At 31.0% G+C, this 126437-nt stretch overlaps 2 protein-coding genes across 11 annotated transcripts; one reads left to right on the top strand and one right to left on the bottom strand.

Annotated features, from left to right (window-relative positions):
* Positions 1-11244: 11244 nt before the first annotated feature.
* On the bottom strand, positions 11245-22616 carry LOC143047779 (rab-like protein 2A). 2 transcript variants are annotated; one of them, XR_012969658.1, is made up of 9 exons: positions 22478-22616; positions 20773-20802; positions 20264-20343; positions 19346-19425; positions 18495-18606; positions 17516-17613; positions 15428-15511; positions 13928-14422; positions 11245-13875 (listed from the first exon to the last, which is right to left on the bottom strand). XR_012969658.1 is itself a non-coding variant. In XM_076221036.1 (8 exons), exons 1-8 carry the CDS (start codon positions 22573-22575, stop codon positions 14324-14326), a joined length of 681 nt encoding a protein of 226 aa, XP_076077151.1. In that variant the 5' UTR covers positions 22576-22616; the 3' UTR covers positions 11245-14323. The 2 variants fall into 2 exon arrangements, 1 of the variants encoding a protein (XP_076077151.1); XM_076221036.1 differs by having other exon boundaries at positions 11245-14422.
* Positions 22617-22895: 279 nt separating this feature from the next.
* On the top strand, positions 22896-124609 carry LOC143047778 (uncharacterized). Of its 9 annotated transcripts, none has more exons than XM_076221027.1 (23): positions 22896-23043; positions 26740-26812; positions 35412-35508; positions 37113-37209; positions 59052-59299; positions 61409-61480; positions 63780-63905; positions 66312-66383; positions 67330-67438; positions 68030-68187; positions 68959-69126; positions 69701-69817; positions 70754-70898; positions 71401-71649; positions 72328-73095; positions 77762-77860; positions 79036-79111; positions 101598-101671; positions 113961-114094; positions 116421-116613; positions 117239-117322; positions 117748-117798; positions 119471-124609. In XM_076221027.1, exons 5-23 carry the CDS (start codon positions 59108-59110, stop codon positions 122530-122532), a joined length of 5949 nt encoding a protein of 1982 aa, XP_076077142.1. In that variant the 5' UTR covers positions 22896-23043; positions 26740-26812; positions 35412-35508; positions 37113-37209; positions 59052-59107; the 3' UTR covers positions 122533-124609. The 9 variants fall into 9 exon arrangements, with proteins under 9 accessions (XP_076077142.1, XP_076077144.1, XP_076077146.1 ...); XM_076221029.1 differs by having other exon boundaries at positions 22896-23076; positions 37113-37205; XM_076221031.1 differs by having other exon boundaries at positions 22896-23076; positions 72331-73095.
* Positions 124610-126437: the final 1828 nt, after the last annotated feature.

Raw genomic sequence — 126437 nt, 5'->3', positions numbered from 1 at the left:
TTACACCAGATTATGTTATTAATAGACCTGATTAATTATTTATAAAACACTGATAAACTGCATTTTAAAGCTTTTCAGTATTATGATTCTTTTGATAATACCTGAATAACTATAATATGTAATATGATTGCAAGTTAGACAACTCTCCACCAGAGACCAAATGACATAGAAGTTGATAACTATATACTCCGACTTTTTTTATGTAAAAATATTTTAAACATAATGTTGAATGTAGATTTTCTAAAAGTAAAATGAAAAACATGTATAAAATTCACAATTTCTTGATTTTATACAACCACAAAAATAACAATACAACTTTATAATGGTATGGGGATGTTGTCATCTTTCAAAGACATTTGGTTTCCAGACAATAACTTGAGTATAAAAAGTGTATGGATCCTAATGAAATTGGATCAAAGTTTCATACCACAAAAGGAAAGTTATTTTTTTTTATATTAGGGGTTATGGCCCTAAGCATTAAAAATAATGTGTTCTTTGATGTGCTGAATCTAACTGTGCATATGGATTTGGGATTTTGGCCGGGTTTTTAATTGGTCTTTATTCAGGTGCAATGGGTCCAAAATTAAACTTTTGTTTGATTTCTTCATAAATTGATTTATTGTGTTTCTTTGGTATACCAAATCTAACCATGAATTTAGATTTTTAAATTGGGCCCAGTTATCAAATTGGTCCAAATTAAGGTCCAAAGGGTTTTAAACTATACTTTGTTCGATTCAACAAAAATTGAATACTTTTGGTACTTTTATGAGCTGAACTGTGTATTTAGATTTTTTGACCTGGGTTTGAATTGGTCTACATTTAGGTCCAAAGTATCCAGAGTAAAATTTATTTTGATTTTGACAAAAATTGAATTTTTGTGGTTCTGTGATAAGCTTAATTTAAATGTGTATTTAGATTTTTGATTTTGAGCCCAGTTGTCCAGTTGCCACAAATTGGGGTCCAAAATTAATTTTGTTTGATTTCAATGTTAATTGGATAAATGGGGTTATTTGATATGCTGTATCTATCTGTATATTAGATTTTGGATTTGAGCCCTGTTTTCAAGTGGTTCACATTGAGGACCAAAGGGTTCAAAATTAAAACATTTGTTTGATTTCATCAAAAAACTTTATTCTTGGGGTTGGTATACTGAATCTACCATAAAATTGAGAATGGAAATGGGGAATGTGCCAAAGAGACAACAACCCGACCATAGAAAAAAACAACACCAGAAGGTCACCAACAGGTCTTCAATGTAGCGAGAAATTCTCGCACCCGGAGGCGTCCTTCAGCTGGCCCCTAAACAAATATATACTAGTTCAGTGATAATGAACGCCATACTAATTTCCAAATTGTACACAAGAAACTAAAATTAAAATAATACAAGACTAACATAGGCCAGAGGCTCCTGACTTGGGACAGGCGCAAAAATGTGGCGGGGTTAAACATGTTTGTGAGATCTCAACCCTCCCCCAATACCTCTAGCCAATGTAGAAAAGTAAACGCATAACAATACGCACATTAAAATTCAGTTCAAGAGAAGTCCTATATAACATGTATTTAGATTTTGTAAGTTGGACCATCATAGGTGAATGTCTAATTTCATTTTTTTTTAAAGTTTCTAGACCACATTCATACTGTATCAGAAACCGATGTTGTGTCTAATATTTAATGGGGGTCTTTAATCACAATCTAAATTCAGAGCTATATCAAGCTTGAGTATTGTGTTCATACTTGCCCCAATTTTTCAGGGTCAACCATCTAGGATGTATCAGCCTGCACCATGCAGAGCATTTCACTACCACTTCAAAAAACTTAGTCATCTGTTAAAGTTTAGTGCCAGTGTCAGGTACAGAAAAAAATTAGTTTGTTTCGCTAATTTTAGAGACAATTCATTCATTTTTTTTGTCCTGCCTTGACAAAATCAACCAGATGCTCCGCAGGGCGTAGCTTTATACGACCGCAGAGGTTGAACCCTGAACGGTTGGGGCAAGTATGGACACAACATTCAAGCTGGATTCAGCTCTAAATTTGGATTGTGATTAAATAGTTGACACAGCATAGGTTTCTGACACAGAATGAATGTGTTCTAATGAACTTAAAATTTTTGTTTTCTCTTAGAGCAATTCACTATGCTGTTGAATATTAATCCTCTCAAAAAAATGTTTGAAGAAATTTTCTTTTTTATTAATGAAATTTCAAATGAGAACCAGGTGCTCCGCAGGGCGCAGCTTTATACGACCGCAGAGGTCGAACCCTGAACAGTTGGGGAAAGTATGGACAAAACATTCAAGCGTGATACAGCTCTGAATTTGGATTGTGATCAAATTTTTGACATTACATGGTTTTTTTTTACACAAAACAAATGTCAAGATTTTACAAATCAATTAAAGATTTCTTCTTCAAACTTTTTAAATCTAAAATTAAATAGTTGACACAGCATAGGTTTCTGACACAGAATGAATGTGGTCTAATGAACTTTTTTTTTTTTGCCTTTGAGCAATTCACTATGCTGTTGAATATTAATCCTCTCAAAAAAATGTTTGAAAAAATTTTCTTTTTATTTATGAAATCTGAAATGAGAAAAATTTAAACCCCCCCCTTTTTTTTCACATCCCTGTTTCCCTTTTTCCAAAACTGATATCAATTCAAATTTCTAATGGAGTTTGCAACAATAACTACTCTTTTAAAAACATCATAAAATATTAAAATGTAAAATAAAGTGCTTGTTATCACTGAATGGTAAAGATTGGTTGGTAGTAAAAGTGAATATACATTGTTTATTGTATAAAACAATAAAAAAAACTTCATCAGCAACATTTTATATTGGCAAATTTCCAATGTAGTTATTTACATAAAGTTATTGGCAAATAAAAATAGAAAATGACATCATAGTCATGTCTGGCAAATTTCCAACATATATTATCAACTACTATTCTATACAAAGAAAGATAACTCCAATTGAAAATTAATTGCTATTGCACAATATTGTGCAATTAGATATTTCTTGCTATTGTGCAATACTGTGCAATTGAAAATTTCTTGCTATTGCACAATACTTGATATGGAATCCTGATTTGGACCAACTTGAAAACTGAGCCCATAATCAAAAATCAAAGTACATATTTAGATAAAGCATATCAAATAAGCCCAAGAATTTAATTTTTGTTAAAATCAAACTTAGTTTAATTTTGGACCCTTTGGACCTTATAATGTAGACCAATTTGAAAACTGGACAAAAAATTAAGAATCTACATACACAGTTAGATTTGGCATATCAAAGAACCCATTTATTCAATTTTTGATGAAATCAAACAAAGTTTAATTTTGGACCCCCATTTGGACCAACTTGAAAACTAGGCCAATAATTAAAAATCTAAGTACATTTTTAAATTCAGCATATCAAAGAACCCCAAGGATTCAATTTTTGTTAAAATCAAACTAAGTTTAATTTTGGACCCTGTGGACCTTAATGTAGACCAATTTGAAAACGGGACCAAAAATTAAGAATCTACATACATAGTTAGATTCGGCATATCAAAGAACCCCAATTATTCAATTTTGATGAAATCAAACAAAGTTTAATTTTGGACCCTTTGGGCCCCTTATTCTGTTGGGACCAAAACTCCCAAAATCAATACCAACCTTCCTTTTATGGTCATAAACCTTGTGTTTAAATTTCATAGATTTCTATTTACTTATACTAACGTTATGGTGCGAAAACCAAGAAAAATGCTTATTTGGGTCCCTTTTTGGCCCCTAATTCCTAAACTGTTGGGACCTAAACTCCCAAAATCAATACCAACCTTCCTTTTGTAGTCATTAACATTGTGTTTAAATTTCATTGATTTCTATTTACTTAAACTAAAGTTATTGTGCGAAAACCAAGAATAATGCTTATTTGGGCCCTTTTTTGGCCCCTAATTCCTAAACTGTTGAAACCAAAACTCCCAAAATCAATCCCAACCGTTCTTTTGTGGTCATAAACCTTGTGTCAAAATTTCATAGATTTCTATTAACTTAAACTAAAGTTATAGTGCGAAAACCAAGAAAATGCTTATTTGGGCCCTTTTTGGCCCCTAATTCCTAAAATGTTGGGACCAAAACTCCCAAAATCAATACCAACCTTCCTTTTGTGGTCATAAACCTTGTGTTAAAATTTCATAGATTTCCATTCACTTTTACTAAAGTTAGAGTGCGAAAACTAAAAGTATTCGGACGACGATGACGACGACGACGACGCCGACGACGACGACGACGCCAACGTGATAGCAATATACGACGAAAAATTTTTCAAATTTTGCGGTCGTATAAAAATTGAACCCAATTTTTTTAATCACATCCCCCTTTCCCTTATTCCAAAACTAATCTCAATTAAAATTTCTAATGGAGTTTGCAACAATAACTACTCATTTAAATACATCATAAAATATTAAGATGTAAAATAACTGCTTGTTATCACTGAATGGTAAAGATTATTTTAATTTATCAGTTGGTAGTAAAAAGTGAATATACATTGTATATTGTATATAACAAAGATTTAAGTTGATTCTGGACAAAGAAAGATAACTCCAATTAAAAAAAAATCTTGCTATTGCACAATATTTTGCAATTAGATATTTCTTGCTTACTATTCTGGACAAAGAAAGATAACTCTAATTAAAAAAAAAATTGCTATTTCACAATATTGTGCAATTAAGATATTTCTTGCCATTGCGCAATACTGTGCAATTGAAAAGACTTGCTATTGCACAATACTTAATATAATAATTTTAGATCCTGATTTGGACCAACTTGAAAACTGGGCCCATAATAAAAAATCTAAGTACATTTTTGGATTCAGCATATCAAAGAACCCCAAGATTTCAATTTTTGTTAAAATCAGACTAAGTTTAATTTTGGACCCTTTGGACTTTAGTGTAGACCAATTTGAAAACAGGACCAAAAATGAAGAATCTACATACACAGTTAGATTTGGTATATCAAAGAACCCCATTTATTCAATTTTTGATGAAATCAAACAAAGTTTAATTTTGGACCCCGATTTGGACCAACTTGAAAACTGGGCCAATAATCAAGAATCTAAGTACATTTTTAGATTCAGCATATCAAAGAACCTAACTGATTCATTTTTTGTCAAAATCAAACTAAGTTTAATTTTGGACCCTTTGGACCTTAATGTAGACCAATTTGAAAACGGGACCAAAAGTTAAGAATCTACATACACAGTCATGACAGTTAGATTCGGCATATCAAAGAACCCCAATTATTCAATTTGGATGAAATCAAACAAAGTTTAATTTTGGACCCTTTGGGCCCCTTATTCTGTTGGGACCAAAACTCCCAAAATCAATACCAACCTTCCTTTTATGGTCATAAACCTTGTGTTTAAATTTCATAGATTTCTATTTACTTATACTAGCGTTATGGTGCGAAAACCAAGAAAAATGCTTATTTGGGTCCCTTTTTGGCCCCTAATTCCTAAACTGTTGGGACCTAAACTCCCAAAACCAATACCAACCTTCCTTTTGTAGTCATTAACATTGTGTTTAAATTTCATTGATTTCTATTTACTTAAACTAAAGTTATTGTGCGAAAACCAAGAATAATGCTTATTTGGGCCCTTTTTTGGCCCCTAATTCCTAAACTGTTGAAACCAAAACTCCCAAAATCAATCCCAACCGTTCTTTTGTGGTCATAAACCTTGTGTCAAAATTTCATAGATTTCTATTAACTTAAACTAAAGTTATAGTGCGAAAACCAAGAAAATGCTTATTTGGGCCCTTTTTGGCCCCTAATTCCTAAAATGTTGGGACCAAAACTCCCAAAATCAATACCAACCTTCCTTTTGTGGTCATAAACCTTGTGTTAAAATTTCATAGATTTCCATTCACTTTTACTAAAGTTAGAGTGCGAAAACTAAAAGTATTCGGACGACGACGACGACGCAGACGACGACGACGACAACGACGACGACGCAGACGACGACGCCAACGTGATAGCAATATACGACGAAAAATTTTTCAAATTTTGCGGTCGTATAAAAACAGAAGACTTGAGAGTTCTTTTTTTCGTGGCATCAACAATTTGTTAAAGTTGGTGATTAAGTCAGTTTAAAGGGAACCACTAATGATAAGTTAGTGATATTTTGTATGCACTTTTATAAGCAGACTGATCTCTTATCAATTGACATTATTTGGCCCTGTCTCCCTGTCAGGCCACACACATATAAGCTCCCAAAAGATGAAAATAAGTGTTCCCTGTGTGTCACTACAGCTGGATTTTGTTAGATCACACAACTAAAGACTACCACAAGATGACAGAGGTAATCTCTATCTGTCACTGCAGCTTGATGCTGTCAGACCACAACTTAAGACTCAAAAAGATGACAGAAGAAATCCTGATGTGTCACTGAAGCCGGATGCTGTCAGGTAACTAAACTAGAGACTCCCACAAGATGACAGAAGTAATCACTGAGTCACTGCAGCTGGATGCTGTCAGGCCACACCAACTAGACTCTCACAAGACAGGTGTGATCCCTATGTGTCACTGGTGCTGGATGCTGTGACCCTGTCAGACCACACCAAAAAGACTCTCATGAGATGACAGAAGTGATACCTATGTGTCACTGCAGCTGGATGCTGTCAGACCACACCAAATAGAGACTCTCAACAAGATGACATCAGAGATACCTCTGACATCATCCATTGACTGTAAATTACTGTAACATAACCTTGTAAAATAACAATAATAAGCCAATCATAATTCAATTTTTATCTTATTTCTTTTAACTTTTCAATAAATGGCAATTACATTTTATAAACAATCTACTTCTCTACATATCTATATAACAGTGTTTTGACACAAATCATTTGACATAAACCTAACCTAAATATATAAATCAGACAAAAATAGTCACAAATTATACAACTAGAAACAAACATAAAACATTAATCTCCATTCATTTGATCTATATATACCACCTTAAAAGATACCATTGACATTACTGTGGATTCATTATTATTTGTAGGATACCAATTTAAAAAAAAAACAGAAGACATCTGCTATTTTGAATTGTTAAGCTTATAATGTGTTTGTTTTTAATCCTGAATGCCTAAATGGTTTGAGAAATATATCATGAACTCTTTACACATATGATTCATAAATACATACACAAACCATATATTAAAGGGAGATAATGTTATAAATCATATGTTAAGTTTCAAATTATCTCCCTTGTTGCAGTTTATACTTGAATTAATGGTATCTAATTATGATAAATTAATTTTTGTTCTTCATTTCAATGAAACAGTACTACTATTATCCTTCTTCTGGTCAAAAAGTTTGTTTAAGCTCATTGTAGGACATTTGTTTGCACAATAACAGAATCAAGTTGTCAATCAAAGCCTTAAAGGCTGTAAAAGCAATTGCTGCCATGTTAATGTTTGGGGACTTTTATTTTTCATCCACATATATACAAGAATTAAACCTGACATGAGTGTTGTCTAGTTAAAAGTAAGAAGGTTTTAACTTTATATAAATAAAAGACTTTAGCAGAAAGTCATTTTTAATATGTTTTATATTTCACAAGGAGACAACACGTTTACCAGGCTAAAGTTGGGGTCAAATATACATGTGCTGAAACATATAACTCAAAAAGAAATCATCATGGATTATCCCCTGGTAGTGTTTGTAACTTCCTTGGCAATAATTTCCTTTATTGATTTAATTTTAACAATTTTCATTATTAATTTATATTTAACCATTAACACAAATGATTAAGTTAAAACATTTCAACTTTCCAGACGCAAATGTTAAAAAACGGGAAAGAAATAAAATATCTTACAAGACATAAACATGTAAAGAATAAATGAGGCCCCTCATGGGGGGTCCTAGTAATCACATAATCACCATTTTTTTGCCAATATAATCACATAATCATTAAATATTTGCTTATCTTTAGTAATCAAATAATCATAACCTAAAAAAACAGTCCTAGGTAATCAAATAATCATGAAATATTTGGCTTAATAATCAAATAATCATTAAAAAAACGGCCAAGTAATCACATAATCAAAAACCCCATGAGGGCCCTCATAAATGTATGTTTCAGCTTAATAAAAATATTTTCATAATGTTACTTTGTCATCATTTTTAAAACTAAGTTCCAAAAATTATTGCTCAGTTGATATGTGTCCTTCTGATGCGGTACGAGCACATGCACTTGTTTCTATCCATAGGAAGGTCGATTATCCATATAAATAGTTTTATATGGATAGTCGACCTGTTTCTATCCATAGGAAGGTCAATTATCCATATAAATAGTTTTGTATGGATAGTCGACCTTCCTATGGATAGAAACAAGTGCATGTGGGTACGAGATAACTACAATTCTCATGCAATCCCGAAAAGGGGGGTCATCACAGACAAACATGACATTAAATCGTTATCACTGAACTAGTATATATATTGTATAGGGGCCAGCTGAAGGACGCCTCCGGGTGCGGAAATTTTTCGCTGCATTGAAGACCTGTTGGTGACCTTAATTCTTCTTCTACTTCTTCTACCATATAGTGACCGCCTTCAACAAATTGAAGATTATGTCACAGGAGGAAACTTACAACAAGACATAGATTGGAAAAATGTACAAGTTTTAAAAAAAATATGAAAAATTAAAAATATAAAATGTTTTGTATAATAAAGTAAGATGTTGTAATTAATATTGATGCTTTGAGATTGAAGATTTGAAAGAGTCTACTGAAGTGCAATTTACAATGTTATCTGGTAGTTTGTTCCAGTCGGTAATAGTTCTTGGAAAATATGATTCTTTTCTGTACTGTGTTTTGCAGGATGGAATTTGGAAGCTGTTCGAATTAGAATGTCTTGTTTGTCTTTTTTGAGGAATTAATTTATTATTTTTAGGAATTGCAACCTTTTCGTGTTCAATTTTGTAAAGCATTACCAATCTGGAGTCTTTTCTTCTGTCAGAGAGACTGCGCCATTCAAGATGTTGTAACATGTTACCAACGCTTGAGGTGTTTCTGTATTTGTTGGTAACAAAACTTGCAGCCCTCCTTTGAACTTTTTCAATGCTATCTATGTCTTGTTGTAAGTATGGATCCCAAACAGAGCAAGCATACTCTAGTGATGGTCTTACTAGGGACTTATATGCTTGCTCTTTAATGGATGTTGAACTTATGTTCAGGTTCCTCCTTAGAAAGCCTAGTGTGCTATTAGCTTTCTTGCATATGTTGTTAATATGCACATCCCATTTAAGGTTGGAACTGATGGTGACCCCCAGATATTTTGCTATTGTTACATGTTCTAATGAATGATTGTGTAATGTGTAGTTAAATGTGATTGGTTTTTTTATTTCTGGTGACTGAAATTACATTACACTTATCTGGGTGGAATGCCATTTTCCAAGTAGTTTCCCATGATGCCAGTTTGTCTAGATCTTTTTGTAATGTTAATGCATCGGAGTTTGATTTTATTGCCAAATAAACTATTGTGTCGTCTGCAAATAAACGTACTGTAGATGTTAGACCAGTTGGAATGTCATTTATATAGTACAAGAAGAGACTTGGTCCAAGAACTGATCCCTGTGGAACCCCTGACTCAACTGCAACATACTCAGATTTTTCCCCCTCTAGAACTACTGCCTGTTTGCGATTGCTAAGAAAATTTTGTATCCAGTAATTTAATTCCCCTTGTATCCCGTAATGATGAAGCTTATTAGTTAAAAAAGAATGTGAAACGTTATCGAATGCTTTAGAAAAATCCATGACCAAAATATCTGTTTGTTTACCGTTTTCCATGTTTAGTGAGACATCGTCTATAAATTCTAGTAGTTGTGTTTCGCAGGATCGACCTCTGCGAAATCCATGCTGAAGGGGATATAAAATGTTGTGATTATCTGCTGTTGTATGTTTTTCTATGGTCGGGTTGTTGTCTCTTTGACAAATTCCCCATTTCCATTCTCAATTTTATAATACGAACAAGAAAAAACAGCTCTACGTTGCTTTGATATTTATCAATTTTCAGGAAACAATGCGAAAAATGATCTTCAATATTTCGAAAACATGTGAAATAAAATTGCTAACACGGTGGACCGTCGAGTGTCAACAAACGTAGTAGACTTGTTCACTGAAAAGACGAGGATAATGGTTTCATCTAACATTTGTTATGCAAACCCAGTTTTGATCATGATATTTAAGAGGCCCCTCATGGGGGGGTCCTAGTAATCACATAATCACCATTTTTTTGCCAATATAATCACATAATCATTAAATATTTGCTTATCTTTAGTAATCAAATAATCATAAACTAAAAATACAGTCCTAGGTAATCAAATAATCATGAAATATTTGGCTTAATAATCAAATAATCATTAAAAAAACGGCCAAGTAATCACATAATCAAAAACCCCATGAGGGCCCTCATTTAAAAAGACGTACTTTTTTTCAATCTATGTATTAATAAACTAGAAAATTCCAAATTGTAAATATCTCTTCATCTGGACCGACTTGGCATCTACTACGTTTGGACGGGTCCATTTCATTAGTAAGGTGATCGATAAATATTACGGAGTTTTGACAGAAAAGGAAAACCAACTTATTGTTATGTGTTTTCAACAAGGGTTTCGTTCCGCTAAATTATTTGCGCATATAAAGTTTGTCTATTTTTAGATTACAGGTAATAGTTTGACACTACGCATTAACCTGTGTAGTGATTTTGATTTTACGATAAATGTATGAATGAACGATAATTTTATGAATGAACAAGAGCACCTGACCTCTTAAAGAAACACAAATTAAACATAAAAAACCGTATTTATTAGGAGATAATTCAGTTAAATTTTCAATACTAAATCAACAACTGAAATGAATCCATATTTTGTTGAAACATCGTACGAACGGCGGAAAACGGAATCTCATTTATAAAAATGTACTTTTTTTCAATCGGACTTCTATGTTATTTGATAGTCAAACGGTTGACCCTTTAAATACAAAAACACATCTACAAGAACATATTCTGAAACTTCTTAAATCCACTACCTTTTTTTAAAGTTTCAAGCTATGTATTGCATTGGAAAACATACATAGGTGTTAAAGAATGACTGACCAGGAGCCTGTTTAACAAAATACTATGGCTTGATCTGGGCGGAGTCTCTGATCTGGGTCACAAAGATGGCCATACGCGACGGCATAAAAGCAATTGCTTTAAAAATGATACAATGAAAAATATAAATATCATAATTTCTTATTGACAGCATAATTGTAAGAAGCTACTTCTATATGCAGGACTTCAGTTTATATCAAATATTCTAAAATAAAACTTATATTATATTTCTTTGAATGCGATCCCCAAAACATTGGATGTTGGAATGAAAATAATGTATAATATAACCTAACAAAATCTAAATAATCTAGCATCTAACATATATGTGAATGATATGGGGAAAACTTGGCACAAGATCTATTCATTATACAAATGCAATCAAAAGTTCATTCATTCACAAAAACCGACTAGCTTCATACAAGCATCACAACACTGAAACAATATATAAAAAAAACTTCAATAGTTATAAAAACATATAAATAATAAACATTCTTTTCATTGTACATGACAAGTTTCTTTTAATATCCAACATTAGGTAAACATAAATTAAGGTAAACTTTGTCTGAGGGAAATTCATACTTAGTTTCAATACAATTATATTTCCACTTCAAGTTAGACAGAATGTCTCTATAAATTGATGCCAATACTGAAGTACTAGAAAGTAACTTAAGATATACTAATGATGATGAGCAGTTTCTATCAACTTTATGCATTAACGTGGTAAATATAAAAGTTGTTTTGAATGTTTTAGGCTTAATATATGCAGTGGTATTCAGAGAACAGCAAATGGATGGTTTATAAAAAATGAACATGGAAATTGTTGTATTATGTTGATTTTACTTATCTATAAATGTTAAGCTTTTATTTTATAACAAGGCTTTCATAAAATTTAATTTCGAAAATACAACATGTACACAATTAAAGCTCTCTTCCTATAAATATTTTTTAAAGATTTGATCTAATAGATCTACTGACTAAGAAATGTAGCTTTCAGTTTAGAACCTTTCAAAGGTGATAGTTAAAGGGGTCAAGTTGAAAATGTGTTTTAAATTATTAAGCTACTTAATGTCAGATAAAGAAGATTGATATGAATTAAGTTAGAATGGTGTGAGAATTTTAAAATTACAGAAACAGTGAACATATTTATATTATTTATTGATCAATGGCAGTGACAGTTTAGAAACCAATCATTTAAGTACTAGGTTTCTTTATAACCTCTCCATGATAACAAAAAATGGATAAAATTACCAAAAATAAAACATCACAGCACTGCTGCACATGCATCCTTTTTTTTCCAAAAATGAAAAATGGTGGTACAATGAAAAATTAGAGGGGAGATAATTCAAATTCCTTAACTCTCACAAATTTTAAAGAGTCAAAGAAAAATCTATTTTATAATTCTACAGAAGCAGCGTAATGCAACTGTTTGGGGGTCATGGTTTTTGTTTTGAAATTGTATATAATATGTGTCTGTATTTATAGATTCAGATAATTTTTTGTCTTCCTTCCCATAACCAAATATGTGTCATAAAGGGGGGATAATTAACAAATTTCATCTACTCTTACGGTTTAAAATCTAAATTCAAAGACAAATCCATTTTATTTTTCTACAGAAGCAGCCTAATGCAACTGTTTAGGGTCATCGTTTTGGTTTTGAAATTATATAAAATATATGTTTGTATTTGTAGAGTTATGTCAATTTATTATTTCACTTCCCATAACAACCAAATCTGTTCATATTACCCTGAGATTTTAACTCTGAGGTTTCAATGTTGACTGGGTTTATTTTAGTTTTATGAAAAGTGATAAATTACATGTCATACATATATAATATATACCCAAAAACAAAGATAGTTTTACTTAATATATATATGAAAAGTACAAGTATGAAGAACATTGCAGAATAGTTTTTTTTGAACTGGTTTCTCAATTGAAAAAGATTATAACATCAAAAAGATAATTTTACAAAATTTCTTTCACACTTGACCAATGTGCTCCTTTAACTATTTTCTAATTTCCTTAAATTATCCAATCATCTTCTCAGGAATTGATACAGATGACTAACAATGACAAGTAATAATACAATAACAACAGATCACAAGAAAGACGGCAAGGTGAGCACATATTTCAAAAAATGTTTTGTGCATACAGAAAACAGAGAAAACCCGTTACAAGAGAGTGCTATCACAATAAAAGATTGTGAAAATGTAGGATCTTACTTATACCTCATGTTCTTTTTGTCAATAACAAATCTTAACCCATAACTTTACTTACTAATAAACGATAAGTCTTGTTATTGCACTATGTCACAGGATCTTATTTGAATAAGATTGATATGTGTAAGCAAAACATTATAAACAGTTTGAAGGACCTTCTCACTAATCTTTTAGTTGACAGCACTTGTTTAAATGAAAAGGTCATCTAACCCATCCATTTTCAAGAGATCCTAATAGTTGCATTTAATGTTTTATGTGATATTTTATTTCTATATGGTAAAACATTAAATGGTAGAAATACTTCTTTTAGTTTTAATTACCACTTGTACATTTTACTATGATTCTCAAAAACAGAATACGAAAATTTCTTAAGTGATGAGAGGTATAAATAAGTCCTTAAAAAATTAACTTCAACCTGGCAAAGTTATATCATGAGACCAAAATTATTTCATGTGACAACTTGGCAAAGTTATATCATGTAACAACCTGGCATAATTTTATCATGTTACAACCTGGCAAAATTATACCATGTGACAACCTGACAAAGTAATTCCATGTGACAACCTGGTAAACGTGTATAATATTACAACCTGGCAAACGTGTATAATATTACAACCTGGCAAATTTATATCATGTTACAACCTGACAAATTTATACCATGAGAAAACCTGGCAAAGTTATATCATGTGACAACCTGGCAAAGTTATTTCATGTGACAACCTGGCAAAGTTATATCATGTGACAACATGGCAAAATTATTTCATGTGACAACCTGGCAAAGTTATTTCATGTGACAACCTGGCAAAGTTATACCATGTGACAACCTGGCAAAGTTATATCATGTAACAACCTGGCAAAATTGTACCATGTGATAACATAGCAAAGTTGAATTATGTGACAAAATCAATTTGACACTTGATAACATTGCCCACCATTCCCCGGAATAAATAAATAAATATTTAACAACAATAAGTATGATCCTATTCTCAGCTTGCTGTTGTTTGTTTATGTTCATCTGAATTGCCTGTGGAATCTAAACCACTATCTACTTCATTGTCCTTTTTATCTGTTTCTAATTCAAAGTTCTGAAAGATAACATTGAAATTTTTTTATTTCCAATTCACAGTCAATGTTGGGCATACAGATACAAACATGTAGTATGATAGAAAGATCTGTATAAAAATAGCAATAAGATCAACTATTTTCTGAAACATGACACCATATGAACAATTATATTAAAAGGTTTAAGTACAGATTAAATCCTTTGTGCTTCCCTTCAGTAACTTTCAGGATTCTTTTAAATAAAATTGTTAATCATTGTTTTGTAATAGACATATTTTCATTTGTGTCTTTGGGTTGCTTTCTCACTGATAAATGTGCCATGTTGTCATTAATCAATGAAATTAATAAAAATAAGTGGTTATTATATAAATATTCACAAGAGACGGTCTGACCAACATGACATATTTATTTTAATGCAGTATCTTGGATATTGATGCACATTTTCATTAATGATTTGGAGACTTCAAAAGAGCACAAGTTTCTCCCTTTTTTGTGTCTCCAGTAAGTTGGGTAAAATAGATTGGTTTTTAAAAGAAAAATCTTTTTAGAAACCTGTCAGACACACAATAGAAACAATTTTACATTACTTCCAATACAAGTAAACATTTTGACAAGAATTGCTGCATTACTGTAATAGAGTGAAGAAGAGAAGCTTTTCTTTTTTCCAATTAAACTATATGCTGTATGCATAAATGATTGATTGAATGATTGAGTTGTGTTAAATGCCACTTTCAGCACTTGCTATTTCCAGGCTTTCAGTTTTTTGGTAGAGTCAGCCAGAGTACAAGGAGTGAACCCTATTTAACTGATATAAAGTTGTGGTCATGTGTACTTGTTCATGACACAGAAAACAGATCATAAATTTTAAAAGTGGTAAATTCTGAGGGATTCCATTTGGAAAAGTAGGTATGGAAGGGTGATCTTAAAGTTGAATTTTTGCACATTTCCATATGATATTAAATATTTCAATTGAAAGACAAGTTTAAGCCCTTCTATATGCTTTGAAGACTTATGAATTCCTACATTACCTCTAATTCTCTCATGATTTCATCCATAAAATCTGTTGAGTTATTCTTATATGCAACTGCTGCTCGTATAGCATCTTTAAATAACTGAAAAATAAATCAAATAATACTGATCATGTTCTCTTTATCAGTGCTGTAGTTATCATCATGCAAGAAATAAAAATAAGGATTTTAATATAAAATTTTATTACCATTGTCCCAGGGTTGAGTGTTCATCAACATGTTTAACCCCGCCACATTCTTTATGTGCCTGTCCCAAGTTATGAGCCTGTAGTTCAGCAGTTTTTCTTGGTTCATGTCTGTCATATTTTTTTTCTGTAAATTGTTTTGTTTTTATTCATTAGACTGTAAGTTTTCTCTATTGAGTTGTTCCATATTTCATACATCAGGGCATTTTATAGCAAACTATACTGTATAGGTTTTACTCATCGATGAAGGCTGTATGGCTGCTTATAACTGCCTACATCCACATCATTTTGACTTTGGTATTTATTTGTTTCTTTGACATTATTATGACATCTCCGTATTTCTATATCAAAATGAGACCTGTTACCAATAATTGAATAAAACGATATAGTTGAAATATTTCTCTGGTGAAAGAAATCTATATCTTGGAACTGTAATTTTACCAATTTTAGAAATTTTGTTTTCATCTGCCTGGTTTAAATTCTTTTCTCCAAGAACAACGTTTTCTATTTATAAACTTCCTTAAAACATCATAGGTGAAACATGAAAATAATATATGTAATATTTACACCTCTATTATAGGAACTCAATTTTTCTGAATATGTAATAATACCATAAATGTAATCTATTTTGAATTAAGGCCAACTAAAATTAATTAGTAGGTTTTCATCCAATTTTTTTTTTTAAAAATGGGACAGTGGGAGGATTTTATTTTTTTAAATTTATTTCATATGAAACCCTCTTGTGACATGCTCTTCATATATGCATGTGCCATGATAAGCTTATAATATCATGAAAATACAATACAATACATGTATAAGGATCTATAAGGAATCTTTAATTTTAATCAAACTCTTAAATAAATATCTGATTGGCAACCACTGTTCGACATGTTATTGACGCTTTAGAAACCTATTTATAGTTAACAGCAAAAATGTGGAGAAATGCTCTTTTCAGTTGGACTATCTACACCAAATTTATTTTGCTTTTTCAATAATCGATATGATGGTTTGTAGACCCCATAAAATGAAGCAACTGCATTGGTATGCAACATTAGTATTATAAGTACAGAATAAAATGAAAACTCAGTTTATCAACCATTATGTTTGGTGCTTATGCAAGATGAATAATGTAAAACATGAAGCCATGAACTTAACAAGTTGTTTAACGACTCTACTGTGGGTATTGGGACATAGGGTGTTTGTTTTTTGTCATAAAAAACGACAGCCATGGGTAAATCAGCGGGATAAATCTAAGGGCCTGCTATAATAAAATGCATGTTTGTCGACTTTTTCAACTCAATATACGATCAGTAATCTAACAAATCCGTCCTTGTGTCAATTTCTTTAATCCTGTCATGTTTTTTTGTACTAATATGTTCCACGATTCTTGCGCTTTGAATATCATTACAGTCCAAATTTCCTTACACAAAGTCATAGCATAAACAAAAAAATCCACTGTTTTCTAATCACAGAAATGTGTGACATACTACAATTTGCGTTCTTGGACACAACGTATTACTCTTAACCGAATATCTCATGCCCTTCTCATAATTAATCAGTATACTCGGTAGATGATGTTGTCATTATAGAACAACAGAATATGAGTGTCAACTTTATCATTTTAGCTTGATTACTCGGAAAAATACGAAAACCGAAATTTGAAACAGGAAGTAATAAATGACACATAATTTTCAACGGTTACTGGTTACGGAAATGAACAAAATCCGAAAATCGTAATATTTTTAAAATAAAAAAAAATCAGGGCAGGACGATTTCAGAGGGGAAGAAAATCTATCAATTAATTTTAATTGGCCTAACAGCTACTAAACACTGTCTGAATTAGAATTGTCATCTTTTTTAATCATTGTTATATATATGTTACTTTATTCTTTTACATTCTTACCCTCACAACATTGGTTCCATCTGATGCAGAACAAAAATAAAATGGCATGTTGTGTTTCTTGGCAAAATTGAATGATTTTGTTGTCACTGACACATCAACTGAAAACATAAGTGGAAATTGTACAGGTTCTTATAACAACACATAAGAGCTTGCTGCTGTGATTTTTAAGAGATCAAAATGTTAAATAAAAAGTGAAAGTAGGTATATAAGTAAAATTTAAGCTTACTATGTAGTATGACTTTAGCTCATTGTTGAAGACCATAGAGTGAACTACAGTTGATTACATCATTTGGTCTCTAATAGAGAGTTGTCTCATTTGCAATCATACCCCATCTTCTAATTTCTATTTTTAATTTGAACAAGAATGTAAAATAAAATGTGCTTGTCATAAAATTAAAAGTTTGTTGAAATTGTTCTGCCAAATTTTGTAAATTGCTAAAATAATATAATTAGGAAGAAGGAAATTGTCTATTTGTTACTTAGAATAAAGGAACTTCTGTAAACAAATAATCAGCCATTGTGTGTCAGATTTCGTAAATTTAGAAATTGATGTGATCATGAAAATAAACTTATTTTATAAATAACAATGGATCTTAATGATATAGGGTTATTGCATGAATATTGGGGAATATTGTCCCGAGTAGAATTATATATTGCACGAGCTTGCGAGTGCAATATATGTTCTACGAGGGACAATATTCCCCAATATTCATGCAATAACCCTTTTATTGTATAGCAATATAATATTTGAAAGTAAAAATTGGTTTAAACTAAGATTTTATCATTGATGACGTCATGAATTTTGAAGATTTATTGCACTAGTGCAATATTAGAATTTATTGCACGCTAACTTTTGGTTACTTTCTGTTGGAAATATTATACTGCTATACAATAAATACATATATAACATTGCAGTGATATTAAATATACAAGTCTATCAATAAAATAAAATTACATGTAATATATTAACACAATTTACCATCTATTTTATTGGCAGCACATAAACAGGGTATTTCAGGTCTATATTCTCGTAACTCTTTTAACCAGTTCGGCAGATTCTTATATGTTATTTTTCTTGTTGTATCAAATACCTGCAAGTAAAAAATTGTTTTGATTTTTTTTAATGTATAAAGATTTCATTAATACATTTACTCTTATTCCTGGTCAATACCTTCCATTGCCCAATAAAAATTACAAATTTCCTCGAGTTTTCAGAAAATGTGAGCATTGTCAATAATTCAAGGTCTAGATAAAAAAATGTGGTATATTCTTTATATCTTGCTATTTTCTGCTACCTATTTTTGCCAAAGAAATGAAACCTTTCCCCAAAATCTGTTGGTGTTTACCTTGCCAATTATATTTTTGCAAGTTGATTTGATTTTCTGCGTTTTATACCACTTTTAAGCACTGCTTTTGGGCTTTTTCATGGCGGCTAGTTTTTATTGATGGAGGAAGCCGGAGAGCCTGGCAAAAACCACAACCTTCAATAGGAAAACTGACAATCCTAGTCAATTAAGACTGGAGTCGAATGCACCAGCATGAGGAGGATTTAAACTTATAACCTAAGTGTTGATTACAGTAGTAACTATTAGACCACTTGGCAACCGATGTCCCTTTTGCAAGTTTAACTCTCCCAATGATAATTAAATACCATAGCTATTGTTATCTGTGGAGTTTATTTAATTTGAAACTATAAAGACATAATACAGGTATTTCAAATACACATAAACAGATCCTGAATTTACAAAAAAATAAAATCCACCATAGACTTGAGACAGATTGGAATTAATAAACCGTTAGAAAAGTTAAGTGGAGTAATAGTTTACTTACAATTATACAGGCATGTGCTTGATGATAATATGAAGGATGCATGTTGTTAAATCTCTCCTGACCTGCTGTGTCCCAAAAATCTACAAATAAATCAGTATTTTAAAATCCCAATTCAAATAGAATTTAAATGGACTGCCTTTGTTCCTCATATACATGTGGCGGCCAGTTTTTATTGGTGGAGGAACCATGAGTGTCCAGTTTTTATTCAGTGGTGGTCGTTTGTTTATGTGGTTCATAAGTGTTTCTCGTTTCTTGTTTTTCATATAGATAAACTGTTGGTTTTCCCGTTTTGCAGTAGTACTTTTTGGGGCCTTTATAGCTTTCTGTTCGTTGTGAGCCAAGGCTCCGTGTTGAAGATCATACCTAGACCTATAATGATTTACTTTTATAAATTGTGACTTGGATGGAGAGTTGTCTCATTGGCACTCATACCACATCTCCCTATATCTATATCTGATTGAACTCATTTCAATGTCTAGAGTTAATTTATAAGAACAGAAGCAAAACTCTTATACTGAACTCTAGAAGCTTAAAATGTAAAATGCATCAATAAATAGTTCAAAAACACAAGGCGGTTATATACATAGCAAGATAACTACTGATCTGTAAAATACATTTATGGTCACTGTTTTGTCAAAAATATTTAGAAACAGACATTTTGGCAGACCTTGCTTGATGTTAATGTTTTCACATAATTTAAAGTCCCATTTACTTTCACTTAACATAATTTGGTTGCTATTACATTTGTACTGCTAAATCATAATTGAATAACAATGAAAGACATTATTTTTAAATTCACATCTCAAGGTAAATTTGTATGTTGCAAAATAGACTAAGATAGCCTGTCTGAATATTTAAAATTTGAAAAAAATAGTCTAAAAAGCAATAACATATTTCTCATTGCATCAAAAAACTTACCAACTGAAACTTTTTCTTTGTTGACTTCTGTCTGGTAATTGAACAACGTTAATGCAAAGGTAGATAACTGTTGAGGTTTACTAAAATTGTGGTTAAGGACATGAATAATAACTATGTAACTAATATTTAGAAAAGAAAAAAAAATCAGCAATGATTTAAAGCCATACAAACCCTCATACATGTATGCTTTCTTCTATATTAGTGAAGATATGCTGACCTAGATATAATTTCTGCTTTTATGTCCTCTTGTATTGTTGTCTCATAGACATAGGCATATATCTAATCTCTTTTATTTAAATCAATTATAGCAAACTTGTTTTGGCTGCAATAGATTATTTACTTGCAGCTGTATAAAGCTTTAAATTTTATTTTTGTAATACACCATTTTCTCCTCTTGAAGTAATTGATATTTTAAAGTGGTAAATTCATGACAACAAATATTTCTTTCTTTTCCTTCTCTTGCCTGCAATGTTTACCCCTTCTTTGCATATAATGAATATAAAGGATACTATCCATCCATTAAAAATCTTTCAACTAACCTATAAAAGAAATTATTGATTTATTTAAACCGTAACTATAGTTACAACAAAAAGTATAAAATATACACTTAATATGACATTTACAGACATAGACATATTTGATAGAATTTTGATTTTATCATCTACAAAATTAAATTCATTCCTATGGTTTGAAAAGAAATTGTTGCAAAAAACATCAGATTATTGTATGAATAAATATTAAACAAAGTTTGTTTCCACCACTCCAAATTTTATTATTTGAAATTGATATTATTTTTAGATTTCTTTTTGGCCAGCCTGCCAAAAATGGTAAAACTAATAAAGTCCAGAAATACACTAGATATTACTTGGTACTCATTTACAAAATCTATAACATCTATTGTTGCCAAATATCTATTGTCTTTGATTGTACATGTCAATTATTACATGAGGGGGATGCCTCAAACATTTTTTTAAAACTTATAGTAAATATATTCTGGCATTTCTGAGTTGGCAAAAAAATTTCTCAATATCCAGGAAATTTTGTAATTTTCTGAAACATAAAATGCATTTAAAAATTTATATTTGGTTCCTGAAATACAACTCAGTGTATCATTAAATTTTCCATAGATTGGTCTGTACTCTACATGTAGTTAAGTTTGTGGTATGAACACAGCCCTATTAAGGTACCAATAATACTCAAAATAACCCCAAAATAGTCTTAACCCTCAATTATCAAATTGATAATAAATGTCCTGAAACAACCAAAATATGTTGTGTGGAACACAAATAAAAAACATCATAAATACTTTGATTTAGGGACATATTATTTTACGCGACTAAATAGCAATTTATCTATATTTCATGGTTTTGGTCTCCTTTCTGGGATTTGAGATCATTCATTTGGTATTTTTCCCTGAAATTTGACATCCCAAAACAAATAACTTTATGTCACAATGTACTTTGATGTGTCCCCCAAATAACCCTGCATGTAGATCAACTGAGGTAGGTCATTCATAAATCTAAATTGCAATATTATCCTATTTACAACACATTGTGTCATTAAATGTCCATTGGAAATACTCTCATGCTCATTAGAAAGGGTTGTAATGACAAATCGTGGTAAAAATTGTTGTGAAGACGTTTACAGTAATTTTTGGTGCATGACTTTAAAATATACACTTTCTTTAGGATGATAAAAAAAATAACTAGTTTTGACGAATCATGTTAAATTTTTTCCAATAATAATGGTGACGGTAATTACATGTACTTGAAACCTATGACGAAAACATGATGCTAATAATTTGACGAATCACTGTAAAATTTAAACTAATTTGACACTTTACAAAGCCACAAATGACTGTTTGACACCTAAAGGTAAAGGTCATTCATACCCTCATAGTACAAAGACATATATGACAATATGTCATATGGTTAGACCATATCTTGTGCATGTGTACAGCAAATGTATAGCATTTCTTTTTCAGTTTACTTTCTGGTAACCAGATAACTATCAAAGTGGAAGTCAAATATTCTAAATAGCAGTTTCTGGCCACATTTCATCAGAGAGGTACCCAAAAGTTGTGAACAAACAAAAAAGGGGGTGCTATTTGTGTCTGTAAGTGGTAGTTGGGTGGCATTCATTGACTCATAAAATCGGTGTTCATTATCATATGCGACTTTTATCTTTTGTAAATGGAAGTTTAATCAAATATACTTTGATTTGCCGACAGCACTGTCTCCTAAGCAAATCACTTTGACCTTAGTACAGCCATCATCACCGGCTTTGTCGTAGTCAGGTGCAACATTCGCCATTATCGTTATTGCTGGAATGTTGCGCGAAGCATTATGGGATATGACTTCCTTACTGGAAATCCCCTTTCAATGAGCGGCTGTTAAAAGACAATAATTTCTTCCATTAAAGATTAGAAAATAACCAAAGATAAAAACATGTTTAAATATTATAGACGTGTTCTAAAATTTTCCAGTGCAAACATTGTTCTCAACGCTACAATGGGGGAGAGTCCAAAATTTTCTATAAATATTATTCTATTTTTAGAAAACGTCGACTGCTGACAAGTGCTGTCCGTCAACAGGTTTTTAGTTACAATGTTTTGTAAACTTCCGGCGCGGAAAATTCAAGTTTGCAGTTTTGAAAGTTGTTGCAGCAGGATGCAGTGCTCACAAGTTATGCACCTGCTGAGGTGTAAAAGAAGACTGATTTTCTTGTGATAGAACTTTTGCCTTCAAATCCAGCAAAATTAAGCGCACATCATTGTAAATGTAAATGAAACAAAGAAATAAACTATAGTCTAGGTATATATAAACTTAAGTTAAGTCCAAATTAAAAAAAAGCCTTGCCAGACTTCATAATTATTTGGACTAATATAGACTTGTACTTTGTATAGTTATGTTAGTCATTATAGAAGAGAAATAATATGAGGCAGGCATAACCTGTGAATGGGGATGAAGTCTCTATGAATTATTTTTTTTAATTCAAACATGTTGATAAAAGAAACGGAAATACCGTAATGTTCCCAATTTTGGTTCTGTTGTTAGGGATTTAGCTGTGACGTTCTTTAAGTTATGACGTCATATTCAATGTAAACAAAAGAAGCGCTTTCATCAGGTAACGTTTTTTTCATATCAAACAATTATTAAAAATGAATTTGTATTGAGTTCCAATCTTATATTTTACTAGACTGATAAATATATATTTTATTCAAAGTCTCATGCAAACAAGACCGGAAAAGGAAGTAGATTTCTGCGCGAATGCGGTGAAAACCGGACAGGAAGTAGATCTGAAAAGAAAAGTTAACGATTTTGATTTCATTAGTAGAATGAAAAATTCTGGAAATTTTCCCGATTTTTTTTTTTTTTTTCTCATCTTATTTTTCTACCATAATTGGGGACCTCGTCCCCATATAAATCATATATAAATTCTGTTTCTTATCTAGATCTATATAAATGACTTACTAGATTACCTATAACACAGCAAGCTTAGACTCTTTGCTGATGACAGCATAATTTACAGGAAAATAAAAACACAAGATGACTGTCATAAGCTACAAGCGACCTTGACTCAGCAGCTCGATGGGAGTCAGATTGGCTTATGGCATTTCACCTTGATAAATGTACAAACCATCCATCTCTCAAAAGAAAATAACTACTGTCATAATAACATCCTCCACAATCACATTCTCGAATCAGTTACACCAGCAAAATATCTAGGCATTACCTTACAATCAAATCTGAAGTGGAACAAACATATAGACAACATAGTATCAAATGGGAACAAATCACTTGGTTTTCTAAAAAGAAATTTAAAAAATTACAAACACAGAAACAAAATCAAGAGCATACCAGACACTACTAGTAAGACCCAAACTGGAATATAGTTGTAGTGTCTGGGACCCCCATATGAAAGAACAACATATACAATTAGAAAAGGTACAGAGAAGTGCTGCTCGTTATGTACACAACAACTACGATTACACAAGCAGTGTCACAAACATGCTAAATCAGTTGAAATGGCCACCACTAGCTGTGAGACGCTTAAAAACCAGACTTATTTTATTTTATAAAGTAATACATTGTCTTGTATCCATTCCATCGCATATTCTTGAACAAACAGACAGCAGAACAAGACAAAATCATACTCAGACATACAGACGCATCCAAACCTCCAAGGACACATACAAATGGTCATACTTCCCGCGAACAATTATTCAATGGAATTTACTACCACAAACTTTTAATTGAAACCCCCACTGTTGACAGCTTTATAGATTGGCTAACACCAGCTGTTCTCTCTAGCTTCAAATAAACAAATTCAAACCAAACATGCATGTACATATATTTTTTGATCACAATCTATATATACATGTATACAAACACTCAATTGTTATAAAATATTTTATAAATTTTGTATAAATTTTTGTCAATCACGCATGCGCAACAACATGTATTCTTCAGTATTGTAGCCTTGTTGACCTTAAAGAAGAAGAAAGCAAAATTCTATCTTATCTGGTGGAAAAAATGTTACAAATAAAATTGTTAGAAATTTTCTACAGGAAAATATTTCATTGTGAGATCTTTTCCATTGGCATTTGCCATGAAATTTTATCCTTGGAAGTTGAAATATTAAAATGTAAAAAAAAAATCTTTGCAAATAAAAAAATGGACTAATAATAGTGTTTTTGTATATATAAGCAAAATAAGTGAATAAAAAAATAAATTTGTAAATGAAAATTTGCCATAATTACCTCCCTTTGAATGATAAATTATGCCAGTATGTTCTACCATTGTGTCACATTTATCATTATGGTCAGGTATATATAGGTTGCAAGAACCATAGTAGGCAATGGGATTGTATTTCACAAGCTTCTGTAAAAAAATTAATGTACAAGATTTACTGTTATATACTATCCGTATAAGATGGATAGAAGTTCACTCCTCTGGAATAAATCTACCCTTGATATATCAAGAGTGGAAAAAATTTGCTGTGACAAATTCACCACCGATAAAAGATATTACAGAGGAGGAACTAAACCATTACAATAGAAAAATATAAAATAGTCTTTTCAAGCTATTGTAATTATTTGTAATACATTTGTAAGTTTAGTAATTATGGGGACCAGGTAAGCAAACCTTTTGAATACTTACTGATATCTTGTAACAGGACTTGTATATCTATTATCATAGAAATCTGAACTGAAATTTATCAACTGAACTTGAAAAAGTGATAAGAATATGAAAGAACAAGCTAATGAGCTTCCTCAAAAATTGAGCAAGCAAACAGGATTTCAAGGCTCATTTGTGATCGTTCAAATTTTACCAATTCTTCATGTTGAAATGATAATTCTTTTTAGATTGTTGACATGAATCTCCTGTACAAGATAATGTAAAGTATCCAAAAATTTTTATTGTTGGTTGCATAATGTCCAGTGGAAAATATTTCATACCTATTACATGTTCAGGACAAGATTCCTGCGTTTTTTGATTAATTATAAATAAACAAATATTGTAACAAAATTTGGTAACAAAATTCCCAGCATAATATCTAATATTTTTCCTTAAGTGTTAGGAATTTTATATATGATGTAATTTTCATTGTAAACAAATAAAGCTATCACCAGGTTATGTGTAGTTTGTTGTCTTGTATAAAATCAGTTAAATAATTAAATGCAAGAGATTTATATTTAAAAAACAATGAAGAGAAAAAGTCAGCTGATTACTGGTCTGTGCACAGATACAAAAATCTGCCTCATTGGACTTAGGTGTGTTTCTTCAGAGAACACATTTGTGTGCTCTAAATTTGTTTAAGTGAAAAAATTCTGGACTCATTATTCATTTTGGCAATCAGTTAATAGTATACAAATTTACAGAAAATTGTATTAAATACTATATCTCAGTATCTGTCTACAGAAAAGGAACAGGGAAATTGGCACCCTAACTGTTAAAAATGTTCAACAAAAATTTAAAGATTTTAAGAACATTAGCATATTGATTTTTATATTGATTTTCTTACTGCTATTGGAGACTTCGTCTACTTTATGGTTTCCCTTTTCTTGTAGTTTCAACAATTTTATTCAAAGAAAGCAAATTTGCTTTAGAGTTATTCCCCTTTACTCAGTCAATTTGTAAGAAATAATATTTTCTATTTATGATGAATCATTTGAAAGTAATATTCTATAAATTCTGCAACATGCAAATTTATTAATTTCAAAATATGAATTCTTAAATATCATAATTGAATTGGTATTCAATATAAATTCTTATATTGAGAGAATTTCCAATTCAACAGGTAGATGTAATTTCAGTTTGAAATGACTGAAATGACGGGAGATAGAATCACATTATATAGGTAACAGCTGATTGTATATTGATTATTTACAGGTATGAAGAAAGGAATTCTAGAATAACTTATACTGTCAATACTTATTACATGAGTATTTATATTATAATTTCATTTTCTAGTTTGTAGATGTGGTTTGAAAAAAACAAATTGGAATAGTTTGTGAATTTGACTAAAGAGCTTGAAATATATAAGGTCAGTATAGTATTTTTTCTTAAAAGAAATTCAGATATTTTCAGCTCTCTTCTTTTAAGGGTGTGACACTTTAGTAAAACTGATTGCATCTAATGAGTCAGTGTTAAATCAATTCCTGACATAATTTGTATTATATGACAATTAGCTATATATAGATAGATGATAAATAATAGTCAAATTTCATCCAGTAATTATGCATCTTATAAATTCTTATTCGAAACAATGTGAGTACCCTTTTTTTTTTGTTTTTAAATGTATTGGTTTTGATAAGAATATTACCACAATGTACTTGCAGTAAGCTTGATATTATAAAACTTGTGTTGATTATAGATAGTCTTTCACCACCAAATACCATGTTTTTGACATTGACAGCATGTTTTTGTAGAATTATATTTTGGGCCAGGTGAGATATTGCCATCACTTTACATCTGTCAGTTGTAACTGTTTACTTTCTTTAAAAATCTGTTCCTAGTCTGAAACTACTGAACAGATAGGAACTGAAGTAACTCTGCTTCATCTTTAGAATTGGTACTGTGAAGTTTAGGATTTTCAGCCTGGTTGATCAACCAACCTGGCTATTGTGGTTAAAATTAGAACATATAGGTCATGCAAACAGCATGGTTTTGCTAATATTTATAAATTAAAAGAAAATATGTCATTTACAGGAAAAAACTACTTTAAAAAAGAAAAAGGTCTGTAGCTCTAAATCTTTTCTAAATTTTTAGAAAAATCTTTTATCCTTTTAAGGAGTTCTTTGAAACTACATGTTCATGTATTTTTATGTTAAAGTGTATATTGGAAATAAAGATTGACACAGCAAGATATACAATATATATCTATTTGGAAATTTGGAGAACATGGAGAAAATGACAACAAACTGTTCTGGAGTATTTGCCCCTGAAATATCTATTTTGGCTGGTTTTTTTTGTTGTATTTTTAGGCCTTTCCTTGAATACTCTCAGAAGTAAAAATTGAAAACAAATCATTAAGTCCTCATTAGAACGGCATTTTTTACCAGGTGTACGCAATATAGAATCAGACAAGCCTCTTGTTTTTGTAACAAAGGAATACAGTTTCAAATTATCTATTTCAGTATTTGACTTTTTCTCAGTAAAGTTACACCTGATTGATTAACAGTATTTTAGTATTGAAGTTTAAAAGAAAAACATTGCATTGTCTCACAATATTAATTTTATTATTTCTACATGGAACATGATAGCAAAGCTCTGTAAGCTTTACACTTCTAAGCCATACACAAATGAATTTTATATGCAAAGACAATAATGGTTTATACTAATTTTCTGTTGTGCCCACACAGGTGCCATCAGTTAAAATAATTTTCTTTATTTGAAATAAGTGACTGACTTTTTGAGATAGAATCAGTATTGCATTGTTGTGGAATAAATATTATAAGATATGATCAACCTTTAAGCAGAAGAGCATTATGTGTTACATTCCATCATTTTAATTTTCATATAAAAGTACATGATATGCACTATTTGGTTAAGATTGGCATATTGTTCATTCCTCGATTTTCCTGCTTGTCCATGTAATTTTTGCTAGTGAATGTTTTGCAAACAACATCTAATCAAGCAAGAAACTGGTATTATGCTATATAGGAGGGAACATTAAGTTATACCCTTGTCTGTATTTAAGTATATCAGTCCAGGGACATCGTCTGTGTCCCATAGACACAATCCCTTTTTAATTGAATTGGCTAGAAACAAGATAGAGTTTTTTGTGGTAACAATCTCATATAAGCACAATAGCTCTGAGGAGAGATTTTGCCGTTAAACTTCCTCTTGTTTATATATAATCTGTTTATTGCTATTTTCCAAGGCAACAACAATCATGTTGACTTATGACATCATTGTCTTCTTACTCTACTAGACAGAGAATTTTTTTTTTAGTCCCTTGAAATAGAGAATTATCACACACAAAGATCAAAGTAAAATTTAAGAAAATAGCGATAAAAGTATATATAAATGATAAACCTCTTACATATAATACAACAGATGTCTGTTACATTGTATATGTATATAAAATATATATATTGGTTAACTTTACCATACCATATAAATGTACTGATGATTTTGACAAGTTCTACTAACTGGTGAAATGGTGGTATTAGCAGTTATATCAAACTGGTACCATGCATCCTCTCACCATATACTTCAAGAAATTACTTGTACACTTGAGTCACTGCGACCTACATTTTAGAATCAATGAAGGGTAACATTTTGCATTTAAATCCATTTATAGTTTTCATTATTATATTATAGTACATTAAGTGAAGGGTACCTATGATAAGTATCATAAGGAACATTTTTTGCTTAATAAACTTGAAAATTTGCTTTTAAATGAGCTTCTCTGATACCTCTGTGGTATTTATCTCTATATCTATCTCTCTTAATAATATATAGATTAGAACCAAAAAATCTGGCTATTGTCTAATTATTATACATGTATTGGTTTATATGTTTCAAAATTTTAAAACTTTAAATTAAATTTTATGATTTAATTTTTATTATAATTGATTTAAAAATTAAGCATCTTAGTTTATTGGATGCTTTCCTTATTTGTCATGGTTTTCTGAGGGGTCAAAACAAGATAAGTTTCAGATTATGTGCAGTGTAAATCAACACATCATGTACAATGTTTTATGGACCGTTAAAATCATGTCACATATTTTAATATTGAAGCATGATCAGACCATTGATCATACATACTTTGCTTGAAGACATGGGCATCTGGTTTTACAAACGAGAAGTTTGTCTGTAACACATGGCCTATTAAAAGTCTAAAGGAATTTATAAACAGTTTGCTAGATTTTTTAAAGTATAATTTTATCAAAAGTTTATGTTTTTAAGCAATTTTTTTATAATGTTAGTATGTTCGTGGGGGATTTCAATCTTGCTTGTTGTATATAAATATCTGCTCTTATAATGCATTATTTTCATACAAGGAAAACAGTATACTTTTGTTCTTTGATGGAATGCGTCGTCCTACTTGTTTTGAAGAGACTCGTGCACATTGTATTTAACTGTCAAATGTAAAATAATTACAAAGTTACACCTAATGTTTTGTATGTTTGATTTTGACACTTACATCAATTCATATGTTGTGTAATATGTTTTGTTTTTATGCTAATTTACAAATACATTGAAGACAATTATTTTAAAGATGTCATTTTCTGTTTTAAAATTTCTATTATTTGAATTCATACATCAGTAAAAGGCATTGACAGGTAAATATTGCGTTGTATGGGATATCACTGACTTATTGCTCGTTGGTGGTCTCATGGTACATATGTATCCTGCTTTTTTCAATTGCATACTGTTCACGTACTAATTTTCAAGAGCGATTTATTTTTGTGACTTTCGTCAGTTGAAAATTAACTAGAACTTAAATCGTAGCCAATATGTATAACTTGGATCTTTCCTTGTTTAACTACATCAATTAAATTAGAAAATCATAAATTGGAATCGCCCTGAAATGGACTAGAAACGCCTAAACGCAAAATAAAGTATCCACGAAAAATAACTTGGTTTACATTGTCCTGGGTTAGAACCCTACCTGGGTCAAATTAAAGACAGGAAAAATAACTTGGTTTACATTGTCCTGGGTTAGAACCCTACCTGGGTCAAATTAAAGACAGGAAAAATAACTTGGTTTACATTGTCCTGGGTTAGAACCCTACCTGGGTCAAATTAAAGACAGGAAAAATAACTTGGTTTACATTGTCCTGGGTTAGAACCCTACCTGGGTCAAATTAAAGACAGGAAAAATAACTTGGTTTACATTGTCCTGGGTTAGAACCCTACCTGGGTCAAATTAAAGACAGGAAAAATAACTTGGTTTACATTGTCCTGGGTTAGAACCCTACCTGGGTCAAATTAAAGACCGGAAAAATAACTTGGTTTACATTGTCCTGGGTTAGAACCTTACCTGGGTCAAATTAAAGACAGGAAAAATAACTTGGTTTACATTGTCCTGGGTTAGAACCTTACCTGGGTCAAATTAAAGACAGGAAAAATAACTTGGTTTACATTGTCCTTGGTTAGAACCCTACCTGGGTCAAATTAAAGACCGGAAAAATAACTTGGTTTACATTGTCCTGGGTTAGAACCTTACCTGGGTCAAATTAAAGACAGGAAAAATAACTTGGTTTACATTGTCCTGGGTTAGAACCCTACCTGGGTCAAATTAAAGACCGGAAAAATAACTTGGTTTACATTGTCCTGGGTTAGAACCTTACCTGGGTCAAATTAAAGACAGGAAAAATAACTTGGTTTACATTGTCCTGGGTTAGAACCCTACCTGGGTCAAATTAAAGACAGGAAAAATAACTTGGTTTACATTGTCCTGGGTTAGAACCCTACCTGGGTCAAATTAAAGACAGGAAAAATAACTTGGTTTACATTGTCCTGGGTTAGAACCCTACCTGGGTCAAATTAAAGACAGGAAAAATAACTTGGTTTACATTGTCCTGGGTTAGAACCCTACCTGGGTCAAATTAAAGACAGGAAAAATAACTTGGTTTACATTGTCCTGGGTTAGAACCCTACCTGGGTCAAATTAAAGACCGGAAAAATAACTTGGTTTACATTGTCCTGGGTTAGAACCTTACCTGGGTCAAATTAAAGACAGGAAAAATAACTTGGTTTACATTGTCCTGGGTTAGAACCTTACCTGGGTCAAATTAAAGACAGGAAAAATAACTTGGTTTACATTGTCCTGGGTTAGAACCCTACCTGGGTCAAATTAAAGACCGGAAAAATAACTTGGTTTACATTGTCCTGGGTTAGAACCTTACCTGGGTCAAATTAAAGACAGGAAAAATAACTTGGTTTACATTGTCCTGGGTTAGAACCCTACCTGGGTCAAATTAAAGACCGGAAAAATAACTTGGTTTACATTGTCCTGGGTTAGAACCTTACCTGGGTCAAATTAAAGACAGGAAAAATAACTTGGTTTACATTGTCCTGGGTTAGAACCCTACCTGGGTCAAATTAAAGACAGGAAAAATAACTTGGTTTACATTGTCCTGGGTTAGAACCTTACCTGGGTCAAATTAAAGACAGGAAAAATAACTTGGTTTACATTGTCCTGGGTTAGAACCCTACCTGAGTCAAATCAAAGACAGGAAAAATAACTTGGTTTAAATTGTCCTGGGTTAGAACCCTACCTGGGTCAAATTAAAGACAGGAAAAATAACTTGGTTTACATTGTCCTGGGTTAGAACCCTACCTGGGTCAAATTAAAGACAGGAAAAATAACTTGGTTTACATTGTCCTGGGTTAGAACCCTACCTGGGTCAAATTAAAGACAGGAAAAATAACTTGGTTTACATTGTCCTGGGTTAGAACCCTACCTGGGTCAAATTAAAGACAGGAAAAATAACTTGGTTTACATTGTCCTGGGTTAGAACCTTACCTGGGTCAAATTAAAGACAGGAAAAATAACTTGGTTTACATTGTCCTGGGTTAAAACCCTACCTGAGTCAAATCAAAGACAGGAAAAATAACTTGGTTTAAATTGTCCTGGGTTAGAACCCTACCTGGGTCAAATTAAAGACAGGAAAAATAACTTGGTTTAAATTGTCCTGGGTTAGAACCCTACCTGAGTCAAATTAAAGACAGGAAAAATAACTTGGTTTACATTGTCCTGGGTTAGAACCCTACCTGGGTCAAATTAAAGACAGGAAAAATAACTTGGTTTACATTGTCCTGGGTTAGAACCTTACCTGGGTCAAATTAAAGACAGGAAAAATAACTTGGTTTACATTGTCCTGGGTTAGAACCTTACCTGGGTCAAATTAAAGACAGGAAAAATAACTTGGTTTACATTGTCCTGGGTTAGAACCCTACCTGGGTCAAATTAAAGACAGGAAAAATAACTTGGTTTACATTGTCCTGGGTTAGAACCCTACCTGGGTCAAATTAAAGACAGGAAAAATAACTTGGTTTAAATTGTCCTGGGTTAGAACCCTACCTGGGTCAAATTAAAGACAGGAAAAATAACTTGGTTTAAATTGTCCTGGGTTAGAACCCTACCTGGGTCAAATTAAAGACAGGAAAAATAAGAATTTGCTGCCTCTCCACTTAGCTTTAGCTGTATGAGTAAGAGTAAAGACTGGCCAGCTAGGAGTCAGAATAATGTGCCTGGGTAACATGTCTTACTATGAACGTTTACCTTGTGAGCTTGCATGTTCATAATCTGACTCAATGTGGAATGAGTCTAGTACAAAACAGGGTAAATATCACAATATCATATTCTTGTTCTGAATATGCATATAATTTGCCACTGGACAATAAACATATTTGACCATCATCACCTGTCATGAAGGCCAATGTAAGCTATACATTTAAAGCCACCAGTAGGTACATATATCTATTATCTTTTGTTGAATATCTTTTTTAAACCCATCTTGTGTGACATCACTTTAATTTGTCACATTTGATGTTACTATTTTAGGACTTTTATACTAACATTTATATTTTTTACTGATTTTTCTCATGAATTTTCACGAAATCTTTCATTTATTTTGCAGCCATTGCAAACTAATCAACAGAGCATTATTTTTAGTTTTAATGTCCAAAGGAAAGGACATGGGTACTCGTCAGTGCCCATATCTGTCTGTTTTTTTTCCCACATCTTAGATATTGATTAATATATATGCATACAGCCTTGTAATTGCATTATGTATGTTAACATTGGAATGACTCACCCTTTAGCATAATCTATAGGTAACATGACCAATATTTTATGGTTTATTGTCTTGAAAATTTAATTCAAAAATCGTTTCTAGGTTACCTTCCCCCCTAAAAATCTTGTGCTTTATACAGTATAAAACATTAAAAAAAAAATTGGAAATTTTTATACTTGGCCAAAGTGTAGATTATACATGTATCTTTTTTCCTATTTTATCTATTTCCAACAAAAAATATAATAAAAATTCTGTGCCACACTGAGCTTGTTTTCAAGTTACATGTTGTGAAAAATGATTCATTTTGTGAATAAGGGTGGGGGGGGGGGAGCATATTAATACTTGCATAAATAGAAAGAAAACTTAATGACAGAATTTTGTAAAAAAAATATGAGAAGATTATTGACTAAGCTGTAATAAAATGAAATGCTTTTAGAAAATAAAAGGAAGAAGGAGGAATGTTAATAATAATTTTATCAGGACATGGAAAGTTATTTTCTGTGATTCGTGATGTTTTTCAATGAAGTGTTCATGCAAACATACTTGTTTTAAGCCCCATGTGAATTTCACAAGTTTTAAATTACTGTGAGACAAACAATTAAATCAAAGCTATCTTCTTTCCTGGTATATTAATACATGTCAACGTTACCTGCTTGATTATTGTTACCTTTTGTTATTTAGAGGAAATCAATGGTTTTATATTAGGTTACCATGGAGATATATTCTAATGAGAATTTCTTTAGTAGAAATTAGTTATAAATAATGATTTTATGGTATTCATTACAAATATTGAAAACCATTTTAAGAGGCAATACATTATGTAAATTTTGCTCCAATTACGTACTTGAAGTCTTTGGAGATTTCCTTTTTCAAAATGTGGTGGTCCCAAGGTTTTTTGCCACCAAAATCTTGCAATGGATCTTCCAAAATACAAAACATGTAATAGTGATCTTAGGACCAGCAGATTTTCCTCAAAGTTCATCAGGGGGGAAAAAGTTGTGAACTGCTCTTTTTTTACCCTTCTTTTCCAGACCAGACTTTTTTTTAATTCCTATATAGCCAAAATTGCTTTTTTTCTTATAAAAAGAGGTCAACTTACAGCATGACATCAGTAATTAATATTTTACCATAACAACATCTACCGGTAAATCATTTCATAAAAAAAACCACATTGCAGCATGGTCTTAATGTGACCTATAGGTAGGGTGGAGTCCTTCTACAGGTAACTTAAGGTAAAAGAGCGTGGATGATGATTTATAAATGTTGGAATATACTTCACATTAAGCATGATTGATTGAAAAATTGATCATTACCTTGTCTGACCAGAGGTCATTTTATAAGATTTTTATTAGATTTGTATTTGTTGTTGACCTGATTATAACTGACTTTATTGGGATATTGCTTTAGTAAAGATGGAATTATGTTTATTTTAGAGTCCTTGTTTTTATAATATTTTAAATGCAGAATTAATTTGTGTGAGTCATATGGAGGGTTAACCATATTGAGGCATAATAAAAAAAGAAATACAGATTTTACAAATCATTCTTTTTTTTCTTTTTATTAAAATGGTCTAATTTCATGCAGCAACAGACAACACATTCCAAAAATGTGACATTTTGTGCAACAGATGTTGTGTAACTTTAACTTTTTTAGGGGAGTTCAGACATGTTACCTCAGTGTTTACAGGCTAGTATTTGGTGCTAAAATGAGACATAGAGATCCTACATTCCGTTGTTGTTGATCAACCAATCATAATTATCTCACTGAAAACATAGACAACAGCAAAAGTTGACAAGACACTGGGTTCCGTGGAACCCTTACAAATTTTATTTTTATTAGTTGAAATTAACTTTTTTATTTAATATTGTGTTTTTTCTTTATATTTTCCAGATAAACCATTAAGACAGTAGTGGCACATCAACTTCTTATAGAATAACCATTATTCTGAATTTGGATAGCTGAATGCCTAACTTTTTAGAGAAGAAAGGTACTTGTAAATGTTAAATTATTTGTTTCAGATACAACTGATTTTACATATAAAAGGACGTATTAAAAAGACAATATGATCAAATGTAAAGAGATAACTAAGTATAACATAAGAGACAGATCTACAAAGACCAACTGTGATTCTGTTTTATCAGTAAAATATAAACAAAATAAAATATGAGGTAGATATAATGAGATAGATACCCATTGCATAACCATAAAAAATATATTTCCGATTGTGTGGATTAGATCATGACATATAGACTCTGAAAATCAGTACAAATTAAAAAAGAGTCAGAAGAACCAAAGGTATATTCAAACTTGTAAGTTGAAAACAATCCTGCTCCACATGTGGCACTCTTTGTGTTGCACATGTTTATATAAACCTGGTGATGAGTCTAATTCAATAGGTAAAATAAACTGTTGTATTGGTTTTAAAAAAAAACAAGTATCTTAAAAAAGAGCAGTGAATATTTCCTAATTTTTTTTAAAAGTATGTTATGTTTGATGATTTAAAAGAAAAAAACATTAAGTAGTGCTTTCATCACTATACAGGTTTTTTGTCACTACATGGTCAGATTTATTGAATTAAAGAAAAAGCCAATGCAAATAAGTTCTTAGAAAATTGACAGCTGTTAAGATAAAAATAGCTTATCAAACAAAATCCATGCATGGAATATTTGCCACTGGACATTAATCAAATCAATATGTATTAAAGTTGGTGTAAGGTATGCATCAAAGAGACAGTAACCTAATCATTTGTAACAAATGGCATCTTGAGATAAAAAAAAATAAACGGAGTCTTCATCAAGTAGGTTTACTTTCCTTAGTATCATTGGTATCTTATGGTAAGCAGCTATCAGGTTTTTATACCACTTAATTATGAGAATCAAAATTAATTGACCAGATGTGAAAATTCATGTTATAAAACTTTTGCTGTTTAATGCAGAAGTTAAAACGGTTGATTGGTTTGTAGAAAATCACAAAAGATGAATTATAAAATGAGAAAAACTGTTTCTCATGATTCAAAAGAACTAATTGGATTAAAAGAAATTTTGCAATGAAGAGTTTTTTCAATCTTAAACACTTCAATTTGCTCTGGAAGATGCACATTATTATCTGTGTTTTGTGTCTTATGTATCACATTTTCAATTAAAAAATTCCCATGGTTAAAAAATAAAAATGAAAGGAAGAAACTTTTAAAGAGAGAAGTTATACAGCAATACGAAAGTGAAATTAAAAATAAACAAGATAACATTCAAGAAGAAGACATCAAATATAGCGCAAGACATCACATATAGCACAACAATGTCAAACGTTTGTTAACTTTTATCATAAGGTCAATAAAATTAGATTGATGACATGAAATAGTGTTTATATCACCCTTTCATTTTCCTTAAGGATCTAATCATATCTGTAGATAATTCCCCCTACTCATACCTGGACATATGCTTGTTATATAGGTCTCAGTTTACCTGTACGACTGGAAGGTAAAAATCATTGTTATTGTTTCCTGAATAATTCACTAAATACGTTGTGTTTCAGGGAAATATACGTGTTATAGTCGTGTTTGATTAGGATTTTATTTCTGATTTTTTGTAACAGGATAAATCACAAAGGAATATTTTATTAATTTGCATTGTTTAAAGTATGGTGAATTGACGAATGATGATGATGATGGAATAAGAAGATCATAAAGTAGGTATGTATAATGTAAATTATTGTTTGTAAATTATTTATTTTCCATGAAATTGTAGATCTTATTATTATTGTTAAAACCATTAAAAGGCTAAAAATGCAATCATTATATATAAATTACAATCAGTGCAGAAAATGAATGATCTTTTGGGGGGGGGTTATTTATGCGAGAGAAATTCATAATCTTTTAAAATTGCAAATTGCAAAACTATGACTGTAAAAAAGAACATACAACTGTGAATGGATGGGTAATGATATTTTTATTGTAAGTGATTGTCTTGGTTTCTGACTATATTTTGATATACTCATTTTAGGTATATAACAATCTATTTAATATCTGATAATTTTTTGTGTAAATTGAAGTTATTACATTTTTAGTGATTACTATAAGGAAGAAATTCTAACGTCTCTTTGCATTAAATTGCATTTGGGAGTCATTTATTACGATTCGTTTGTTTATTATTGCACGTAGTTTGTTATCAATAAAATTTTCTGTCACAAAATAATATCAACAATAAAATGTTCCTTATACATGACAAGAATAGTGTTGAACAAAAAATTGGTCTGATTAATCATAGGAAAAGTTTTTAGTACAAATGACACTATTGGTTGCCGAAGAGTGTAAAAAAAATATGTTAGTTAAAGTGGCATTTTTATATGGCTCTTTTCAAAAAAGATAAAAATATTAAGAAGAAATACATTTCTGTACTTTTCTACCAAAAATGCTATGTATTAGATAAGATATTATCAAATTGTGTTTTTTTTCTGGAATCTCAAAAAAGTTTCATATTATCCTGGAAGAAATTGGATCTGAAAAAATATTTGTAACTGGAAAACCTTTGAGTTATTAGCAGCTTAGTAATATTTATTTCTATTGAGATCAATTTTTCATCCATGTGTTTTTTTGCAATATTCATTTATTAATGATATTTGATTCTTATTCACCTAAGGGTGAAAGGTTGATTCATATTTGCGAATAAATGTCATCTTGTCTTAAAAAAACATTTTGACAAAGAAAAAGCGTTGATTGACAGTTTTACACCTTATTTTGTAATAAATTTTCTTTATTGACACATAATATAGTTGTTTGATGTCCATGTAGATAATAGCCTTGGAATAGTTGTAAGGTGAACTGGTATTTTATTTACAGTCTTCTTGAAGAATGGAATTATTTACTTGATCCTTATTAATTGTGTTAAAGAGATTGAAAATTTCTGATTTCTGATATTTCCAAGCAATCTGATCAAAACCATCCATCTAAATGTGACAAAACATGCTGTTGATGTTTTGTAATTAATTAACCAGTGATTAATCAGGAAAACATTTTCAATAACTATTACATCGGTATATTTAACATATTACTTGACATTGATGAAGTAGGAATAAATTGTATTAGAAAACATATTTTTTATAGCTGACTATGCGGTATGGGCTTTGCTGATTGTTGAAGGCTGCATGGTTACCTATAGCTGTTAACTTTTGTTTCATTTGGTCCCTTGTGGAGAATTGTATCATTGGAAATCATACCCCATCTTCTATATTTTTTGTTTAATTGACTGAAGTGCAATTCATTGATGTTGAGTTTAAGATAGAATTTCATAATTTTTCATTGCTATGCCAGGCCCCTCCCTTTTGTTGGGAAAATTTGGTTGATTATATAGGGAATCACTGAAACATGAGTGTAGAGGGCCCCATCTTATGGCAGTCAGTGGCCCTCCCTCCCCCTTATAAAAAGTTCTGGATCTGCCACTGTATATTGACAAAATAAATGTAGAGAAGCATATATAGACACTGTTCATAATTTCATAATGAAAATGAATATAAAAGCAGATGTAAGTGTTCACCAATCAGACAGCAACCCAATGACACAGACAACCGAAAGACACCAAAAAGTCAAAATACAGTGTAACTGTTCCACAATTAAAAGAGGTCTATGAAATATGTAGCCAAGCTCCAGATTTATGTCTCATGTTATAAACCTGACACGGGTGTGAATTGCCATAGTCAAGGGATATATCTTAAATATACTCAAATAAAGCATATATTTTGGGGTGTCCTGCTAATTATATTCAGAGAATGCAGAGAAATTAAAGAAAAATCTCTGTAAAAGAATGGATGTCCAAAGCGCTTATCTGGATTTAACCCATTACAATGTAGTAATGTCAAATCAAAACTTGATTCAATGCCAATAATGAATGAATATTTTAGGAGCTATATGACCAAAAGAGACATTTAAAGAATAACCAAAAATCATCAAATGCTTGAGATCAAATGTCAACATTGCCTGAGGGAGACAGAATATTAGTTAACCTTGAAAATAAATGAATGTGAAATATTTCAATAAGAGGATTGAGTTATTTGACAAAAGAAGCTTATCATATGATGTTCTATAGATGAATGTGAAGAAGGGTCTTTAATGATAAAAGTTCTGATTATTCCAGTTTGTTTATGATAACTTTATAGTTGTGAAGGATAAAATTTCAGGCAGTAACTGATAACATGATATTGTTAAGTAGCTGAAAAGTATAAAGTTATGTAAGGGGAGATTACCCAGCTCTATTTAGAGTTATCTCAGATAAAGAAACATGGTAACAAATGAAGATAGTTGGTGGTTTGGACAGTTATACAGGAATAAAGATCATTCTGAATCAAATTGTTTTTACAATGATAAATGTCTGTAGACTTTTGAATTTTCAAAAAATATTCCGCTATAGTGTCTATTACTACGATGCTACTAAAAATGTGAGTGCTGCAATTGCTGAACTATCATAATTAGTTATCCAAGGGAATAATGCAGACTATTTTAACCCTATGAGAAAACAAGTTGCTTTCTTTAAAAAAAGAAAAGCAATACATGAACCTAAGACCGCTGACTGCCGGGTCACCAAAAGATTGTTGCTGAATTTGTGTTTGCTTTTGAATTGAAATAATTGACTGTGAAAAGAAGAAGCCAGTTGAAAGTATATATTTAAAGCTTCTATTTGAATAGCTATTTTAAAGCTCGACTATTATATTTATCACTTGGGAATGCACATATTTTTTTTCTTGATTATAACCCTTTGGCAATCCTACTAACCAGATGACTTATACAAATTGCACAAACCTATCGCAATATTTTATGCACTCAGTTTGCTTTATAATCTGGAATTCAGGATGCATTTATTTTATCTATCATATCGGACTCGTATTTGAAGCTGTCTTTACTCATGTTAGATGTTGTATGCGGTGAAACCTGTGGCATGCAATTGATTGGGACCTCTTATGAAGAGACTTATTTTGGTCTCATAAAACATCTCAAACTTTAAGGATTTCCTGATTTTACTTAAATCAATTCAAACATTCTACAGGGAAACTTAGTTTTGCCGAAGAATTTCTTAATTCAGAAGTTTATAAACCTTTGCACACTTTTAAAAAAAATATATAAAAAGGTATGTAGATATAAAAAGATACCAGAATTAAAATGATGTACGCCAGACACGAGTTAAGTCTACAAAAAAAGCATCAGTGACGCTCGAATGAAAAAAGTTAAGGAGTCTATTCCTTGGGTAGACAATCCTTAGCTTTTCGAAAAGGTCAAAGTTTATAATAGGACAGTGACTCAAAAAAGAAACAAAAGAGAAACAACTCGAGGTTAGAATACCGTTAGTAATGATCGTGCTTGAAAGTCATATGTAAAGCTCTTTCTGCTGTGTCCTGAATTTAGATAACAAAAACGAAAATAAGCTTTCACGAGTGAATTTAATAGTATTGCATGCAAGTAGTATTTTAGCGCACGAAATAGTAAATAGAAAGCTCAGGAAAAGAATACACATTTGTGTCATACATATCTTAATCTAATAGTTGAATTCGAATGTCAAACGGCCTACACTAAATGTTTTGACTCAGGATTCATTGACATTTTATCCGGAATTTGTGAGAACGCAAACCGATAGTGTGCTTTTTAAATGTGATCTATAATGTGAATGAATCAAGACGTGTAGGATAGTTGGTCAACACAATGAATACAATTTTCAAAACCGTACCATAGTACAAATATGTAGATGCTATAAGGTTAAACTATTAAAACAAACAAACAAAAATTGAATTAAAATTTTATAATAAACTAACGTTCCGGTCAGTAATTTTTTTTTCAAATTCTTTTGAATATATATAATATCAATAAACACGAACGTCAAGTATTTACGGATGGACATTTTATTTATCGAAAGGAATCTACTTTTAAATTCTATCATTCCACTATGTGAATATATTACTATACAAAATATAAGCAAAGACTTCAAAATCCATACTAAAACAGTATAAAATAATCAACATTATGGTTGTAATTAAATTTTATTGTGATTATTGTAAATTATTTTTGCGGTTGTTGAGAGCTGCAAGGATTTAAAATCATACTTTATGAATTGAAAACACACAAGTATTTTTGTTCACGATCGTTTAAAATTTAAATATTTAATAAATATATTTTACTTTCCGTTTTATGGATATATTATAATACAAAAAAATAAATAATAATTACTCATAAAACCCGGCTAAATACTAAAATGGTATGAAATAATTAACGTAGAAATATAATGATTATTGTTTATAAACATTTTTTGTAGGATGCAAGAATTTATTTGGATTTAATTTTTATGTTTCCTTTACAAATGCATATTTAAAAATACCAAAGCAGAGTATCTTGTCATATAAAATACTTATTTCTTAATTGAAACTCTGAAAATATTCTGATTTCAATCATTGTTAGTTTCTTCAGAAACATAAATAAAGTATTATATATTTTTTATATATTTCTTTGATTCCGATTGAATTAAATTCTTTTGATAAGAATATTATCTTTCTGTTTTCCGATCTAAAATTAACATTTTAAACAGAATGTTCTATCCCGTACGTCTATGATGAAATACACAGTATCCCATGGTTAAATCTTCAAACATAATTTGTTTACATGTTATTGAGTCAACAGACATCATGCAATAACAACCTGTTAAGACCTGTATAAATGACCGAAAACTTTCGAAACGTTCTGAGAATTTTATTCTGACTTCCGGACGAGAGATATCGAGTGGCCCATAGACACATCCAAAACTCGCCAATAAATAAGGGGGTTCATGCAAAAAATAACCCGAAGTATTGTACTTAATATACTAAAATACACTGGTGTTAAAGTAAAGTATTTCCAGAGTGTTATACACTTTAAAAAAAGTTTTATGGCATGTTATTCCATTGGATAGTAAATAGTTCAGCAATTGCAACTCACATTTTTAGGGGCAATAAAGTGAACATTTTTCTCATGTAATTTCTAATAAAAGGCAGGTGACCATAAAATTTTGTTTTGCCGAGTTTCAATAACAAAAAGTTCATTCCTCATAAGTGTTCTAAACCCTTTATAGGTACCATATATTTGCTCAAAATTGATATTTTGATGTGTCTGTATGAAATCAATGGCGATAAATAGATGAATGCTAGGTGATTTGATAGGTCAAAGAACTGATTGCTTCCCCTAAAGTTTTTATGTCAAAGATTGTAACTGTAAGTGACTATTTTGTACTGATCATGACTTTTTGTCTGTTTTAAGAATAAAATGCACACCATAGATTAAGAATGTCTAAGGATTAGTCAATTGTACCTATATATGACCTTACATGCTGACTTTATCAGACCTTATGGAAAATTCTTGTTAAATTCTTATTTATTTGTACCACTGCACTGAGCAACAACCAGTGCAATAGTCGAACTGAATGAACAGTATAATACCTATGGTTTTAATCTAAAGCTATGGAATTCTTAAACTTACTCCGCTTACTGTTAGATTGGCGATTTCTTTTGTATGAAATTCCTTGTTGTCAAATACTAAACAATTTTTACATTTTCACATAAAAATAAATGACCATGTTTACTGTAAATAAATGAAATGTTGTGATATATTGTACTACTTCTAAGGTGATTTACAAAAACACATTAGATGTTTATGTCTTATATGGATCAAAGGGTATAAAAAGAGCTCAGGAGGCTAATAGTGGGGCTTATCTGGGAGAAATATAGTTCTGAATTAAATGCTAGATTTTACATCACAATAAAATTGAATGCAGCTGCTTAAATAGAACTATAGTGTATGAGAAAATTGTTTGTTTTTACATAAATTTCCAGTGACCGATATTTCATACAATGGACCAATAATGAATTCTAAAATTATCTTTAAAATAGTGGTATAGAAACAGACTGGCTCAAAAGTAAGGATGTTTTGTAAAGAGTCAGAAATTTTGCCTAACAACATGTCAACAATGGACCACAATGAACTCATATGAATAGTATATGCTGATCTTTTATATGCAAATACAATGGCGTTCTTCCAACATGTGCCTTGGATTTATAGATCCAAATTAGTCTGAACAGTATGTGACCAAATCTTTTTCAATTAACATTTATGCAGAACTGTAGTGCAAGTATGTCTTTATAGATTATCTACTTCAGGAAATTATTTTTCTTTTGATATGAATTTAAGATATTTTGGGTTCTAACTTGAATTTACTTCCTCCTTCCTTAACTTTTATGATAGATTGTTGTGAGAGATTGTGTGCATGTAAAACCTTCTTTAGTAATTTATTTTTCTCCCAAAATCAGTTTGCAGTTTAAATTTTAGATGTCTTGGGTTCTATAATGTGAATTTTAATCATCCTTGAAGCCTTCTCTTGGAAAAAAGTTGAATAATTTTTGCGGTTGTGGCATTTTTGGTCTTTACAGTATGAATAATATTTCTGCACTGTTGAATTAAAATATTTACTGTGATATGATTCATATAGGCATTTATGGGACTATTATCTATGTAAATTTCACTCAGTTTTTAAAAAAAAACAACACTTATTAACATTTTTATAAACTTTTTTTGCTTAAGGTTACATTCTTATCCTGTTGTATAATATTTTCTTGTTTTTTAAATTTTAATAGGGAACATACTTTTTATTGATACAAGAGTATAATATTTTGAAAAAAGTTACCACGAATATGAAAGCAAAATTAAATTTTTGCTACCATCCAACCAGTAAATTTAGAGAACTTAATTATAGTATTTGAAATAGCCTTCATTTTGAGGAAAGTCTCAGTTGAAAATATTTTTTATAAAATGAGCCTTGATAATCAATAGACTTGAATATAAAAAGAAATAACTTTATAAAAAAATATAATTTTTGCTGAATATTTCACTTTGCCATTGCCAACAATTGAAATTGGACAGTCATAATGTTAAAATAGGGTAAGAATATTTACACCTTTCTATCAGGTACAGTATATGTCAGGTATTTTCACAGAGGTTATCAGCCTCTTAAAGTTCATTTTAAATGTTTTTCAAGTGGACCCCCATATCTTGTATTTTACGGTATTAATCCGTCAGTACTTTTATATTCATACTCTAGTTAAAACCTTGTATCATAGTGATCACTGATAGATTATAGGTACTTTGATCTCCTATGGGTTTTGATATGTATACTAAGTTGTTTTATCTGGCAGTATTTCAAATACTTTTTATGCATTGAAATATGAAGATAGTATGACTTGTGCACCTCCAGTTGTAAAGATTTAGATTTTATGGTACTTCAAATTTCAGTATATTACATCAAAATAATTCAGTTTGATGTATCCATACAGATTTTTGAAAAGTAAATCAATTTTAAAAAAATCTTTATTTTAAAAAAGAATACTCTACCAGATTATATATAGAGACAGGACCATTTAATTTTCATGCTTTTAAGAGTCCTTTACAAATCTTGGTCAATAAAATTTGGGTAGTCTAGAACTTACTTCAGGGCTCTCATTGTGTACCTGAGGAGCAATGAGACATTTCTACTAACTGCATGTCAAGAAACTGATCCAAGATAAAAAAAAAATAACTATTTGATTGAGAAAAAAAGTAAAGTAGTAGCTGGCTGTTTAAACAAACCAAATTGACAAAACTGCTGTACTTCTTTCAATTTATCCAAAAAAAGTTGTAGCTGAAAATTGTAAATTGACTGTATTGTAAGTTTGGCCTGAAAAGTGTAACATTATAAAATATTCAAGACATTAGATATGTATACATTGTGTATTCGTAGATATTCATAAATGTTCTTTGTTCTTTTGATAGTATTATCCCCATTGGCTGTGATCTTATAGATTAAATGCTGGATTAACCATCACTAAGTGTTCCGATGACTTTGTGATAATGAAATAATTTACATAAAAAATTCATTTAATTTAACATGATTTTTATATCCATGTATAATATATATATGGAATCTAGAGATGTATTGTGGATGAATAATAATATTTATTATCAATGAGTTGAATTCCTGTAATGACCTTCTTATGATTTAATTTTGGATGTAACATGTCTTCTGATTGGCTGACAGTATTTTGTCTATCAGCTTAGAGACACAATGTTTTCATGTGACTGTGATGTCAACGCTTTTCATGATTTACATGAAATATGGAATTTAGAATTTAATTATAAGGAATGACTGTAGTATTTTTTCTGTCTATTTGAAATAACATAAAAAATGTGGTGCACACTTTAAAATAAACCACTACCTGGGTTATTCAGTGTGTACCACATATTTGATGTAATTTGTTATAGACAGAAAACATTACAGTCATATCTAAATAACAATAAACTCTTATGTACATCTTTTGCTTTTGGCCTGTCTAATACATACTAAACCTAAGAAATTCTTTTTTAGTTAACTTTATAGTGGAAATAACATTGTTGTAATGTTTGCATTGTCTTACAATTTTCAAAGTATGAGAAGATTTGAGCTTAACTTTGCTATAATTTAAAAAGGTTTTTGTACATGTTTAGTTTTCATTTTTAGGTATGTTTCTCAGATACTATAAGCAATAGGTTAACTGTGTTGGGTGTATGGAATGATGTACTTGTCAGTCTGGCAGGGTTCATCTGACCATAACCTCATGTAACTGGATCATTGACTGTGAAATGTTTATGTGATATTTATAGAACTTTAAACCTTCATTTTAAAGGCTTTCAACATAAATTGAATCATGATCAGTAAAGCTGGCAAGAAGTTTGAGCATGTGCACTCTTGCTACCTTTTACAATAGAGAACTCTAGTATTGACTAAATGAATATCAACATGAAAGCATAATTATTTTAATGTACAAAATTGTTTTTGATTTGAAATAGAACTATATAAGATAAGGCATGATTGCCAATTAGACAACCAGATCTGCTAGAGACCAAATGGTGTAAATGTTATGCATGTTTCTGAGAAATATGCTCTCTATGATATTTGACTAGATAAATAAATAATTCATGTCTTTATCATAATCTTCTATGATAAAGTATGTCAGGAGGAAAAAAACCTTTAACAACTGAATATGACACTTTTCTTGAAATAGAATATAAATTTTCTGAATGGTATTATTAGGGGTATATACATAATTTTAAATGAACACTTTAAATATGAGAACTATTCTTTGAGGTTAATCTCATTATTATTGTTTGTGTTGAATAAGATAAGAAAAAAGTAAACTAAGTATGATCTATGTTGTGCTGTTATACCACCATTCCAGACAAGGGGGAGAGTTGGGCATTTTGTAAAATGACAGTGACAAAAAGTGCATTACAAAATAAAGAGGCATATTTTTTCTTCAATTTATTTATCTAGAAGTTCGTCAATCCCTAAAACCATCTGAAAGAATGACTAGATCTGTTTCAAAGGGATTAGTACCCACTTTCATCCTGATATGAAATGATAATATAAGTATTTACGTATGAAATTTTATTAGCATAAGGTGACTTTCATTATTATGATGCTTAGCTTCCAGGGTATTGTTTACAAGTTATTAATTTATCAAATTGCTGTATCATCCATTGGTTGTCCTGAGGGTTTTCTCTCATGAGGATGAATTCCGAAAAGCTTTGTTTCTTTGAAATGATTTTTGTATTTGTTGATGATAAAGTGTCTTTTGAGAGAGGTGAAAATTCAAATTGTCTAATTCTTATAGCTAGTGTGCAGAACTTGTTGGGTGACTGTCAGTAACATTTATATATGTGTGCATCAACCTATCATATATGTTTATTTTGTTAACATCTGAATGACTTAATGGGGGTTCTGTATTTAAAAATGTAGACATTGTTTTCCTAATAAAAGGGTTTGTTTTTCAGATGCACTAAGGTATCTCAAAACAAGACCACTCAACAGTTGACCAATCTTATATTTCCTATTAAATTTTGATATATCATTCATTTTCTGATAAAAGATTCTTTTTGTGAAGATAATGTTCTTTTTCAGTTATAGCATCCTTCAGAGACAACCAATAATATTTGTTTTTCTGACTTTAGGCTAGGAAAAAAACAGTCTTAATTTATGTTATTTCACTACTCAAGGTTGAGCATTAGAAGAGAAACCGTAAATTATTGAAGAAACAGTTTGAATAAATCTTGAGTACATGTAAAGTAATGCATTACATCAGAGACATAATTGATGTCTCTGATTATACATGAACTGCAAAATGAACTGATGCATCATGGGTAATGAATGTTCAACACCTGTTGACTGCATGTCCCTATGTAACTTTTATCTTTTACTCATGACTTAACGGTTACATTATCAATTAGATATTTTAAAGATATTTTAAAGTCAATGAAATAATTGACCTTTTATGGATTATAATAAAAGCTTACTCAACATTCAATAGAGGTATTTGACTTAAAATGGTCTGCCATTCCATCTAAAGCTTCATTTAGTGTGGCAATATTAAGTGAACTAAACATAGGTCCAGTTTATAACTAACTATGACATTGTGGAACATTAATTGCAACCCTTTAACAGTGAGTTTTTATTCTAATATTGTAACAGTTTTTGGGTTTGGGATTGTAAACTAGTTTTTATGTTGTACATTCTTTCAAAAAAGTTTGAGTACTGACTACTGTAGACGTCTTTTTGCCGTAGCCAAGCTTTTGGTGATATCTGCTATTTGTGGTGCAAAATACGACTCATTTTTCTTAAGAAGTGCTTTAGGCATCACAATATTGTCAGTTACACTTTTTACAGTGGTGAAGAGAGAAGAGCTAATAAACAGGGAATATGATATGTTCAAGTTATTTCAGATTATTGTAGAGACTTTAAATTAGAGTGATAGCTTTCTGAATGGTCAATCTTTCTGCTAAATATATAGTTCATTCTTAAAGTTTAGGTAAATAAATATAGTTATTGTTGTTTTTTTTCTATCCAAAAGAGTAAAGAAATATACAGTTATTTTACAAAAATAGATTTGTTATGACTTCAAAAGGTGGAGTTTTCAATTGTTCACTAAAAATATATGCATCAGAAATAGACCTTGTCTGTCATCAGAAGAAATATATGGCAAAAATTAATTAAATCTGTTCACCTTTGTAAGTCATAAATTTCGGGGAAAAAAATAATACATGGAAAATATGTTAATAATGTAAAAAATTGTATTGATTATTAATGTTACACCTGATTTCGTGATGTAGGTAAATTACTTATCACCAATTAGATATATCAATTAGGTCCCTTTATTTATGGTATATGTTACCTAATATCACTTTCATTTGAATTAGTCAGCTAGCAAAGCCACAGGTCATCTGTAATATACACCTGGGATCTTTATCTCTATATCCTCTCACATTTTTATTGCCAATTTTGAGGTGAGGTCAACTTTATAAAATTTGTGGGTGTGTTATACTGTATTGGAAATGATGTTGAGATAGGTGTATTGTGATAAAATAGAGAGGGATTGTTTTTGTGGTGCAGGTTTAACATGCTTTGAATCACTAGGACACATGTTGGATATGTACTTTTAGCATGGTACATGATAAGTGTGGGCTTTGATATTTTACATGACAGACAGATATGTTGTTAAATTGAATGGAATAGGACATAGAATTACTAGTAAGTTGTATTTATTTTGTTTTCTTTCTTTCTTTCTTTGATTTTTACATCCTTGTGTAGAAGTGTATTTAAATTAATATTTGTTAACTTTGATATTATAATGGTCATGATGGTTTTGACCTTTTCTTCCTAAACCCAGAGACATATAAATACATGTCTCTGCTAAACCTGAACATGCAATACCTGTATACCATTATTGATCATTATTAAAAAAGTTTTTTCTTTAAAATAATGAAATGGAAAAAAATCATTTGCTATTTATATACTGTGGATTCATTTATTTTCGTGGGTACCAATTTTCGTGGATTGGGGAAATCTTACATGTTCGTGGATATTTGATTTCGTGGTTTTGCCGAAGTGTGCATACAAGCCTTAAGAAAATTTGTCATTCGTTGAACATTTAATTTCGTGGTTCAACTGTTCCCACGAAATCCACGAAAATTGGTATCCAACGAATAATAATGAATCCACAGTAAGATACATGTATATGCGACTTCATAAACCAGTGTTTTGACTAAAGGCCTTTATAATTATGCATTAATCTGTGGTTAACCATACATGCCTGCAAAAGCTCTAAATACCTACTATTTGCACCACCTCAAAAATAAAAAAATAAAGTAGATTTTCTTTTCTTGTATCGATAGTATTTGATACCAAACTATACATTCTGTTATCTGCTTCTGTACACCATTCCACAGGACTATCAACATTGTATCCTGTGTTTAATACTTTAATCATTTTACTGTATTATGCCCTTTAAAGGACTTGTTTCCTAAAAGATGTGTTGTAAGTGTGAAGTTTGTACACAGTATAACAAAACTGTCAGATGAAAAAGAATTAACATTTTGAAGTATTAATGAATTTCTCTCCCTCCTCAAGGGCTTCCAATGAGATGAATTGATATATAAAACACATTTCATTTTTTAATAAAATGACATTATAATTATCAATTTTTTTCCAGAATTAAATGACAATTTGAAATATATTAAGCGCCCAGCTGTTACAGAGTCACATGCAGTATACATTGCTGTTTAGTATAGGGATTACATAATTTGTCACAAGTTACAAACTTTTTGATTGTTTATCTGTCAAGAAAATAAACAGATGAATTAGGCATACCATTTACACAGAAACACTGGCTCCATGCTTGTTAAAACCATTAGTCATATACCATGTTAGGTTAAGCAGTACTTTGTCTGTACTTTCTATTGATAATAATATTGATGCAAAAAAGGTAAAATTTGCTTGTACCTCTACCAAAGGTATTGCCTGAACAAGCATAAAGTATTTGCCACTGGATGTTTAGCAAATAACAATCAATCAATTTACCTAAGGGCCAAGCTGCAAATAACTTAATGAGACCTTGCCATATTAGGTTATTCTATGAAATAATTTACTCAGGACCAAAGCCATTTAGGTTTACCCTAAATTGTTAAAATAATATATTCATTGGCCTAGCTCAGTTAAATAGCATACCCTTAAACCAAACTATTATTTGTAGGCAAACCTGATTTGAGTTGTTTATGTAAGTCAAACTATATGGATCACCCATAGCATAACAACTTGAAAGCTAGGAAAATGAAAACAGACTTTTTGAATGAGTTGTCTTTCACTCATAACAGTATGAAACCTATGTCGGGAATTTTGTTCTTAAATGATTTTCAAATATCTTTAAATTTATAAACAAATGGATTTCAGCAAATTTTATGCCACCTTTTGTGCTTGGCTGGATATTTTGAGTTTTATTTAAGTATTTTGGTAGCTTATTATATGTAACCATAGAAGTAAGTGTATATGGTTATAAGCATATCCATTTTGATTTATTTTTTGATGCATGTCTCTAATCTTAATTCATTTCATTGAACATGTTGAATAAAAGGGGATGTGGGATAAACATCCATGAGACCACATCCCAACAATACAAATAACCAACAAACAGTATGATATGACAAACACATGTTCCTATGACTTAATAGCACACATACAATCATATTCAAAGACTGTATCTCAGTTATTACCTAAAAAAGAAGTGCATAAACATTTTTGCCATTGGACATAATGCAAAAGCAATCAGTCACAGTTCATTCTTTGATCTTTTGAGATCTTTTCAAATGACGCCCAGCAATGTTAGATCTGCAAATTTTCTGTGACATATTTTTATCCTTTCTCCTGCAGGAATTAAATATACCCATGTTTCTGTGACATAGTGGCAGCTTAATATGCCCTGTGACCAGTGCCATTGAAAAAAGGCTAACTAGGCGATATAAATATGAAATTGACCTATAAACAAGAATGTGCTATACACTTAGCAAATAATTTGACCTATCTTTAATGCCTTCTTTCATGATATAAACTCTCCATAAAGACATTTGCCCAGTAAGTATCAGATTTATAATGCATATAATAGGCTTTTTACATTTTATATTGAGAAAATCAATGCTTCTTTTACTTTCTACTTACAATACAAGGTGACTCTGATGAAAGGCAAAGTTTCTGATTTATTGATAAATTTAAGTTTTATATCCGATTGAGATGTTGCTAATTAGGAAGTCTTGTCGCTCAGGAGAAATGTATTGACTAACATGGAATTCTTGTATTACCGAAAGAATGGATAAATGAATGTCAATGAAACTGAAATAGACCAAATAAGGGTAATGAAAACAAATTTGATGTCCTATTAATTATGAAAAGAAACTATACAATTCTGACCATGAAAGAACGTTTATTTTCATAAGGTTCTATTTTTGTATAATTTCATCCCTTCGCTTCAATGGTAGGGGGCATAATGATTTCTGAACTTTCAAATTGAGTTTTGAACCACCAAACATTATAAGTTTTAGCGTGAGTTTGGGATGCAGGTGTCCAGATAATCACATATATGTATGAAATTCAGTGATAAAGATATCTGTAGTTATATGTCAAAGTGTTAATTTTCAGTGCTCCTGAGTAAAAGAATTTCACATCTCATTCCAATATATATTATTAGAAAAATGATTCCTTATTACTCAGTTCCAATAATCATGTATTACAATTGGGTGGGGATTTATGACTCAGAAGTAAAGGAACTGCTTTTTTATGCTTATGTAGTATTTTGAGGTTATCACGGAAGAATTTGTGTCAACTTATCAAGCCTATTACACCCAATTTTATTATCTGAAACCATTTTGTCCAAAATAATATGTTTATCAGACGCTTAAATTGAAATTGACAACCTAATCTTGAAAATTGAATAAAATCAATTTGTTTTATCAAAATTTATGACTTGATAATTCAGTTCCTTGGCATAAGTATACTTGGTAATCCTTCAACTTTCACATTCACAAATATTGCTTTAAAGTTTACAACTTTTAGGTCCTTATTGAAAAAGTTTCATAAATCTTTCTGGAAAATTGTATTGGTAAACTGAATTTAAATTTATTTACTCTTAAATTTTTCTATGGTACAGAATTTCATTTTTGACGAAGTGTATGCTTTTTTTTTTCTATTATCAATGGAATTATAAATCTTTTTTTTGTGGTACTTAAGTACACTACAGTAGAATGTCCAAAACTATAAAAAGAAATAAAAAGCATTTGATGAAATAACTTGTGAATTCATTAATGTTCCATTTTACCAATTTTTTGTGGATAAAATAATTTGTTCATGTGGTTTTGTCAAATTCTGCATTCAATAATTCAAGCCTATGAGAAATATTTGTTTCCTTGAAACGTTTTAAATTCTTATTCATGGATTCCTACGAAATCCACGAAAAATTGCATCCCACGAATTATAATAAATAAGAGTAATTTTTGCTCTTATTTATTGGAAATATAACCAGCAATTGTGACTTTCAACATCAAAAACACACAGTAGATTTAATCATTGTTTAATTGAAATTAAATCAAAAATAGAATCTAAAACAATCTGTTGCAATAAAGATGTGCAACCAGCATTGAAAACCTGTGATGTTTGTAATTACCATGATTATTCAGGAGTTGTAAGTTAATTATGTTGCCCACATGTCTAAACACGTAGGGTGAGATACGTATGTCTGTTTTGGACATGTTGATGCATATATGTCCTTGTGATACATATTGCAGTGCATATTTATAGATATATATGTTCATTATTGTATGAAGGGCATGTCACACTTTCAGGAAGAATACAATTAGATTCTGAACTAATTACAACCTAAACCATAGTTGTATTAACCAACTTTTACCTTACATTTGCATTGGTATTATTATGGTCTCCAACCGAAAGAAGGGAAATCAAGAATCTGCCTAAATATTGTTAAATGACCTTTTATGAGCTGTTAAGTCCTATATGAAAAGATAAACGGGTGTTATGGGGCAAATATTTTACCCTGTATCGTATGGAAAAACATCCGAACATCTGACAAATCCTAAAACCTCACCGAAGTACATTCTTAAAGGCATCCAAATTTAAGTTCACTGAGTTAAAAATGAGCAATTTTGTTGTCAAGACATACTCCATGTTAAAGGCCATACTTTGACCTATAATGATTTACTTTGACCTATAATGGTTTACTTTTACAAATTGTTACTTGGTTGGATCCTTTCTGTAACTCAATGAAAACAGAAGAATATTCGAAAAACTAAATTTCTGGTTAATTATATCATATAGGAAATTATATATTTACCTAATGGATTCATTCAAAAATAACAAAAAAGAAAACGCCAGTTAAAACAGTAAAAAAAAACGGTATATTTTAACAACAATGAATTTGAGTGAACTATTATATTACAGTAAATATGACAATGTTTCAAAAACAAAGCTTTAGTTATCAAACAGGACAGGACATATATGTGTTAGGGTCATATTGTACACAATAATCACATTTATGGCAGATTTTCTTCCTTGAGGCTTTGTTGATTATTGTCACCATTTTATTGTTTAGTTTGGCAGAGAAAACACTTACAATAGGTAAGATTGTTTGTGTTAGAAATTATCACAAAATTGATGTTATGACACGTAAATGGCTAGACCTGCAATTTATGAGGAATAATTGCTGATAGAATAGTAATGATCCTTGAATAATCTGGCCATCTGCTCTGATTCTCTGATGATGCTCACTTGCTGAGCCAAACTTCTGGAAAACAATTGATCAGGTTTAGATTAAAGGAAATACTAAACCTGCATGTCTAACATGTATATGAAATTGTCTTTGGTGACCAGTTTTAAATGAAAAGATCAGATAAAGGATGATTTGGTGGTAATAAGGAGATGACCTAGAGGAATTTAAGCATGTCTTATTGCTAACAATATGTTCTCATCTTCATATGTCTTATTTTCTGAAAACATTTAAACTTACATATGATAATTTTTCTCTATTCATGGTCATACCTTGCAATATCAATCATTAAGTATTTGCTTCTAAATGTTTTATTTGAATAAATATACCTCAGTTATATCAATGAATGATTTGGAAGATTTTGGTCTTGTTTAAAAAAAAAAAAACGGTTTTAGTGTTAAGCATGCAGAAGTAAATATTACATGCATTTCAGAAACATATTACTAGTACTGTGGATTCATTATTTTTCGTTGGATGCCAATTTTCGTGGTTTTCGGCGGTAAAGGCGAACCACGAATACATATGTTCAACGAATAACATATTTTCAAAAGGCTTTATATGGCAAAACCACGAAATCAAATATCCACGAATATGCAGGTTTTCAGCAATCCACGAAAATTAATACCCACGAAAATAAATGAATCCACAGTAATGTGATGTGAATATAAACCTTGCTTTGTAAAAGACTGACATGCTAAGTTATTTTTTAACATGATCGTTCATTCGGTAACAGTGGGGGTCCAATTTCTCTAGGAGTTTGCATAAGAGCTTATTGGAACTTCTGTTGTACTTAGTGTTTGTAAGTTTTTCCAAGGAGGTGCGTGAAGTTTTTAGATATGTCAATTTATCCATGGTATCTTTTAAGAATGCACATATGAAATTGATAAAATTCATTCTGATTGTTATTTAATGTGAATAATCCTGGATACTTAGATATGAAATTAGTCAAGTTTTTAGAGATAATCTTAAGAGGTCTATAGCCTTCTGTCATGGTAATGTCACCTGGATTATAAGGAAATTTAAGGAATGTTAATTTGCTATGTGCAGTAGGATCTTATAAAAGTAAATATCTATTTGAAATATTAGAAATTAAGTCTGCATGGAGTTGACTTTGATATCTATTTATAAACATTTCCTGGTATTTTGGAAAGTTACTCATACCTTTGTCAAAATCTGTTTTAGTACAGGTATTGGTATCAATTGATCTGTCAATTGTTTTTAAACCTAAAACTTTTTGAAAATGTCTTTTTAATTTGTCAGTGCTTTTTAACCTAAGTATTTTGGAGAGATCTTTGAGGTTTAAGTCTCAAACTCATATTTAGTGACCATGACAAACAACCAACCAGATTTTCTACTGTTAGATTAAATTAGCTTATGAAAATTATAAACACCAAAGCTTATATATACTTATATTTGTAAATGTAGGTGAAAATTATTACTCAGACAGTTGTTTTTAGTTTATCAAGTTAAAAGATTTAAAATAAACAAAATCTGTCTGTTTATTGCGAAGTAATAAAGGTTTCTATCCTGGATTTTTTTATATTAACATGCCTGAAGCCATCAATAAATATCATCTGCTTACCCATTATTTTAGATTGGTGATTGGATATTTTATAAGTAGAACACACTTTTCTATGGAAATTTCAATTTTACTTCAGAACTGATTTACTAATGAGTTTAGTTTTATGACAAAGCAAATTTTTTTTGAAATTTCAATGAAACTAATGTATACAGCATACTATAAGTACAAGGAAGTAACAATGCAAAAATATAAAGGATCAAGACTTTTATTGCTGTTCAGTTCTTGTCTTTCAGATGTACTCATTAAAAGCCATTATCTTTTACATATATGATTTATATTTATCCACTACAAATTGAGTCTAAAAAGGGGGGGGAGTTCTCAAACAATATAGCTCCATTATAATCTTTAGTACTGTGGATTCATTTATTTTTGTGGGTAGCGATTTTCGTGGATTGTTGAAAAATCATTTTTTCATGGATATTTGATTTCATGGTTTTGCCAATGTCAACATATAAGCTGATAGAAATCTTCTGCTTCATTGAGTATTGAAATTTGTGGTTCACCTAAACCCATGAAAACAACGAAAATGTGTACCCCATGAATATTAATGAATCCACAGTATGTGTGCAATCTTTCTGTGAAGATTGAGGGATTTAAAGACTGTAGGAGTCTTACCGGGACACAAAATGATATACTTTGCACCAATCTCCTCCATGATTACTAATCAAACATCCTAACAGCCCTAAACTATAGGATTGTTTAACACTTTGTGCAACTAGATAATGAGAACAAAATATCATAGAATGCTTGTTACATACATATACATACAGAGATAGGTGGTGTTACCTTTGACAACATTTTATAAATATTGACGAATTTGTATTAGGTCAGTGTCTCGTCAAGTATTTGTCCTTGGGGTCAACTCTATTGGGATATTAACAGTAACTTGACAAATTGCAATTAGATAAGTATATTACTCATGGCAATTTAGCATTTTCAGTGATAAAAGTTTTTAAAAAAAAAGTAGATTCGTCAAGTCCTTGGAGTATTTTACTGTTAAATACAGACAAGTTTTATTTCATTTTGATGCCCCCACTGCAGCAGAGGGGGGCATTCAGATCTGTTGTTTGAAGTTCTAGTTTCAACTTAATTAAGGCAAAGTACAAAATTATCTTTACCATAAATGGAACAAAGCCAAAATGAATATTTGAAAGTGTAAATAAAATGCATTTGTTCTTAAGTCTTAACTTCAGTGGACTTTCTATTGCTTCATTAGACTCAGTATTTGATAGTTCCATTATAAACTTCCAAACTAAATGATAATTTCACAGAATTTGATATTGACTTATATGTACTCTGATATGGCACTGTAGTTGTCCTGTCACTAATTGATTATAGAAGTAATTCTTACACTTTTGTTGCTGGTCATTAATTAAGGAAATGTGTCATATTTATTATCTGTAGATGTATACCGATAATTATAGTTGTATTCAGTAAGTGTCCCATAAATCATGTTGATAGTATTTTAGTTGATAATATCAGACTTTTCTAGGATAAAGTACATGCATAAAATTACCCTAAAATTCCATTCTGTAAAACCTTAATAACATGTTTTCCCTTCTGATTGTTCTCTCAGAGTAGTCCAGCTTTCTCCACTAATAACAACTGATCAACATGATAGATTAGATAAGACTGAATAATTGAACACCCTTCGATTTAGCTGTGCTTTGAAGGCCTGTTTTGAGGTTATGAGACATTTCAACCATTTCCATGGTGGAATTTCCCCTAAAAGTTAGAATATTGGGGGTTCTGTAGGATAACCTGTTGGTGTTCTGGTCTTTTAGGGATTGCTGTTTCATTGATGTTTAGCTTTTTTCAATTCATATGGTTATTGTTTCCTGGTACCTCTTGTTTGTTAAGTAGGATTCCTGAATTTATATATGAATTCATTTATAAGAATTTTTGGATGCAATGAAGTTTTTTTTCTTACATCCACCTGAAATAGTTTTGGGAAACAGCCCAAATATATGAAATATTTTACACATGTATAAACTAATGGAACCACCCTTTTTTGATGATCAATGCATTTGAATGGGGACATTTAATTTGAATACCCTCCCTTTATCCAGGGTTGGGACACCCCTCCCCCTTTTTAAATATGACTGGATCCGCCCCTTGTAAATTCAGAAATTAGAGGTTTTTATAAGCATGAATAATGGAACTGGTTGATGATCACATTCTGATATTGGATATATATATCGGTATACAGATTTTCCTTTAATAGCAATAAGCATTCTCATATTTTTTTCCATTCTTAAAAAATCCTAATATTTCAGAATTTACTGTAACAATGAACTTTCTTGTTTTTATCTGCATTTAAAAAAAAGTTTTATATCAAATTAAAATGTCTCAGGTACTTGTTCCATATGTGTCTACTCAATCTTAATGTACTAATGGAGTATATAAATATTATACATATTTTAATATTTAATGATAGGCATTAAGTAGTGTTTATTAGGACTTTACTGCCTTGTTTATGGCTGAAATTAATGATATATTATGTACAATATTACCGTTATTATGTACAATATTACTGTATATTACATGATATATAGGAGTAATAAAGCTCTTGTTTCGTCTGTATTAGGAATCAGTTATTGTTTTTCATGAAAATGTGCTTACACTGATAAATATCAAACATTATGGATACAATATTAATTTTAAGAAATAAGGTATATATTTTCAGAATCACGATCTGAGTCCATCAAAAATAATAAGTTCAATAAAAACAGATCAAGCTGCCTAAAAAGAGATATATAAAATTGATGAAAAAAAGAAAGCAATAATACAACAAATCACACACATAAGACTACACATTCATATTTATGTACCCTACAAACAACGACTTGTCTTGATTTTACTGCTATGTTTGATACTTTTCATATAAAATCTTTCAGTACCTGTTAAGATGAACAATTGCAAAATAACTGATGTTTTGTCAAATGTACATCAAACCCATATACTTCATATTCCACTTAAATCAATAATAAGACGAAAATGTTTTTTGCATTACATCAGATATTTAAATATATCTTTATCAGAAACACTTTTCGTGAATTGAATCTATTACAACCCTAATTGTTAGAGACATATTTTAAGTACAATCTATTTTGTTTTCAACAAGTTATGTCACAAGATGTTTCCTGTCTCAAACCAGACAAACAGAAAAAATGTCATCTTGTACCAAAATTCTTTTTGAATTCTTTTAACTACTATACAATTTAAATGTTTTGTTTATAACGAAATTTTTTAATTAATTTGTATTTCCAAATTTATATTTTCAGTCACGCCATAATGAAGTGTTGTTTGAAATCGTAAATTGTGACAGAAATAGAATGGGATGACAGTAACAATGAGTAAATTTCACACATCACCCACGAGACATTACAACGGACCCCAGGACTATCAAAATGGGGGACTAGATGAGGGAGATGTTAGTTTTATATCTGGTAGTCCAGCACATGGATACAATGATGAGAACCAGACAGGGACTGTTTTTATCAGGATATCTATTCCAGAACTTAAAATTCAGGTAGTAGTACTTTTTAAGTAGCGTGGTGGTGGCAAAATGTATTCGATTTATTATAACTGTGTTGTGTATTTCTGGGTTCCTGTCAAACAAAAAATAAAGAACCCAAAAAGAGAATCATATTTTTTATTGATTCTCAATACGTTTATCTTACAATCACAATTTTAAAACCCAACAAACCAACAATATTTTTACAATACCCACTAAGAAAAATAATTCTACAGTCTTGAGATTCTGGATTGATACAAGAAACATTTTTTTAAGATTAACCCTTGTCCGTCTGTACATCTGTATGTCTAGAAATTAGTTCTCTAACTTAAGTTTGCATTAACAAAATTTCGTGAAACTAATACATAATGCAAGTTACCGCAAACCACAGATCAATTTCGATTTGTTTGTTGTCACTTTTACATTTCTCTAGTTATGTCCCTTTATAACGTTATGTACACGCGGGGGCACTATTTGTGTCCCATGAACTCATTCTCGATTTTTATTTGGAAAGAAACTGGGTGGGGACTTAAGTATGGTCTTGATAGTGGACCAAGTAACCTTAAAGTTTATGTCTTTTTATTGTATGCCATATTTTATATAAGATAACTTATCTTTATGTAATATTATCAAAGTTTGACCGAAAACACCCATTGTACAATTAAAATTAAATCTTAAGAAGTTGGCTGGACACTAAATCCTTAACTATCAGAAGTATCATGGTAATGCTAAGACATTAAAACCTGGTTTAAAACACACAATCATAAAATCACCTTTTTATATTGGAACATGCTACATTCACAAAGGGTCATTATCAGTCCTAAAAAATCTTTAGAAAAAGTACAGTATATAGCTGCCATAATCAATTGGTAAAATATTATCTGTCAAATACATAATTGACATCATAATTGTGCACTATAATGATATAAATCCTAGTTTTGACAAATTTTAACTAAATTCAGATAGTTTTTGCATCGAGGACATAGGCCAAATGCATGAACCAACATATTATTTTTTTTGCTAATATATTTTTTTCACCTATTTACATATTTTCATCATAAATTTATTTGTCATTTTCCCGATGTTTTTCAGCAGGAAATAGACCTAAAAGGAAATAGGGAAAAGTTCCAAAAAGTCATGAAGCTATTTAAAAGATGATTAATTTTGTCTTAATCAAACCGAATCATAAAAATAGTCTTGAAGACCTATTGGTGACCTTCTGCTGTAGTTCTATGGTCGGGTTGTTGTCTCTTTGACACATTCCCCATTTCCATTCTCAATTGTATTCTATTAACCCTTTCCTCCATTGACATTTTTTTTTGCATACTTGATTCGCATAGGATTTTTCAATAAAAGGCTAAAAATATGCTTTAAAGTAAAAACAACTATTTCATCAAATAAATTCAAGTCAGATATTCTTATAAATATCCTTTTCATTTTGGATACAAATTTTATTAAGTTTGAAGCTGACACTTTGTAGTCAAAGCTTTCCGACTGAGGCACTACACAGGCGTCAAAAGGCGTCATTATGGAGTAAAGGGGGTGGCGTCAAAAGGTGTCACTATGAAGGAAAGGGTTAAAATCTTAATTTGCATATTATTAATTTTTAATATATGGTTATTTTATACAATATAACTTTGTCCAATTTAGGCCTTCCTTGTCCTTTTCTGTTGCATTTCAACTTTTCTCTGAATTTATCTTGATCAAGTCACAGATGTGAAGAAATATAATCAATAGTGTCCTTAAAAGGAGTGAAAATCATCTAAAAATAAATTACTGGTTTCTATTGTGTCATACAGATTAATGAAAAATCAACAATCAAAGTACACTTTCAAACATTGTAAAAATAAATGTGTAACTTTCAAAATGTCACCGAAAAAAGTTTGTCTGACTGCATGACCATATTACCACAGCTGTCATTCATTCTATATATTGACATTTTGTATCTGGTATTAACTGTCTGGTGCATGGTGGTATTGTTATTGGGCAGTTTAAAAGTAAGATTGGAGGAGACTGTTCTGAAGCCGACCTTGCAAGGGCTGTATAGCCAGTCAAGGTCGTTAAAAACTTCCATCATCATCTGTTTTGAAATAAAATAAAAATATTTTATTTATATTTTTTCAGAAATGTTTACAGTTTGAGCTGGATGAAACAGTATGGCATGCTAAACAAAGGTTGCTGACCAACTTTCCAGAGGTACAGGAAGTAAAATGCACTTGCATGAATCATACATGCACTTGTTTATGTGTTTATATTGATTGTATTGTAGTCACCATGTTAAACATGATGTATTGTAATGTTATCTTACGCCCAATAATTCAATCACTCAAGAATAGAATTGTATTTCAAAATTCTAATAACCATTTGCCGTTCACTGCAGAAATATACATGACTTAAAACTTAATTTCTCTCAAGTAATTAATCCCTGTAATATCCAGTGTTTGAGATACAGTGATGGTGTTAGTCCTGGTCTTGAAGACATAAAACATTTGAGTCAGTTTTTTGTACTCATACTCCAAAACCAACCAATCAAAATGTTGGATTTCTTGTTTTGAGCATGCTTTTTGTGCTCCGAGCACTGATCAAAGTTTTATGACTTCAACTCCTAGAATGCAGGCCTTTTTTGTAACTTTGCTTTCATTTGGACTTTCCATATGAAAAAAACAGCTAGACAAAGCTTGAATTCTGGACTTTGCTTTGTGCAGTCAAAGCATAATCAGCTCATCTGTAATGAATCTTATGAACTCAGACAATTGAAATGCGTTGACATGTACAATGAATACCGTAACTTGCAAGCAAATTTTCTGCATATTATAAATAAATTTAATGATTAAGAAGTAAAAGGCCAACTGACAAAGTCATTGCAAAAAAACTACAGCCTGCACAATAGAAACCCCACAAAAAACTAAGGGTGATCTCAAATTTAAGTTTATTTGATTATTTTTACAGCTAATTTCATAATTCTTGTAGAGTAAAACTTTGGTTGGCTTGCTTGCTTTGTTTGTATAAATGTTTATTCAAGCTTTGTTATTAAGATTGACATCTTCAAACAATATATATATAGGCATGGTTAAACCTGTATACATTATATTTAAATTTTATTGGACGTTATCCCAATATAATTGTACAATATACAAACAAAGCAAGCAAGCTAACCAAAGTTTTGCTCTACATGCATTAGGAAATTAGCTGTAATTGCTTTGCTCAATTTGCTTATATGAGCAAATGTGCTTATATCTTCTTTTTTTGTATAAATATTTAGTAATTTCAGAATCATTAAACTGTTATATAACTTTCCAATGTAAAAGAAAATGTAAATTATTAACATTTCATGCAGGTCATCCTATCTTTATAAATTTAATGCTAAATATAGAAAAATAAATAATGTGTTATGACAAATTCAGTGATGCAATATGTTGTCTACCAAGTTTTAATGCATTAGTTATTATTTAAACATTATTTTTTTTTGGTAAAAAGTGGCTGAAATTAAGATTGCCTGTAAACACGTTATAAAGTAATATTTCTAATTCACAGTTATAATATTTACTTTTGTTATTTACAATTTGTCATGTTTGATGTTGTTTTTTCATCATCTTTGAAGTATTCTAGTACTGGATATCAATTGAAATAGAATTAATTTCTGGGTAATTTTTTGTATAACAAATATACATATGACATGCAATTATTTCAATTACAGTTCTGTTTTAGGTATAGGATTCAATATGCACTTTAGATTTTGGTTACTCTATTCGGAAATTATTGCAATGTTTTTATTATTGTGAAAATTGCAACCAATGAGTTTCACCAAAAAAAACAGAAAAACTCAGCATTTTAAAGTTTTATTGCATTATTAGCATGCAACATTTTAGGGAAAACATAGTTACTAATTTTGCCTGTTTTGTCATTATTCAACAATTACATTGATAAATGCATGCAAAAATATATATATATAATTACATTAGATGTATGTTTCATCATATACGTTATTCTGATTGGCTAACTGCACATCTCACCTTATTCCTCAAGCAATTGCATTACACAATAAAATTTATCATTCATGATGACACGAGGTCTCACTATAAAGTGCACAGGTGAATCAAATAAAAAAATGATAAAATTCGTGTTTTCATGATCCTAGCTAAAAAATTTAATTATAAGTATTCAATGCTTCTTTTTATAACTTCATAGGGTTGTAAAGCGTTGACCGTGCGCACATTTTTAGAATAAAGCGCTTCCCGGCTTCATACAAAATGTACTTCAGTCAACGCTTTTACACCCCAATGAAGTTACAAAAAGAAGCTGTATGATTGATAATCAGACAACTGTGTATCTGGTTACTCTACTCTTTTTGAACCAGTGTCCTGATTACGGTAGTATATTACAGAAGTGTACTGTATAACAAACATAGGTAAGGAAGACAAGGATTTGTTATTTTTTTTTTGGCACCCTAGAGATGTACATGATCCTTAATAATACTTTTATGTTTATTTTTCAGGATTTGAGAGACTCCATTAACTATGGTCTGTATATGCCTCCTATGAATGGAAGAGCTGGCAAGTTTCTGGATGAAGAAAGATTCCTTAGTGAATACCCTCTGCAGGGACCAATAGGATTTCTGGAGGTATAATTCTGCCTAAGAGAATTCTTTTATGCAAAACCATGTCTGTCCATATGTCCGTCTGTCAATTTTTTTGTGTTGTATAGTGCTATGATGTCATTCGAAGACAAATTTGATTTCCTGACAATAACTTTAGTTTAAGGAATGGATCTCTATGAAATTTTACCAGAAGGTTCAATACCACAAAAGTAATGTTGGGATTAATTTCCCCACATTTATTTTGTGTCAGAAACATTTATTTATGTCAAAAATTTGATCACAATGGTAATTTAGACAGTATCAAGCTTGAATATTGTGTCTCAACTTACACCAAGTGTTTAGGTTTGGACCTCTGTGGTCGTATCAGGCTGAGCTTTGCGAAGCATTTTATTATATGATTTATAAGAACATTGACAGTTACTAAAGTGCATTCCACTCTCCAACAGCTGATCTCCTTCTGTTCACTAGAATATATTTCAGGAAAAACAATAGTATCTGACATATTAATTCAGTTTAATGTAATTCCTATAAGAATTTATAGGCTTGTTTTGTTTGCATGTCACATCAAAGTAAAAGATATCTTTCCTGTAAAATGATTGAATTAATCCTTCTGTGGAGACGGGAAAGAAGATCAGTTTTACAATGGAAAGACAACTTATTTTTTTCTTTTAAAAAACACACTAGATATTCAGATAAAAGAGAGAAGTATAATCCTGACCTAAAATTAAAAAAACTCTGATCATATCTCATTGGAAATTTGATTGATAGTATAGTATTCCATAAATCATTCGGTACAACTACTAGATTATTGGGTGACGTCTTTTTTGTCAGTATTATAGTAATAGTAGCCAACATCTTTAGGCACCTTTAGTATAGGTACACGATTACGTTCAGTGTAATCTATTTTAGTTCAGAAAGGACTTGGACTGAGAGATCAAAGAAAAGTCTGAGCTTTCTTTATAGATCTCTCAAATCTTGGTCGGTTAAAGTACATACAGACAGTTCATTATATTCTTGGAATCTGCATATATCATAAACTTAAATTTTTATCACTTTTTTGCCCTTAAAACTACAGTTCTCTTTCTCTTGTGAGTGGGTTGCCATATTTCTGCACTTGAAATAGTAGAATGCCAGATTTTTATCTTTAGTGCTTAAAAATCTTAAGTTTACCTGAAAAGAAGGAATAAAATTTTCAATAAAACAGAAGTAGACTTTCTCCCACATGTTTTCCTTTTCTCAAGTATATAAAGCAATGACCGGATTGGACAAAAATGACTATCTTACCAGCAAGCTACCAAAAACATGGTTCCAATCTCAACCACTAAAAAAAATGTTTCATAGCATGATATTTAAATGCATATGTGGTTCAACCATGAAGTTGAGCACTGTGTCAAAGTGCCTTCCAATGGGATAAAAATATGTTTATTTCTGCATAATTTAAAATACTTATTATAGAAAAGGACAGATATTGGTTTTGATTTTGATTTAAAAATACTGCTATTTTTGCTTAATTTCCTAATACAAATGTTAAAACAATGAATTCAGAAAAAAATCCTTGAATAACAGTTTTGGGTCCATGACCTTGCTAAGTAGTTAATTTATGGTTGTTTATAACCAAAGTATGGGACAACATATGAATCTAAAATGCCATCTGCTGCATCAAAATTAACATAAACAATTGCATTATCGGATAGAGGGCACTGAACTTCATTGTCATATGGTTATTTATATTGATATGGTAAATCATCTAAAAAAACATACTATCAACTTGTAACAATAAAGCTTAACTCATAAATATGCTTGTACATAACTGAATAGAATAGGAGGGTTTCCTAATGGCAGATTGTTTTGTTCCATATTCCAATAACAGAACATTTTCATGAATAAGAAAGTACCGTTTAACCCATGTATTGTTTAAATTATTTTTATCACCTGAATAACAATTTTAATAAATGCACCGACAACTGACATTCTTGTTGGAGAAAATTTATTCACCCAACCATTTCTAAAATTTTGATGACATAGACACTTTCTTTAGACCCTTGACAATGTTGGTTATAATATGACTATTATTAGATGCTTAGGCAGCAATCATTTGATTTTCTGGGGGGTCTATGGATTTTTTTTCTGGACAAACTTTTTTTTTTCTCTTGCGTCAAAAAACAATCTATTTTTTTCGCGACAAGTCGAAAACAATTTTTTTCTTTCAATTCTAGCATTACATATAGTGGCAGCTGAGGGGGAAACAAACAATTTTTTCTTCTCAGAATCAAAAACAAATTATTTTTTTCTCTCAAAACTGGAAACAAACTTTTTTTTCCAAAAAAATCCATAGACCCCTCCCAGAAAATCAAATGGTTGCTGCCTTATACAAAACTGCAGATGAAATATTTTCAATATATATACATGTACTATTTGTTTTTGTTTCAGTTCAAGCACAAGAAAAGAGTGTACAAGCTAATGCATGTAAATCCAAGGAAGTTAAAACAGCTACATACCAAAGTACGTTTTTGTTGGTCAGATACTTGTGTTCAGTTCTCATATGATTCACAATTTTAACACAAGGCAGAAATTCTACAGTTTTTTTTATGCCACCACTGTAAAGGATGGGGCATTAGGTTTTACCCTTGCCTGATCAAAGGAAATTTCAGAAAAATTCAGGGTACAATTAATGCTCTGTTATACAAAATCCTTGTTTTCTTAATTGAATAGCAAAATATATATTTTTTTTGAAATGCAAAAGAGGCATTTCCAGGAAAAGAATGACAACAATTACAGAAACATTAAATGACAGGTGTTAATAAATTGTTGGAACAGAAAACCAATTAATTTTTCATGAGTGATTTAATTTGACAACATTCATGATCGCAAAAAAATAACGCGAATATAAATCGTTGCAAACATGTAAAACTTGGAATTTTCCTTATTTCTGTACAACCAGTAATTTGAGAATCTTGAAATTAAATGCATTGAAAAAGGCTAGAAAGGTCGTTAATGTGAAGGCATGTATAGGCTAAAATAAGTGGGTTTACAGTATATATAGCAAGACAGCTCCATCACATTTTTTCACTTAGATTTTTGATTTCGAGTGGGGCATCCATGTACTTGGGACACATTCTTGTTTCACTTAGATTTTTGATTTCGAGTGGGGCATCCGTGTACTTGGGACACATTCTTGTTTCACTTAGATTTTTGATTTCGAGTGGGGCATCTGTGTACTTGGGACACATTCTTGTTTCACTTAGATTTTTGATTTCGAGTGGGGCATCCGTGTACTTGGGACACATTCTTGTTTCACTTAGATTTTTTATTTCCAAGATATCACTATTATGTATAAGTTGACCTATGCTTTAAAGCCATTATTCTAAAAAAAAAAAAAACAACAACATATGAATGTGGTATAAATATTTTGATGTGAACTATTCTATTGTATTAATTATATTTACAGAGTTATCTGAAAAGTTTTCTGGAGTGTGTAAAAAGTGGAAATGTAGAAAAAGTAACAAAAATGACCAACAAGGGGCTGGACCCCAACTTCCATGATCATAGTACAGGGGGTAAGTCTTTTGATAACATTATTTATTACAAGCATAACATTTAATATGATATTAGATTTACTCATAAATCAGTCCAAATAAATGAAAAGGACTCGTAGTACAATGATTTCTTAAAATGTATTAGATGGGAAAAAGTTAATCCAGTTCACATTTTTATTAAAGACCAGCTGAGGACCAGCTCTCGTGTAGGACTTTTTCACTGCGTTGAAGACCCATTAATGGGCTTTGACTGCAATCTGCTCTTTGGTCAGGTTGTTGTCTTTGACATATTCCTTATTTCCATCCTCAATTTTGATCCAACAAGAATTTCTGTTAACTTACTTAGTTTTATTAATTGAAATGATTTCCAACTATAAAAAATTGTATTATAGTCAAGTATAACTCTGCAACTTCAAATTTCATTTGGCCATTTTAACTTTCTTGATTCAAGGTTTATTGATGAGTCTTTTATAGCTAAAACGTGTGTCTTGCATGCAACATTTTAACCCTGGTATATATGATGAGTTTATCAAAAAAATGTTCTTAAAACCAAAAAAAATGCATATTTCTTTACAAACTGCATATTTATCTGGTATATATATCTATTTTTAGAAACACCACTAACAATAGCGTGTTCAATAAAAGGAGGTAAATGTAGAGAGATAGTCCTGACACTGGTTGGAGGTGGCGGCCATCTTGACTTTAGGAACAAGAAAGGAATGACTGCCTTACATAAAGCTGTGTTGGTCAAAAATCCCACAGCTGTTAAGGTATTGAACTTTTAACCTTTGTAAATAGTATTTTGTAAACAACATTTTTCATTCACTATTTACATACCTAAAAGTAAATTCTAAAGAAATGACTTTATGGCATTAATGTATTTATTTACGTAGTGTTAGTAAAATGAAGACTTCTTTAATGCTTAAAATATGTATTCAACCGTTACTAATGCATTATAGATTGGTCAGTTACTTTAAGAAAGTTACATCAAGTACTTAAATAGGAATTCATCAAAATAACATTTTATCATGTAAAGGGAAATAACTCTGTAGGACACTCTAGTGTATGAACAAGGAAATAATTTTATTTTAAGGCATCTGTTATGTACCATGATATATACAGTACATGTAATAACATAGACAAAAGTTAACTGTAGATCTATTCATGCAGTTCCAGTAAATGTGTGATGGTGTTTGAAGGCACTTTTATATATTGTAAATTTGTATTTTGACATCCTAAAACCTCAGCATATTTTAGCATAAGGTATATGTACAAATTTCAAAGGGTTCTAAAAAAAAGAGTTTCCTACAAAATACTGTCAACATATGAACTCATTAAGACCACATTTATGATTCTTACATCTATGACAGCAAGAAAGAAAAAAAAGACAGATACCTTAAAATAACGGTCAATTAATATTCAAAGAAGTCATAAAAAAATAATGTTTTACAATACAAATTGTAAGCTTTTCTTTTATCATGTTTGTTGGAGCTTAATGATTGATCAATGAAGCCAAGTTTCATAAAAAAAAATATTTTCAGGTGTTGTTAGATCTTGGTTTGTCACCTAACATGAAGGATGCTAGATGTTTGACACCCCTTTACTATGGTATAGCTCATAACTCAGACCCTGCCATTACAGAAATGTTACTGCAAGAAAGGGCAGTGATTGGTTCTCAGGATGAACAGGGGTGGTATGAAATTCATCATGTAAGTACTGGCACATATTAAAGAGTTTTTTAAGTCAATTTTAATTTTTCAATTATTAATATGGCAAATGTTTACAGAATTGTACTTATGAATTTTAACAGGAATTACCCCCAAAATAGAATTCAGGAATTACCCCCAAAATAAAATTCAGGAATTACCCCCAAAATAAAATTCAGGAATTACCCCCAAAATGTAAGACAATACGTCAGGCCTTGAAGACATAAAACTTTGCTCAGTGCTCGGAGCACAAAAATCATGCTCGAAACATGAAATCCAGCAATTTGATTGGTTGATTTTCGAGTCCGAGTACAAAAATCATGCTCAAAAGTTTTATGACCGTGAGACCAGACCACACTAATCACCAAAACCAAATTCCTCAGAGAAAATAAATGTACAAACAGAACAAAGACAATCAACAAAGAACAACACACAATTTAGATAGCCTAACTTGCCATATGATTAAACCAGTTTTGCATAAACATCCCTCTTCCTATATGTAGACCATATACAGAATTACAAAAGTAATGGAGTTACATACATAAGACAGAAAAATAAATATTTTATAATATTTCAGGCATGTAAAGAGGGACTATTGCAACATTTGGAACATCTCTTGTTTTATGGTGCTGACATGGATGTTCAGAATGCAGGTGGAAATACTGCCATCCACATATGTGCTATAAATAATCAGGTAAAAATTTTGAAAAAGCATGTGACTTATTAAATTTATCCAAGACAACCAGTGTTAACTATTTTCTTCATTTCATCATTATTGCTTTTGTAATTAACAGGATTTACCACAAAAATTGGGCAGTGGCGCAATCTAAACCAACTACCAACACCACGTGAATATCCCATATATACGAATACAATGATAGTTTCATAAACTTGACCCTGTAAACATGTCCACATCCACTTGTATTTTTGTCTATCTGATAAGTTAAGCCTTTTTCAACTGATTTTTATAGTTCATTCTTATGTTGTACTGTTATACCACTGTCCCAGGTTAGGGGGAGGGTTGGGATCCCGCTAACATGTTTAACCCAGCCACATTTATGTATGTGCCTGTCCCAAGTCAGGAGCCTGTAATTCAGTGGTTGTCGTTTGTTTATGTGTTACATGTTTGTTTTCGTTCATTTTTTTACATAAATGAGGCCGTTAGTTTTCTCGTTTGAATTGTTGTACATTGTCTTATCGGGGCCTTTTATAGCTCACTATGTGGTATGGGCTTTGCTCATTGTTGAAGGCCGTACGGTCACCTGTAGTTGTTAATGTCTGTGTCATTTTGGTCTTTTGTGGATAGTTGTCTCATTGGCAATCATACCACATCTTCTTTTTTATCTTATCTAAAAAAAAAAAAAAAAAAAAAAAAAAAAAAGACATGCCCTAATAGGTTGATGACTGTCTGGACTACTCTAACATAATGCAATTTTGGATTCTATCAGCTCATGTACACAATTTGTCATCTAACTGTGAGGTCATTTACTTAATTTCTTGATTTACATCTTAAAAATGGAATTTTTAATTAAAGTATAAGGAATGGGTTATATTTTTTCTGTCTATTTTATATTTTAATGTAAAATCTCCATATAATGAATAGATGTGTAATATAATTTATATATTTCAGGAATCTTGCCTTCGTGTTCTTTTATTTCGTGGTGCTAATAAAGATATACAAAACTACCAGAACCAGTCAGCTTTCCAGGTGGCAGTTATATCTGGGAACCAGGGCATTGCAGATATACTCCATAAACATAAGTCAGATGATATAGGTAAGTTTTAAAAACCAGTTGTATAAGAATTCTATTTGACACAGATGTCTCATCTACTGTAAATTTAGAGATTTTTGCAATATTTTGAAGAATGAACAAAAATGTTAGACTTGTAATTGCTATTTCAGGAAATTCTGCCTACAGATATATGCATCAGATATCAAAATGTGATGCTCACCTAGTTACATTAATTATTGTAAAAAGTCAATAATTTCTGAATTTTTCAATTGTTATAATAAACATGAAATTTACTGATTAATTCATTTTAACAACAATTATGAAGAAAATTTAAACTGTCATCTGACACTTTCCAAAACACATGTATTTAAAGGCTTCTAAAATTTTTGCTTTGCATTCATGTTCCAATACTAAATAAAAAGAACTTACAGTCTTTGTTATTGCTAAAATAGTATAGTTGATCAACAATTCAGAACAATTTTGTTTGTACCAATGATGATTGAATATTTGTTCGATTATAATTTTCAACATTATTCTATTTCAGTGCAATATCGTGAAGTTCCAAAATATTCTGTGAGACGACGGGATTCTGTTGCTTCGGCAGCCATGTTTGCTTTGTCGAGAAGTCGTAGTGATCCCAGAATTAACCTCATCATGGCAGAAGGCCGTTATATCAGTCCATCAAACTCAACTCAAAGTTTTTCACATTTAGACAATATTTCATCACCCTCAAGAGACTACAGCACAGACTCACCAAGGTCTATGAGTATTTCCAGTACCAGTTCAGGACCAGGTATGATTTGTAAATATTCTTGACAGTTGTAGAGGGTTGAGGATTAGAAAAGTATAAATTTCATTTAGCTTGCATTTTCACAGGTCTGATATGGCTTTAAAAGCTTGATGCAATATTATTTTTGAAGGTAAAATATTTCCTTATTTGCCGCAGTTTCCAGGATCTTTCATTTTTATATACTGATTTAACATTTTACCATTGAAAATGATGAGGAGAATGTAATGTAGATGTGAAAAAGGTAACAATTTCTTTTAACTTGTAACAGCTGATTCAACACTTAGGGTATTTTAATGAAGGAGGTTGTTTTCTAAATCGAATTAAGTTATCTCCCCTTAAGTTTTTCTTTTATTTTAATATATTTTTTATGTGTACTTACATGTTATTTTAAAAGAAATATTGGAAAGTATATTGAAAAAGACTTAACTAGTAATTGAAAATTTTACAATCTTGAAAATGCAGTTCTTTCATTTTCAGTTTCGAAGTAACAAAATTTTTCATACATTAATATGCAAATTCCACAAAGTTGTTCTTGTGTGTGTTTATGTATTTTTCCATTGGTATTCAATAAAATTTAATGTATTTATGTTTCATTCAAGAAATTGAATTGATGTATGATTAATTTTGCTTTGAAGTGAATGATTATATTTTGTTTGTTTCTTACTCTTTCCCCATCCAAAGCAGGTTATGATTCACATTTGTCATTTTCGGAGAATGATGGAATATATCAACGACCACAAAGCGTTTGTCTTCCGGGATTCAATGGAAGTGTTCGTAGCCTCACACATATAAACAGTATATTTAACAGACAAAAAATGTTCCAAAGCCATAGCACCTCATTCATTCCAGAGCGGCCACAAACAATGAGTGCCGCATTTTCTACTAGACTTGGAATTAATAACGCTAGGAGACGATTGTCCGAAGTTTTTGACCATGATCATGGGACTAGAAATTATGCAAATAATTGGTACAATATTAGTGCAGAACATATTCCATATTCTACCACTTATTATAAACCTAACATTGAAAAATCATCTATGTGTAGTTCGTCTTCAGACAATTTAAAGGAGTTAGATGTAGAATGGAATTATACCAACGGGATTAAATATTTTGACGATAAAATTAAGGAAGTGGATGTTATTTTGAATGAAAAAACATCACCCGATAAAGAGAGTGATATCTCTAGCGTTGTTTCAACCAGATGGAGGCCATATGACCAATATTCAGTGAAACTTGATAATATGTCAAGTGAAAATCATGAACCAAACCAAATTAAACAAAATTCTCAGTTGGTGACGCGACCAAGAATTCCGAGACGCTTGTCCCTTATTAATGAGGAGCAGTACCTGAGTCTTGTCAATAAAGATGATAGTATTTTTATCTGTGTTGTGGCGTATGAAGCCAAATATCCAGATGAGTTATCCATGAAGAAAGGAGAAATAATTGAAGGTTTCCAGCTTGTTTGTTTGACATTTATTGCATGAGCATGGAGTTTATTTTATGACTTGTTATGTAGCATATTCTATTGTCTTGCTTTTAAAACCCTCCATTTTTTTAGTTAGAAGAAAGGGGGTATAGATTTGCTAGGCACTCATTTCATATTTATTTCCTGCAATCTAAAAACTGCAGTGTTTTGATTGCCTTCTGTTCAAATTAATTTGCAACGTTGAATAATTCATATCAACAATACAAACTCATGGGTATGAGTTTTATCATAACTGATTATTTTGGGGATTGTCCAATATCATCTGGCAACTATGACTTCCTGTCAATTGTCTGTTTGTTGCCATGCACCTTTTGAAAAGTATTGATAGTGAAATAGGAAGACCAAAACTGTTATTTAGCATTTTTTTAAAGTACAAATAATTTAGACACTTTTAAGGCATATGGTTTAACAGATCTTTACTGTCTGACAGGTATCAACATTTTGACAAAATGAAATATTGATAATATTATTTTAGAATAGAAATAAATTTTGAGTTCCTGGCGTAGAGAACTTTCTATTATCAGTATGGTTTGGCAAAAATGTTATGTCTCGAAAACAAAATGGTTTCTAGTTTGCTTTCTCTGATAAAAAATGCAGAGTTTTTAATATGCAAGACCATAGGATATGCAAAACAAAACCACATCACTATTTGGATTGATTATATATTTATTTGTTATTATATTTCAGCATTATGATTGTAGCATGAAAGATATTTGTTATGTACATACAACTGTTGATATTTTGGTCTTTTTTTATGTAAAGCAACATTAGGGATGGGGGAGGGCAGCATTTAGGTTGTGTTTATAAAGTAGGGCTAAGCCCCAAAGGCTGCTCCCTATTTCAAAATTTCCTTGTTACTTAAAGGAAGGCCAATAATTTAGTTTTCAGTACTGCCACAAAATGTGGAATATGAGATTCTCAAAGAATCATGGTCGCATTTTTACTTTTCACAGGTTTTTGATGGTAAATAAATCACAAAGTAGTAACGTTTTGCACTTGAAACACTAAAATCTTATGTTCATATTTGCTTTAGTTATATATGTGTTATCTAAGTACATGAATTTAATGAAGTATCGTTAGTTATTATTTTTCATGGATACATTTGTTTCCCTTGTAAACATGTATATTTCAGTGTTGACAAAGGAAAAGGAAAACAAATTTTATCAATTATCACAATACTTATGTTTTATCTATGAAATTTGGTATACAGATAATAACAATTGTCGAATGAGTACAGTTAAACTTCAGTAGCTTGACTGGAAATTGGCTTGTTATGTGTTCTATCAGTGATGGAAATTGGCTTGTTATGTGTTCTATCATTGTTGGAAATTGGCTTGCTATGTTTCTATCATTGATGGAAATTGGCTTGCTATGTTTCTATCATTGATGGAAATTGGCTTGCTATGTTTCTATTATTGATGGAAATTGGCTTGCTATGTTTCTATCATTGATGGAAATTGGCTTGCTATGTTTCTATTATTGATGGAAATTGGCTTGCTATGTGTTCTATCATTGGTGGAAATTGGCTTGCTATGTTTCTATCATTGATGGAAATTGGCTTGCTATGTTTCTATTATTGATGGAAATTGGCTTGCTATGTTTCTATCATTGATGGAAATTGGCTTGCTATGTTTCTATTATTGATGGAAATTGGCTTGCTATGTGTTCTATCATTGGTGGAAATTGGCTTGCTATGTTTCTATCATTGATGGAAATTGGCTTGCTATGTGTTCTATCATTGGTGGAAATTGACTTGCTATGTGTTCTATCATTGGTGGAAATTGGCTTGCTATGTGTTCTATAATAGGTGGAAATTGGCTTGCTATGTTTCTATCATTGTTGGAAATTGGCTTGCTATGTGTTCTATCATTGATGGAAATTGGTTTGAAATGTTTCTATAATTGATGGAAATTGGCTTGCTAGGTGTTCTATCATTGATGGAAATTGGCTTGCTATGTGTTCTATCATTGGTGGAAATTGGCTTGTTATGTGTTCTATCATTGGTGGAAATTGGCTTGCTATGTGTTCTATAATAGGTGGAAATTGGCTTGTTATGTGTTCTATCATTGGTGGAAATTGGCTTGCTATGTGTTCTATAATAGGTGGTAATTGGCTTGTTATGTGTTCTATAATAGGTGGAAATTGGATTGCTATGTGTTCTATAATAGGTGGAAATTGGCTTGTTATGTGTTCTATCATTGGTGGAAATTGGCTTGCTATGTGTTCTATAATAGGTGGAAATTGGCTTGTTATGTGTTCTATAATAGGTGGAAATTGGATTGCTATGTGTTCTATAATAGGTGAAAATTGGCTTGTTATGTGTTCTATCATTGGTGGAAATTGGCTTGTTATGTGTTCTATCATTGGTGGAAATTGACTTGCTATGTGTTCTATAATAGGTGGAAATTTGCTTGTTATGTGTTCTATCATTGGTGTAAATTGGCTTGCTAGGTGTTCTATCATTGATGGAAATTGGCTTGCTATGTGTTCTATCATTGGTGGAAATTGGCTTGTTATGTGTTCTATCATTGGTGGAAATTGGCTTGCTATGTGTTCTATAATAGGTGGAAATTGGCTTGTTATGTGTTCTATCATTGGTGGAAATTGGCTTGCTATGTGTTCTATAATAGGTGGAAATTGGCTTGTTATGTGTTCTATAATAGGTGGAAATTGGATTGCTATGTGTTCTATAATAGGTGAAAATTGGCTTGTTATGTGTTCTATCATTGGTGGAAATTGGCTTGTTATGTGTTCTATCATTGGTGGAAATTGACTTGCTATGTGTTCTATAATAGGTGGAAATTTGCTTGTTATGTGTTCTATCATTGGTGTAAATTGGCTTGCTAGGTGTTCTATAATAGGTGGAAATTGGCTTGCTATGTGTTCTATAATAGGTGGAAATTGGCTTGTTATGTGTTCTATCATTAATGGAAATTGGCTTGCTATGTGTTCTATCATTGGTGGAAATTGGCTTGCTATGTGTTCTATCATTTGTTTTAAGGCATCAAATTTATGAATCCAAGTATGCATACTATACCAAATGTGTGTAACTCATTTAATAACTTTTCCTCTCTAAACAAACTTAAATCTTCTAAAGTGTTTTTGTATTGTTACTCTAGATGAAAATGTCTATGTAGGTTGAAATTTTTTGCAATTTTATACATCTACGGTTCTTGTGTCTGTTAAATTTTCCTTACTTGGAAACATTATTCTGACTCTTAGCTGACCAATATTTGCTCTTACACTTAATTGTTGCGATATTGGTGAAGAAGCCCCAATTGCCTGTTTTCAAACGACAACGCTTCCTAACCTACGTCAACCTTCTTATATCAAAAGGAATTAAAAAAATTACCATGAAATATTTGTTCCTAGACATTAAGCAACCAATAATCAATCAGTCATATTTAAGTTGAGCTACTGAAAATTGTCTGCACAGTGTAAATACATGTTTATATGTTTGTACGACTATAATCAAATTGTACCATATTTGAATTTAACAGAACATGTATATATAAATCATACAATTATATTTTAGAGCTTGTGCTTATATGTCTGTTTACAGAGCTTGTTAACATATTAATATAAATCTAAGTGTGACCCTCAATATTAACCTTGCTAGAATATATTAATTGAGTGCACCCTAAATATTAACATGTTATGTCTTGATTATTCAATGTAGCCCTGAAAACTAACAGAGCTTTATAGTTTGGCATATAATGCTGACCTCTGCAAACCCTGCTGTTTATGGAAATGACACTCTGCAAAGTGTCAAAATGTTTCATATGAATATTTCTTAACCTGTAAAAGTGAATATATTATTATTAGGAACTAAAATTGAAACAGTATGATATGTGTCAGTGTGAACCAAATGATGTTTACAAATGAACATAGAAGTTTACAGCTATTGTCAGGGTATGGTTTCAACAATGAGCAAAACCCATTTTGAATAGTCAGTTATAAAAGGCCCTGAAACAATTCCAAACAAGAAAACTAACAGCCTGAATTGTGTACAAAACAATTTATGAAAACAAATATCGATATACAACAACAAACAACAACTATTGAAATACAGTCTCCTGACTTGGGACAGGCACATACAGAATGTGGTGTGGTCAAACTACATAAACAGTTCAAGCCAGTTCTTGTGAACACCAATAAAATCAGTCAGTTCTCTCTCAGTTTAGAGAAGATCTCTTTAAAAAGAAAAATTTGTGACGATAAACACAACTGTAACCATAAAATATTTATAGAAATTAGTGATTACAGCCTTGAAAATGGAGGGGGTATATATAAGACATTAAACCCATGAAATACTTAGAAATAACAAATATATATTGAAGTAACAACTCATTAATTGCTGTTCTTCATCTATTTGTAACGTCTTCATTGATGACATAAGGAGCGCACACCTAGCAGTAAGTTTAGGAGGGCCTCTTGTGTAAATTTTTAAGTGTAAGATATTGATAATCAAATTCAGAAGTGATTGTTCTGTTTCACATTGCAAAATAAAGATGGCTTAAGTTTTGTTTTTATTTTGTTTTCTTCATTTTTAATGTCATTTTAGCTGTGGTCTAATTGACGTACATCTCACATTTCCATTTACTTTATATGTCATTTTTATATTTTTAGTTGTGGGAACTGGGGACAATGGAATGTGGGAGGGTCGTGCCAATGGACAGGAAGGATTTTTCCCATATCATCATGTACAGGAAGTCAGACTGAGGAAGGGTTAGTATACAAATTATTTCCCCTTGACTAGGGATTGTGGGAAGGTTATGCTTTTTGACTGAAAAATACTCTTTATTTTCATAAACTCATTAAATGGTAATTTTTTATTGTTGATGGTTGCTATTCGTTGATATATACCCAACACTTCCATGTATTCTTGACAAAACAAATCTTGAACTATTGAAAATAAAATTAGCATTTATTGATCAATTTTTATTTGAAGATGTTCCTATACATTTAAGATTTTTATGACTTATAAATATATTATTTAAAAGAAGCAAAAATATTTGCATATTAAAATAATCTGTACAACTACAAGATCTGTTTATCTATTTGCAATTGGAAAATTTCACAAAAAAACATTGTTTTCCTTCTCACGCAAATTATAAAAACACATAGCTTGAGGCATTTTTTTCCAAAAGTTAAAACAATTTACTGGTCATAAGATTGTTTTACGATCGGAAAAAGTAGGAAAATGTAAAGTAACATTCACCACATGACCTGAGTTTGATTCATATAGCCTGCTTCAAAAAGATTTTAACTATCCCCCCTCTAGCAACTGTGTTACATCCTTAAATTATGTTTGTAAAATGAGCTTTGTCTATAACGACATGATGTTAAACAAGCTTTTTGTTGATTGAGGACTGTTCGATAATAATACTGGATATCAACAAGTTCAAAATAGTGGGCAATGAAAAATTAAATTTTTCGTTTGTACATGATAACTGTCTGTTGGCACGTAATATTCACACATAATGTTATAGAATTTGACAAGGTTACGGGATGTTGGTCAATTTCATACAATTTTTTGACAGTGTACACCAAAACAGTGTCTGACCTGTGAAAATAACATTTATCTCTTCCTAGCATTCTGTATGGAAAAGTAAGACTACGGAATGATCATTTTTCCATTTGAAATTACAGAAGGGAAGGACATCTTATCATTAACCATGCAGTGTAAAATATGGATATATATTAATTATAAGTTTAGATTTTAATTGAGGAAAAGCGATGGTAAAAGTTTTTGAATGGATATAGATTATGACTAAGATTTTGAAATATTGCCTTGTTGTGTAGTTTATATGTTGTGCATTGTGATTATAACATTTGAAATTTACATGTTAAAATGTGGAGAGAACATTCATATCAAAGACATTTTGTTTATATATCTACAGCTGGTTCCTGTGGGGATATTTTACGGGAGACCACTTTACAAAGAAATACCTTGGCATCAATAGTTCATACATACAGGTAGGTGAAAGGTCAATTGGTGGAGGTAGAATACCATAAAATAGCATATAAAGGGGGGGGGGGGGTATGAAGAGGCAAATGCTATTTCCAATGGAACAAACAAATTTACAGAGGTTGTGTTTGGTACTGATGAAAAATTGGTATTGTTTGCTCTGTGTTGAAGGTATAACTGTGAATTTGAGATGATGAACAGCAATGAAAGCACTGTTCCTTTTCTCTTTGTGTATTTTTTGCTGATATTGAACTGATTTTGTGTCATGGATGGATACCCAATATTCTCTATACTTCTATCAATCTATCTATTCCTTTTGAAATGGTACTGTTGCAAAAGTCAGTTGACCAAGGAGTTATTCTAAAGTATAAATCTTGTGTAAGAGTTAAGTTTTGAAAACTTGATTTGATTTATTGAAGATGTTGTTACTTTTTTAAACACAGTTCAATGTGTTTTGTATATTAAAAAAAAGGTATGTGTGATTGCATTTGACATAAAAGGAAATCTGTCAGAGTTCAAAGAAAAAATTTCATACCACTGTCCCATTTTCGTTAAACCACAACTGATCTGCGAAATTAAATGTTGAAAAGTCTACCACTATCAACCAATTAGATTTCAGCTTCATTTTAGTTGATTGATTAAATAGAATCACTTCCTTGAGTCTTTTCCTAATTCCCTACATTTCATTTATTTTCTACATCCTTCCTTACATGTGAAGGAAATTACTTTTGTTTGTAATCATATTATGAGGAGAAAGGGATTATTTCAGATGATTGTTCTGTAAACTGAATTTTTAAACAGAAACTAAAAATAGAATGCAGAGCATTTGCAGATATAGAATTCATATAAGCACATGAAGTTAGTTAAGAAAAAGTAGATACCAAGGTCTTTTTAAGATTATAGTTTTTCTATTTTAGTATGCTTTTTTAAGGTGCTTGGATTCAGCAGTTTGAACTGGTTTTTGAAAATCAAGCTGTTGTTTACAATGTAAGGCTCTGTCCTTGAACTTTGTTCAATGTCATTTAATAAAGATCAGTCACTATTAATAGCTGATATGATGCCTGTTGAATTGATGACATTTGGGAGTGTTTATAGAGAAATTGTATAAATTATTTTAGAAAGTAACAAACTTAATTTATGAGGAATTTAAGCCTTCATGTGGAAATTTTTGGTTGAAAAATATATGGTCATAATTTTAGAAAATATTAAAGATGAAAGATTTTTGGAATGGATAAAAAAAGAGAAGAAAAAAATAGATAGTCTTAATTAAATCTATGGAATTTTAATTTCAATATAAAAATTCTTGACGAGACCTATTGAATGAGCCATTCCCAATTCTGTTGAAGTGGTTGTAACATTAATAATACAGGTATATTGTCATGATTTCGCCATGTTGGTTATCAGATATATTTTCACCTCTGGGTATATTACTGTATTTTATCACTATAATCTTTACCTGTATCAATAGAGAGATAAATAGGTCTATATTGTTATCACCTGTTTAAACATTCCAGATGTTTTAGAGATTATTCATGATACCTGGGATCTTCTTATTCAAATAGAGTTATCTCTCTTTGAAGGTTCATATCTTGTCCTATATTAAAAGCAGTGATAGTTTTACTTTCCTTTGATATAGGTTTGATATTTTAATTATATGAAAATTTGGTGCGTTGTAGTTTGTTATATCAGTTTGGAAGAGGAGTTAAAGATTATTGTTTAATATATTAAATATTCTGTTGAAGAATATAATTGTGTTAATTTTGTAATATAAGGAGAAAGAACAAAAATGACTTGAGAGCCATTATCATTAGTTGCATAAATGTGACTGTACTAAACTTTGGTTAGACTTATGAAAATGAATATTTGACAGTGGATTGAAAATTAGTGCTTGACCTGCTTTATTTCAACTTGACAAGCTCAGTTAAAGAAAGTTCCAACTTTATATCTTCAATAGATTCTTTAAAATAATATAGTTACGACAGAAAGATAGGTGTCTATAAAGTTAACTCATATTTTTACAAAACAGAATAAGAAAATAACAGTGCTGGAAAATGTATTTCTAAATGCCTTAAGGTCATAAACTGACACATAACTTTAAAGTGTTATCTTCAGATATCTATTGACTTATCATGTTTAATCTGATTATCATACACTAAACTTTGGTTTATCTATTATCATGATTATTGGAAAAGTGCTCAAAATATCAAACACTAAATATTACAATTTTTTCGACAAGATATTTTTAATACATACTAATCTATAGAATTAAGTTATTTTGATTGCCAAGAATATCTGCTGCTTAAACTTATGATAACAGTTTCATATTAGTTCAATAGACAAGGTCTTTATTTTTTAATATAACTGTAAGGAAATAAATAAATGTTCAACTATATGAAAGTATATAAGAAATAATTAGGATTTCATGATATTATACAAGGAGTGAATTTGTGATGTTGGTATTTTAAATTCATTGTCTCAGAGAAATAAATAGGTTCGTTCGGATAAAAATTCATGCATAGCCTATGGGAGGCAGAGGATCCAAATTACAAATTTTAAAGAAAAGTTAAAACATCTATACATAAAAATTCATGACTTCATTCATTCATATCAAAGGTAAAAATGATGGGAAAATCTTTACGCTTATAATAGTAATTTTTATAATTCAATTCACATCTGAGTAATAATGGATTTTCATTGATTGATTCTATTTAAATTTGATGGGATTGTTTGATTAACTTATGACGTATGACCTCGGTTTATTTTTATAAGTTTTCATCGTTTATGATTTATTTGCTTTAGTGGTTTATAATATCTTGACAGTTTTATATGTTTATTTATATACTATGGCCTTTGATCACAGTTACCATGTTAAATATTGGCTGACAAGGCACTATATTGAAGATTTTATTATTAGCTTAAATTATGGAATAGATCAATTTGATTACGTTACTTTGTTGAAATATTTAGCATATTAAATTTTGATGAGGTACATATTTAAAAAAAATGAACAAAAATTCCAATTTGATTTAACGAAAAAGGGAAACTTGGTCATGTACAAAAGTTTAAATCTATAATTCATTTGCGAAAAGGAATTTCTAATTGTAGCTCTTTCTGTGGATGTTCTATATATGTTGATAGGTGTAAAAAAAAAAACAACACCAAAGCATGACAGATTTAAAGCAATCCTTAAAGCTTTAAGACTTATATCTTATGCTTCCCTTTAGTGATGCAACTATCAGGTTAACTGTAGCAAACAGTTTTTAATTTATCCCATATTGGTTCTGATATGACCCCCATCAGATTTACAGTTCTGCTGTTAAAGAGCATTCATATTCATTCCCATTCACATGTCTGAGAGTTAGATATAGTGAAAGGCTTGTCTTTTTCACTTGATTACTTGAGTGAAAGTTTTACATACACCATTTTTCATGAAATTTGAAAAATGAATTTCCTTAACATCAGAAAAATTATGGCTTTATTGTGAAAAATTTCTTCTAAAAACACATGTATCAGGTATTGTTTTTCTTCCCTTTAAGTCATAATGAAAAATTGGAAATAATACCCCTTCTTATCCAAGTTTTAGTTTTTATCATGTCAAATATGCATTCCTCATACCTGAAGATAAATTTGTCGATCACTTACTGATGACAATAAGGTATGATTAATCATTGTAAGGCTATCAGTAGTAATCAATAGTTCATGCAGCCGATTCAAATTGATTGCATTATCAACTCTTACAAAACATCATAGAAAATAAATTAGAATTTCTTGCTGAAAGCATTATGCACCATAAAGAACATGAATAAGAATTTGATGTCTGAAGATAAAATGTTGAATCATGTACAGAAATAGAACACAATTATGTAAGAATTATGGATAAAAAAAAGTATGGAGACATGTAACGGGTTTCAGGATAAAAGTCTAAGTTTTGTTAAATATTGATATTTGGATATCTGACTTTGTTAACACCTAAAGAGTTTAAGCAAAATGGGAAAGACAACCCTTTTTACTCTTTAAAATAAACAGAAAAGAAAAGGTCAAATGTCTTTTTAGCGTTAGGTGTGAATGTAATGTATGAAGGATATTTTAGAATCTTCATTGTTTCCATCACAATAATGATAGAACTAGTAGGTCAATGATATAAAGCCAAAATCCCAAGAATTTGCTCAGGAATTTGAAACTTCTGGAGGGAGCTTTTACAGGGCAATAGGAGGCTCTAGAATTGAGCGTTCTGAACATACAGGTTTGAGAACTGTTCAAGAGTAGATCTAAATGCCAGGTTGTGACTTCATAGGTATCATGTCAGGATCCGGCTGTTATCAGTTTTGATCTTGGTCTTTTGAGCTAAAAAAAAAAAGAAAAAAGGGCTTGAAAACAGTTAAAAAAATAGCTTGTATTTCATGTGAAAACCATGAGAGAGGGCAATTATAGCCTTAAACTAAGTAGGAGGAGAAAGTTCTAGTCAACTCTTTCTACAAACCTACCACTAGTTCTCACATTATTTCCTTAAAGTCTTTTCTTCCTAATCAAACAATTAAAGTACCATGACCCTAAACATGTTAAACAGGAAATTTTTTTTATATGCACTGTTTTGTTAACAGTAATGAAATCTTTTGTTTCATTTAAATATTGCTTTGAAATGAACACCTTAACCACTGCTTTGTTTAGTAGATTCCGATTACAAATCTGATGTTTTCATAACTAATTCTCAAAGCTGTTCAAATAACATGGTATATGAATTAGGTCAATAAGAGCCGACATAAACCTAGGATAAATATATCCCTTAATGGGATTATTCCCCATATTGGATTTTAAACAGACAAATATTATGTTTTTAAAAATAATATATACTTATTTTTCGGTCATTTGAAATCAAAACTATTGTTATATGGAATTTAAAAGGTTGATATGAGTAACTTTTGAACAATCGAATATTAATATCAAGATTTAACAACGAGTAGCCACAAGAATTTGTTTAACAGTTTTTTTATGGGATATCTTATATTTCATCGCTTAATTAAACCTGCTTCCATTTACAAATTGTGACAATTCATATTGATTTTGTTGATTAATTTTGAATGAAATTGTTTGGATATTTAATGTTGACACCTTCAGGGCTTCGATATTGGAACTTTTGTTCTGCATACAGTTTGTTCAGTCTCTTGGAACATTGGTGGAAAAATTGCACAAGTAACATTCATTTTTCATGAGGCTCCGTGATTAAAAACATACCTATATGCTGGTACATGTATCCACGATAATGGTTTTTCGTATAGACTGAACAATGATGCATTTATGAGGCAATATACAGTAATAATTGAGGATTGTGTTGGAACGTAGCCATTTAAAAGAATAGAAAATTCATATCTCAGAGAGGAAAAATGTAACAGTTTGTTTGCAAAGCTTTTGATCAAGTTTGTACAGGAGTTTTTATAAATTTATGATAGTCTTGGAGTGTCTCTACTTATCTTACGACTGGTAACAGCTAATTGACAGGTCAATTGATGTTTTAAATATTACTATACTGAAGTATTGTTTTTTATTCATGATAAAGTCGCTGCTGTCAAATTTTGATATTCGCTCTTAAGCTTAACTGAAAAATCAAAGTATTGAAATACCAATGAGAAAGGATTTCGAAAAAAAAGTTTGATGCATATTTATTTGGATATAAAATTTGAGAGGGAAATATTTTTACCATGTTTGCTGTGACCAGTTTTATCAGCAATTAAACATGTTGACATGCATAATATTTACTTTGCAACAGTTGTAAACCTAGATCAATTAATGGAGGATTTGTCATGCTTTTAACGTAATCTGTCAGTCCTCTGCACTAGGATTGTGTGACGTTCTTAAGGAACACCTAAGATATCCTAAAAATACTAAGCCACGTCATATGGAATCAGACTTGGAATCGAAAGATCTAGAAAGATTCAGGGCCATAAAAAGTAAATATTATGAAGTGAAAATTGAAACTTTTTAAATCAAATAGCTGTGTGAAAGTTTCAGAAAAACTTGTTCATTGAAATAAATTGTGATATATACAACAGTAGTGAAAGAACTATGGGATAAGTGAAAAGTGGACAATTAAGTTTATTTGACTCTAGAACAACTTTAAACAGAAGTTTTTATATTGAGGTAAAGGCTCTTTTGAAACAACATATTTAAATTCTGTCATATTTCGTCTCAATTCGTCGTTAATAAATTAACAATTATCTTTGGAATTAATGAAAGGAAATTGGCTAAGATAAATTATTTAGGGTATTGACAAACAAGATAAATTGATAAATGTGAATAATTCAGAATTTTCACTAGTATAAATATCCATTATTTTATAAGTTTCAAGTATAAACACATGGTATTGTTTTTCACACCTGTATAAAAGAAGACACAGCAGGAACATTGTTTGAACAAAAATTCAAAAAGGAATTGGAACTTTATGGAAATTTAATCAATTATAAGTCTATTTTTACGCAGATTTTGATTAAAAAATCAATTATTGAGGAGATAAGAAATTCTTAAAGGATATTTTGTGTGACCTAAGACATTGATGAAGATATTTTTCTTGTCCAAAGATTCGTTATATTGACAAATCAATATTATGATTGAACGAAACAATGGATCTGTGTTAAGTTATTATTAACACCTTGCTATTGTCTGGCTCACCTGAATGTTTGGAATGGTAAAATCAATTTAAATGCATGTGTTGATATTGGGGATTGTAACTATTTAAATTAAGCACCATTATGACTCAGAATAGAGTCCCAAAGAAACAACAGGCAATGTCAAATGGCCATTTAAGTGCTCCGCCAACTGTAAGTGGGAGGAAATTACCTGATTTTGGGTTAAAGAAATTCATAGCACTACCACCTGGATTTAAAATAAAATCACCAGGAACTGACCAAGACTACAATTTACCAAGGAAACCAGTACCTATCAAAGCTGTCCCCCTAGGCTTAGATGGTCGCACTCCAGTGACCACAGACAACAATGGGGAGATTAATTCATTCTTTACTCAACCTGAACCAGGTAACAACAAACTGACTACCTTTAATAGGAGAACAGATAGTATTTCTTCCATTGATAGTATAGCAAGCAGTGGTTTCTCTGACTTTTCATTAGATAGTAATACAGGGAGTGAGACAAGAGGGCGATATAGAAAAAGAAGTCAATCAACACCACCTGATATTGGAAGACAGTCGAGGTCTTCACCTGTAGATCGTAAAATTGTACAGAAGATAAAGACAGAATATAATCAAATATTGAATCAGTTACAAAAGGGGAATTTAAATCCTAAAAATCAGAATAATAATAACGTTCAAAAAGTCTCCTCGAACGGTGGAAATAATAGTGGATTCCATTCCATTGAGGACTTCAGTGACACATCATTGGATTCACTAGATTTAAATGATTCAACCGACTGGGATGTAACATTTAGCCATCAATCAGTTCCGATTACAGGTAACCACTTAGGACAGAACGATAATCCCTTGGGGCAAACAACTAATATTATGCATCCTCAATATCTTACCTTACCTAGGAACTTTTTATCTACTAGTGGTGGTAGTGAACTTAGGGTTCATAAAATGGACAGTGTAAATAGACCTGTGTCGTCTGCTCATATGAATGGTTCTATGCACAGAAATAATGGGTTAGTCGTTTACAAACCCTTGAATTCGGGTGAATTTATTATGGTTGGAAATAACCCTGAAGATTCACATGGCATGATGCCAGCGACTAGGGTACCTTTGATAGATAATCGTCAAAGTAATCTATACAAATCTCGAGGACTATCTTCCAGTATGCCTACATTACTGAATCCTAAAGTTAAAGTGGATAAAAAATTACTAAAAGAGATTAAAAGGCGTGAAAAAGAAGAAAAGAAATTATTCGAAAAAGAGGAAAAAAGGAGAAGAGAGGAGGAGAAAAAGAGAATTCAGGAAGAGAAGAAAAGGAGGAAATCTATTCTTAAAGAGCAGAAAAAACTAGAAAAATTAGGAGATAAAAATAGGACGTTACCAAAGAATTGGGCATATGTGAATAAACCTATAGAGAGTGTATACCAAAGACCACATTCTCATTCCAGACCAAAATTATCACTTTCAGCAGTCCCTATTGATTTTGAGGATGGACCATCAGTATTACAGAGGTCTGTTCCTCCTCCTAATCAGCCTCCTCCTCCTCCTCCTCAAATGCTGCAGTCCAATACTGCAGCGAAGGCTTTATATACTAGTGCTCCGGATTTATTAAGATTGGAACAAGTTTATGGTGCTACTATTCGTGGACCTTCTCATTATAGTCGGAAACATAATGTACCAAATCAAGGACCTGTTTATGTTTTTAATCAGTCACAACCTAATTTTGTAAGGTAGGTTTTCTTAAACTGAAATTAGCTATTGAAGAAAAAAAGGGGGGTTGAATCTGACTCAGATATAAATATATTTATCCCATTTACTTGACAACTGGTTTAAATATCAATGAGAGTAAGGTTTTGGAGAAGAATTGTCAAAAATGAAAGAGTTGAAGGGTAAAAAAAAGTCTTTCAAGGAGAATAATGTCAAATTGAAAGAAGGAAACGGTCATTTTAAGATTTTGAGGTGAGTTGTCAAATTGAAAAATTGGAAGATCCAGCCCTCTCATTCATTCTTCAAACAGATCAAAACGTGCCACCAGTTTATGGTACTGTGTCTTCTTTTTGACATTAAGTATAACATCTTATTCAAATTTATATATGTTTATGACTGTTTATGGTAATTTTATTATCATGTTAATTCTTCCTGGTCAGGTCATTAATTTGAAGAAAAAAATCTCTTTAGGAGACATGCTTTGAGAAAACTTACAAAGGCACTTTATTATCTCATATATGCTTTTAATAATTCCTTTTAAAAACACCTAGATTTTAAGTACATATTTAAACTATTTACATAAGGTTTTCTATATAAACATGTAGAGGTCGAATTATTTATTAGAAAAGAAGTAAATTTTGACACTGAGTGTCAATATTGATAAAATATTTTATTTTTTGTATGAATTTTTTAAATGTAAGGTATACAAATATGGATTTTTTTCTCTTGGCAGTTATTAGTAAAATGTGTCATAAGAGCTATTTAATTATTTGTTCTTAAAATTGAAATTAGTCATTGATCTAAATTAGGAATGGGTTTTTGCTTGTTTACCATTAAAAGATTATCACACCTATAAACAAATGGTGACTAAATTTAATTAAAGATTTCTTTGTAGATTGATCTTTCCCAAAATTACCCATTATGTAGGATTAACAACATGTCTTGACCAATATAAATATTATATAAAGGTTCAGAGACAAATATTTGTCAAAGTCAAGCAATAAATCTTCTATCCACAGGTCTTAACACCTGTCAATAGGATCTATGACTCCTTCAGGTAAAAATGAGGTTACAAAGGGGTCAAATCAGTTTAGCCAATAGATATTTTTGTTGACATATAAGAATAATTATGTTGAATGATACACAAGTTTTCTCCCAATGCAAATTTCATAGATTTATAAAATTATCTGAACACTTTTCATACTTATCACCTTTGAGAAATTTAGACAAATCGTGGAACTGTATATCAATATATTTGTTCCTGGTCCAAAGAAGGACGAAAAATTGGTTTATTTTACAGTAATGTCTCCTTTTTTCTCTGAAAAATTGTCAATTTACTGGCTGGTGTTTGCTTTCTTTTGCCATTAATATTTCCGACCTTAACCTTCAAAATGTATAAGATTTCAAATGAGATTTTTTAAAATGAATGAGTTATCTTGACCCTCTAACTGTGTTCAGATAACCCTATCTTGATACCTCATTTTAACATTATTGCTAAGGATCAGGAGAAGATAACCCATCTATCATATAATGACATCTAATTGGCCCTTAAGTGCACTGTTTGTATGACCTGGTCATAACTTGTCACAGTTATGTATCATTTATGCAATATATGGAAATTTATGTAACCAAAAACAACAAGGAAAGTCATACATGCACATGTACTTGTTGGTGTGAATATTTAGGGATCACATGTTAGCACATTAGCCATATTTGCAGAATTTAGTTCTAATTAACCTATTGAAGAATTTTTTAAATTTACATGAAAGTTTCAGTTCTAAGACTTAAGGTTTGGTCAAGGAATTAGTGTTTATGTAACTCTGCTATGATATGATCACTATGCTTGGATATTTAAGCAGTATCTCCCAATATAGTCATGATCCCATAAAAAGTCTGTTTTCATCTATGATTTACATCATTTGGTCTCTGATAGAGTTTTAGACACTTGATTTAATCAAACAACATCTTTTTATTTATATATTGAAGACTTTGATGTTTTTAATCGACATTGACCACATTCTCTGCATGTTAAAAGAGCCCTTGCAACAGACTTTCTATCCCTATGCAACATTCCCTTATTTCCAGTGGCAATTGAAATCATCACCCTTAATTCCAGTTGACACACTTTGCTGAATTCTACCTTTTGCAACAATTGTTAATATGTTCTCATCCAGAATACCTATCAAATATTTACCATTTGACATTAAATAAACGGCCCCCACCATTAACATTGGCAAAATTGATTGAAGATAAGGCCATGCAATTCTTATTTACCAGGGTAAGTATAGAACTGAAAGCTCTAGATGGTATGTTTTTGAAGACCCTGAACTTGATTTCAGATCTTTGTACTTGAGCTTAGATACAAAATCATAGGTAGATAGCTTCATAGGCTCAACAGTCATTGGGAAAATGCAGTTTAGAATGGCAAATCCAGGGGGGGGGGGGGGGTATTGTTGAAACATCCTCTTCCCCCTTTTTATAATGATCTATGCTTTTGAAAGGGAACATTTGGTTGTAGTCAGATGTGTTTAAGACACACTATTTGCATTTTCTGTTTTCTATGTTTTCCAATTTCTGATTATACCCTTGAATATTCCAAATTACCTTTTGAAGCTTACACATTTGTTGTGAAAATGAAAAATAAGTTGCTTGTTTGTTTTTCCCTTGTTTGATGAACTTTTTTCAACAATAATTCTTAGCAATTCTGTCATGAAATTCTTGAACAGAACCAGCTGTAGGTGTAATACACAAAGACAAATGACAAACAATTTTTTTTTAAACTTTAATTTACCCATCAGTTATAAACAAAATAAATGAATGTAAAGTGGCATTTTATCAGATCGTCTCATTAAATTTATAAGCATGTAGTAGTTTTCTTCTAACTGTTTTGAGCCTTAAAGGCATTACAACATATTTGTGTTCAGCCTACTGTGTAATGTTATGTGATCACTTTAATTGACTGGTTTGACAGAGGTTGAGGAAATTTGAAAAATGTTATAAAACTTAAACGAACAACAGCACAAAAATGGAATATGTTAAGTTAAAATTTTGAAACCCTGAAATTGTGGTTTAAAAATGATTATCTATTGCCAAACTCTTGCTTACTGTCTTTTTCAATTTTTATGAAATATTGTATAAGGTCAATTACCATTCCATTCCTCAAAGTTATATGTTCTCAGTTTTAACACAGTGTTAATACAATGTCTGTAGAACTTCTATAGCCAACCAAAGGCAAATTTATGGGGTGACCCAGGGTGCCCCCCTTTTGTGGTTGATTATAAAGGAAACCACTGAAGCATGGATGGAGTCAGCCCCCTCTTAGGCTTTATGAAAATTTCTGGATTCGCCCGGCAAGACTTTGTATAATTTGCTTCTTCTGTCAACTTGGGAGGTTCAAATGGAAGTCTTTCTGTTTTATATTTGAGCTAATCAAAATTTCTCTCTTTTCTCATTAAGAAAATTGTAACATTTTAAATTTAATCGCTTTTTTAAGCCAAAAAAAGTTATAAATGATGAAACTCACCATTTCTTCATCATATCCATATACAATCTTAAAATTGAATTATGAAGTTTTAAATTGGAGTTTATAAAAACATGAATATAAAGGAGACAAATGAAGTCCAGCAAACAGACATCAACCCAACAACACAGAAAACAAATGATATCTTTGTAAATATGTATGATAATATTTTTTTATTCAATATGTTTTTGTTAACAAATTTGGACCTGTGAATGACTATGCAAAAATGATTCCCTAAATAGTATAATCATGGTATAATATGTCTGATTCGTCTCTATCATGTCTATTGGAACACATAAGTATCATAATTATTTTATTTTCAATGTTGTTCATTATAATGATTAGCAGTTATATTTAATGGTGACAATTGTTGTATATTTCAGTATGTATGTAAACATTTACCTTCAAATGCTCTAGATTGCTGACCAATGGAAGTTAATGTAAAGTCGACATTTTGTTCGGGAAAAGATTCAAATGAATTCTAATAATTATACTGGAAATCAAGGACGTATAACTAACATATCTATATATACGTCCTTGTGGAAATCTAAGAAGCAAAATTCTTGTCTGTTTTCTCTGTAGGTTATGTCTTTGTTCTGCATGATCCAGCATTTAAAAAAAAAAGGAAAGACATGTCATGAAAAATTCTATTTGTTATTACTTGTAGTCAATAATTGGTTTACATGAAAAAATTGAACAATTATTCACTAGTTAATTTTAGATTGAAAATCCTGTCATCAAAGTACAAATGCTAATTTCTTGAGGTTTCTATTTGTTTACTTCAAACATGAATAAATCAGTTTCTATGATGAAACCTTTCTGCACTGAATGGTGTGTATTCGCTGGAAACAAGTGTTAAGTGAATGCTGTATCAGGATATACAGTTAAATATTCTTTAGAAGTTAAACTTGTGCAGGGGTTCAAATTGAATTTTCAAGTGAGTGGCATTGCCATAACTGAAAAAAGATCCAAGACTTTGGTAAAAAAAATCATGGTTCCGTGCCAGCAATGACAGGTATCAGATCTGAAATCCATGCTAATTTGAACCCTGTTGTGTAATCCAAACACTTGACCAAATTTTACCACCATGCAAGGGCTGTATAGGTTGTTAAAAACTTCCATCGTCCTGACCTATCTAAATAATACAAAAGGTCCCAAAGGGGTTTAAGGGTTCAGTGTTGGCAGTCAGTTGAAATGGAAAGTATTTATATGGAAGATATTCCTTGTACTTAGTAATCCTATGGATATTTTATTACTTAATGAACTCTTTGAATTCACATGGGAAATTGAGTTTACAAATATACTTGTTATTAAAAAATCTTCTTGACAGATCTTACTGGTGTGTTTGCGTTCACTATGTAACTTGCACTGTATACAACTATCACTCTGAGAACAGTCCTTGTTGACTTGTGTACCGGTAATTAGATTAACTGTGAAAGTTACAAGTTGAGTCTTTTAATAAAAATATAGTCCAAATTGCTTCCAGTCCTTCCTGGCGCTGTATTCTGAGTGCATTGTGGTTTTGCCGTGATACATATCCAGTAGGGATGTACTATTGGCGAAACTTAATGTGTATTGCATCTATGTTTGTAGGACTATCATAACTACATGTAATTGTAAGATGAAAGACTCATGTAAATTGTGTAAAGTTGGACCTAGTATAGATAAACATTATTTCATATATAAGTCTCAGATGTTATTGAAGACAATAGAATATAAGTAAGTTCTATATTTTCAATTTCAAAAACATTTTCTATTGGATTATTGACTTACGGGTACATTTAATTCAAGAGCAGGATTTTAACTATTGTATTCAATATATTTGATTGATTACTGGGGGGTGTAAACATAAATGTCTTGACAACAAACTGACTTCCGTGTGCAATTAATAATTTTAGTATGATTTCTTTCTGTTCAACGCTTGGACTTTGAAAAGTGGTGATCATCTCATTAACCTATACTTAAGGGTTAGAGTTCAATCTCATTAACCTATACTTAAGGGTTAGGGTTTATTCAAGTTAGGGTAAGGTTTTAGGAATAGGGCTAGTGTCGGTATTAGGAAGATAAAGGTATGGGATATTTTTAGGGTTAAGATTAGATTTATATAACCCTAAATGGGATGGGTCCACTTAAAGTAAATGAAGGAAGAATTTATTGTGTACAATGAGGAAGATGATTCAGCAATTACTTAAACGTATATAAGGGAATATACCAATAATTAGGTTTATCGCTATTTTGTGCATATTTCCTTTGATCTATTTTTGTGATAATTTTCATATCATGCTACTGGCTTGAGATGGAAAATTATCGCTAGACACTAAGGAACCATGTGGTGTTGCTAATGAAAGTGACATGAAATTGACAACGTCGTCATAGGTAAAATAGCGATAAACAGATTATCATTGGTCATCTCAACTCGATTGCTTTTCTCGCTTTCGCCGTGACCGGCTCAAGCGAGAAAATGAATCTCGTTGAGATCACCAACGATAATCTATGATTATAGATTCTTAAAATACTTGAAATAAAAATCTTCTACTCAAGTGAAATTTACACTCTCATTATAGTACAATATTTTATTCTTTTATCTATACTCAAACAAAATTGTCAATTTTATGTTTACGGCTTTAAGACTTAAATAAATATATTTTCATCAACAGTTTAGTACACTGTTCTTTAAAAAATAATCCAAAAGAGGTTATGCAAAAATGACATATATGAATGATATATTCATTTATATTGTCTCTTAAACACATTATAGATGTGTTATTTATTCACCCTAATTTATCAATGTTACATACATAAGTCCTATACTAAGTTACAAATTTTACTGTTGCTAAAATCTTGTAAGGAATGATAATGGTAAAAGGGATTGCCTTGGACATCTATGTACATATTGATAATGCCCACAGTGTTTGGAATGTCATTCAACAATGGATTTTTTTATCGTTGAAACAGATTCTCAGCGACAATTGATAATGAGGTTACAAAATAATGTACGTAATCACAAATAGTGCATCACATTGAAAAAACGCCCAATTTTTGGTTAACGGTGGTTTAAGTATTTAAACAATAATGTCATTGTCACCTCTTCATTGTAAAGAATATTTCCGACCATGATCGAGATGATAAATATTTGAAATATCTGACAATTACGAATAGAGGGTGATCTGTTAAAAAATATGTCACTGATAATGACAGTACAGATGCCATTGTCTGCGGACAACAAACCCTGACTACCAAATCATGACCTGTTCTGGGGGTCATATCATATTGCCTCAAATTTTGAATACAATAAGAAATTTAAATATTTTAACTTCATAACCTGCTTACTTTGGTTTTTGAGTGTTATCATTGTTCACTGGCACAGTTTTATTTTGGTGCCTTTTGTTATTTTGCCATGAATTTTGGTTTTAAAGCTGAAATGAATTTTAGATTTGTATTCATTTTAGATATTTGCATAATTACTTTATGGATTCTATAGACTTTTCTTTGAAACACAGTTTTCCTAGTCCAAATATTTGCAAAAAAAAATAAGACTTAGAAAGGCGTCCCAGAAAAAATTTAAAATACTGCCTTTCAAGAAGTCAAAATCATTTGGACTAAGTTTTCCTTAATATAATATGAATGTTACCAAAGGAAATAGGTCACTAATCGTTACACATGACCATAAGCAAAATTTCATGTTAACCCAAAGAATTGGGGCACTAAACACAGCTTAAAATAGATAGTCCTGGAAAATGTCATTGTATGAATGCCAGTAATGGAATTCATGGTCAAATGGTCTTTTAATCAACTTCAAGACAACAATATCTAACACAAATTACCACATTAGTCAGAATTATGCATTCCAAGACATATATATCAATAAATTATTCATTTTTTCCTTTTAATGTTTTATTGACTTTTTGCTTTGTTTTTCATTTCCATCAATTTTTAATAAAAATTTGAATGAACAGGCAGACTTCATGTGGTATTGAAATATTTTATTGATTTCTGTTTAAATATTCTGAAAATATTTGAATAGAAAATTACTGTAAACTTCAATGCATTATATATTTCTTGAGATATTCTAAATGCATAAAAAATATTCAGCTATACAAATTGTTTTCCTAATCTTATAAGTTTAAAGCTCATAAGCTACTAGTTCAAAGACTGTGGATTATATGGAGTAATATACCCTAAAGTCTATAATAATTCTATAATTAACATTGTGAATAGAACACCAGGTTTAAATCTATAATTTTGTATGGACTTGAATAAAATACCGGTAAAAGACAAAGGGATACATTGATGGTTTTGTATCATTTTCAGAGATATGAGCAATTTAAAATATTAACACACATTATGTTTTGACGATGATGACACTTTGTGTTTGTCTTTTGGTGATCAAATCTCAACAAGCGTACAATTTGAATGTAAATTAAGTGCAAAATGTAGTTGTAAATAGACGTGAAGCATGTTCTAGCATATGTAATGTGTTATGTACATTATGGGCCAAAAAGATGAATTGATGTAAAATAATGGATCGGTAACTTAATTTATTACTAAAATGGAAGGAAATAGACTATTCTTCGTACATGTTCCTGTACGGATGTACAAGTTTAATAAACACAAAAAGAAGCCGGTTAAAATGAAAAATGTGATACTTGTGAGGAGAGTATTTCAGGCACCTAGGCCATCTACTGTACATGTTCCACAGTCAACTGTCCATGTTTCACGGTAAGATAACAAGGGGAACAACTGGGTCTAAATACACAGGAATATAAAGTAGCAAGCGTAATAAAGATCTTTCATTGCAGGGGCAGATTTAAAATAGAGGGAGTAAGCCCCAAAATATGAAAAAACTCATATTCCTCATGATTCATTATGGTTTTATAGCATCAAATAGTCCAGTATCTATTATGTTTTTGGAATAAAGGCCCTATAAAAAAGTCCTGCCTCTGCATGATATGTTTAGAGATTATAAAGGTGCATCAATCTTGTACAATTTAAGGATGGAACTTTATTTTACCCCCAAGAGTGTCTAGAACATTTAAAAAGATTTACAAAAGTGTTTATACATGTGATTTTGAGATCTTATTTGTACTTGCAATGCAGTTGAGCAAGTACATTCACTTTTCATTTAAACATGGACCTCTTTTTTAAACCTTGTGTATGTGTTTTGGATTTGTCAACAAAAATCAGTTTTATCTATAGTATGTCCCACAAAATCTTTTTGGCAAGGCTGACATTGAACAAAGAACTAAAGGCTTGTAAATTATTTCTACCTTTGGTTATACAAGGTAGCTGTCACTCTCAGGTTGTACAACTTTGTCTAAGTTTACTTTTTGAAGTGTCAACCTAAAGCATGTGTGAAGATAAATTCTCTTTTTTGAATGACAGTTGATTGTTTTATCAAAATGTCCTGTCAGGTGTGAATTATAAATAGACATTGAACATGAAGGGTGTGCTTGTTTGGTGTATTAGAGTTGTGGTATTGGTGGCAAAAGTTCAGAATATACAGCTGTCTCTTGTATAACAGGTCAATTGGTCACATGCTTTATACTGGAATTTGAAAAAAGAATATATCTGTACAACCCATTTCTATCCTGAATAAACTCTGTAAAGATTTAAAAGGGCCTAGTGTCAATTAATTATTATTGTTTATAGCGATCTCAATCTTGTTGAAATCCTTTTTCTCAGTAGAGATAGAAGGGGTGTTGTAAGAATCCTTCATGATCAGATAACAACTGAATTATATTATTGCATAATCTTTAGTCTCTATAAGTAGGGAGAAAAATTGTGAGGGAAATCTGTGTTTGACTGTTTGGTTGTCGAGGAATGAGAAGAGTGAGTGTGCAGCATTTAACATCAACACCTTTCTGAATCAACACCCTTAAAAAGTTGATGATATTTACAAATTTTGGTTAAAACAAACAACCTACCTTTTAGAATGTGGTTATTTTACGTAACACAATAACGTAATAGAGTGATTAATGCCTAGTTTAAGTTGTTTACTCTAAGGATAGGTGAAAGTGATAAAAAAAAAGCCAAAAAAGTGTTCGTCTCAAACAAAGATACAGTTATTTAACTTTTACGTAAATTAACCGCAAATGTTTGTGGTACAATTTAACCAAATAATGTGCAATCGTTACACTTCAAAGTAAAATACTGATGTCAAAAGGTGCAGTTACAATCGTATGCATGTATGTTTATCCTTGATTATCCTGTTACGGACGTCAACACATGAGAATATACAAGATTCACCATGATAATTGTCAACGTTTTATGTCAACTAATCAATTTTTGTTTTGGATATTGGATGTTTACCCTTGCCTTTTTCTTGTTTAAAAGGTCATCATATCAGGATGCACTGTAAAAAAACACGGATATTTCTTAAATCTATTTTTATTTTAAATAAAAGTCAAAAGAAACAGAAATCAATAAACATAAATTAAACTTTTCATTATGTAATCTGCACAATTGTTAGTTGTCAATATCAAAGAAATAAATTCCTGAAGCGAAAAAATAATTTTTAAATTTCCCTATATGGCCGATCGTTTATTACTATTAATAAGTGTAGTTATTGATGAGTAGTAATGATTAACCAATGGGTTTATGATTAAATTATTACATTAATTACCGTATCCAGGTGTACATCTATAAATATCAACAAACATGTGATCATCATTGTTTGTAAATATTGATCTATTTGTGTTTTGAATAGGTGTCTTGCTTTAACATTTACTCATACTTTTTCATTGTTAATAATTGATTCGTACAAGATTTTGAAATCTTCTGAAGTCATACATAGGAAGGTCGATGGGCAAAAATTAACGCCCTGATTTGTCATCATTAGATAAAACCAATAAGATGATTTTTTAAAAGATTCACAGTTTTCAGTGCTTTCTTTAAACCTTTAACTTCCTGTATGAGTATTAAAGACAAAATTCTCTTGGTTTTCATGTGACCATAAATGAATAAAGTGGTAAGACGGTCAACAAACGTAATTCATCTCCAGTTTCTCAGCTAAGAGGGAAAAGAAAGCACTTCTATGCTCACTATAAAACAAATTGGTACTAGTCCATAAAAGTAGGAAAACCAAAATAGTGAGCTTGCCTAAAGCACATAAATTTGAAGAAATCCATATTTTGTTTAAGAAATATTCATTATCGAAACCACAAATATTAGTGGACCATGTTGACTTGAAAGTCATAATTTCATTTTCTTATTACATTAACATGTAATCATCCTGATATGCATGCAACATTTGCCACTGAACATGAAACACAAATTTATCAGTTTAGAATTCATGAGAACCAAAATGACATTGGTCATTTATCAATAAAGCATAATGGACAACTTGCTGACCAAAACATTATGTTTTAATACATAAGGTGTTGGGGACAATGATGGAGTATTTATTTCCTTGTTACTATTGTCTGTTTTATATTCACATTTATTACTGTCGTCTGCCCGTCAAGTCTGCAGTAATCTCATTACACTAATGTCTTCTTCTGTCTGTCAGCTCATTGCTACGGTTGTTTTAGCTTACATGAAAAGAAAAAAAAAATTGTCTTTTATTTCAAAACTGCACACAAAGCAAAATTTATGCAATAATGTAGGTGAAATTTAATCCAACTTTCATGTGGCAGCTTACTATTTGTCTAACTATTCAGCTTGCCTTTATATCATTTTTCTGATAGTAGAAAATTGAAATTTCTTTCTCTTTTTTTCTTGCTTCAAATTCTTATAGAGTCCCTGAGATTGTCATAAGTTTTTGTTGGGGTTCATATTGATCAATCTTTAGATTTTTAAGTTAACATTGTAATATTTTGTAGACTTTTGTTTGTCTTTTGGACACCTTAACTTTCTGTTTTGATTTTGTCAATATCTCTTTGACTTTGAATTAATTATTTTACTTTCATTGGTTTCATATTGTACAACTTTGGATAATGCCAAATGGACTAACCAAATTAATTGTTTGAAAACAGAATTTTCCAAATCCTTAAAACAGGATAAAAAAAGCTAAATTTATTTTGTTGAAGAAATGTAAGCAATAATCATTTCCTTAAATATTTGACCTAGTTTTTGTGGGTTAGATATATAAGGATATCATTCTTGTGGCTTGGTTAAAACTGGTTTGTCTGTTATTCTTTGAGATTTGATATGCTTGTAAGTCAATATTTAAAAATGAAGTGGGTTTTAAACCAAATGTGCTATTTTAAGGGATTTATAAATACTTTTAAGTCTTTCTCACCAATTTCTGAAAATTAGTGTTCTGTTTATTGACACTGTTCATTTTCACTTTGAGAGAGATTTTTTTTAGACTACACTGAATCCCCTTAGCATTGGGTTTATTAGTACAATAAAGTATTTAGTAACAAATAAATGTGAGGTTACATGTAACGTATGTATATGTATAGAGATAATGAGACCATACACATAAACCATGTAAACTATTAACTGGTGTATTATATATCCAGCTCAAACAGGTTCATGGGACTATCTTACAGTGAGATGTTTTTTTATTTTGGTCTGATTTTTAGGCCTCAGCTGCTCACTTTTTCTTTAAGACAATGATCAACAATAAAAGTGATGTTCCTTGATTTGGGTTTTGGTCATGTGCAAGCAACAATTTTGTGTTTTTGTACCCACATATTTCCTGTTGTGCCACATATGTTTTTCAAATTAAACATTTGTAAGCAAATACATTGAATTAATTTAGAAGTTTTGTTGAGTAAATCAAAATTTGGGGGGCATTTAACCACATGATATGCTTGTTTTGTTGTGTCTTGGTAAAAAATAAACGAATGATAGAAAATGATTTGAAACAACAGGTAATAAAGATTTGACAAAAAGCACTTTTAAAAGGAAACATTTAATTTAATTTAACAAAGAGAAAATTCAAAGTATACTATTCAACTATTTACGTCATTTGTCTAATTTAATCGTCCATTTTGCATATCATATGATTAGATTAGAATAGTCGAAGTCCATGTCAAGAGTTATGGTGATTAGATATATTTCCCTTCATCTCTGTAGCTTCTGATCTTTGCAGAGTTAACCAATTGAATCATTGATGACAATCTCTGCCTTTTGTCTTTTGGGATATTCAGACATATTTTGGAAGTTTATATTTCTAAAAAAGGATAAAAAAATACTTTGAATTGTGGATATGATAATTTAGATCAAAATGAGATTATGACCTCGCTAAGAGAAAGTAGAAGTTTGTAAAATGGTTTCTTTGACATAAAGAGGAAGTACAAAAAAGAAAATGTTTAGAAAAAAATTACTTAAAAAAAGTGCAACTCTGCGGTTGGTGACAGTAAGACCTGTCAGGACAACATCTCTGTCAAAGTAAGTCATTGAAAAACAAGGTCATATATTCTTTTAATGTGACAGTATGGTTCACTTGCAATCCTGTAATTTTTTATTCATATCAGAACAACTTAAAAACGTAACTTCCTTATAATTACAATAAACCTCCATTTTCTACTACCATAAGACAGAAGCAATTTTTGACACGTTGTAAAGAAAATATACAATTTGTTTGTAGGGGAGTTAGATGAAACTTGACCAAGGACTATTTTAAAAGCTCATAAAAGTCTCTGTTGCTTCTATGGCTGTTGTTATGTTGAATTTTCTTTAGTTTTGAGCCATTACATAAGCTTTCATAATCTATTTTAAGTAACATTCATATTGGTTATCTAATGGAGTTGCTTGAAAAATGTCTTAGTTTGAGTAAGTGGCAGAGTGGGAAAGTCATTATGTCCTCATGCTTTGGTCTCTTGTGTATATTTGTCTCAGATGTAATTTCATGCCACTTAATGTCTTTTTTACTGCATTTTGCAGTTGGTTTTTATGTTGTTTCATGATTATAAGTGACTATAGATATGTACAAGTACTACACATACAAAATTAAGGTGAATGTTAAGTGTTTTCAGTTCAAATATAAATTGTAATTACTTAAAACATGAGTAGAAAACATGAAATGTTCTTAAAATTGTATATTTGCCTTATCAGAGAACTAAAGCATAACAGAAAATTCCTAGTGGAACCACAATTGATATCAAATCATGCCATACATAGATATAGGTCAACTATCAGAGTTAAGTCAGTTCATCGAAGAAACCAAAACAAACAAATGTCCATTTACTTGGTGCCTGTTTTTTTTAAATTTCATATAATATTTATGAACATTCCAAGACTGTTATTCTTAAACTGTTGTGTTTTAAATTTTGAATTTTGTTTGAAGGGTATTTAAGGTAAATGCCAATGAGACAACGTAAAAAAGACATGTAGTGGGTTCAACATTGGATTCTCAGTGATAAAATGTGTCTATATATGTTGAGTGTCTGTCAATGTAAGTCTAGGTCATTTGGGAATGAATTCAGTAGAGACTACCAAGACTAAAAACACCAACATTATATACTAGTAAATATTGAGAATCAGTAACAGCAACTTGTGAGTTTCCTGGCTTATGACCGGCACACTATAACATGTGAAGCATCCTAGCCTTTTTTGTCTTATTAAAGGGAGCATACTTCTCACCACATCTTTTTATAGCATGTATGAATGATTTATTGTCAAATTTTGTATGTAAATGATAAAACTATGATGTACTTATAATTTGATATTGATCTTTTGCAGTGATTATGCTCCTAGAACTGTAGTATTACAAAGAGGACCAGAGGGCTATGGCTTTATTCTCAGAGGAGCTAAATGTAAGTACTGGCAAGCTGAGGGTTTGTCTTGCATCTTGTGAGTTCTAGCTCTTTAATTTGCCTAAATGAACATTGCATGTGTATGGAGGAATGAGAGAAAAAAGAGGCATCTTGAAAACCAAATATTTTATTTAAACTTGAATGGCACATGTTACCATATGCTTAAAACAAGAATAAAAAATATGTCAAATGAAGAAACATGTTGCATAGAATAATTGTCTCAGCCATCATGAATTATCAAGCCATGTTTTACAATTAACAATTCTGTGAACTCTTTTTTGCATTTAACTACTGCCTGTGATTATACAAGAAAATGAAAATGGCATTATGATAAATTAAATAAAACACACTTTCCATCTGATGAGTTAAGCCTTTTTCAACTGATTTTTATAGTTCGTTCTTATGTTGTACTGTTATACCACTGTCCCAGGTTAGGGGGAGGGTTGGGATCCTGCTAACATGTTTAACCCCGCCACATTATTTATGTATGTGCCTGTCCCAACTCAGGAGCCTATAATTCAGTGGTCGTCGTTTGTTTATGTGTTACATATTTGTTTTTCGTTCATTTTTTTACATAAATAAGGCCGTTAGTTTTCTTGTTTGAATTCTTTTACATTGTCTTATCGGGGCCTTTTATAGCTCACTATGCGGTATGAGCTTTGCTCATTGTTGAAGGCCGTACGGTGACCTATAGTTGTTAATGTCTGTGTTATTTTGGTCTTTTGTGGATAGTTGTCTCATTGGCAATCATACCACATCTTCTTTTTTATATTAATAATAAACAAGTACACAAATAAAACAATGTAATGAAGTGTATGATAAATTAGACATATGGTAATTAGTGAGATCATCCTTTTAGTTTATGAAAAATTATATTCTGTCTGAAAAGGATGTCTTTGTCAGGCGTGGCAAGCTTATATAAAGTTTAGTCCTCTGATATTTTGTTAATTGAATGCATAAAATTTAACTTATTATCTTTGTTCCGTAATCTAAGTATCTAAAACCCCAAAGCATGCACATGGTACATGTTTGTTGTAATTGAGATAGGTTATTTACACTAAAGGACAATAATTGATGATAGTGACACTATTCATGAGCTGAAATGTTTAAAGTCAGTGCAAAATCATCAGTTCAAATTCAACATGTTGATAGGAATTGTGATAAAGTATATTTATAACAGTTCACATCTATGTAAACTTAAGTTCATTGCTTTAAAGGTATTTCATTGCAGAATTTTTGGAGCCATTTCAATTTAATACTAATTTTATACAATTTATTATGTAAATGAGAAAGCAAAATATTAATACATATTGACATTTTATAGCAAAAATGTAGTTAAGGCATTTTATACTTTTTCTGACTGATCAGTTCATTTTTTAGCTCACCTGGCCCGAAGGGCCAAGTGAGCTTTTCTCATCACTTGGCGTCCGTCGTCCGTCGTCCGTCGTCGTCCGTCGTCCGTCGTCCGTCGTCCGTCGTCGTCCGTCGTCGTTAACTTTTACAAAAATCTTCTCCTCTGAAACTACTGGGCCAAATCAAACCAAACTTGGCCACAATCATCATTGGGGTATCTAGTTTAAAAAATGTGTGGCGTGACCCGGTCAACCAACCAAGATGGCCGCCACGGCTAAAAATAGAACATAGGGGTAAAATGCAGTTTTTGGCTTATAACTCAAAAACCAAAGCATTTAGAGCAAATCTGACACGGGGTAAAAATGTTTATCAGGTCAAGATCTATCTGCCCTGAAATTTTCAGATGAATCGGTCAATCGGTTGTTGGGTTGCTGCCCCTGAATTGGTAATTTTGAGGAAATTTTGCTGTTTTTGGTTATTATCTTGAATATTATTATAGATAGAGATAAACTGTAAACAGCAATAATGTTCAGCAAAGTAAGATCTACAAATAAGTCAACATGACCAAAATGGTCAGTTGACCTGTTTAGGAGTTATTGCCCTTTATAGTCAATTTTTAACCATTTTTCGTTAATTAAAGTAATCTTTTACAAAAATCTTCTCCTCTGAAACTTATGGGCCAAATTAATCCAAACTTGGCCACAATCATCTTTGGGGTATCTAGTTTAAAAAATGTGTGGCGTGACCTGGTCAACCAACCAAGATGGCCGCCACGGCTAAAAATAGAACAAAGGGGTAAAATGCAGTTTTTGGCTTATAACTCAAAAACCAAAGCATTTTGAGGAAATCTGACATGGGGATAAAAATGTTTATCAGGTCGAGATCTATCTGCCCTGAAATTTTCAGATGAATCGGTCAATCGGTTGTTGGGTTGCTGCCCCTGAATTGGTAATTTTGAGGAAATTTTGCTGTTTTTGGTTATTATCTTGAATATTATTATAGATAGAGATAAACTGTAAACAGCAATAATGTTCAGCAAAGTAAGATCTACAAATAAGTCAACATGACCAAAATGGTCAGTTGACCCGTTTAGGAGTTATTGCCCTTTATAGTCAATTTTTAACCATTTTTCGTAAATTAAAGTAATCTTTTACAAAAATCTTCTCCTCTGAAACTACTGATCCAAATTAATCCAAACTTGGCCACAATCATCTTTGGGGTATTTAGTTTAAAAAATGTGTGGCGTGACCTGGTCAACCAACCAAGATGGCCGCCACCGCTAAAAATAGAACATAGGGGTAAAATGCAGTTTTTGGCTTATAACTCAAAAACCAAAGCATTTAGAGCAAATCTGACACGGGGGTAAAAATGTTTATCAGGTCAAGATCTATCTGCCCTGAAATTTTCAGATGAATCGGTCAATCGGTTGTTGGGTTGCTGCCCCTGAATTGGTAATTTTGAGGAAATTTTGCTGTTTTTGGTTATTATCTTGAATATTATTATAGATAGAGATAAACTGTAAACAGCAATAATGTTCAGCAAAGTAAGATCTACAAATAAGTCAACATGACCAAATGGTCAGTTGACCCGTTTAGGAGTTATTGCCCTTTATAGTCAATTTTTAACCATTTTTCGTAAATTAAAGTAATCTTTTACAAAAATCTTCTCCTCTGAAACTACTGATCCAAATTAATCCAAACTTGGCCACAATCATCTTTGGGGTATTTAGTTTAATAAATGTGTGGCGTGACCTGGTCAACCAACCAAGATGGCCGCCACCGCTAAAAATAGAACATAGGGGTAAAATGCAGTTTTTGGCTTATAACTCAAAAACCAAAGCATTTTGAGGAAATCTGACATGGGATAAAAATGTTTATCAGGTCAAGATCTATCTGCCCTGAAATTTTCAGATGAATCGGTCAATCGGTTGTTGGGTTGCTGCCCCTGAATTGGTAATTTTGAGGAAATTTTGCTGTTTTTGGTTATTATATTGAATATTATTATAGATAGAGATAAATTGTAAACAGCAATAATGTTCAGCAAAGTAAGATCTACAAATAAGTCAACATGACCAAAATGGTCAGTTGACCCCTTTAGGAGTTATTGCCCTTTATAGTCAATCTTTAACCATTTTTCATAAATCTAAGTAATCTTTTACAAAATCTCCACTGAAACTACTAGGCCACAATCATCTTTGTGGTATCTAGTTTGAAAAATGTGTCCAATGACCTGGCCATTCAACCAAGATGGCCGCCACGGCTAAAAATAGAACATAGGGGTAAAATGCAGTTTTTGGCTTATAACTATGAAACCAAAGCATCTAGAGCAAAACTGACAAGAAGTTAAATTGTTAATCAAGTCAATATCTATCTGCCCTGAATTTTTCAGATGAATTGGACAACTGGTTGTTGGGTTGCTGCCCTCCAATTGGTAATTTTTAAAGAAATTTTGCCGTTTTTGGTTATCTTGAATACTATCATAGATAGCGATAAACTGTAAACAGCAATAATGTTCAGCAAAGTAAGATCTACAAATAAGTCAACATGACCTAAATGGTCAATTGACCCCTTAAGGAGTTATTGCCCTTTATAGTCAATTTTTAACAATTTTCATTAATTTGGTAAATTTATGTAAATTTTTACCTAATATAGTTCTCTGTTACTAATGGGCAAAGTTCATTATAGATATAATTGTAAGAAGCAAAATCGTTCAGTAAAGTAAGAACTTCAAACACATCACCATCACCAAAATACAATTTTGTCATGAATCCATTTGTGTCCTTTGTTTAATATGCACATAGACCAAGGTGAGCGACACAGGCTCTTTAGAGCCTCTAGTTTTATATAATCATCTCATGGTTCACATATGTTCATCTCTACCTTGGTCAAAGTTCATTTTGTCTTATTTCCTTGGAGTTCTCTAGATTTTTCCATCACAAAGGCTCATAAAGAGGGTGCCGAAGGATTATTTTCATGCAAAATCTTTTCTATTGCTGTCCACGAGAGCCGTGGTGTAGTGGTTAGTGCATCGTACTACTAGCACAAAGGTTCCTGGTTCGATTCCCGTTTGGGATGAAAATTTCAGGAACTCAATTTTCAGCTTTCCCTTGACACCATCTGCGAGTATGGTCTTGAGGAAACGATGATAGTCCGTCGGAAGGGGACGACAAATGGCTGACCCGTGTTAAGAGAGAGCCAAATCTCTTGCACGTTAAAGACACCCTTGTAGATTTCGAAAAAGAGTAGGCTAATGCCGCTACAAGGCAGCACTCGCACCCGCAAAGTGGAAAGGGATTAATATAAGTTGCAAAACTTGTTTCCCAATCCACTATAAATAAATATGTTTAAACTAAATGGATTTTCATGTTGAGTTGTCATTATTCACAGAGTTTCTTAAAGAACAACAACTTTAGAACTGCTCAACTCAAGGTTAAAAATTATCACGAAAACACTTTTCTTTTTTAATTTTCCTGCATGAACATACTTACCCTCTCTAGTAACCCTCTTAAACAGGTGAACATGACTGATGAAGGGACATGAAAAGAGCACAAATTTTTGGCAATTTATTTGAAAAATAGGTAAAAACTAGCCTACTCATGGTCTAAGAATTTGTGTAAGAAACAAATTGCATCTCTGCATCTTTTGTTATATGACTTATGTCCATCCTACGCCGTTAAGTTTTCAAATTTAAAGCAGTCTAGAGTTTGAGAAATGTTGTGTCACACAAAATGCTGTAAGGAATTTAAATTTTTCGTGTCAATTTTCTGTTTTTATATTACCCAGTTTAAAATAAAAAGGATATAAAAGAATTGGATTAAAAATTTCAGAATTCATGAATGAACGTTAAAATACAATTCTTCACATAATGGAAGTATTATATTAGCCTAGTTTACACCAAAAAAGCGATTTTATATTTTTAAATGGTATAGGTTTTATTGACATTTTGTCACCGCACTCTGTGTTTAATTCATTATACTTACTCTAGATAATGATATACCCTACCACGTTTATTCAACCTCACAATAATACACCTAGTACAAAAATATTTGATTATGTAAAACACCTGCATATAGAAATAAAAAATGATATTCGATTTATAATGAGGCTGTTGATCTTTTGAAATTCTAAGTCATTAAGTGCTCATAAGTCAAATATTATAATCGTGATTCTGAAAATAGTTGATATGCAATCTTGGGAATAGACAATCATCCATTTTGTAATGTCCCTCCATCTGATAGCTTGAATTTAAAATTTCTAAGTCACTAAGTGCTTATAAGTCAAATAATACAATCTGGATTCTGAAAATAGTTGATACGCAATCTTGCGAATAGACAATCATCCATTTTGTAACGTCCCTCCATCTGATAGCTTGGATTTAAAATTATTATATATGACATTGATACTGATCTGTACAATTTGACAACATTTAAGGACCTAACACCAAAATCATAAGAAATATAATCTACCCTTGTTCATTTTACGCAATGCATTGGAGATACCCGATCTTGTTCACTTCGTTTTTGACAGATTTTATTGCCCTGTTTACTTTACAATCTTTGTTAGGGTGGAATTTTAAGCCTCCTTTGCTAAAACTTTACACCCTTGCCAATAAAAATAAAAATGTATTTACTTAATGTGAGTCTTGTCAAGTGAGAAATGGGATTTGTTAGAATAAATCTGGTACATGATCCGTACAATGTGTTATCAAATTGTCTATTTGCATTGTAAAGAAAAAGTCTTGTTGATATACACTAAACACCCAACACTAAGAACTCCAGTAACATGATATCAAATACCTCGCTAAATTGCATTGTAATGTATGAATTACATTGGTACATGTATTTACTATATATTAAAAGTTTCAAAAACGTCGGTTATCATGAAGTCCTGCAATTTAATCCTATAATGAAGAGTACTCCAAGGCTGTCAGATTGGGGTGTTTGTCTAATCATAGAAGTATTATTTTGTCTATGTTACTTCAATGGTCTAATTATGTATGTTCCATATTGCCTCAAGGTTAAACAGAGGTCGATTAAGAAAATAGTTATGTGGTGAATATTTAAATTATGTAGTAAAAGATTTTGTAATCTCTTTTTAAATGTTGCTCCAATTGAGTCTACCGAGTGATAAGTGTGGATTTAAAGGTGTGATTGAAATGTGATATGCAGCCATTACCTTGGATTAATGTTTGACCGAATTCAGCTTCTTTTTATTTGGTTTACATTTCCCAAAATTTAATTCTAAATCTGTCCTGCTTAAATGCTAGTTACATTTTCTAAAATTTAATGCTAAGTTTGTCCAGCTTTTCAGATATGCTAGATATATTTTCTAAAATTTAACACCAAATCTCTCCAGTTTCTATGCGAAAAAGCTTAATGTATGATATAGAATCTGAGGAATCTGAAATGCTGACATAAGAGTAAAGTTTTGCTACTCCAAAATAAATAACATTGATCTTTCATAAACAGTTTGGCAAAAAAGAGTATTTAATGAATGAATTTGTGCTTAAATATTTGTAGGTTAAAAACAAAGTACATGTAATTTGTTTTTTATTTCGTCTCATCTATGTTAAAAGTTTTCTTCTGAAAATTAGTTAGTGGAAACATCTTGATTTCGTAGTTAAAAGATCATTGTGAATTTAAACCCTAAATAAACAATACACTTAAGAAGAAAAAAATAGATTGAGATCTTTTTCAAGTCTTCACATAATGGGAAAGTAATTTCGTGACCAGAATTCCTGTGATCAAATGGGGTGTAAAATATCTTTTAGATGATAAAAAAAATTCACTTGACCTCATTATTTTGAGTGTTTTATAATGTGTCAGGACAGCTGTGTTCATTTTTTGAATGAAAAATTCATGATTTTAAACTTTAGCCAAAAATATCATGTCCTATTGATGTAATTGTATGTGGCAACACACTTTCAAATATTTGAGGGATTAAAAACACACGAAATGTTTGATTGTTGCTTTATTGTTATGCTAACTTAAGTTCTAAAGATGGGGTTTTCAGTGAGGTACTTGTTGCATACATATTTGGTCATTGAACTGGCTATATATTCAGGGATCCAGATATAAAATTTGAACTTATTGGAGGGGTTGATATCCTCCGTTGAAGACTTAGTTTATTGTTAGAAGTACAATTTATAAGCATAAAAGAAAAAAAGAATAAGTTATTGGTCTTTGCTTTATTGTGTATTCAAGGTTTATGTGGCTGCTAAACTTTATTTTCATTGTTCATATGGGTTGATTCACGACCAAAGGCCAAAGCGATGTTTTCTCTAACTCAATAATGGCCCTTAAAGCCTTTTGTTACAAGTTTAAAGCCATATATAAATTTTATATTAATTTCCACAATGATTATAACTTAAATGAAGGAGATGAAGAGTAAACATAATTGAGAAAGCAACCATACGAAAAAGGCTCACAAAAAAATTTATGCTTTTCCATTTTGATTTTATTGTACTGGTATATGTTCTTTTATGTACATTTTGTAGTCCACTGATCAAAGTTAAAACAGGGTTGGTGCAGATCCCAAAAAACAAGTTTACCCAGCAAGATGTAGAAAGTGCCTGCCCCCTTTCAGTGTTTTCATGTTCTTGGCAAATTTTTAGTGTGTTAAATTTATTCAGTCTTTGAGGCTCCTTTATAGCTTGCTTCGGTGTGAGCCAAGGCTCCATGTTGCAGGCCGTACTTTGACCTATAATGGTTTACTTTAACAAATTGTGACTTGGTTGGAGAGTTGTTTCATTAGCACTCATAAACATTCTTCTGATATCTATTTAGTTAATTGTGTTTGTTGCTATCTCAGAGACATCTTTCTCACTCTCTTTTTATTAATTTCTGTTCTGTAGATTCCAATCCAATGTTTTTGTATATGCAAACGAGAAATTTAAGTTTAACAGCAAAGGACAAGGTTCACTAATGGCACAAAATGGCCTAAAATATCAACTTTATCATAAAACACCAAAAAGGTCTCAATTTGGTTCGTAAATGGGTCTATTTCAAAAGTATAAATGCTAAATATATCAGTTCTTTTCATAAGAGTACAAGATATTCGCCAAAAGTAAGCCAATTTTGGACATTTTGTCAAAATATGATGATTTTGTGCATTTTTCAGACCTAAAAGCTTTTGAAACACATTGGCCGCCACTTACGATCCAAAATGTGTTGTAACCAAAAGATTCCAATTTTAATATAGATTTCATCAATATAAAAACTTTTTGGATCGTAGATGGAGGCCAAGGTTAATTATGCCAAAAACAATTGAAATTATGGACAAAAAGTACCAAAATTGACCTTTTAATACAAATTATGCTCATTTAAGGGGTCATTGCTCCATAAATAGTAAAGGAAAGTGCCAGAAAAACTATTTTTGTCTTAATAGTATTATCACAAGTATTTCTATGTGAAATTTGTAATTTTTTGGCCCGATTAAAAAAACATGAAAAAATCAGGGCCAATTTTAACCCTTCGTGAACCTTCTCCTTTTCCATTTATATTTATATTATCATTTTTTTCTAACACTTTCCATATTTAGTATTTTATAACTTGTGCTCTTTTACAGGACTGAAGTAATTTTTTTTGTTTGTCAGGACTATATTACTTATCATCATTGTTTAAGACAGCATGGCAATAAATTACAATTTAACTACCTTCCTTTACAATATTTATATTAGAATTGAACACACCTTGTTTATTTTACCACTTTATACATATAAACCTAATGGCTGTTTGTTTAAAATGTGTCCAGTCATTACGATTGTTCAGACTTATGTCCAAACAAAGTGGGAGTCTGAGGGGTAATCCGAGACAGTATTTGAAAGCGTCACAAGACACTTGGTTAACCTAGTAACACTTTTTTCTCATCTTCAAAGTGTTTGTACATTTGGTTCACTAAATTAAAAATTATTCAACCTATGTGGCTAATATTTACATAAATAGTTTATTAAATGGTCCATTTGTAGGTAGCAGTTACTTCAGTGTCAAATTATTTAGCAGATTTAAAACTTATTGTCATTTATCTTGTGCTTTTATTGGATGGGTCATCTAATTTGCCGATAAAACATTCATTGAAAATTGTTCTTTAGAGGGTTTAGTGGATATTTGGGCCCAATGCAGTGAGTTTGACCCCCATCCTTAAAAATTTATACATATAAACCTAATGGCTGTTTGTTTAAAATGTGTTCAGTCATTACTATTGACCAAACCAAGTGGGAGTCTGAGGGGTTATCCAAGACAGTATTTAAAAGTGTCATAAGACACTTGGTTAACCTAGTAACACCTGTCTCTCATCTTCAGATTGTTTGTACATTTGGTTCACTAACTTAAAAACTATTCAACATATGTGGCTAACATTTACACTAAATGGTCCATTTACATGTAGCAGTTATTTCAGTGTCCAATGATTAAGCAGATTTAAAACTCATTGCCATTGAATATCTTGTGCTTTTATTATCCTAGCAATCCACTTTACTGATAATACATTCATTGAAACCCAGTTTTTTCATAAAGGGTTTAGTGGATATTACGACCACCATCCTTAAATATTTGAAGATCCCTTTACTCTTAATTCATGACCACCATCCTTTCTGTCAAAAAACTTCAAGGCAAAACTTTTGATAAGGTAACTCACAAAGTACCAATCATCACTGTCCATATAAGTTCATAAGTTCATTTGCACACATTTTGGTATCATTTGATTGTTGAATTGAAAATTTTATTGGCTATAAGTCACCAAGAGTGACCTGTGCATGTTTGTCCAACCTTTGAACTTTGACACTTTCTCCCATTTTAAAGTGTAGTATATTATCAATCAAGTAGACAGAAATGTTCATGTTGTGACCCCTCTGAGTTGACCTTCACTTGTAACCAACAAATTCACAGTATTTTATTTAAGGACACAAAAATACGACTGTCAATAGGCTGATTGATGTCCTTCACCCTTTTTGGGGATTTGATCATACTCATATTTTAGATCTTTTAGTGACATGACCTGACTGAGCTAAATTTGTCATCGATAAGACGTTTAATTCCCCTTTTTTTTTACATGGCATCATATTACTCAACATGTACTCGCATGGATGACAGTGATAGAAATGTCATTGAAATTTATGTATATACTTAGCATAATTGTTTGAACTCTATCAGTTTAAAAAATGATCTTTATTCATACTACATGTATAAATGTTTTGCTTTCAAATTCCTTATATGATATGTATATAAAAAAAATAACAAAGCTCCATTATGGGCATTCTAATCTAATATAAGGCCTATACAGGATTCTTTTGGCATAAAACATGTATTTTCAAGTTACAGATTTTGACAATTTGGTTGCAATTGCAAATGTTGTATATAATCACAGCATATACTTGTTCCCTTTATAAAGATATTTCATATATACATTTTGCATCAACAATGATCTGAAGATCAGTCTCCTGTTTAGACCCTTATATCTTAATTACTTTTTAGCACAACAAGTTGATTTGTAAAATATGATATTATCACAAATGTTTTATTATAAGTAATCTTTTCATTTGTAAATCTGAATTCCTAATTTCGCCTTTCTTTGACCCTCTGAAATTGATATTCATTCATCTTAACTGTCAAAGAAATAATATATGTCTTAAAATTTTAAATAATTTTTTTAAAGAATATTTAATAGCGTTTGATGCTTAAAATAAGTCTTTTGACTCTTTCTTTTCAAATGAAACGTAGAATCGGATTAAAAAGGTTTTATTTAATCGTTTTTGACTCAATTGAACATATTTTTCTTTGAATTGGACAAACAGCGTGAAGGGTGGACAGTGTTTTGTCTTCTATGAATTTTAATCTTTCTTTATATTTTTAAATTGAAATATTCAAATGATGTGAACACTTGTATAATGTTGACTTGTACAAACTGGACTATAATGAAATATAATAAACTAAAAACAACATGTTATAACAATTTGTTTAAGGATTTTTTTAATCTAGTTCAGAATGTTGAAAAAACTGACAGGAACATGTTTTAACAGTTTTGTTTTGATAATCTTTAAGTTTTAACAACTTGGTATAGTTGAAAAAAAACATTTGAGATTATGTTTCTGTAGTAAAAAGACTGTGAATTGGACTTGCAAGATTGAAAATTAGTGCATTTTTTTTTTACGGATTACAAGTACATGAAAAATCAATTAAACTTAACAATTTCATATTCAACAAATATATATTTCAACTTATAAACAGATGTAAGAACATCTGAAGCAAGGTAAAATCTATAATACAGCAGATTCTTCGAGATAAATTTTAATCAACAAATGGCGGGCAACAGATGTCACAAGCTATAGATCTAAATTTGTAGTTCATTGGATAAAAAGCATCGATTTGTGAATATTTTATATAGATGTGACTTCATTTTTATGTACTTGCTTTACAAAATTTGTAAAAACAAAATGGGAAATGTCATAAAATCAGGAAGGATTATAAAGCATAAAAATCGTTATGATACCAGAAAAGGTAATTAGGTTTAATAACACAAATCGCAAGAGTTTTCAGAAGTTCTTATAACATTTTTTTACTTAAGTAAAAATCCTTAATTTTGTAGATAATGCTTTTTGAATAGGAAATAAGAATTCTCAGGAAAAAAGTAGATCATTTGATCACAGGAATATCTTGAAGACACTGCTAATGTCTGATTGGTTGTGGATAGTAAAATTACACTGTTAGTCTGCACAGCAATTACAACACAACTTGAAATTTACTAAAGATCTTCCATAGATATTTTGAGAGAATCAGTTATGGTCATTGGACCATATTATTTTGAGAAAACGCAAAGAACATTATCCAGATTGCATCATCATAACATTTTGTGATGAATTATTGAAAACCTCAGCTGAAAGTATGAAAAACTAATATTTTTAAATGAATATTGCTTTAAAGTCTAAATATTTTCTTTTTCAGCACAAAGTACAAGAAATGGAGAGCTTGATTTCCATCCTACACCAGAGTTCCCTGCCTTACAATATTTGGACAGTGTGGACCCAAGCAGCCGAGCAGACAGAGCAGGTTTAAAACCTGGTGATTTTATATTAGAGGTAATACATTAAACAGAATGTCCATGTTTACATTCCTTACAGCAAATAAGTTTCTCAATAAAGTCTACAAGTTATATTTGAGACATATGAAAACAAAAGAACTAATACCAAACAGACTTGATCACATGAAATCATCTTTATTTTCAATTTATAAATCTAAGCTTATATGAAACATTGGTAAGAGGGTTACACAAATATTTATCTGGTAGATAAACTATCTAAATATTTTATAGATAATTCATTGATATAAAAAAAAAAAAGAGGCCTGTTAGGGAGATCTACTGAATTCTGATATTATTATTCAATACTTCAATGAAACTCTAGAAAATTATATACGTCACTTTAACATTTACCAGTTGTAACTACCAATGTGTTAAATTGAAATTTTCACGGTTTTGTAAAAGTATTGATGTCAATGTTGTCTGAAAACAGAAACAATGTAAACCTATAGATAAATCATACAAAGTGTATTTCACAAATTTTGAAATACCAATGTGATATCTCGTATTGATTAAACAGTATGGTATTGATTTATCAGTATATGAAGTGTTTGTTTTAAGGGTGTTCTTTATGTAGATCTGATCCCCTACTGTCATGACGAAAACCATGATGCATTTTTCCCATATTAAAGAACAAAATTGTTTCTTCTGATTTATTGTTAGTAATGACTTAAGGGTTTAGGTCCAGAGAAGGTCCACTTTGTCCAGAGTTATTAGAGAGTTTTAATCTTGGTTTCCTTTGAGATATTTTATGGGTTCTTACTTGAAAGAGAATATAAGCAATTATATATAACCTGACAAAACATTTGGGGTTGACCATTCTAATACTTTGGTCTAAATTGGCCAGTATACTTGGACATCGATTTTGAAGTTCAGTACATTGGTTATATCCTTTCAATGGTATAAACATTTAGTTTAATCGGTACCAATTTTTTGTTGCTTCATGAAAAATTGTGGGATTTTCTCCTGGATACTTGATTTCATTTCAAAAATTCTTCATTCAAACCCATTGTGTCAAATTTGTGTTTTGATGAACTCTTAATATCAAAGGTCCACAAAACTAAAACCAGTTAAAAGGAAACAAATACACCCTTACATTCTTAGTTCATTTATACCCACAAAACCAACGAAAAAATTGAAGTTCCCGGAATGATAATATCCACATTGTTTCCATAGTGCAGTAGTGTGGTAGTGTAATGTTGCTGTCACTCAAAGTATAATTGGCAGTCATGATCAAATTAAAAGTTGTTGTATCAAATACTTAATTAAAAACTGCAATGTGCATTCCATAAGATCTTTGGAGAAAATTAAGTAAATTCCAATGGTTCGTCATAGTTGTTGTAATTCAGATATGTAATAGTTTTAAGTTAGAAAGTGAGAGTGGCTTTCCCTTGAGCTAACATCCTGAAGCAACCCCCAGAATGCTGATAAATTTGTCGAAATAATTTTTAATTTTGGAGAAATGTTCATTATCTAGGCCTGAACAATAGTGAAACTTACAGGGAAATTCCTTTAAGAGAGTGAAATTGGTTATTACTTGGGATTTTATCATTGTTAAGATTGTATCAATTTGTTTTATTGTTCCAATTGAAAAGATTTGACCTGAAATTTGAGGTCACATGTGTATAAAATATGTTCATGGATGTGATCAGACTTGTCCTTTAGGCATTGATAACACAAGGCAAAATATTGTTTTATCTTAGTACACTAATGTGAGTGCTTAGTGGTTAGGGGATGGAAAATGAAATGGTTCATTATATATTCTGTACTATAGTCTAATTGAACAGGTCATAAAAAGTCAATAAATTTAAAACATCCTAGTCATAAAAAGTCTAAAAACATGATCGTATAAACTTTTGTAAAACACAGAAGAAGGTTAAGCATAATAAGGGTGTGTACAAATTTTTCAAGGGGTTTTAAGTAAGTAAAACATTTGAAGAAGTTGTAACATTACACTATTTTCATTGTTTTCTGATATTTTTCTCATTACATTTTGGCCTCTCATAGAGGACCCAACATATTTTTTTTTAAATTGTCCATATATAATATGATGAAATTAAAGATTATCGTTGGTCATCTCAACACTATTGATTTTCTCACTTGAGCCTGTATGGTGAAAGTGAAAAAAGCAATCAAGTTGAGATGACCAATGATAATCTGTTAATAGCTTTTTAAAGTGTGCCCTTCGTTTCTAGCAATATTTTTTTTTTTTTTATAACACTAATGTGATGAGAGAGAAAAACAGAAAATGCAAAAAAAAAAAAACAACACTCCAAAAGGATTTCTGTCATCTTATCATTCATTTTGAAATTTGCTTCTATTTTTAGATAAACGGTGAAAATGTGGTCCGTGCATCACATGACCGAGTGGTACAGGTTATACGTAACTCTGGAGATACCCTGGCCATGAAGGTCGTGACAGTAAGACCTCAACAGAACCCAGTCAATTGGCAACATATGGATGGTACAATGACACTGCCATCAAGAGCTACCAGTAGTGCAAGTGCTAGTAAAAAACAAGGTCAGTGCCAGATATGAAGAAAAACACAGAGAACTTGACAAACACATGTTTTCTGCTTCTTGGTTGGGTTGTTGTCTCTTTGACATCTTTCTCCATTTCCATTCTCAATTTTGCATGACTACTATGAATATATTTATTTTCATTAGTACTATTTCTGTTGAATGAAGGGGGGGAAATACATTTGTCACATATTTAAATGATGGTATGAACACAATCTTCATTCAAGACTAGAAAATTTGTATTTGTCGAAATCATTGAATTTAAATTAACATTTACCATAAAACCCGACCGAATAATATGGATCCACAGTATATAAAATGCTGTAAAAATAAATGTCAAACAAAAAAAAGAAATTGTACTATAGCATCTTCAATAAATTCACAAGTTTATGCCAAAAACATGTTAACACGAAAATTCAAAAAAAAAATTGATGTGAAAACAACATTAGTAAAGAGCTTGAGTGCTCTAACCTTACAAAAAGATAAGGAAGGCCCATACACAATACACCATCTAATAATCTTAAAAAATCTTTAATACCTTTTTTCTAGATTAAAATAATTTTAACTAAGTTATCCGTTTTGATGGAACTGAACATGATTTTCATATTATATATCTTCGTTTCCAGCACCCCAGCCACCACGAAGAGACCCAAGGACTTCACTTTCGAAAGAGAAGGGCAGACAGATAGCAGAGGGACTAAGCGAATTAGGTAAAACATTTAAAAAATCCTTGATTTAACTTTAGTCCTTATTTTTGGTGAGGAATTAAGTCTTTACTATTAGATAATTTTAAATGCGACAAATTACAGTAAAATGGCAACACAAGCTGTCCTCCCCCATTATGATTTCTGTGAGAATTTTTCGGGAATATGTTTATGTTAAGAAATGATTTACTTCTAATAATCTAATCTTTTATCCAAGAGATTTGACCAATTTCATTCATAGACCATAGAGAAGGGGGAAATGGAGTGGTAGACTGTGATTAATAACTTTTTTCAAATTATCAAAGTTTCTTTTGCATCTAAAATTTTACTCCTACAGTAAAAAAAAAAGTTTGTTTTTTTTATCTTGCCACACCTAATTGTCACACCTAATACATTAAACCTCCCTAACATGAATACATTCTCTTTAACAGGCATTGAGGAACAGTGTACAAATGACAATGTTAAACAAGCCTCCGGTGAAGGTGCACATTTTTCTTATTGATATTGTCAAAGTAGCTTTGTTTTGCTTTTGATGCACTGTTGTATTTTATTTTCATTTTGGCTTTTGCCTACGTTTTGTTTCCTTTATTTTATTGTATTTGTTCATGTTCATGTTTTTTTCCTCTCTGTGATCACAAATAGTAATGCCTGCTTCAGTCAGAGCTTCAGAAATCACGCCTTTATGAATACTAACAACACACAAGTTCTAAAACTGTAAAGATCAAAACCCCTCTGTAATCAATGTGACTTTTTTTAAAAATGTAAATATGATTTAAGAAATTTAAAAAAAATAAATTAGAAGATACATATTTTATATTTCCTTTCAAGAGCAAATATTAATAAAGACACATCATAATGCTTATTTAATTACAATGTCAAGGAAATAAAATGACATACAGTTAACATTAATGGGCTTTTATCTTTCTTTTATTAAATCAGATAAACAGAATTATTACACCTTTTATGTACTGGAAGGCCACAACAAAATGACTTTTTAAGGGTTGCTTTTTAATTTTACCAACAATTTTGTATGTCCCTTCTGTGTTTCCTGTACCTTTTTTCTTTTAGTTTTACAAAAATAAAGAAAAAAGAATTTAATATATTTCAAATGTGACTAAAAATTAAATTTAAGTTCAGATTTTTTTTCTCTCCCTCTAACAGCGTATTGTTGATTAATAGCCATAGCACATGAGCTTTTATGTACCAGGTATATACCAAGGACAAACTTCTGTTTAATGATTTAATGTTAATACTACATAACCATTGATTAATTAATATTTATATAGCCATCTGTGCATGTGACGGTTGGTTTAGTTGAAAACAAATAAGCATGTGCAATAGAGTTAAATGTCAGTAATTATATGAAATATGAAATTAAACTTGAACAGTGTAGTGTAAACTATTATAGAGAAAAATAATTGCTAAAAATCTATTTCTTAGGCCAATAAATAAATATAAAATTGTCAAGCCAGTTTAGAATTGATTTGATTGCACATAAATCTGTTTTCTTCTTTAGTCACACTTGCAGTCAGTAAAATTTGTTTCAGAAAACATTGTTGTCAAATGCTCTGAATCAGAAATAAAATTCAGACGTGTTTTTTTGCATGTGTAAATCAGAGATATCTGGTGCATGAGAAATTGAAAACATTTATTTTTCGTATCCAAACCAGTTAAAAAAAAGATTATTTATGATGCACCTTCAACCTCAGTTCAAAAGTTTAGAGGTTTCAAACGTTGTATTATCAATATTTAATGAAATGTTATTACTTGTACATGTATAACTATATAGATACATTGACATTTTTGTATGCAAATTTGTCAGCAGTTAATTTGAACTGCACAAGTTCCCCCTTAACATGGCATCACAATTAAAAATTAATGTCATGATTAAAAAGTGATTGATTATTTCAGAGACAGATCTAGGTTCTTTCACTTTAGAGACAAACCAAAAACCAAAAGTGTAAATATGTCTATGCTGTTCTTTAACTGTTATCCAGGCCAGACCATTATTTTTCTTCTTGTGTTGGGTTTCAAATAAAGTAAACTTGACCTTGGTGATGAGGATTACAATGTCATGATGTATATGCCTAAACATAAAACGTATAATTTGTACATTTAAAACATTTCATTAACGATATCGTTCTTTTATTTCAGATCAGCTAGATTTAGCATTGGCTGAATTTGAAAGAGAAAACTTAGAACAACATAATGTATCAACTGAACAGAAAACAGCATCCATCAGAGCAAAACATGCATCAAAACGTGTGTCATGTGTGGATTTATCAAACATTGAAGGATATGATTCAGAAAAAAGTGACCATAGAAGTCCGTCAGAAAGAATTATACATAAATATAATACTGAACGTAAACAGAGTGCTATGGAACGATCACAAAGTACGCCTGATCTATCCGACAAAAAGCCAGAGCCTGTATATGCAACTCCTGTAGTACCAGGTTCCGCAGGTGTTCAACGTAGAAATGACGGAACTTATGTGTATGCTGTTCCAGAAGACAGTCTTTCAATGAAAAGTTCAACTTCAACTTCAGAAAGACCAAAGGGTCCACCTCCGCCCCCACCTGGGGCACTTGGGTTTAAAAGACCTGCTCCAGGTGTACCGAAAGATGAGGTCGTTGTTCAGCCAGCAAATGCTGAAGTGGTGTCTATAAACACCATAGGAAGTAGGACTTCATTGTATGCTAGACCAGAAAAGATTTCAACAGCTCCACAAGATGATTTTGAATCTAGTTTTCGACCTGGTGCTTCAGCTAAAATGACTGATGAGCCTAAAGTTAAATCAAAGGCTCATCAAAGAAATTCTAGTCTTACTTCCACAAACTCTGGAGGAAGTCGCCAAAGTGACGACAAACACAGTGTATCCTTTGCCGAGGATAAAGTATTAGACAATGCTAAAACATATCTTCAAAAACATCCAAATGCAAAACTGCTTGTAACAGCAGACGTACATTCTAATGTGAAGAAACAGACAGGCAAATATGAGCCTGAACCTGATTATGACATTGAGGAAGACAAGGTCAAAAGTAAAGTTACTGTAATTTCCATTGGTGATAGAAAAACAACTGATTCAGAAATGAAAAGATATTCTGTCCGTTCAGACATTCCAGCTGGTAACATTCCACCTCCGCCATCTGAACCAGCTCCAAGTCCACCAACAAAATCAGTAGCACCATCTCAGACAACTGTAAAGTCTGCAGCTCCACAGCCAGCTAAAGCAGGAGCTCCTCTGCCATCTGCAGCAAAATCTGCTGCTCCTAAACCTCCTTCGCCAAAATCTAAAACACCATCTCCAAAGGTAGAGCAGAAAATAGTTACACAAAAGAAGGAGGAAGTAAAAATTGAAAATATACCGTCTGCTCCCGCAGCGCCTCCAATGCCACCAGCAGCGCCTCCACCACCACCTGCTCCACCACTGCCACCAGCTGAGCCGCCTGCTCCTCCCCTTCCAAAATCAGTGCCTCCAGCTTTGGAAAAAACCAAGCAAAATAATACAACACCTCAAGGTATTGAGACTAATGATCTATTAGCTGCTGTAAGAAAACGTCAACAAAGGATGGATATAGAAGGACCAAAAATTTCTGCCTTACCTGAAAGTAAGGATGGACCTCAAAAGGATGACAATCAAGCAGCCATTATAGCAGCCGTTGCTAGGCGACGAAGAATGCTTGAAGAAAAAGGAGACTCGTCAGTTATTGATGCTATAGAAACAAAGCTTCAAAAAACCAAGAAATTACAGTCCGCAAAATTAGCATTCTCAAGTGATAATATTGGGAAAACTCCAGAAATGAAACCAAAAGTGGCAAAACCAGTGGAGCCTAAAGCTACCGTAAATGATGTTAAATCAACAATGGAAAGGCAGCCTCCTAAGGTTGATATAAAACCGATAAAAAGTGTTGCAGTGAAAGGAAAGGAGCCAACTAAAATTATGAGTACAGTAAATGGGGGTGCTGTCAAAACACCTGTTAAATTGGAGGTAAAAACAGACACCAAAATAACTGATTCTAACAAGCCAATTATTACAAGCACACCAAAAACTGAAAATAAGGAGAACTCTGTCAGTTCGCCTCGTGGCACTGACTATGTAGCTTTAGCAGAAAAAGCTCGCCAAGACTACTTGCAGAAAAAAGCAAGTCAGACTTCACTTCGTGTTACTGCAACAAACAATTCACCAAAAACGGTCAGTAAACCTGCAGACAGGTCAAAGTCTCCAGCAAAAACAATACCAACTTCACCATTAATAGCTCAAAGTACAACAAATACTTCAAAAGTACCTATTAGAGATCAAAATAAAAACATTATAACTACGGGTGTCCCTAATGACAGGACCAAAGTGTTTAGTTCTGTAAGTCAAATACCAAATGGTAATGTGAAAAACGTGTCATCCAAAAATAAGGACAATGGTGTTTCATCCTTAAAACCCACAAAGGATATAGATGTGATCGGTCAAAATAAAACTTCTATTAAAGACCGTATAGCCAGCATAAATAAGGCTGAACAATCTAAGGTAAACATGAATGGTAAAGTTTCAAATGAAAAATTGAGTGTGAAAGGAGTTACTGTGGAAAGTTCAGTAACGGACAAATCTTCTTTGCCGCCACCTCCTGAATTTGGAGATTCTGTGCAACTAGAAATAATTCCTCCACCAATGGGATTTGATAGCGGAAGTAACTATAGTGATATATCTAGACAAAGTTCTGTATTTAATCAGGAGGACAATGAAAGTTTAGTTTCTTCTGTGTCGACTGTTTCTACTTTATCTGATGATCAAGCCGATTCTGGATATGGTCGACAGCGGCATAACTATGAGGAATTAATAGCTCCTCCGCCCCCTGGTTTTGGGGATTCTAACTCAAATCAGGGCTATGATACAATTCCATCTGTCATTCCTCCACCCCCAAGCTTTGGGGAGGAAAAACGTGATTTAATGAACAAATCTAGACAAGTGACAAAACCTTTTGGTTCCAAGTCTGTTGATAACTGGCAATGTTTGGACGTACTTGATTGGTTAGACAGTTTAAAATTATCGCAATATAAGACAAGCTTTCAACAAAAGTGCATTGATGGTAAAAGATTGCAAAATCTTACCCGGAATGATTATTTGGACTTGGGAGTAACGCAAGTTGGTCATCGAATGAACTTAGAAAGATCAATTAAGAAATTGAATTTACCTAAAAATGTTGTCTCATCTAGTCATTTGTGATTTTATAGTTTCATCCAGAATCATTCATTTGTATAATAGTTAACATAATTGAAAATTTTCAGAGCACAATGACTTTGAACTTAATGAGTGCTACAATATTTATCTATATAAAACTTATATCTTACAACGAAAAAAAAACTGTCACCATGGAAACAGCATGGTATGAATTAAAATAATACACTTTTTTAATAGAATTGCTTAAGATTGGACACATTTACTGTTCAAGTGTTTAGGAATTTTAAAATTGTACTCATTTTAAAATTTCTGTTGATTTAACAACAACAAAAATATATATTAAGCAGTTTTCATGAATGAATAGTTGAATAAATGCTTGAATGAACTATTTAAGAGAGTAGGAATCTGGTGTAAGGAAGGTTGTGATGTAAACAACATTTGTTGTTAAAAAAAAATCTGTGATTTTTAATTTAGATTTGAAAAGTCTTCCATAAGGATGTAATTATACCTTTTAAGGCATTTTTTTTTTCATTTTAAGTAAATAAATGTGTGCCAATTTGGATACATGGTCTGGTGACACTGACACTGGGCAATTGTATTTTTCTAATTTGTTTTAATATAAACAGTTTTAATGTTTAATCTCCATATTTATTATTGTTTTCCCTATTTATTTTAAAAACAAACTAGTCTAGATATTAAATTTTTCTAATGAATATGAATTAGTGGGAAATATATTTCATTGTAAATCCTGAACTTGTTTTTTATCAGATGAGTGCTTTTGGTATTTGATTTTACTGATGTTTATTTATTTTGTAAATTATTATTTTTGGAAATGCATTCCGTTTTTTTTATCAACACAGCCATATCTATTCACAATGTCATGTTTTTTTGTTTAAAACATAAGTTAAAATGTTTCTCAGTAAGAATGTTGTTAAATTTTGTTACTAAAAATCTCAAGATTTAGACAAAATATTGTTTATCATTAGATTAATATTTTCATTCAATCAGTATTTTTCTTTTAATCTTACCTCAAACATGGGAATACTCATATTTCAAGAAATTTTGATGATCATAATTATTGGACAAAATCCTTCTGTATGAGGGGAGATAATTCCTTCTGTATGAGGGGAGATAACTCAAGTTTTATTGTTATCCAGATAGCATTATTTAGAATTAGGGAAAAATAAAGACATCTTACTAGCATTAGGACAGATAATTACACTAGTCTTCAAAGGTTTAAAGTAGAACTGGATTTTTAAATGAACCTTGAACTCTCTATTTTGATTTTAGACACAATGTCTAGGAAAAAAGCATTATTAGTTATATTTTAAAGAGCAAGTATTTTCCTTGTTTTGCTTGCAGGTTTTAGTTTTTTCCTGTGATGCATTTTTCATATCATTATTTCATACTGGACAATGTACAGTATGCTGGTCATCATTTTGTACCAATAAAGCTTCACTACATTAGTAGTCCAAATATAGTATGATTTGTAATTTTAACTTATTGAGTGGTGTATGTACTGGTTTATGTACAGTGCTTATGTAAAAACAAATAAAAACATTTTATATTGATGAAATTCAAGTCGACACTAATGCATGTATTGTTATTATAGAATTTCATCCACTTATAAAAGTTGTCATTTCATAGATTTTACATAGGCATTTCAATTGTTCAGTAATCTCAATACTAAAAATAAGAATATATTCAGATAGAAATTATATTTTCAATAAATATCAAAAGTAAACAAAAATGATTTTTAACTTTAGAATGTTCAATTGATAAATTAATAAATTTTTTTTGATGAAAATTTTCCTATTGTTAAAAAAAATCTCTCCACTTTTATTAAAAAAAATTAAAGATTACTTAATTGAATATACAATGTCAATGAAAAAATATCATCAATATATTAAAAACAGTCCATTACATAGATACTTGCATTCTTTATGCTAAATGTGACTAATTCATTCTCATTTTCATAGATAATTAGAGTGCAAATTATGTACCTACATATATATATTTGGATTTAAAAAATGTTTACTACTTGAAACTTATTATTGTTTTTGTTATAACTAATTGATTATTGTATTCAAAGATGATCAAAAATATATTTAATTATACAAAATGTGTTTCATATATGGCCACTTGTTAATAGTTCTATGTAGACTAAAATTGACTCTAACAGGCTGCAACTTGTAAATACAGCTGGTTCACAAACCACACCCTTTGGGGAGGAACTAAATAGTCATACAATATTTGCATCGGAATACTGGCATGAAAATACGGATTTTTTTGTGTTATTAAATTTGCTGTTACAAAATGTTAAAAAGTATTATAAATTAAGGAATGTATCTCCCTCATGCAAAGCTCTGATTCCTTTCACGGATTTGGCTATACTTTTTTGGAACTTTTGGATTATAGCTCTACATCTTTTATATAAGCTTTGGATTTTACATATTTTGGCCACGAGCATCACTGAAGAGACATTATTTGTCGAAATGCGCATCTGGTGCAGAAAAATTGGTACCGTTAATGTTATTGTTATATTTACCTACAAGTTTTGAAATATGATCCCATGTTTAATCACATAGACAAAACAAAATTGGAATTTTTCCATTAACACAGACGTACAAGAGTTGAAATAAATTGGCAAACAGAACAAACATAAAAAGTAAGGGTGGAAAAATCTTCAATCATAAGCTTAAGTTCTAAGGAAATGGTTATCCTGAGCATGGATGAAATATTTGCCACTGGACATTAAGTAACCAACAATCAATCAATTTAAGGATACAATGACATTTTCCTGAAAAATGCTTTATTTTGACATTTGCCAAAAACAGCTGCTCATCATTTAACCTTTCAGTCCAGTATAGGATTTTCATTAAACTTGAGCTTCATAATAAAAAGTGGTGCAATTTATTTAGCAAACAGAGTTACCATGTGTTAAAGAAGTTACTATGTGTAAAGGCAGTTAATATATGTAAAAGGAATTACTTTGTGTAGAGGGAGTTACTATGTGTAAAAGGAGTTACTATGTGTAAAAGGAATTACTGTGTGTAAAAGGAGTTACTATGTGTTAACTAAAGCAACCAATTGCGACTGTCATACAAGTGAGAGGTTTAGCACTATAAAACCAAGTTTAATCCACCATTTTCTACATTTGAGAATGACTCTACCAGGTCAGGAATATGACAGTTGTTCATTCGTCTGATGTGTTCTGTTGTGTTTTGTAGTTTAAATTTGCCATTTGATAGGGACTTTTCATTTTGAGTTTTCCTCCAAGTTCAGTATTTTTGTTATTTTACTTTTTAAAGGAGTTACTATTATATATGTTAAGGTAGTTACCGTGTGTAAAAGGAGTTACTATGTGTTAAAAAGAAACATCAAAGAGACTTTGGAGAAAACTAACAACACTAAAGGCAAAAAACGAAATGCAATGAAACAAAACAAGTTCAAAACACCCTACAAATACAACAAACAATGGGGTTTTAAGCACTGAAGGGTAAAAATTGCTGTAGTTTATCAGAGGGAAGTAAAATTAAATATTGCATTTTATAAAGCAGTGGTTTTATTTATTAAGCAATGATTATGGACAAAGGAAGATAACTCAAATTTTAAAATTTACTTTTAACAAGGACATGCACCTTGTAAAGAAAATTCTTTACAAGAACAACAAATGAGCATATATTTCACTGAGAAATTTCTGAAAATGAGCACAGCTACTTTAGGGTCAAGTAATTTTGATGTACAGTTCTAAAGATGCATAACAAATGTACATCTATAATAAACGTTTTAATACAATAAACTTTATCTAAAAAAACAACAATGACGGTTACATGAAAATGTAATAATTTTATAATTCAAAGCCTACATACAGATTAAGTATTGATGACTGCATAGTAAGTTTTCATCGCTATTGCATTCCTGCATGTATGCTTATGGTGACATTTACT

Source organism: Mytilus galloprovincialis, chromosome 10 (assembly GCF_965363235.1).
Source record: "Mytilus galloprovincialis chromosome 10, xbMytGall1.hap1.1, whole genome shotgun sequence".
NCBI lineage: Eukaryota > Metazoa > Mollusca > Bivalvia > Mytilida > Mytilidae > Mytilus > Mytilus galloprovincialis.
This window is presented reverse-complemented; position numbering and strand designations above follow the sequence as displayed.

Excerpts from the sequence above, each read along its gene's own strand:
- LOC143047779 (XM_076221036.1), bottom strand. The coding sequence starts at position 22,575 with ATGGCGAATGTTGCACCTGACTACGACAAAGCCGGTGATGATGGCTGT. Across the intron at positions 18,607-19,345 it reads AAGCACATGCCTGTATAATT|GTATTTGATACAACAAGAAA; the intron begins GTAAGTAAACTA and ends TTTTACTTGCAG. Across the intron at positions 15,512-17,515 it reads ATGGAACCAATGTTGTGAGG|TTATTTAAAGATGCTATACG; the intron begins GTAAGAATGTAA and ends TTTATTTTTCAG.
- LOC143047778 (XM_076221027.1), top strand. The coding sequence starts at position 59,108 with ATGACAGTAACAATGAGTAAATTTCACACATCACCCACGAGACATTAC. Across the intron at positions 66,384-67,329 it reads TAAAACAGCTACATACCAAA|AGTTATCTGAAAAGTTTTCT; the intron begins GTACGTTTTTGT and ends TTATATTTACAG. Across the intron at positions 114,095-116,420 it reads CTGGTGATTTTATATTAGAG|ATAAACGGTGAAAATGTGGT; the intron begins GTAATACATTAA and ends TTCTATTTTTAG.